The 132,156-nt window shown below is 37.5% G+C and overlaps 1 protein-coding gene and 1 pseudogene across 5 annotated transcripts; both read right to left on the bottom strand.

Annotated features, from left to right (window-relative positions):
• Window positions 1-56,283: 56,283 nt before the first annotated feature.
• On the bottom strand, window positions 56,284-91,985 carry LOC132667552 (amine sulfotransferase-like). 5 transcript variants are annotated; one of them, XM_060616479.2, is made up of 8 exons: window positions 91,860-91,985; window positions 90,104-90,173; window positions 74,993-75,148; window positions 70,294-70,502; window positions 69,291-69,414; window positions 67,939-68,033; window positions 65,294-65,477; window positions 56,284-56,916 (listed from the first exon to the last, which is right to left on the bottom strand). In XM_060616479.2, exons 3-8 carry the CDS (start codon window positions 75,132-75,134, stop codon window positions 56,795-56,797), a joined length of 876 nt encoding a protein of 291 aa, XP_060472462.1. In that variant the 5' UTR covers window positions 75,135-75,148; window positions 90,104-90,173; window positions 91,860-91,985; the 3' UTR covers window positions 56,284-56,794. The 5 variants fall into 5 exon arrangements, with proteins under 5 accessions (XP_060472462.1, XP_060472464.1, XP_060472461.1 ...); XM_060616481.2 differs by having other exon boundaries at window positions 74,993-75,145; XM_060616478.2 differs by lacking the exon at window positions 91,860-91,985 and adding an exon at window positions 90,266-90,361.
• A 15,116-nt stretch (window positions 91,986-107,101) lies between these two features.
• Window positions 107,102-119,418, bottom strand: LOC132667554 (amine sulfotransferase-like; annotated as a pseudogene).
• Between the last annotated feature and the right edge of the window lie 12,738 nt (window positions 119,419-132,156).

Genomic DNA, 132,156 nt, shown 5'->3' with positions numbered 1-132,156 from the left:
GATGGCAACAGTGTGGTAATGAGGGGACATTTTTTTGTAGAAGCAGAATATACTCTACCCACAGGTTCCGCAGTCTTTATAGATTTTATTGCCCATGGTTAGGTCACTTGGAACACCCATGAAATCGGTCTGCAGAGTGGCAGAAGGATCTCCACAGTTGGAGGAAGACAGCTTGGAAAGAGTGAGGTGCGTGGATGTGAATTGGGGGAGAGAAAAATGGCACTATGGAGGGGATGGAATCCTTTCCCTGGAGAGACAAAAGGGAGAGAAAGAGGTATCGAGATACTGTGGCATTGAGTTAGCACGGGAGGAAAACCTCTCTGGACCATGGACTGGGGCGGGGGGCGGGGGGCGTCAGAAGTTCTTTTTTGCAAACAGCTTTTGGAGCTCAAACTCTTAGGTTTGAGCTGTGGCGCATGCTCCTGGAGAGAAGTGAGCTGCTCCTGGAGTGCATAATGTGGTGTCGTGATCTCTGGGGTACACTGGGAGAGAATAGTACCCTTCCTGGAGTACTTTTGGAAAAGGGTTTATTGCCTCCCCAAGGGCAAAAGATCTTGTAGGTGCCAGCACCAGAAAGGTGCTGCCTTTCATCAGCAGGGTGGAGAGGGTCTACTCTGGAGGAAAGGAGGGGATCTGTGCCATGCACAGACTTTGGGTTTTGAATCCCAACCGCATCAAAGAAATAACACAGAAGAGTGTGGCCCAGGGTGAGCTGAATGCCCTTGCTATTCTGTGAGGGCTGCAAGATTCCCAGTCCAGCGATGAGAGATTGGAGGAGCACCATATTCTGCCCCCACACCAACATAGTGGACTTCAGAGAGCAGCACAGTGCAATTGCTGGGTTAGGGTAGTTCTATTTTTAATTTTTTTGAGGAAACTCCATACTGTTTTCCAAAGTGGCTGCACCAGTTTGGATTCCCACCGGCAGTGCAAAAGAGATCTCCTTTCTCTGCATCCTCACCAACCAACATCTGTTGCTGACTGAATTGATAATATTTGCCATTCCGACCCGTGTGAAGTGATAACTCATTGTGGTTTTGATTTGTATTTCCCTGATGATGAGTGATGTTGTACATTTTTTCATGTGTCTGTTCGCCATCTGGATGTCTGCTTTGGAAAAGTGTCTACTCATGCCTTCTGCCCATTTCTTCTACAGTTTGTTTGGTTTTTGGGTATTGAGTTTGAAAAGTTCTTTATAGATTTTGGACACTAACCCTTTATCAGATATGTCATTTGCAAATATATTCTCCCATTCCGTCAGTTGCCTTTTAGTTTTGCTGATTGTTTCCTTAGCTGTGCAGAAACTTTTTATCTTGATGAGGCCCCAAAAGTTCATTTTTGCTTTTGTTTCCCTTGCCTCCAGAGTCATTTTGAGTAAATTACTGCAGTCGAGGTCAAAGAGGTTGTTGCCTGTTTTCAACTCTAGGATTTTGATGGCTTCCTAAGGTTTTCTTAGGTTTCCTTTCGTCCATTTTAAGTTTATTTTTGTGTCTGGTGTAAGAAAGTGGTCCAGGTTCATTCTTCTGCATGTTGCTGTCCAGTTTTCCCAACACCATTTGCTGAAGAGACTGTCTTTATTCCATTGGGTATTCTTTCCTGCTTTGTCAAAGATTAGTTGGCCATATGTCTGTGGGTCCATTTCTGGGTTCTTATTCTGTTCCATTGATCTAAGTTTCTGTTTTTTGTGCCAGTACCATAGTGTCTTGATGATTACACCTTTGTAATATATCTTGAAGTCTGGGATTGTGATGTCTCCAGCTTTGGTTTTCTTTTTCAGGATTGCTTTGGCTCTTCGGGATCTTTTCTGGTTCCATACAAATTTTAGAATTGTTTGTTCTAGCTCTGTGAAGAATGTTGGTGTTATTTTGATAGTGATTGCATTGAATATGTAGATTTCTTTGGGTAGTGTTGACATTTTAACAATATTTGTTCTTCCAATCCATGAGCATGGAATGTTTTTCCATGGTTTTGTGTCTTCTTCTATGTCTTTTATAAGCTTTCTACAGTTTTCAGTGTATAGATTTTTCACCTCTTTGGTTAGGTTTATTCCTATGTATTTTATGGTTTTTGGTGCAATGGTAAATGGGATCAATTCCTTGATTTCTCTTTCTGCTGCTTCATTATTGGGTATAGAAATGAAACTGATTTCTGTGCATTGACATTTATATCCTGAGACTTTGATGAATTAGTGGATCAGTTCTAGCAGTTTTTGGGTGGAATATTTTGGGTTTTCCATATAGAGTATCATGTCATCTGCGAAGAGTGAAAGTTTGACTTCGTCCTTGCCGATTTGGAGGCCTTTCTTTGTGTTGTCTGATTGCTGAGGCTAGGACTTTCAATACTATGTTGAATACCAGTGGCAAGAATGAACTCTCTGTCGTATTCCTGACCTTAGGGGGAAGCTCTCAATTTTCCACCTTTGAGGATGATATTAGTGGTGGGTCTTTCACATACGGCTTTTCTAATCTTAAGGTATGATCCTTCTATCCCTACTTTCCTAAGGGTTTTTATCAAGGAGGGGTGCTATCTTTTGTCAAATGTTTTCTCTGCATCTATTTAGAGGATCATGTGGTTCTTGTCCTTTCTTTTATTAATATGATGTATCACATTGATTTGTATGTATTGAACCAGCCTTGCATCCCAGGTGTAAATCCCACTTGATCGTGGTAACTCTTTTAATGTATTGTTGGATTGGTTGGCTAATGTATGTTGAAAATTTTTGCATTCATATTCATCAGGGAAATTGGTCTATAATTCTCCTTTTTAGTGGGGGCTTTGTCTGGTTTTGAAATCAAGGTAATGCTGGCCTCATAGAATGAGTTTGGAAGTTTCCTTCCATTTCTACTTTTTGGAACAGATTCAAAAGAATAGGTGTTGACTCTTCCTTAAATGTTTGGTAGAATTCCCCTGTAAAGCCTTCTGGCCCCGGACCCTTGTTTTTTGGGAGATTTTTCATTAATAATTCAATTTATTTACTGGCTGTGGGTCTGTTCAAATTTTGTATTTCTTCCTGTTTTAGTTCTGGTAGTTTATATGTTTCTAGGAATTTGTCCATTTCTTCCAGATTGCTGGATTTATTGCCATATAATTGCCTATAATATTCTCTTAATATTGTTTGTATTTCTGCAGTGTTAGTTGTGATCTCTCCTCTTTCATTCTTGATTTTATTTATTTGGATCCTTTCCTTTTTCTTCTTGATCAGACTAGCTAGAGGTTTATGAATTTTGTTAATTTTTTCAAAGAACCGGCTCCTGGTTTCATTGATCTGTTCTACTGTTTGTTTGTTTTTTATTTCAATAGCATTGATTTCTGCGCTGATCTTTATTATTTCCTGCCTTTTTGGGTTTTATTTGCTATTCTTTTTCCAGCCCTTAAAGGTGTAAGGTTAGGTTGTGTGTCTGAGACCTTTCTTCCTTCTTTAGAAAGGCCTGGATTGCTTTATACTTCCCTCTTATGACCGCCTTTGCTGCATCCCAGAGGTTTTGGGGTGTGGTGTTATCATTTTCATTGCCTTCCATGTACTTTTTAATTTCCTCTTTAATTTCTTGGTTAACCCATTCATTTTTTTAATAAGATGTTCTTCAATCTCCAAGTATTTGTTTTCTTTTTGAATTTTTTCTTGTGGTTGATTTCGAGTTTCATAGCACTGTAGTCTGAAAATATGCATAGTGTGATCTCCGTCTTTTTGTACTTGTTGAGGGCTGATTTGTGTCCCAGTATGTTATCTGTTCTGGAGAATGTTCCCTGTGCACTCCTGAAAAATGTTTATGCTGCTGCTTTAGGATGAAATGTTCTGAATATATCTGTTAAGTCCATCCAGTCCTGTCTGTCATTCAAAGACATTGTTTCCTGGTTGATTTTCTGCTTAGATGATCTGTCCATTGTTGTAAGTGGGGTGTTGTAGTCCCCTACTATTATGGTATTATTGTCAATGAACTTCTTTATGTTTGTGATTAATTGCTTTATATATTTGGGTACTTCCACATCGTGGGCATAAATGTTTACAATTGTTAGGTGTTCTTGGTGGAAAGACCCTTTAATTATGATATAATGCCCTTCTTCATCTCTTGTTACAGTCTTTATTTTAAAATCTAGATTGTATGATATAAGTATGGCTACTTTTATTTCTTTTGGCAACCATTAGCATGAAAGATAACTCTACATGACCTTAGTTTCTAAAATACTTTTTAATGTTTATTTTTAAGAGAGAGAGAGAGAGCATGAGAAGGGGAGGGCATAGAGAGAGGGAGACACAGACTCTGAAGTAAGCTCCAGGCTCTGAGCTGTCAGCACAGAGCCTCACACAGGGTTTGAACTCACACACCATGAGATCATGACCTGAGCTTAAGTCTGAAGCTCAACCAGCTGAGCAACTAAGCCACCCAGGTGCCCTGCCTAAGGCCTTCTTAATTTAAAAAATTTTAGGTTATCAATAAGTGAAACTTGAAGTTTCAAAAATGCATGGGCTTAATTTATTCTTAGGCCTTCATATTTGAGCTTAAGTCTGAAGCTCAACCTGAGCCACTCAGGTGCCCCAGCATCCCCTTACTTTTAATCTGAAGGTGACTTTAGGTCTAAAATGGGTCTCTTGATAAGAAACTCTTAAAAACTGAGAACAAACTGAGGGTTGATGGGGGGTGGGAGGGATGGGTATTGAGGAGGGCACCTTTTGGGATGAGCACTGGGTATTGTATGGAAACCAATTTGACAATAAATTTCATATATTGAAAAAAATAAAACAACAACAACAAAAAGTACTTTCCTAAGGCCTTTTGTTTAAAGATTTATTTATTTATTTATTTATTTATTATTTACATACAGTGGGGGAGGGTCAGAATACACACACACACACACACACACACACACACACATATATATATATATATATGGAGAGAGAGAGAGAGAGAGAGAGAGAGAGAGAGAGAAAGAGGGAGAGAGGATCCCAAGCAGATTTCATACTGTCAGTGCAGAACCCGAAGAAGGGTTCCATTTCATAAACCATGAGATCATGACCTAAGCTGAGAGAGTTGGACTCTCAATCAACTAAGCCACCCAGGTGCCCTGCCTAAGGCCTTCTTAATTTAAAAAATTTTAGGTTATCAATGAGTGAATCTTGAAGTTTCAAAAATGCATGGGCTTAATTTATTCTTAGGCCTTCATACTTCCTTATATTTAAGTTAGGCAATAGTAGTTTCTCCATTTATTCTTTCATCCAACAAACTTATCCAGTACTTACTACATTCTAGGTGCCATTCTTAGAACTGAGCAAAACAGACAAAAATCCTTATTTTCCTACAGCTAACCTACTAGGGGAAAAAGACAGACACCAAATAATAAATATAAAAAGTAAGGAAATTGTTTAGGATATTGGAAGGAGAGAAATGCTCTGGAAAATAAAACGGTAAATGTAGCAAACTGGTGATCCGAAGTGCAGGGAGGGGGCATTGGCAGGGTGCATTATTAAATAAGATAGGGTAGGCTCATGAACATGTAGGGAGGTAGAAATGAATGAGATGTATAAGAGAGTTTTTTTCTCGTATTTCTGCTGATTCCCAAACATTTTCCCCAGTTTAAACTATAATCAGGATCACTCATATATCTTTGACCTAGAGCTACCTATATCTTATTCGCACATCTAGTTACATTGACAATCCTTAGTCACACATCTTCCTCATGGGGCTCATGTGTGATCAACTTAACCCATTTCAGGACCTCAGAAGCACTGTGCTAAAAGTCAGAAGATTCTTGAAAAGCAGTTGACTCATGAGGATGTAGAATCCATAGTGAAACAGGCTACTTTCAAAAACATAAAAGAAGACCCCAGAACAAATTATGACACTGAGGCCCACTCTGGGAAGGGCAGAGTACAAGACCTTTCTCGAAAAGCTAGTAATAAAGCGATGTGCTTTGTTTCTAAATTAGGGACAATGTCCTGCTCTGGCGATGCTCTCTGCAATACTTTTCTGTCTATAGATGGGTGTTGCTGAAGTCTTCTCTCTCCCAGCACCTCTTGTGCCTAATGACTTGGCTTGCTGACTCAGTTAACTGGGATTAGACAGCTGTCCATCACTGCTGGAAATCCAATCATTTCAAAAGACTGTCGTTCTAGGAAATTGGTCTAAACTTTGAATAACAAAAAGAAGAGCCAAACATGTATAATTTATACTTCAGAAAGAGTTGTTAGATATGTGACCTGATTAACTACAATTTTAAAGTTACAGTACACACTATGCATACAACGTCTGGAATTAAAACAATGCTCAGATTTCTTTTTTAAAAAATTTTTTTTTTAATGTTTATTTATTTTTGAGACAGAGAGAGACAGAGCATGAATGGGGGAGGGGCAGAGAGAGAGGGAGACACAGAATCAGAAGCAGGCTCCAGGCTCTGAGCCATCAGCCCAGAGCCTGACGGGGGGCTCGAACTCACGAACCGTGAGATCGTGACCTGAGCTGAAGTCGGACGCTCAACCGACTGAGCCACCCAGGCGCCCCAATGCTCAGATTTCTAATACCATCTTCTACACTATGATTACACTCCAATGCTCCTTTTGTCCTTATTTGCCTGTTTCCTTTGTGATAAGGTCATCTCTGGATTGAAGTTTACACTATCGACCTATGTGGATCTTTCGTTTCTAAATTGACATTCCTTGACTAACATTTCATAGATTAACTGTTCTCTATATTCAAAAGGTACTTTCTTCACATGACTGAGTCCCTTTTAATATTAATTATTCATATTGAAATTGTGGTGGACTTTTTAAGAGTTACATTTCAATGGACTTTTCTGTGTATTCTGTGGCTTCTAATAAGAGGGAGGATTATGAGATGCTATCAAAGCCCCCCAGAATTACAGCTCATATTTCCCTGTTTATTTAGGACAATCTCAAACTAATATTTAGAAATGTATCATTTCTTCCATTTGTTATGTGCCTGGGTACATAATATAGTACCAATGAAAGACTTCTAAACTCTTTTTTTTAACTTGGATATGTTTTGTGTATCCTGAAGTTAGCACTCTTGAGAGTATCTTTCTTCTCCTTTATGAAGTGCCAATATTCTTTGTCCAGAAAATACACTCTTTTATCTTCCATAAATCTCAGTCTATACAGGCACACCTCACTTTATTGTGCTTTGCAGATATTGCTTGTTTTACACACTGAAGGTTTGTGGCAACCTTGCATCAAACAAGTCTATTGGCACCATTTCTTCACCAACATTTGCTCACTTCACACCTATTCTCACCATATTTCAAACTTTTTCATTATCATATCAGTGATTACGACTCACTGAAAGCTCAGGTGATGATTAGCATTTTTTAGCAACAAAGTATTTTTTAAGTGTTTACATTTTCTAGATGTAATGCTTTGCACACTTAACGGCCTACAGTATAGTTTAAACATAACTGTTATGCGCACTGGGAACCCCAAAAATTCATTTGACTCACTTTATTGCAGTATTTGCTTCATTGAGGTGGTCTGGGACAGAATGAACCCATGGTATCGCCAATGTATGCCTGTGTTCTTTATCTACAACACTTCAGAAAGTATTTCTTTTTATAGGATGATATCCTTTATTCTAAAAAATACTACTGCTAATTCAATTGTCTTTAATCTGGGACCGTCGCCTTAGCTGCAGACATATCCCCACGTTCAGTCCTTTTCTATAGATCCTTTATTTACCTTCTCTATGAGTGCCAGGTTTACCATGAAGTTGATGATACTTAATATAGGCCCTTTGTTATGCCCTGCACTTAATTTCTAATTCATATTTTTGAATTCTCTTTTCTTAAGAGAGCCCTTCAGATTGCATAAGCCTTAGGTGACACAAATCCTTGATCTGCCCTATTCCTACATAGGACTCAAGAGGAAAAGGCTCATATAGAAAGCAACCCAGTGCCCTGATTTAAACCAAGATTACAGATTAGCAGTCTCATTCTCTTGGGTGGCCAACTTTCCTAGGTTAGCCTGAAGTGGATGGAAGCACTTCACCTATGGCTTTAGTGAATTTCATGTGCAGTCTTCTATAAAACCCTATTTGACAGTGAGCAATTAACACTTTGGGGAACACTTATGTGCCATGTTGATATAAATACTATATTTGACCCATACGGACACCCAGAGCAGTAGGAATTATGGTCCCAAACTCTGAGTATTAAGATAATTTGTCCAAGGTCATACAGTTAAAAACGTTGGCATCTGGGGTTTAAAACCACTTCTGACTCTAAAGTTGCACACAACACAACTGTATTGCTCTTTATTTTTCCTAAGTTGATACTTGGTTTTACCAAGGTATCTATAGGTTACAGAGGTGGAGATAAGCATGGGGGATAAAATACTCAGAAAGTAAATTACTTAGTAATATGAAATCAGACATACTGCATTTTTCCATTTGCCACAAGATAAAATTACCAATGAGGACTGCTTAAAAGAAACGTTCGGCTCTAAATAGGGTGGTGGCAACATTTTGCCCTACAAAATAACTTTTCACTTCCACATACAATTACCATTGCTGTTCTTCCACTATACATGTGGAAACATTTGTCGGGAGTTTTAGCCAGGGCCAGGAACATAAAAATGGAGCATTTCCCAGCTTCCTATTTGGCTAATTGTAAACATTTTGGGGACGAATTGATAAAATCTGGCCATAGTTTTGCTATGTATCTACAAAGCTTCAGAATTCCTTAATCTTTAGGCATAGAGGTCCACAGCCTCTGCCAAACGCCTTAAAGCTCCGCTGAGCCCCATCTGTGACTCTTCTCCTGGCTGCAGGGGGCGCTAGTCATCACAGTCCGGAAGGTCACTGTAGGAGCAGCCCTGGCAGCCTCGGTGCGCTCTGTAAGCGATGAGCAAGTGGTAAAACCCAGGCAGGAACACCAGGATGCCAACAATCAGAACGGCAACAGCCCGGTTGGCGCCCACTTTGCTGATGTAGCCTGCCAGCAGGAGGCAACCCGTGACAACGAGAAAGGCGCCAATCAAAAACTGCGCGGTGGCACAGGCAATGGCCTTATAAGGAATCCTCGTAGAGTTTTTCTTAAACTTTACTAAGTGAGATCTCACTGGACATCTTTTCGATTTAAAGCTAGCTTCGGTAGGCGAAGTTTCCTTCTGACGGTTAATGTGCCCAGTGTCAGTGCTGGAGAGCTTTGAGTATTTCACTTTGCTGCTGGGGATCCCAGCAGCCACGTTGGTGCGAGCCGCAGGGGGCGTGCGGAGCTGTCCTGCTGCCACACAGTGAGCAGGGCGTCAGGACCCACGCGCCCACCCAACGGCTGCCTGGACCCGCGTGGAGGCTCGCCTCAGCATCTCTCATTCACCTAACTCCTGTTTCTGCAAGACCGCTGCGTTTGTGATAGAATTCCTCTTTCATCATGCAAAGTTGCGATTACGTTGATAGTCTGATGTTTTATGGGCTCTGTGATTTTCTTAGGGCAGTGCTAGTAAACTCCCAGATTCCTTTGACATTGCAACTGTTTAGATTGAGCAGATTAGCTTACATTCATTAGATTTCATTCAGTCACTTTCATAGAATTTCCATTTTCTCTAAATGTTCGTAAGCACATCCTGCGTTTGCCTCTCTTGCGTTGGTCTAACATGCAGCATACTTGGTTAATCTGATCAACCTCCGAGGGCCAATTAGGGGAGAGGAGAGATGTGAAAGTTGGAATCAAACCCGGCTGAAATCCTGGCTCTGCCTTTTATTAACTGTGTAAGCTTAGTCATAGTGCATATCCAAGGACCTAGTTCCTTCTGTAAAAGGGGAATTGTGACATGCAGTGCAGATTATTGTGAGTACTTAATGAAGGATGCAGACTGCCTTCCTCCACAGAGGAAGTCCTATCTCCACAGAACTCAAGTCCTGACATGATCAAGGGCAAGGTGTGTCCAAAGACTTGAAGACATCTCACTCCTGAGTTTTGGCTGATTTTGTAGATGACAGCTTTCCTGCATCTCATGTTGCCTGATCATTGAATTGGCTGCCTTGTGGGAGCGGTATGACCTCTGGAATGATAGGATTTATTTAGAAGTGGTGTGGTCTTCTGATAGGCTGTTGCAGACGGGGTTCCTTCTTCGTGAGGGGTTGAATTGGAGACCTCTAAACTCTCTCTCAGCTTCTGGAATTTGTACCCGAGCTGCAGCCTCTGCTTAAACCTTTTTTTTTTTTTTAATCAAACAATTGTAGTATTTCTCCCACTTCTGTGTTCTATGCCTACCTTTTACTAACCTATGCCTTCTTACTAGTTTATAATTCATCTTAAAATTTATCACCTACTACATCCATTATCCTATTTAATTCAATTTAACCCCACTCCTTGGAACGTGCATTTTAAATTCTACCAGTGAGTTTTATTTGTTTAAGTGGATTCTTTTATATTTGGGATTACCTCATTAACCAAACTAGAATATAAAACTTCCCTATGGAAACAATGATATATCTTCAAAATCCTCTCAACCATAGAGAGCTTAGCATTAAACATTTTTCTTTTTGTATACCCAGTGTTTGTTGGTTAAATTTACTACAAATAGAATATACAGTAGTTAAGGTAGTTCTTCCTATAACTATTTAAATTATAATCTTACCTAATTATTTACATGGCATTTTATAATGTACAATCTCTTCTCTCTAATGTATCTCAGAAATACAAAGTTTGATTTGCATTTTTGACCCCCAGGTCACACAGCTAGTTAATATCAGAGAATGGATTATATGTAGACAATCACCTTACTAGAGGCAAGTCATTTATAATGGAGTTGAGATTTGACTTCATTCCAGCTTGTGTTATATATCTATGATCAAATTTCGTATGAACTAGATGACAGAAACATGTCTCAAACATGTCAGTTATGGGTTGTAGAGACCAGGCCTATGCATTATAAAAGAGAAGAGCAGTTGTGAGAGATCTGTTCGAGAAAAGAGCCTTAAGCTGAGGCAGAAGAATGCAGTCTTCTTCCAAATGGCCAATCTCAGGGATACTACCTGACTTGAGTGGGATTTTATTGGCGCAACGGAGACCTGTACCTGAGGTTGTGATCTTGCTCCTGGGAAACAAGAGGAAAAGATACTAACACAAGGCATAACATGTAGCACAATACTGGCCTTCCAGAGTACAGAGGAGCTGATGATTCATTGCAGAAATGTATTTCAGTGGCTCAACATTAATATATTACTTTATTATATTTATCAACTGGAACGGTCCACATCGTGTTACTGTTTGCTTAAATAATACAGTTAGTTTATTTTATTTATATGTAAGTAAGTAATCAATTTTTAAGTTTAAAACTATAAGCAGAAGTAATCTCAGTACTGATTTAAAATAGCTTAGAGTCCAGGCTTTCCCTGAGATTATTTGACCATTTAGCCAATTGTTAGTTAGGATAATTGAAGGAAGAACTGACCTTTGTAGACTTAACCCAGGAACTACCTCACACTTCCCTAATTTCAAAGTGGCAGAGATATAGGAAAATTATTCAGATACTTGAAGGCTCTCAACAGAGTATACTTTATCTGAGCAAAACTCACTTGCTTTTCTCTTTTTTTCTCCCATCTGTACCCATCACTAAAACGTACAATTATTGGCAGCTAAAAGCAACAAAATCATGTTTTACTATAGTGTCCCCCCTCCCCTTAGCATATATAAAAGGTACATTAGAGGCAACTAAAATATTTTAAAAGAACTATGCTTTACCCTGTGTCAATAATGTGTGTGTGCATGTGTGTGTGTTACTCTAATTCACATGATAATACACTGATAAGTCCATTTGCCTTATCTCTTTCTAAGGACAATTGGAGATTGGAAAAATCATATAACTATCACAGAATGAGAGATTTGACAATTTTTTTTAAAAAGAAAAGATTAAAAATCTTCCTATTAAATTTATCTGGGATATTAATAAAGGACTTTACATTCAGGGCAGCAGAAAATCACCTACAACATTTGTGCATTAGAGTTACACAAATATATAAAACGATATAGGTGCTTTTTTTGTTCTTTGATTTTTTGCCCTGCATCTGCTTCTTTTTTTCTTTCTTTAAATGTTTATTTATATGAGAGAGAGAGAGAGAGAGAGAGAGAGACCAAGTGCGATAGGGGGAGGGGCACAGAGAAGGAGACACAGAATTGGAAGCAGGTTCCAGGCTCTGAGCTGTCAGCACAGAGCCTGACGTGGTGCTCGAACTCATGAACCATGAGATCATGACCTGAGCTGATTGGATGCTTCACTGACTGAGCCACCCAGGCACCCCACGTTTGCTTCCTTTAAACTTTGAATTAAATCTTAGGCATGTATTTCCCCTTGACTTGATGGTGTAAACTTGGGACTTAGCTATTTGGAGGTGACAGATTTCCTATTTCTTAACTTACAAACTATTTTTAAACTCCTATGTCTCTATTTAACAAGATAGTAAAAACATACAAATATAGGACTAATAGAAAGACTGTTTCCATAGCATCATTTCATGAACATAGTCCCTCAAGTTATAGTTCCCTCTGTCCCTGTAGAATGTGACACAATGGTTCTCTTTTTTCCTTTGAAAACCAAGTAACATATCTGTCAGCCATTTATGTTTACCATCATTCCAAAGGCCTTGAATACCAGCATCTGTCTTTGTTTCCTTATAACCTTTTTTTTTTTTTGCTTCCCTTTTATTGTAATAGCTCCTTAATAGCTTACCATTACCATACAATAGCTACTTTGGTTATTTCTTACCTGTGGAAAAACTTAAATTAAATGACCATATTACCGAATCATCTGAATTGGATTTGTTTTGGTTATTCTTCCATGTATAATTCTGTTAGATTAGTAGAATTAAGCTGTTGGCAGTAGTTATCCTCCTTTGCCTCACTCAGCATACATCACACACACACACACACACACACACACACACACACACACACACATTAGTGAACCTACTACAGGCTACAATACAAATTGTTCTGCAGAGAATGAGATCAGAAAGAGTTAACAGATTTTTCTTTGTCCAAGATTTTTCAGAAATTGTTTATTAAGATACTTTCCATTTAGGAATATTGTAATGAAGACCATAAATGATTTTGTACATCTGTAATTATTTGGATTTAAAACATTTTAACACTACTCTTCACTCATATACACATATAGTCTTCATAGTTTGCTGTTCATTTGGAAATCCATTTATAATTTAAAAAATAATAGTGACAATATTAGTATTTTCTTCTCATTAAAAAAATTAGTTGTACTACCTGACAGGCTTATGTGTTTATTCAGTCCTGGTTTTATTAGAAGTTTATTCACTAGTGTTTGTTTCCTTTTACCCTAGAGTCCTTAGGTGATTTTCCTGGGACCTGTCCTCAAATCTACCTTTTCGCTTGGTTATCTATCCTTTACTGTGTGCATACTGATCTCTGGCCACAATGAACTCTTTTGGTGATTCACAAAAGTAACAAGCTCTCCTCATCTTGTAAGCTTTTATAATTCCTACTTTTTCTCCCCGGAATAATGTCTCTCCCTTGTCTGCGTAGTTACTTTTATTTCTCCTTCAACCATTAACTCATCAAATATTTGGTTCATGTCTACTGTGTATCAGGCACTGTGGTATAATAGTCAATAGTCAAAATTCCTTTTCTCATAGACTGTTTAGTCTCGGCATGAATGTGGAAGGAGGAGAGTTGCTAAATAAAAAACACGAGTACATATAAAACTATGGACTGCACTAAATGTAATATAAAAAGGTAAATGAAACAATAACACTGTAACTGGGTGACTGTAATAAATCAGAGAAAATTTCTTGCAGAGAATACAGACCTGGGTGAAAGGCGTATTGGTCAGAAGGAGTGTGGTACCGTAGAAATTGACAGGAGACGAGGTGGCTGTAGAACAGAGAATGAAAAGGACCGCAGTGTAGAAGGAGCCTGCAGTCAGACCTGGGTCAGCCACACACATAAGCCAGACCAGTGGTCATTTATTTTAGGCCATAGCAGGTCCTGATTGGAGGAGATGTAGCACTGTGAATCCATTCCGTAACAAAGAGTGACTTTTAATGGATGCAAATTTAAAAATCGACCATGATGTCAAAGGAATCTGAGATGGGATTGAGCCTGACAAATTAATCTATTATAGATGTGAGACATAACACCACTGAGTGGGATGGGGGAAAAGGCTCTGATCTAAATAACTTTAGAAGCCAATATTTTGTCTAAGTACTGTAAGACTAAAGACAAAAAGAATGCCAAAAAAAATTGTACTCCAGTTGGTAAATTTTTTCTCATAGATGTATGATATAATAATTCTTAAACTATTTTATGTGTATACTAGAGTTGAACAAATAAGCAAGTGAATTATAGGTATGGGTTTCTTACTCTGAGAAAAAGAAGAAACATTGGAAATCTTTGTACTGTCTTTGAAAAATTTCTGTAGGTGTCTTATTTAAAAACAAAAAGTTTACTGGGGCACCTGGATGGCTCAGTCAGTTAAGTGTCTGACTTTGGCTCAGGTCGTGATCTCACAATTCTTGAGTTTGAGCCCCGCGTTGGGCTCTGTGCTGACAGTTCAGCCTGGAGCCTGGAGGCTGCTTCAGATTCTGTGTCTCCCTCTCTCTCTGCCCCTCCTTCATTCATTCTCTGTCTCTCTTTCTCTCAGAAATGAAATAAACATTAAAAAATTTTTAAATAAAAAGTTTATTGACATCTGTGGATAACAGGCTATTTATAACAACATTGTAATCATCAACAACTGAACTTGGTCTGAACGATGGTAACTAAAGCTCATGTTCTTTAACTTGTAAGTTGTGCTACTGGACTAAATTTCCTCTGACATTCAGAATGTGTATTTTCCAGGGGAAAGGGTATTCCTACACCTAACAACAACAGAAAGCAGGCCCTCTGAAGAGAAAAACAAAACCAAACAAAGCCAGAAATCCTATGAGACATCCCCTACTTTAAGCATAGAAACAATTTTCTTTAACATTAATTAAATGTTAAAGAATGAGGATGAAACAAACAAAAAAGCCCAATGAAGTAATTGGGAGCTTGAACTGAGGAAGAATCAAATGCCTATCACATATTCCTAAACACAAGAATAGGATATATTTGCACAATTACCAGGGTTTTTAAAGCTATAATGTAAATTAGTATTATAATCTCCCTAATATTTTTATAATTCCTCTCTATTCTTATTACCACTCTGTCATAATATCTGTCAGTTACTATATAACAGTTTATTCACATAAGTATCTGAACTTATTAGCATGATTCTGCTTTATTTAACAAAAGCTACAGGAATATGGCTGACTTAAAGAAAAATTATTACCTCAGGCTTGGCTACCGTTACTGAGTTTTTACTATATTTATACTCTTCTATTTTCTTTCAACCAAAGATTCTCAAACATTATATAACCCCTTATGCTTTAAAAAACATGATAAACAGAAAATAAATGTTACTTGACTATATAACCACATAGAAATAAAAATTCACTCAGACTGAAAAAAATTAAAATAAAAAGTTTATTTAAGAAACAAAGCAAGTGAACAAAGGAAAAAAGAGACAAATGATAAAACAGACTCTTACCTGTAAGAAACAAACTGATGGTTACCAGAGGGGAGGTTGGTGGGGAAAGGGGGAAAATAGGTGAAGAGAATTAAAGAGTACACTTATTTGAGCACTGAGTAATGTGTAGAATTATTGAAACACTATATTGTACACCTGCAACTAATATAACACTATACATTAATTATACTGGAATTTAAAAGGTAATTAATTTAAAAAATTCCCAAAAAGAAAAACAGAGTGTGCTGATTATGATAAGCACTGAGTAATGTATAGAATTGTTTTGTTTTGCTTCTGAAATTGTTATTTTTTAAAGTTTATTTATTTTGAGACAGAGAGAGAGAGAGAGAGAGAGTGTGTGTGTGTGTGTGTGTGTGTGTGTGTGTGCAGGAGGGGCAGAGAGAGGGAGAGAGACAGAATCCCAAGCAGGCTCTGCACTGTCAGCATGGAGCTCTATGCCAGGCTCGAACTCATGAACCCTGAGGCACACAAGGGAGGAGGGACAGAGAGAGAAGGAGAATCCCAAGCAGGGTCCATGCTGTCAGTGCAGAGCTTGACTTGGGGCTCGAACTCATGAAACTGGGAGATCATGACCTGAGCTGAAATCAAGAGTCAGACACTTAATCAACTGAGCCACCTAGGCACCCCTTGTTTTTGGAATTATTGCATTACTGTATTGTACGCCTGAATCTAACACTGTATGTTAAAATAAAAAAGTATTCACGATAAAAAATAACAAAATAAAAATAAATAAAAATAAAAAGCTTAAAAATAGATCTTGATAACTAGCTAGGATGAATTCTCCAGCTTTGTTCTTCTTGTTGGCTATTGTATAATATTTATAATTTTTATTTGGAAATAGTTTAATACTCACAAAAAGGTGCAAAAAAAATACAAAGAATTCTGGTGCTCCCTTCAACAAGTTTCCCCAATGATGATGATATCTTACCTAACCATAGTACATAATCAAAAGAGGAAGTTGATATTAGTATAATACTATTAACTCAAATGCAGACATTATTTGAATTTTACCAGTTTTTACACATACTCATTTTGAGGAGAGTGAGGTGACTATAATTCTATGAAACTTTATCATATGTAGATTAATTTAACCATCAGCACAATCAAGATATAAAACTGTCCCATTGCCACAAAGTAACTTTTTTTGTGTTGCCTCTTAGTATTCACACCCACCTCCCAACTTTTAACACCTGGATAAGACTGATCTGTTCTTTATCACTATAATTTCATCATTTTAAGAAAGTCATAAAAATAGAATCCTAATGTGTGTAATCTTTTGAATGTGGCTTTCTTCACTTCGTATAATGACCTTGAAATCCATCCAAGTTATTGTGCTTTGTTCATGCTTTTTTATTCCTGAGTGGAATTCCATTGTATGGATATATTATGTTATTTTTTTAATCTATTCACCTGTTTAAGGACATTTGGGATACATCCAGTTTGGCTTTTCTTTCATCTCTCTCTCTTTTTAAATGTATATTTATTTATTTTGAGAGAGAGAGAGCCCACGCGAGAGAGACAGGGGCAGAGAAAGGGAGAGAGAGAATCCCAAGCAAGCTCTGTGCTGTCGGCATGGAGCCCAATGCTGGGCTTGAAGCCATGAACTGTTAGATTGTGACCTGAGCTGAAATCAAGAGTCAGACACTCAACTAACTGAGCCACACAAGTGCCCCTCTTTTCATCTCTTAACAAGGTCTTTTGTAGTGCAAAAGCATGTGTGTGTGTGTGTGTGTGTGTGTGTGTGTGTGTGTGTGTGTGTTTTAATTTTGCTAAGTTTAATTTAGCATATCTTTCTTTTATGGATCATGGCTTTGGTGTCATGTCTAAAAACTCTTTGCATACATTTAGGTAATGAATATTTTTTCCTATGCTTTCTTCTAAAAGTATTATAGGTTTATGTTTTATATTTAGATCCACTATGCATTTTTAGGGTTTTTTTGGGGAGGGAGGGGTGGGTTGTTAGATTTAGGTGTCATTGTTTTTGTTCATGAATGCCCAATTATTACCATGCCATCTGTTGGAAAAATCTATCCTTCTTCCATGGAATTGCTTTTGTGCCTTTGTCAAAATTCAGCTGTGTACTTACGTAGCTCTCTCTATGGAATCTCTATTCTGTTCCACTTGTCTTTGTGTCTATTCTTTTGCCAATACCATGCTGTCCTGATTAGCCGTTGCTATATAGTAAGTTTGAAATGGAGACTTTGCTTTTGTATGGCTACAAAGAATCCTATTTGGATTTTTGGTGGGAGAAACCTATAGTTTAATTTGGCGAGAACGGACATCATTGATGAGTCTTACTATCAATAAAAATGGTGTGTCACCCATTTAATTTGGTTTTCTTTTGTTTCTGTCATTATAATTTTTGAGTCATCAGCATGTAGACCCTGTACACATTTTGTTAGATGTGCACCTAAATATTTTCTTCTTTGGGAGTAATTATATATAGTATTATGTTTTTAATGTGTTTTCAATTTTTCATTATCAGCCTATAAAAATACGATTGATTTTTCTGTGTTGGTAACTTTCGTTTTGCAATTTGGCTAAACTCCTTTATTAGTTCTGGTCGGTTTTTTTTGGTTAATATCTTATGATTGGTTAATATCTTATGATTTTCTACATAAACCATCATGCCATTTGCGAATGAGTATGATTTTGTTTCTGAATTTCCTATGCCTTTTATTTCTTTTCCTTGCTTCATTGTACTTGGTAGGCTTTTCAGCACTATTTTGAGTGGGAGTGGTGAGAATGGACTTATATCTCCAGTTATTATTACAGTGATTGGTGACGTGTATTTGGATGTTTATCACATGTGTCAGAGATAATCAGCACGATGCCAACCTACTGACTTCTTTGGTTTGGTTTCAGAACCTGCCTGATGGCTGTGGTATAAAGTAGCAATGATTTATTTGAGTTATAGAGTGTTATACTAGATTCCTAGAGCTGCTGTCACAAAATACCAACATGCAGGTGGCTTAAAACAACTGAAATTTATTGCCTCACAGTTCTGGAGGCCTTAAGTACAAAATCAAGATTTTTCTCTGAAACCCATAGAAGAGAATACTTCCTTGCTTCTCCTGCGTTCTATTGTTTGCCAACAATCTTCGGGATTCTTTAGCTTATTGATACACCATTCCAAACCCTGCCTCTGTTATCACATGGTCATCTTCACCCTGTGTTTCTCCTCTTTTTATAAGGCCACCAACTTTATTGGATTAAGGACTCATCCTATTCCAGTATCTGAATATAACTAATTACATCTACAATTTCCCTATTTCCAAATAATGTCACATTTTGAGGTAATGGAGATTAGGACTTCAACATATCTTTTTTTTGGGGGGGGGGACATAATTCAAGCCATAATGTGTGTGTGTGTGTGTGTGTGTGTGTGTGTATTTTTTTTCTATCTTATCTGCTGAAGGATGCTACAGAATTCTAGGTGCTATGTTTGTACTTTGTCAGTATTTTGCCTTGACCACAGGTTGACTCCTAAGGGAAGTTAAGTGACATACACCATTCAGTTTTTCTTCCTGAATTTTTAGTTTGAAGTCAACAACACTAACATATCTTTGTTGTTTGAACTGAGGTCATTTGAACACAGTGTATGACTGCTATCACGCTGAAGCAAAACCAATCTGCAGAGATGGAAGAAGAGAAAAATGTGTCTTTAAATGAAGAATGCAGAGATGAGAGACCATGAAACTCTAAGGCAGAAAGAATTTTTAAAAAAGTTGGAAAGATATATGAATCCTTGACTGCTTCATACTTCTTGGAAGTTTCTTCATGAAATTCAAGAAAACTCTTTTTCTGTATTCTATGAATCGTTGTAATGAATTACCCTATTTTCCATAAACTTGTTAGACGTAGATTATTCTTATTTGCAACAAACTGCTTGACCACAATGCCAAGAGAAAGAGTTTCAAAATGAGAGAAAACCTCAGTTATATGTTCACCACAAAGATGTAAATAGACGTTCTATCCAGGAAAAAAAGTCAATTGCATGAAAATATGTTGGTTGAAAAAAGAAAAAAAATGTAGTGAAGGTAAAATGTAAAGTATAGAAAATTGAGTTAATTGAATAGGAGTTCAGATGTTTCCTAGAAATGAAATAAGAGGATCATCTGGTTTGACTAGTTTTAATACTTTCAATTCTGTTTCAAAATTACTATAGAGAAGATTTGAACTCATTTGTGTTTCCATGAAAATATATGAGAATGTCTATTCCACTCTACTGTAACATTGAGCATTTGCTGATTTTTAAACTTTTGCTAATCATGAATTGATGTTTTCTGTTTTCAATCAATTGCAAGCTTTTTTTGATTGTATCTAACAGAAATTTCTAATATATGTGAATTGGTTCACAAATTTCACTAAAATATGACAGAAACATGGAAATGTTTATAAATTATACATTCACAGCCCAGTGAATATTTACCCAATGACCACATCTAGGGAACCAGCACTAAGACCAGGACACAGGATATTCCCAGCATCCAAAGTATTCTCGTATTTACCTGTCCAGCTAATATATCATCCCACATAGAAAACCACTCTTTAAAACCATAGATTAATTTTACCTGTTTTAAAATCTTACATAATCAATCATTCAATGAGTGTTTTTCCACTGAATATTATTATATTTCTGAGAGTCATATATATTTTTCAAGTAGTTTAATTCACGTATCCTTATTGAAGTATAGTATTTCTTTATATGAAGTGCCACAATTTACTTATGTATTTTATTGTACATAGACAGTGGGTTGTTTCCCTTTGTTGATTGTTGTGGTGGTGCCTTGAAATGTTTATGAATGTAAATTTACTGAATTTTTATTTAAATTTCTTCCACTGCTTTTATGCTTCAAAAGTTTTTCTCCATTTAAGAATTATAAACAGGTTCACCTATATTTTTTTAGTAAAATGATTTTATCTTACATATTTAGTTTAGTGAGTGAGATGTTATGAATACAATTATTGTTTTATCCAAATAGTTAAATGATTGAACCATTTGATGATTAATCCACTTTTGATTCTTGGATCCTTAGTGCAAATTTTGTGATCTAATAAATTATTAAAATGATGCAAGCGTTTATATGTGAGTTTGTTGACCCTAAATGTTAACTGTAGATAAAGAAAAAATACACACTACAGGAAACTCTCTCAAGACACTTGCAATCCATGTTGCATGCATTCTGTTTTTTCCTTTTTTCCAAAATCATTTTAATTTCTGAAATTTCAAAGTGTTCATCAAAATCACAGTAACCAATCTCAGCACAATTTACTCATATTTTTTTAGCAACAAAGTTTTATAACTAACATTCGTATGAGAAGCACAGATTAATGTGTCTTAAAATATCCTTCTAGTTAGTAGATTTTTATATGATTATTTTGCACCGATTCTACTCCTCAGTTATCTCCAGGATGCACTTCAAGGGAAAATCCTTCATTTTGCTTTGGAATATTCTGTAAGATTTTTCATTTTGTTCCACGGTCAAGTGGTATTTCCAGTCTCCAATGGTTCCTAGTGGGATAAGAACATGAACAGCACTTAGGTGAAGAAGTAACACTCTCAGGATCAAAATTTTCTGCAACCCACTTTAATTCCTTCTCCAAGGCAACTTAACTATCTGTTAGTTCTCTGGGGTGGAGGCGGGGGGGGGGGGGAATGGTGGGGAGGGTTGACACTTCACTTTTCCTTATACAAGGAAGAGCTAAGAAACAAACTTGGGAATGTAATTATAGTTTTATATAGTCTACTTCCTTAACTGTTAAACTCCCACCAGCCACTACCATCAAATTATAACTGTTCTTTAAGTTTTAGAAAACCAAAACTAAAATACATAAAAAGATTAGAATTTTTAAATATATTTTACTAAATGCCAGATGCCATCTTGGTGAAGTACATCCATCATGATATAATTCTTCATATAACCTTGCAAGGTTACTAGTTCTTCGTTTTTAAAATTGAAAAAAATGAGATCCAAAGATTTTCAAATAATGAAGTCAAAGCCACAGAGGGTTCTCAGAAAAGCCATTGATACAGTTTTGGTTCATGAAAGTCTGAAATGGTCTGAAGCCAATTTTTAAATGAAGATTAATAATTTGACATCTTCAGCTTTCATATTTTCTTTTGTAAACATTATTGTTGGCATTAGAGACAGCAAACTAAGAACATGAGAATTGCTTTATATCTGATCTAGTTGAGCAATGAGAAATTGCAGTGGATAATAAATGGTACAAATGAAGAAACAATATTTTAAAAGTAGTAAACTCTATAGAAATTTCAATAATATCTTTACATAATTAAGAATTAACTGGGGCTCCTGGGTGGCTCAGTTGGTTGAGTGTCCGACTTTGGCTCAGGTCATGATCTCACAGTCTGTGAGTTCGAGCCCCACATCAGGCTCTGTGCTGATGGCTCAGAGCCTGGAGCCTGCTTCCAATTCTGTGTCTCCCTCTCTCTCTGCCCCTTCCCTGCTCATGCTCTGTCTCTCTCTGTCTCAAAAATAAATAAAAACATTAAGAAAAACAAAATTAAAAAAAAAAGAATTAACCTATGTCCATCATAATAATACTGCTTAGGAATAAATTAGAGAATAAAGCATGAATAAAATAGGGAAATACAAATTATGTTTTATAATGATGCACATTAAAATATTTTTGAATTGAGTAGCAAGAGGAAAATATATTCATTCTTTACAACTCTTGACATGTTACAGGAATATAATAAAAATGTATTACATGTTGAATAATTGAATTCATAGCAGATTGGGTTAATGGTGGATCAATATACTGTTTACAATGAAGAAATCTGACATATGAGGAAATAACAGTAATCCAAACCCCATACCCCACAACAAAATTCAAATTAAGTTTACTTTAAGATGTTCTAGGAGAAATAAAGAAAAACAAGAATGGAGCTCTCCTGGTCATGTATATCCATTGCCTTCAGGTAAGACTTGCTAACAAATTTTAAGAGTAGGGTTACATGGACTAGAATGAAGGAACCTTATATTTATTAGGTTCAAGTGTCAGGCTCTGTAGTAAAGAACTGCTTTATTTCCTGGGACACTTCTACAGCCATTTTGGTTGGGATCTTTGATTCTCCTTAGGGCCCCAATGACAGTACTAGGAGAGGCTTGTTGGAAGCACTCCTTATTTAACATAGGGGCAAAGGCTTGAGAGAAGTCTCAACACTTTTTCTTCTATAAATCACTGAACATTACCTTTGTGCAGGAAAATTCCCTCATTTCCTTGTGTCTTGATTACATCTTTTAAAATATAATCATAATTGACTCGTGGGTCAGATTTCATGCTCTGAAATGTAGCCTGTTCCACAACAGCACCCACATCCTCTTCACTCAATTCTTTCTCAAAAAAACCTGATTTTAAGCACAGCACTTCTGAGATCCTGAAAGGATTGCATGAGAAACTATTCAGCTTATAAAAAATGCATGAGTTACCGCCTAACATCTTTATCCCATTTTGGAAAACTGAAGGTGTGTGGGCTTATTAGTCTAATTTTTTCCTATGAAAGTTTAAAACATTTTACTTTATTATTATTTTTTTAACATAATTTATTGTCAAGTTGGCTAACATACAGAGCACATAACATACAGTGTGCTCTTAGTTTTGGGCATAGATTCCCATGATTCATCGTTTACATACAACATCCAGTGCTCATCCCAACAAGTGCCCTCCTCAATGCCCATCACCCAATTTCCCCTCTCCCCCGTCCCCGCCCCCATTAACCCTCAGTTTGGAAAAAGCCTAAATGTCCATCAACTGATGAGTGGATAAAGAAGATGTAGTTTACGTATACAATGGAATACTATTTGGCAATGAGAAAGAATGAAATTCTGCCATTTGCAGCAACATGAATGGAACTGGAGGGTATTATGCTAAGTGAAATAAGTCAGATAGAGAAAGCCAGATACCATATGTTTTCACTCATATGTGGATCTTGAGAAACTTAACAGAAGACCATGGGGGAAAGGAAGAGGAAAAAATAGTTACAGAGAAGGGAGGGGAGTAAACCATAAGAGATTCTAAGTCTAAAGTTTGACAAGGATACGATACTTCCTTGTTCTTTCTATGAAAAAGAGTGCTTTCGTTGTCAGCTTTGTTATAGCTTTCTACTGTTTAATGTTATAAGGATAGCTCATCACTCATTCATACAACAAACACTCAGGCTATTTTACATTTCAGAGTTCTGGTAAGTGCTGGAGGAGTTCAGGAGAACAATAATATGCTATTTGTGTTTGTTAAAAGTTCACAATTTCATGAGGAAAAGAGTAAAGCAAGTAATTAAATACATTGAGTCCAAGAAAGAAAAACTCAATCTAGATAGCTTTGCTGGTGACCTCCGCCAGACATTTAAAGAAGAATTAATACAATTCCTCTTCAAACTTTTCCAAAAAGTACTTCCAAACTCATTTTATAAGGTCAGCACTACCCTGATAACAACTTATATAAAAATTAACTCAAAACAGATATGATCTAAGCATAAGGACTAAAATTATAAAACTCTTGGAAGAAAACATAAAAGACAAGGTATTTGGCAGTGATTTCTTGAATATGACACCAAAAAGCACAAGGAAGAAAAATAAAAATAAAAGGTAGAATAGACTACGTCAAAATTAAAAACTTCTGTGAGTAAGGGACACATACAACAATGCTAGAAGACAATTTGTGGAATGGGAGAAATATTTCAAATCGTATACCTGATAAGTGGCTATTATCCTGAGCACACAAAAAACTCGTACAACTAAAAACCCAAAGCCAAAACCAAAACCAAAGCACAATTTAAAAATTGGCAAAGGACTTAAGTAGATATTTCTCTAAAAAAGATACGCAAAAGGTCAATAGACACATGAAAAAAGTAGGGAAATACAAATAAAAAACCACAATGAGATTCCACTTCATACCGATTAGGATGGCTATTATTGAAAAGAAAAAGGCAGAAAATTACGAGTGATGAGGATGTGGAAGAATTGGAATTCCTGTGCACTACTAGTGGAAATGTAAAATGGTGCATTTGCTATGGTAAAGTGTGAATAGTATGGTGATTCCTCAAAAAAAAAAAAAAAAATAGAATTACTATATGATCTAGTAATTCTACTTGCGAATATATGTCCCAAATAATTGAAAACAGACTCGAACAGGTATTTATACACTCATGTTTATACCAGCATTATTCAAGGTCGCTTAAAAGTGAAAGCAATTCATGTGTCCCTCAGTGCATGAATGAATAAACAAAATGTGGTGGTATAGACACAATAGATTAGTACTTGGCCTTAAAAAAGAAGGAAATTCTGACATATGCTACAACATGAATGAAGCTTGATGACATTATGCTAACTGAAATAAGGCAGTCAAAAAGGACAAGGACTGTATGATTTCACTCATATGAGATATTTCCAGAAGTCAAATTCATAGAGACAGAAAAGAGAATGGTGGTGGGCAGGGACTGGGAGGAGAAAAGAATGGGGAGTTATTGTTTTGTGGTGGAGAGTTTCAGTTTTGCCAGATGAAAAAAAGCTTTGGGGATGGATGGTGATAATGGCTGCACAACAAGATGAATGTACTTAATGCCACAGAACTGCACACTTAAAAATGCTTAACACAGTAAATTTTATGTTATAGATATTTGGCAGAATAAAAAAAAAAGATGGAGGGGCGATAAAACCCAAAACAGAAACACAATGTACAATAGTAGCTCATGGGAAAGAGAGAATAATTTTACCTTCGAAGGTTAGAAAAATTTTAAGTAGTTTCTTTTATTTTAAAATTTATTTATTTATTCTGAGGGAGGACAGGGAGAAAGAGAGGAGACAGAGAATCCCAAGGAGGCTCTGTGCTCAGAGCACGGACTCGATCACACAAACCATGAGATCATGACCTGAATCAAAATCAAGAGTTGGATGCTTAACCAACTGAGCCACCCAGGAGCCCTTGAGGTTAGAAAAATTTTAAAGAAGAAACAACATTTCTTTAAATTCAAGAAAGAAGCTGGGGCGCCTGGGTGGCTCAGTCGGTTAAGCTTCCGACTTCAGCTCAGGTCACGATCTCACTGTCCGTGAGTTCGAGCCCCGCGTCAGGCTCTGGGCTGATGGCCCAGAGCCTGGAGACTGCTTCCGATTCTGTGTCTCCCTCTCTCTCTGCTCCTCCCCCGTTCATGCTCTGTCTCTCTGTGTCTCAAAAATAAATAAACGTTAAAAAAAAATTTAAAAAAAAAAAAGAAAGAAGGATAAGAAATGTCCCCCAAAGGCATGAGAATTCATTTGAGCATAAAAGTAAGCTCCAAATTACATAAAGTTGAAATGTAAATGTAATTTGTACATTTGATGAAAATTGAACTTCAGTGTACTTAATAGACTCACGAGTAATGTAGCTGGAGGCAGGATAGAGACAGATGGAGGGCCTTGCTAAGTTTGCTAGCTATCTTAGTATCTACCTTTCCTGTGACAATAATCAGTGGAAGAGGTTGAGTATGACTGGGTGAGTAAAATAACAGGACCCTACCTATCCCATTTTTTCTAAAAATAATTTTTATTTTTGTAAATTATGTTTATTAAGTTTATGTTTGGTAAGTTAGGTTTATTTTGTAAGTTATGACTAACTTATAATCAAGGTATTCGAGAACATGAGGAAATGAGACAAGGTAGCCAAGATCAGTGAAAAAAAAAAGGAAAAAATTGCTTAATAGATGACGTTGGAACAGATAATTATCCACATGGGAAGAAAAGAGGAGAAAATGGACTTCCACCTCACACCACACACAAAAATAATTTACAAATGTAATAGACTTTGGGGCACCTGGGTGGCTCAGTTGGTTGGGTGACTGACTTCGCATTTCCTGAGTTCGAGCCCCACATAGGGCTCTGTGCAGACAGCTCAGAGCTGGAGCCTGCTTCGGATTCTGTGTCTCCCTCTCTCTCTGCCCCTCCCCTGCTCATGCTCTGTCTCTCTCTCTCTCTCAGAAATAAATAAATATTTTAAAAATTTTAAACAGATTATTAGAATTTAAGTATGAAAGTAAAACTTTAACATCTAAAAAAATAAAGAATATATTTCTGGTCTTAGAAAAGAGAAAGATTTCCTAAATGGGAAAAAAATATATTTAAAATAAAAATTGATGAATTGGACTGCATTAAACTTAAGAATGCTGTTAAAATACACCATAAAGTGGCAAAAGCAACAAAATATGAGAGAAGCAACACATATAACCTATAATAGATTAGTGTCCGGAATATATATAAAACAAATCAATAAGGGGCTCCTGGGTGGCTCAATTGGTTAAGTGTCCAATTTCAACTCAGGTCATGATCTCATGGTTCATCAGTTCAAGCCCCAAGTCATGCTCTGTGCTGACAGCTCAGAGCCTGGAGCCAGCTTCAGATTCTGGGTTCTGTGTCTCCCTCTCTCTCTGCCCCTCCCCCACTCGCACTTTGTCTTTCTCTCAAAAAAATAAATATTAAAAAAACGTTTTAAACCAATCGACGAGAAAAAGGTAAACAATGAATTACAAGCTGGGCAAATGTCACAACTGTTTCACAGAATAAGAAATTATAGTCAACAAACCTATCAAAAAGTGCTTAATCACATCACTGATTAGGGAAATGCAAATTAAGATCAGTTTGGGAAACCATTTTATAATTACCATATTGATAAAAATCAAAGTCTGATAGAAAAGTTTCCTAGGAGGAAAATAAGAACTCACCAGTTACAATTACTAGCTTTGTCATAAGCTGGTACAACAGCTTTGTATTAAAAAAAAAAATAGCAGCATCTTATGAAGTTGAACATTTTTGAACTTTGTGGGTTTGCAATTCTATTCTTGGGTGTATACTCTGGGAAAGCTTGTGCAGGTTTGCACCAGGGAACATGATTAAGAATGTTCATAGCAGCATGTGCTAGAATAACAAAATATTTCAATAACCTAATTATAAAATGAAGAGAAGACATAGATCCAATAGAATTACTTACACAACTTGTAAAATTATATAGCTTTGAAATATAATATTGAAAATTAAGAACAAAGGCACATGGGCAAAACTCCAGGGAAAAAGAACACAAGTGACAAGATAAAGTTAAGTAAAATTTAAAGCGAAATGATTTAACAGGACAACATATAATTTGTTTCGATGAACGACAGAACAGGAATGTTTGTATAGAATAATGTTATGGAATAGAACAACTTAAATGGCACAGATTTAGCAACAATTATAGTGGGAGATTTATACACGCTTATCTTTAGACAAAAAGATAAAATGATTAACAAAATCAATTTACAAAATTATCTAACAAAATTTATTTTGTATGTGTGTATGTTAGCGCCCCACATGGAGAATATACACCATTTTCTCATATAGTCATGGGACATATTGAAAAATTGATCATATAATTCGCCATAAATTTCAAAAATTAGAAATCTTATGGTACCACCACCTATTGATAAAGCCATAATATTAACAATCAACAATGAAGAAGTTAAAAAAGAAAATTATATAAACACTTAGGGGAAAAAGTCTTCAAAACCACTGGTACCAATTAGAAAATTAAAATTAAAATGATAGACTATATATTAACAAGATTTTATTTCTAGCTATATTAAAAAGATATTCATCATTTTTAAATGCCAATATTTGAAAAAAATAAACATTGGATATAGATAATGCTATTCATTTAAGTAAAGGAGAGAGAAAAATATGAATGAAATATGAGGAAATAATTAAAATGAAAGCAGAAATCAAAAAGTAGGAAACATTAAGTTATGTCTTAACAAAGAGCTAGCTCTTTGGAGGAAAACCACAATAAAATAGAAGATCACTGGTACCTTGAAAAATGTGAAAAAAGCAATATATAAATTTTTCCATCCTTACTAATGAATGAAAAGGATGTAATCACAGAATTGGAAAAAATTTATCAGATCATGGCAGAATATACTGTAATTTTTTTCCATGTTTTGAAATCTAGATGAAACGGTGGATAATTTGCTTTGAAAATAAAATTATAATTCCGGTTTGGGGGAAGGCAGCTAATTTAAATAAAATGATAACATGGGGCACCTGGGTGGCTCAGTTGGTTAAGTGTCCAGCTTCAGCTCAGGTCATGATCTCAGGGTTTGTGAGTTCAAGCCCTGCACTGGGCTCCGTACCGACAGCTCAGAGCCTGGAATCTGCTTCAGATTCTGTGTTTCCCACCTCTGCTCCTTGCCCACTTGCACTCTCTCTCTCTCTGTCAAAAATAAATAAACATTAAAAAAATTAAATAAACTGATAAGAAAAAGGAAAATGTAGAACTATAAAGCTGACAAGATTGATATATTTATAATGGGCTTTACTCAAATCTTTTAAACATTCAGTTAATTTATATCTTTTAAACTATTTGATAACTTACAAAAATACAAAAACTTTCAAATATATTTTGCAAGACTATAATTTCAGTGGTACTAAAATCAAATAAAGATAGAGCAAACATGGAAAGTTAAAGCCTTTTTAAAAAATAATTACAAATAAAAATTCCTGAGTAAAAATTAACAAAACTGTTCTAGCAGTGTGTTTAAACAAGTATTATAATATAAGCAAGTAAGATTTATTCCAGAAATAAGACGTCATTAAATTACTAGTGGATTTTGGGGTGCCTGGGTGGCTCAATCAGTTAAGTATCTGACTTTTGATTTCTGCTCAGGTCATGCTCTCACAATGGTCAAGATTCTCTCCCACTCACGGTAGAATTCTCTCACTCTCCCCTTCTCTCTCTGCCTCTCTCCTTGCACACGTGCTTTCCCTCTCTCACAAAATAAATAAGTAAACATTAAAAAAAGTATTGGTGGATTTCAATTTACTATAAACTAAAATGGAGGAGCATGAAATCTTCAGAATTTCCCAAAAAAGGCATTTTATGTGAAAAGAAGTTTTCTGCATAAAGCAAAAACAAAGATAAAACTCCCAAATAAACTAAGAATTAAAAAAAAATTCTCGGCATTATATGCCCCCTCAAATCAATGGCAAAACAAAACAAGACAAGATAATAAAAATGCTAAACAATTAAGGACAAGAGAAGATTTCTTATCACCTCTATTATTCTGGCTTGTACTGCAGATATTAGCTATTGAAATAGAAAAAAAAGTGTAAATATTGGAAAATAAAAATAAAATGGATTATTATTTTAAAATGAATTATATTCAGAGTATATAAAGGGAAAATTCATAAAACTAGTTAGAGAGATTAAGGGAGCCAAATACAACAGAGTGACAAAACCAAAGCCTCTTTCTTTATAACAGCAATAAACAAATAGAAAAGACACTAGTAAGAAAAACTTTCAGTTCATGATAGCCATAAAAAAGTAAACAAAAAACCCTGCTAATTCAGAGAAAAAAAATGCGTAAAAAGCATACAAAGAACAACATAGCACATTTGGTGGATGGTAAACTTGGTAGGATTTGCTTTATCAGTTACAAGATTTAAAACAATGAAGAACTGTGACATTAAACAGATGTATCAATTTTTGGAATAAACAACACAGAATCAGAGAGAGAGACTATGGAATCTTAGTATATAAAAGTGTAGACTTCAAAACAGCAGGGAAAGAGTAAATGCTTAAACAAATTATGTTGGGTCAATTGGCTGACCCCTTGGCAAATACCATGCAATAGTTATATTTCAAATCATATTCAGTATTAGATATAATTTACAATTAAATGTAAAAAATAAAAACATAAAATCAGAAAAACTTGGAGAGTATATATATATAATCTTTGTGGTGGGGAAGTGTTCTTTTAAGCAAGACACAAGAGCCAGAGCTATGAAGGAACTATGAATAGATTGTTAACACAAAGTTAAAAGCATTTAACAATTTTTAAAGGTAAACTATTAATTGCTAAAATATTTGTCCCCCCAAAATGCTTCTACAAAGCAGTAAATAAAAGACAAGCTAAAGACAAATGGATAGATGTTGACCTGATTGGGCCATAGACCTGGGGCGGCGAAGGAACTGAGAGAAAGAGACGACAGTATAGCGAGGCACTGGGGACCCCCGAGCCAACAACCCAAGGTACTGAGGTTTATTGAGCGTCTTCTTATGTACGTTTTCAGGAAAAACAGATTAGCAATGGTTAACAACAGAAACTTAGCAAAACATGTCAACAATGTACATCTGATTCAGCTATCATACATATCTTGCGTACGAGAGCAGTCTTGCAGATACATATGTTTTGATAAGAATCTTTATGATAGAAGGAAAGACAAAGAAGAGAGTGAATGCACTGTGCTATATACAGCTGGCTTCCTTTAAGCAAAACATCCCTATCTGCCCACTAAAGAATGGAACACCTTTCCCAAGGTAATTCACTCACGTCCTTTCAGGTAATTAATTTTTAACTTCAGTATCTTGAGTTTTCTCAAAGATCTTGGAGCCTGAGCGAATATATGCACCTGCGGTCATTGTGGTGTTCTGTTCCCACAGATAGAGAATATAAAGACTATTTCAAAGCCTAGAAATATATAAAAAGATGTTTCAGTTTATTAAAATCAAAAGGACTGCAAATTAGAAAAGAATGAGGGGTTTTTTTGGTTTGTTTGTTTTGGGGGGTTTTGTTTTTGTCTTTTTTTTTTAATCTAGCACATTAGCAAAGATTGGTAATTTCAATCACTGGTGAGCATGTGAGGAAAAAATCATTCTTACATACTATTTGATGAAGTATAAATTGACAGATTATAGAACGCAAGTAGATAATATCTAAATATTTGGTAATCACCTAAAATATTGAAACACTTTAATCTGAAAACTCCGTTTTTAGGGAAACATTTTACCAGATCAAAAAAGTGGAAAAAAAGATCTATAAGAATGTTTATTTCAATGTAATACACATTTGCTGCAACCTACCTGTCCATCAATACACATTCAGGATTATATAGCTATAAAATAAAATCCAACTAGGCCACTAAAAAAGAATAGAATTTTATGTGCTGACATAAAAAAATTTTGCTATACATTATATAGTTACACTGAAAACAATGTGTGTTGTGATCCAGTTTATGTATATACCTATAATTCCATATAATTTTTAATGTGCAAAACAAGGTCATAAAGTTTTTAATAATCACATTTGAAAGGATATGAATGAGTGGGGCTGGACAACAACATTTGGAGAAATATTTAAACAATATTTGAAGAAAGTATTTGTGAAAAAGGTCCTTAACTATTTCTGTGACATGTTGTTTTTTTGTTCTTGAGACCTTTTGGTGCTAAATAATATGGGATGTAGGAAATGAAGAGGCAAAGGGATGGTCTCTTGACAAAGTCGTCTGGCTTCATTCTGTATTCAAAGAACGGGACTCTCTCAATTGTGGACACAATTTCAGTTTTGTTACGATGTCCTTCAAAATAAATTAAGCTTAATATTTGCTGAGTCCAGATGGAAACTGTAAAAATAAATAATCCTGTTTTCAACTCTGAATTGATTTTTTTAAATAAATGTTAATAGTAACGCTATCCATCTAAAAATTATTTGGTGCTTTTTATTTCTATTAACCACTCTTAATACACCAAGGAATTTGTTCAAGTTTTATGGGTTTTCTGTATTTTATATTAAAATTAATAAAGATAAAACCAAGGGCTCTTAGTTCCTTTTCCATACTCTGAAAAACTGTGGTTGTTCTGATTCCATGATAGTGGTGATCAGATTAATCCTTCAGCTTCTTCTCTGTTTTCTTTCTGTTTTTTTTTTTTTTTTTTAATTTAAGCTTCATTTGTTTTTGAGAGAGACAGAGTATGAGCAGGGGAGGGGCAGAGAGAGACAGAGGCATAGTATTGGAAGCAGGCTCCAGGCTCTGAGCTGTCAGCCCAGAGCTGGAACCCAGGAGCCATGAGACCATGACCTGAGCCGAAGTTGGAGGCTGAACTGACTCAGACACCCAGGCACTCCTCTGTTTTCTGTATTTCATGTAAATTCCCTTTTTTCAGTTTTCTGTGGCTCCCTCTGTGGCTCCCTCCCTCTGTGGCTTCCTTAGTCTCCTTTCTTAGAACTTCATCTTCTAGAAATATAGACAAATGAAGAGCCCAAGTCCCCTTTCACTTTTTTTTTTCCTATTGAGCAATACAGGTCTTCCTGTACAATGTTGAAGAAAAGTAGTGACAGCAGACATTTTTGTCTTGTTCCTGATTTTAAATGCAATATTTTAATTTTCACTATTGCATATGATGTTTGTGGTGCATTTGTGGAGCTTTTGGTGCATTCTGTTTATCAAGTTAAATAAGTTCCCTTTTTGCCCCTGTTTGCTAATAGTTTCCATTGTGAATGGATGCTGAAATATTTTGAGTGAATGTTCTGCATTTATTGAGATGATAATTCAAGCTTTCTCCTGTACTCTAGTAATGTGAATGAACTACATTAATACATTTTTAGAACAATCTTGGCTCTTGAGAAAAACCCGTTTTGGTCACAGTGTATTTTTTTTAACATCGTTGAATTTGTTTTGCTTGTATTTGGTTTAGGGATTTTGCAACTATGTTCCTGAATGTAACATCAATGTTCTAAAAAAGGGTCTGAGATACCAAGAATCTTGCAAATGTCACTACTCAACTGAATTGTCTGCATGACAGATTTGATATAATTTATGGTGGATCCTGGGAAGGCTCACTAATCTCTCCTCGAAAATGAGTAAGAACCTAACAGGCTGGACTGAGGATTGGTGTGAGGTGTCCCAAACACTTGGGCTGCATTAAATATAAGGGAAAAACTCTTATGGATGGCAGGGCTTGACCTATAACTAAGCAAACTGAAATGGCACCAATGTCTAAAGGAGGGAAAAAAAACCCATCAGTTGTGTGTTTTGCAGAGTGGAAGGATCCAGGGATGAGGCATGTGCTTACTCATTTAGAGAAAGTAAACAAGGTCATGAATTTCAAAGTAGATAGCAAAAAGGAGAAACTGAAGCATTTTCATGAAAATCAGGAATAATTACTTTTTTTGTATTGACTTTAGACTCCAGCATATCTTTGAGCAACATTAACCACTCTATACAACATTACTTCAAGGACAACAATCATCCTATATTCAAAAAAGCCCAACTTAAAAAATAAGCTTTTTTTGGAATACAAGATTTTAAAACTATTTTAGCTTCAAATTATTTCATTATGGTAGAGAAATACAAAGCAACTAGAGTAATTGAAAAGCATACTAGGGATTAGTTCTGCATGAGATATGCTGCTAACAAAAATCCTACGAGATTTTTAAAATCCATTTTCTTCCATTCTCAGACCAAGCCAACAGGTCAACATTTACCAATCTGCTGTTGGCTCAATATTTGCTTTCTCCGTATGTGCCATCCAGAAGTGACAAAATATGTGGGGCACCTGGGTGGCTCAACTGGTTAAGCTTCCGACTTTAGCTCAGGTCATGATCTTACAGTTTGTGGGTTTGAGCCCTGCCTCAGGCTCTGTGCTGACAGCTCAAAGCCTGGAGCTTCCTTCGGATTCTGTGTCTCCTCTCTCTGCCCCTCCCCTGCTTGTGCTTTGTGTCTCTCTCTCTCAAAAATAAAGACTAAAAAAAATTTTTAGTCTTTAAATAAATAAAAGAAAAGAAATGAGAATATATGTATCCCAAATAACCCAGCATCATAGAGATTTTAGATTTATCTTCTTTTCTGATCCTAAAAGCAGGTCGGGCTTCTGTCAATGTCTGGAAAAGGGGACAGTTGTACATGTGTATTACCAAACCAGAATGAACATTTAACAGGTGGCCCCCTCCTCAAACTTACCAGATTTTGGATATGCAACTATGAAAACATTGTCATCTCTAATTCCAAAATCTTCTAGAGTTTCTAGTATGTTAATATTAGTTGCAGAACGTGCAGAATAACAGTTTTTAAATTTTAATAAATATTTTTCTGTGTCGTCCATAATTAGTCACCTACAAGTAAAAACAGATAAAACTCTTTTCAGCTCCTTAGTGTTTTAAAATAATGACTAACACTTATTGAGTGTTCAATATGTGCCAAGTACTACTTAAATGTCACATGTGTAGCAACTCATTGACCGTATTAAAAACCTTAAATGTGTTAAATTATTCAACCTTCACAGCAATCTAACTTTGCTAGAGGTATTGTTATTATCACTATCTTAAAGATGAAGTAACAAATACTAAGAGGTTAAACATCTTTTCCTAAAACAAAATGATGGAGACCTTATCATAATTCCAAGCGTACAGATGTGGAAAATAAGACACAAAGCTGGTCATCAAACAGCTCCAGGTTGCCCAGCTATCAGAACTGGTAAGATTTGGTGCCAGGAAAGTTGGCCACAGAGTTCATACCTTTAATCACCTTACCATGCAGTTTCTTAGTATTTTCTATTTTTATCCTTTACAGTTCTAAAATTGTTACAGCAATAGAGAATGTTTTAATGAATGTACTTTTCATTTTTGTTTTTTTTTCTCCCCCTGGAACGTAAGGAAGCTCTTAAGGCTTTGAGATCGGATATGCTGTTTCAAAAGAGTTGTGGCAAATGCTCCGCATGAGTAATTGGAATTGGTTTTACTTTGAAAATGTTACCTTCATACAGTTGTAAGATACTGCATGGCAATTATATTTTCCGATGGATGTTTTTTCAAAAATCTGAACTAAATCTAAGTAAGAAAGTAAAAATTAAAATAGGAAGCAAATAGTCTAAAGGATATGTATGCAAAAATTGAGCCAGCCAAGCTTTTCTTCATTAGCTCTGCCTGAGAAATCTATTCTTGAATTTAAATAGATGAGAGAATCTCAGAAGCTCTAATAATATTAGGTTAGAACCAGCATATATTTCAGTTAGATAGTTTTTAAAAATCTTTGTGCCAAGAAAATGAACTTGTTGAATATGGATTTTCTAAGTTGCGTGTCAAGCAACAACATTTACTTTCTTCATAAACAATATAACTTACCTGATTAATAGGGGGAAGTCAGAGGTTAGAGTTTTGCTGAGGAGGAGTAGAAAATAACTCGTGTTAGAATCATGTGGGTTCTGGGTAAATGTTTATAGTTGTAGGCCCTACACCAGCCCTGGTAGAATCAGAATTTGGGAGTGTGACCTAGAAATATTCATTCTAACAACCCCTTCGTTACCACCAAAAAGTGAGAATCAAAATAGTGATAAAGCACTGTTTTGGTTTTAATGGATGTTTTACCTCAACCTCTGTAGAAGCCTTTGTGGGATGTTACTCGACTACTTAAATGATCCAATTAAGTCCCTACTGACTTGCCAGAGGTCCCTCACTTTAGTTGAAATTCAAGTAACCTCAACTAAAGAGAATCAAGGATAGAATAGACTAGCTATAAATCACAAAGAATAATTTCTGGGGCGCCTGGGTGGCTAAGTCAGTTAAGCGTCTAACTTCGGCTCAGGTCATGATCCTGCAGCTTACAAGTTTGAGCCCCGCCTCGGGCTCTGTGCTGACTGCTCAGAGCCTGGAGCCTGCTTCAGATTCTGTGTCTCCTTCTCTCTCTGCCCTTCCCCTGCTCATTCTCTCTCTGTCTCTTTCTCTCTCTCTCTCTCAAAATAAATAAACATTAAAAAAATAATAATTTCAATAGAGGTAGATAGAGAGCTCTTTTGACATTGGCTTCACAAATTTTCCAGGAAAAACCTTGGAGAACTCAGCTTTTGTGGTGTGGTAGGGAGAATTTGTATCTATAAAATGGACAAATGGGGAAGTCCATACGTAGGAAATATAGTTGAAGTGAAAGGCAAAGATGAAATTGTGAGTCACTATTCACACTCCTCTTGGCACCCCATAATGCTATACACACACTCCCCCCCCACCAAAAAAAAAATGCAGAAACTCGAGGTTGAAAAAGAGGAAAAAGTGTCAGGCAGCCTGCACAAACACTCTAAATGGGACTTCTCTTTAGCTATTTATTTTCTGTGTTTTGTCTGTCTTGCACAGTCTCAGGAGACAGAAAACATTATAAGAGCTGCTGTGTCACAGAAACAAGAGAAAAAGAGTGGGGTGGGTTCATGTAGGATCTCAGGTTTGTCAGTCATATATTGTTTGCATCTTCTTGATTAATATGAAGAAAGTGATTGTTTAAAGAAAAGGGACACTTGTGTCTCCCTCTTATTCTTGCTTTGAAGTTCAAAAGAAAAGGAGGAAAACAGAAAAGTGAGGAGAAAAAAATACATTTGTATGCTGAAAAGAGGGTGAGCAAGAGGCTTAAAATCTACCCTTTTACTGCTCACTGTTACAGATCAACTGATGAAGCAAAATCTACCACTGATATAATTTTAAGGATGATAGGGATTAATGTGTTGTTGAGAAAGAAATACTCCCTACAGAATTTGTCTTGGTCAATGAACCATGTTCTATGGAGTCAGAGGGTAGCTCAACTTGGATAAATAAATTTGGTAAGATTTTGTTGACATTAGGAAAAGCATATCTATTTATTCCAGAAACAACAAGGAAGTCAAAACTGTTGGCAATACTAAAAAGAACTACAGATAAACAGTCGTCATATTTACTTAACAAATACTATTTTTTTTAAAGCAACAACTTTCTTGGGCATGGAGGTGAAATCTTTTAGAAATTAGTGAAATTGGTGAAATTTAGAAATTAGTGAAATCTCTCAGATCTATCTCATGTGTATTCTTCAGGTCTTTATTTGCACCATCCTATGTAAATCTGGCTATGGCTAAGGAAGTTTCCAAGGGCCTCATAAATTTACTACTTGACTTCGTTTTCCAAAACGCCCAGTGTTGTCCATCCTAAATACATCCTTCCAGTTATTTTTTTTTTAGCAGACATTACAGAATGTTCAGCCCATATTTTCTGTATTCCATGATAACTGGCATTTGTATCAGACCTTTTACTCATTGTTCAGTCATCCTGCCTATGCAAGCTGCTTTTTTTTAATGTTTATTTGTTTTTGACAGAGAGAGAGAGAGAGACAGAGCATGAGTGGGGGAGGGGCAGAGAGAGAGGGAGACACAGAATCCGAAGCAGGCTCAGGCTCTGAGCTGTCAGCACAGAGCCCGGCGCGGGGCTCCAACCCACGGACCGTGAGATCATGACCTGAGCCGAAGTTGGACGCTCAACCGACTGAACCACCCAGGCGTCCCAACAAGCTGCTTTTTGATAATCATTCTCAGGCTTCCACTAATCACAGAATTTGATCCCAGGGGAGAATTTTAATCCTTTCAGTGTCTAAATCTTCACCGTAAGGAAATAGGGTTCAACTTGTGGATAGCTTAAGCTTGTAAATGTTCAGCTAATCTCATGTTTCACACAATGTTTTGTAAATTAAGACAGTCCATTTTGTGAGAATGACATAGCCTTGAGAAGTAGAATCAATGGGAGTAAACTGCTTATTAAAGTGAATAGCTCAGCCAAGAATTTCTGATTTTATAACATGAATTTTCATTGAACTGAATGCTGTAGGGGCCTTTTGAGATGTTTGAGATGTTTGAGTTCTTTCTCTCTAGACCATTCTGTAATGGCACCAGAGTAAAATGGACAGTACCTCATCTGTGAGCAAAGGAATTATTTGTTTCATTTCCATACTGAACAATGATATGGTACATCTAACAACTAAGAATATTACCAATCTTTTTGTTTTCATGGAACTTTCCAATGCTTAGTGAACTCATAGTTTTCTGAGACTTCTCAGGGGGTACTCTATTCTAATAATAGTCTGTTTGACATATTAACTAAAGGCAAAATGGAAGAAAAGATTTGGAAATCCCTGCGTAATTGTGATACAATAGCCTTTTCCTTATCTTTACTCCAAATAATCAATTCATCTTGTCTTTTTACATCTTTCAAGAGCTCAAGGAATTGGAAGCACATCACATCATATGACATCAAATTATTTCATGTCATATTTCCTACCTCTTTCTGCTGGGGGACCAAAAATCAATGAGAAGTCAGAGCAATTAGCACACCTAAAAACAAGATCTTGGTTTCTAAATACCATTCTCTATTTAGAGGAATCTGGAGATATGGTTGATGAGCATTTGCCATGTGTTATGCATTTGTCTTAAAACATGCATAATGTGGTAAGCAAAGTTACAACCCCCTCCCCAGAAATTTCCATGGCCTATTCACCACAACTGTGTATGTGTGGCCTTAACATGGTAAAAAGGACTTTGAAGATGTAATTAACATTAACTAATCAGTTGACCTTAAAATTGGAAAACTAGATAATCCTGGATTTTCCAGGTGGGCACAATGTAATCCAATAAACCTGTAAGGCCAAAGACGAAGGCAGAGGGAAAAAGTCAGAGAGATTTGAAGCACAAGAAGAAATCAACAGGCCATTGCTGGCTTGAAGGTGGAAGGGACCATGTGTCAAGGAAACAGGAATCCCAGTCTTACAATCACAAGGATCTAAATTTTTCTGAAAACCTGAATGAATTTGGAAGTGGATTCTTCCTCAGAGCCTTCAAAAAAGAACACAGTCCTGCCAACATCTTGATTTCAGCCCTGGAGACCCTCAGCAAAGAACTAAGCCATGCTATGCTGGACCTCTGATCTGTAGAACTCTAAGATAATAGGTGAGTGATGGTCTAAACTGTAAATGTGGTCATTTGTTATGCAGCAATAGGAAACTAATACTCATTATATTTTGATTTGAAAACAACCCGATGAGTTAGATCTTGCAACACCATTAAAACTGAGACATACAGAGATTAACTAATCAGTCAGACAACTGGTAAGTGGTGAGCTTGTTTAGCAACTAGATGTGTCTATGGAAACCAAACTCTTTAATACTGCTTCTTCTAGAATTACTAATAACACAGCAGCTTTCCTCGACCTATTCTCAAATTTTAAAAGGCTCAAATCTTCATCTCTTGATGTCCATTTCTATCTGAATTTTGAGTATATGTATATATATATATATGTACATATATGTGTGTGTATATATATATATATCTATATATACATATATATGTCTTTTAGGCCATTAATTCCAGTTTCAACTGGGATGATCAATTTTTCTTCCAATGAATGTAAAACATTCATTAATTGGATGGTCATATTTTAAGCTTAAGAGGGACTTAAGAATACATATATGCTTTGTATCTTTTAAAGTGATCTTAATTTTTTTTTCTTCAAATTTTTCTCATTTTTTTCTCTCACTGGCTCCTGGGGTTTGTTGTATAGAGCTGGGATCTGGATGCTGGAATGTGGTATATTACCTCTGTGGTTAATGGCATATAATTTTGTGTTAGTTATGATATCTTTCTGTGTACATAAATTTTACATTTTAGATAATCATATCTATCAATCTTTTCATTTATGGCATCTGGATTTGCTGTCTTGCTTAGAAAAGCCTAACTTAACCCTAAGACCAAAAAACAGCGTATTTAATTTCCTTACCTTTGCTGCCATGTTTTTTCAAGCGTAGATTGAATTTTAGATTTTAGTTTATCAGGAATATTAGTTTCATAATTGATAATAATAATACAGTTTAATTTTCTTTCACAACATCAAGTATTCAATCATTTTATGAATAACCCTCCTGTGAGTTGAAATCACATATTATTTTTATATATGTACTAAGACTCATTTTTACACTTTCACCTATTTATGTATTAGTGCTACATTAAATTATACTTGTTTTATAGTATTTTAAATATGTAGTAGGATAGTTGCCTATTCTCTACATACACTCATAATCACTATTTTTGAAAATGTCCTTGAATAGTCTCATACACATTTTTTTAAAGTTTACTTTAAATTTAGTTTCCTAAAAATCTTATTGGGCTTTTGGTTGTCATTAAGTGAAATGTACATATAAAAAAAATTAACATCCTTTTTAAAAATGTATTTATTTAAGTAATCTCTGCACCCAACATGGGGCTCGAACTCATGACCCCTAGATCGAGAGTCACATCCTCTTCCAACTGATCCAGCCAGGCACCCCAGCATCCTTTTTTATCTTATTTCTCTCTACACAAGAAATACTTCTCACCATTTTTAGTTATGTTTTTCTTTTTTCCAATTCTCGAGCTTTTTTATAGGGAAGATGGAGGTATAGGAGGATGCTGGGCTCACCTCGTCCTGCTGATCGCTTAGATTCCACCCACATCTGCCTAAATAACCCAGAAAGCCACCAGAAGACTACCAGTTCTCTTCATAATGTTTTCATATGATTATTGTTAAACTTCGTATGTAGGTATCTTACAATTTTCACATTTTTTGTAAGTTTTTGCTTTTTCCTCCCCTTTTCTATTTCTGACTGGTATTGCTCTCTCTCCCTGGAAGTTCACCTCTCCAGTTCTTCAAGAGAACCTACTGTGAAGGTTGTACTCAGCTGAAGGCCTTCAATTTCTACAGCTTTGGATCTGCCACACTTCCATCCTAAGGTCAGGCTTTCCCCTGGTTGCTTCAAGCAAATGACTACATCTCGAAGTGCTATTCGTTCCAGGCCATTTCTTCCTGAGATAGAGTTTCTTTCATAGAAAATCTTGTCTCTGGCTCTCCCTTTGGCTTTGTCAAGAATTTCTCAGAGCTGCATAAAAGATTAAGGCCCTTCCTAGCCTTCTTTTCCTTTCTCTTTGCACGGGTACCAGAATTGCATCACTATCTGAAGGGACTCCTCACCTGCTCCTGCTCTCTCTCCTCTTATCCTTCACAGATATATCCCCAGCAGATCTCTTGAGTGTCTAATTCTGTCCAATTTTTTAGGGGCCACTGCTTAGAGACAACCCAAACTGACATATGCCCATGTAAAGTAATCAATTAATTTTGCATATTTTATTTTTAGCCATCTTACTAAAATCTCTCATTAGTTATATCACTATTTTAGCTAAATCTAAATGTTTTTGTATAAAGGCATATTAAAATGCAAAGAAGATTTGGAGGTGCTACCTTTCTTCCCATCTATCAGCAGGTCAGGAAGAAGTGGGTGTAAGACAATAGAACTTAAGGGTATTGGGTTTAAGGTTCTCCCTGTCATCTGTGTGTGTCCAGAACTAGGGATTATGTAGTAGATAAGGACCACTTAAGCTTAATGTGGAGAACAGCCCTGCTTGAATCTCAGTTCTATTAATTACTAATTGTATGGCAGGTTATCTAAGCTATCTAAATCTTAATTTTCAAAATTATAATATGCTGAGAATTAAAGTATACTGTAGGACCAAGTACACAATTCTAAAGCTGGCTGCTCTTGGAATCAGTTCTCAGTACTATCCCAAAACCTGTATGTCCAAATTTTCTAACAATAAAGTGGAACAACTCCACAACTTGATACCTTAGTTATTAGCAGACATAGTTTTTTTCACTTGTTCTCTTTTACTTACTTACCTAATTCATATTCATTTCAATGGTTACAAAATTATTTTGGGTGCAGGTTCTAGTTTCTGTCAAGGCAGAGACTAGTTTCATGTTCCCAAATAACCTCAGGGTCTAGCACACAATGATCAACCAGCAAATACTTGTTCATCAGAAATAAACAAACAATTCAGTTGTTGCAATCATTGTCTTCTAATCAAGATTACAAATCTGTAAAACAGCTTTCCACAAAGATTCTATATCAGTCTACATCTCTTGAAAAGCTTATTACATTATTACAGTTTATGTAATAAATGAATTATTACAGTTTATGTAATCCATCATATATTCTTCAGCTCTGTTTCCAACGTGTTCTATACTGCTCCAGGATGATGGTTAAGCACTAGGGTTGTGTTTGAATTGCAGTTCTGCAAGTCACTAGACCTTGGGCCACATTTATGCCTATTCTTAGCCCCAAGTTCTTCAAACAATTATAAATAATGCCCCTTTAAAATTGAATCATAATAGCATATATTATTCTTTCCCCCATAGGAACTAGACGGCACACTCAAATTGAATAATGTTTAATGAAGAGACTTTCATGCTGATGTGAGCTGCCATCAGGGTAATCTCAAGGGTGCCCCACAGCTAAGTGGGACAATAGGAAATATCTGTAAACAGAACCCAGACAGCTGTGTGTAGAGGGCTTCCTGACAGGGCCTAGGGCCACAGCAGGCTGAGATATTCTCAGAAGGGAGCCAAGAATAAACACTACATCCGTCAAACCTTCATTCAAAGACCATTGATAGAATCAAACCAGAAGCCAGAAGGCAAGGCCGCCCATTGATATAGTTGATATAATGCCTAGCTCCAAGTAAATAACAGAGTAGAGAATGGGAGAAAATCAATTTGAAGCACCAAATGGAAACAATCCAGCCATCTCATGGGATTGTTGAGCAGATACACTTAGAAAATTATCTAGTTCTGCACATGTGAAGCACTTAATAAACTTTAGACCTTGTTAGATATCATTACTAGATAACATTAGATATTACTTCCATTGTTCTTTCCCCCATATTTCTGATGTAACAGTTATACAATGGACCCAAACTCTTAAAAGAGTTAAAAATTTATTTTTATTTAAAAAGATTTTAACATTTATTTATTTTTGACAGAGTGAGACAGAGCACAAGCAGGGGAGGGGCAAAGAGAGAGGGAGGGACACAGAATCCAAAGCAGCCTCCAGGCTTTGAGCTGTCAGCACAGAGCCTGACTTGGGGCTCGATCCAGTGAGATCATGACCTGGGCCAAAGTTGGATGCTTAACTGACTGAGGCACCCAGGCACCCCCAAAATTTATTTATATTTCAAAATTAAAACATAAAAATTATGTTTAAAATTATTATATTTTTAAGCATAGGCACTATAAGGAAGTGTTAAGCATGTAATTTGGAATCTGCTATCTTAAATTCACTTCTCATCTTAACCAGCAATATATAATATACAAAGGATACTAAGAATATCACCATATTATATGGTAGATATTGAAAAATTAAATGAGAAAACACAACTGAACATTTGGAACAGTGTCTAGAATTTGGTAAGGTGGCATTAAATGTTGGCTATTTTATTTTATTTTATTTTATTAAATGTGGGAAAGATGTTATTTCAAATTTATTTATTTATTTTGAGAGAGAAAGAGAGAGCATAAGCAGGGGAGGGACAGAGAGAGAGGGAGAATCCCAAGCAGGCTCTGCACTGTTAGCATAGAGCACAACATGGGGCTTGAACTCACGAAACTGTGAGAGCATGACCTGAGCCGAAATCAAGAGTCAGACAGTTAACTGATTGAGCCACCCAGGTGCCCCAAATGTTAGCTATTTTAAAACATTCAATATTCTTTTGTGTTTCACTATTTTTAGTTTCCACATGTACCAGTTTCTTTTTCCAACTGTGTCCATTAACAGGCTAAATAAATTATAAACAAAATACATGGAAGTGCTGACTCCCAGTACCTCAGAATGTGACTATATTTGGAAATAGGGCCTTTCAAGAGCTAATTAAATCAAAATGAGGTTATTCCAGTGGGCCCTAACTTCATATGACTGGTGTCTGTACAAGAAGAAGAGATTAGGACAGAGAAGCACACAGAGAGAAGGGCATGTGAAGACAAATACGAGAAGATGGCCATCCATAAGTCCAAAGAGAGAGACCTCGCAAGAAACCAAGACTGCCAACACCTTGATCTTAGACTTCTAACCTCCAGAATTGTGAGAAAATAAATTTCTATTGCTTAAGCCACCAAGTCTGTGGTACTTTGTCATGACAGCCTTAGCAAACTAATGCAATAAGTATGTAGGTGGAAGTCATGGATTATTTATTTGGGTTTCAGGCTCCTTGTGTTCATAATCACTGGAATGGTGGGCTTAACAGGATTAATGCAAAAGTACTTGCTGATTTTTTACTCTCTCCTTTGTTAAATCTGTTGGATATAGCATATCACCACCTCTTTTTCTGAACATTCCAGCAATACTTCTGTTAATCCATTTTTTCTATCTCATATACTGGACCACTTGACATGTCACCATCCCTCCCTCATTCAGGTAACAGAAGACTTGGTATCTATCTCTTTGAGGTCTTGGACTCTCAAAATTTGGCCAGTCCACAAATTAACTGTAGATGAACCCTGATTTGTTCACATCTCATAAGATGTTGTACAGTGAGATGAAGAGCAGGCCAGGGGAAGAACCTAATGGTGTCTTCATCATTTGAAATTGGGCTCAGAAGGAAATGAGGAACATGTTATTGGAAACAACCTAAGTGTCCATCAGCAGATGAATGGATCTAGAAAATGTGGTATATGTATATTTGCTATGAAATATTATTCAGCCATATAAAAGAAGGAAATCCTATCTTTTTCAGAAACATGGATGAAACTAAAAAGCATTATGCTAAGTGAAATAAGCTAGGCAATGAAAGACAAATACTGTATGGTATCACAAATATGTGGAATGTAAAAAAAAGAAAAGTGTAACTCATAGAGACAAAGAGAAGAATAGGGGTTGCCAGAGGCTGAGGGGTGGGAGAAATGAGTCACTGGTCAAAGGGAACAAATTTTCAGTTATAAGATGAATAAGTTCTGAGGATCTAATATGCATCATGGGTTACTGTAGTTAATAACACTGTATTCCATACTTACAGAAATGCATAGCACCCGGGTAGCCAAAAGGGTTTCAAAAATAACAACAAAATGGGAATATTTACGCTTCTTTATTTCAAGATTTAACATAAAGGTACAGTAATGAAGACAGTATATAGTACTGGTATAAAGGTAGACATATAGGTAAATGGAATAGAATTGAGACTCCAGAAACAAACTTTTTGTTTTGTTTTGTTTTGTTTTTAATTTTGTTTTTAATTTTTTTAAATTTACATACAAATTAGCATATAGTGAAACAATGATTTCAGGAGTAGATTCCTTAATGCCCCTTATCCATTGAGCCCATCCCCCCTCCCACAACCCCTCCAGCAACCCTCAGTTTGTTCTCCCTATGTATGAGTCTCTTCTGTTTTGTTCCCCTTCCTGTTTTTATATTATTTTTGTTCCCCTTCCCTTATTTTAATCTGTTTTGTCTCTTAAAGTCCTCATATAAATGAAGTCATATGATTTTTGTCTTTCTCTAATTTCACTTAGCATAATATCCTCCCGTTCCATCCATGTAGTTGCAAATGGCAAGATTTCATTCTTTTTGATTGCCAAGTAATACTCCATTGTATAGATATACCACATCTTCTTTATCCATTCATCCATCGATAGACATTTGGGCTCTTTGCATACTTTGGCTATTGTTGATAGTGCTGCTATAAACATGGGGATGCATGTGTCCCTTCAAAACAGCACACCTGTATCCCATAGATAAATGCCTAATAGTGCAATTTCTGGGTCATAGGGTAGTTCTATTTTTAGTTTTTTGAGGAACCTCCATACTGTTTTCCAGACCAGCTTGCATTGCCACCAACAATGCAAAAGAGATCCTCTTTCTCCGCATCCTCGCCAACATCTGTTGTTGCCTGAGTTGTTAATGTTAGCCATTCTGACAGGTGCAAGGTGGTATCTCATTGTGGTTTAGATTTGTATTTCCCTGATGATGAGTGATGTTGAGCATTTTTTCATGTGTCAGTTGGCCATCTGGATGTCTTCCTTGGAGAAGTGTCTGTTCATGTCTTTCACCCATTTCTTCACTGGATTATTTGTTTTTTGGGTGTTGAGTTTGATAACTTCTTTATAGATTTTGGATACTAACCCTTTATCTGATATGTCATTTGCAAATATCTTCTCCCATTTTGTCAGTTGCCTTTTAGTTTTGCTGATTGTTTCCTTCTCTGTGCAGAAGCTTTTTATTTTGATGAGGTCCCAGTAGTTCATTTTTGCTTTTGTTTCCCTTGCCTCCGGAGATGTGTTGAGTAAGAAGTTGCTGTGGGCAAGATCAAAGAGGTTTTTGCCTGCTTTCTCCTCGAGGATTTTGATGGCTTCCTGTCTTACCTCTTCCTGAGGTCTTTCATCCATTTTGAGTTTATTTTTGTGTCTGGTGTAAGAAAGTGGTCCAGGTTCATTCTTCTGCATGTCACTGTCCAGTTTTCCCAGCACCACTTGCTGGAGAGACTGTCTTTATTCCATTGGATATTCTTTCCTGCTTTGTCAAACGTTAGTTGGCCATATGTTTGTGGGTCCATTTCAGGGTTCTCTATTCTGTTCCATTGATCTGAGTGTCTGTTCTTGTGCCTGTACCATAGTGTCTTAATGATTAAAGCTTTGTAGTATAGCTTGAAGTCTGGAATTGTGATGCTTCCTGCTTTGGTTTTGTTTTTCAAGATTGCTTTGGCTATTCAGGTTCCATACAAAAAGTCTTTGGCTTTTCTGGTTCCATACAAATTTTAGGATTATTTGTTCTAGCTCTGTGAAGAATGCTGGTATTACTTTGATAGGGGTTGCATTGAATATGTAGATTGCTTTGGGTATCGACATTTTAGCAATATTTGTTTTTCCTATCCAGGAGCATGGCATCTTTTTCCATTTTTTTTGTTTTCTTCAATTTCTTTCATAAGCTTTCTATAGTTTTCAGTGTATAGATTTTTCACCTCTTTGGTTAGATTTATTCCTAGGTATTTTATGGTTTTTTGTGTACCTGTAAATGGGATCGATTCCTTGATTCCTCTTTCTGTTGCTTCATTGTTGGTGTATAGGAATGCCACCGATTTCTGTGCATTGATTTTATATCCTGCGACTTTGCTGAATTCATGAATCAGTCCTAGCAGTTTTTTGGTGGAATCTTTTGCGTTTTCCATATATTTTTATATTTTCCATTTATATATTTTTTATATATATATAAATATATATTTTTTATATTTATTTTTATTTATATTTATAAAAATAATTATATATAATATATATAATTATAATATATAAATATGTATATTTATATATTATTTTATATATATATAAATATATATATATTTCCATTTATATATTCCATTTTATATTTTCCATATAGAGTATCATGTCATCTGCGAAGAGTGAAAATTTGACATCCTCCTGGCCGATTTGGATGCCTTTTATTTCTTTGTGTTGTCTGATTGCAGAGGCTAAGACTTCCAATACTATATTTGAATAACAGTGGCAAGAGTGCACATCCCTGTCTTGTTCCTGACCTTAGGGGGAAAGCTCTCAGTTTTTCCCCACTGAGGATGATATTAGCATTGGGTCATTCATATATGGCTTTTATGATCTCAAGGTATGATCCTTCTATCCCTAGTTCCTTGAGGGTTTTTATGAAGAAAGCATGCTGTATTTTGTCAAATGATTTCTCTGCAACTATTGAGAGGATCATATGGTTCTTGTCTTTTCTTTTATTGATGTGATGAATCACGTTAAATGTTTTGCAGATATTGAACCAGCCCTGCATCCCAGGTAGAAATCTCACTTGGTCATGGTGAATATTTTTTTTAATGTATTGTTGGATCCTGTTGGCTAATATCTTGTTGAGGATTTTTGCATCCATGCTCATCAGGGAAATTGGTCTATAGTTCTTTTTAGTGGGGTCTCTGTCTGGTTTTGGAATCAAGGTAATGCTGGCTTCACAGAAAGAGTTTGGAAGTTTTCCTTCCATTTCTATTTTTTGGAACAGCTTCAAGAGAATAGGTGCTAATTCTTCCTTAAATGTTTGGTAGAATTCCCCTGGAAAGCCATCTGGCCCTGGACTCTTGTTTTTTGGCAGATTTTTGATTACTAATTTGATTTCCTTACTGGTTATGGGTCTATTCGAATTTTCTATTTCTTCCTGTTTCAGTTTTGGTAGTGTATATGTTTCTAGGAATTTGTCTATTTCTTCCAGATTACCCATTTTATTGGCATATAATTGCTCATAATATTCTCTTATTATTGTTTTTATTTCTGTTGTGTTGGTTGTGATATCTCCCCTTTCATTCTTCATTTTATTTATTTGGGTCCCTTCCTTTTTCTTCTTGATCAGACTAGCTAGAAGTTTATCAATTTTGTTAATTTTTTCAAAGAATCAGCTCCTGGTTTCATTGATCTGTTTTACTGTTTGTTTTTTTATTTCAATAGCATTGATTTCTGTGTGTAATCTTTATTATTTACTGTCTTCTGCTGGTTTGGGGTTTTATTTGCTATTCTTTTTCCAGCTCCTTAAGGCATAAGGTTAGGTTGTGTCTCTGAGATCTTTCTTCCTTCTTTAGGAAGGCCTGGATTGCTATATACCTTCCTCTTATGACCGCCTTTGCTGTGTCCCAGAGGTTTTGGGTTGTGGTGTTATCATTTTCATTGACTTCCATATACTTTTTAATTTCCCCTTTAACTGCTTGGTTAGCCCATACATTCCTTAGTAGGATGTTCTTCAGTCTCCAAGTAGTTGTTACCTTTCCAATTTTTTTCTTGTGGTGGATTTCGAGTTTCATAGCATTGTGGTCTGAAAATATGCATGGTATGATCTCTATCTTTTTTAACTTACTTAGGGCTGATTTGTGTCCCAGTATATGGTCTATTCTGGAGAACGTTCCATGTGCACTGAAGAAGAATGTATATTCTGCTGCTTTAGGATGAAATGTTGTGAATATATCTGTTAAGTCTATCTGGTCCAGTGTGTCATTCAAAGCCATTGTTTCCTTGTTGATTTTTTGATTAGATGATCTGTCCATTGCTGTGAGTGGGATGTTGAAGTCTCCTACTATTATAGTATTACTATTGATGAGTTTCTTTAAGTTTGTGATTAATTGATTTATATATAAATATATAATATTTATACTATTTATAAATATTTATAATTGTTAGGTCTTCTTGGTCTATAGACCCCTTAATTATGATGTAATGACCTTTTGCATCTCTTGATATAGTCTTTATTTTAAAGTCTAAATTGTCTGATGTAAGTATGGCTACTCCGGCTTTCTTTTGTTGACCATTAGCATGATAGATTCTTCTCCATCTCCTTATTTTCAATCTGAAGGTGTCTTTAGGTCTAAAGTGGGTCTCTTGTAAACAGCATATAGATAGATCTTGTTTTCTTATCCATTCTGTTACCCTATGTCTTTTGATTGGAGCATTGAGTTCATTGACGTTTAGAGTGAGTACTGAAAGATATGAATTTATGGCCATTATGATGCTTGTGGAGTTGGAGTTTCTGGTGGTGTTCTCTGGTCCTTTCTAATCTTTTGTTGCTTTTGGTATATATATATATGTGTGTATATATATATATATATATACACACATATATATGTATGTATATATATGTGTGTATATATATGTGTGTATATATATACATATATACACACATATATATACACACATATATATATGAATCTATTTCATATAAAGATGAAAATATATACATACATACATATACATATATGTATGTATATGTATGTATATACATACATATATGTATATACATACATATTCTCCCCTCAGAAAGTTCCCCTTAAAATTTCTTGCAGGGCTGGTTTAGTGGTCACAAACTCCTTTAATTTTTGTTTTTCTGGGAAACTTTTTATCTCTCCTTCTATTTTGAATGACAGCCTTGTTGGATAAAGAATTCTTGTCTGCATATTTTTCTGATTCAGCACACTGAATATATCCCACCACTCCTTTCTGGCCTGCCAAGTTTTCTGTGGATAGGTGTGGTGCAAACCTGATCTGTCTTCCTTTGTAGGTTAGGGACTTTTTTTTCTCTTGCTGATTTCATGATTCTCTCCTTGCCTGAGTATTTTGTGAATTTGACTATGATATGCCTCGTTTGATGATCGGTTTTTGTTGAATCTAATGGGCGTCCTCTGTGCTTCCTGGATTTTGGTATCTGTGTCTTTCCCCAGGTTAGGGAAGTTTTCCGCTATGATTTGCTCACATAACCCTTCTACCTCTATTTCTCTCTATTCCTCTTCTGGAACCCCTATGATTCTGATGCTGTTCCTTTTTAATGAGTCACTGATTTCTCTAATTCTTAAATAGTGCTCTTTTGCCTTAATCTCCCTCTTTTTTCTACTTTATTATTCTCAATAAGTTAGTCCTCTATGTCGCTGACTCTCTGTTCTGCCTCATCCATCCTTGACGCCACTGCATCCATCTGTGATTGCAGCTCACTTACAGCATTTTTAATTTCATTCTGGCTATTTTTTACTTCTTTTATCTCTGCAGAAAGGGATTCTAATCTATTTTCAACTCCAGCTAGTATTCTTATTATCATGATCCTAAATTCTGGTTCAGACATCTTGCTTGTATCTGTGTTGGTTAAATCCCTGGCTGTCATTTCTTCGTGCTCTTTCTTTTGGGGTGAATTCCTTCGTTTTGTCATTTTGAAGGGAGAAAAGGAATTAATGAGGTAGAAAAATTGAAATTAAAACAATTAAAATTAAAAAAAATTAAAATTAAAAATTAAAAACACACACACAAATATAATAGATGATGATAGATCCTAGGTGTGTTTTGGTCTGGGTGTTGAAAGTGGTTTGACAGATTAAAGGAAAAAAAACAGGGGGGAAGGAAATCGTTTGAGAATTTGAAAAAATGAATACACTGAGGTAGACTAAAATGAGATGATTGGGGTAAAATAGAATTTGAAAAAATATACACAAAAGTAAAGAATATAGTAGAAAAAATTAAAGAAAAATATTTTTAATAAAAATTAAAAATAAATGTGATTTTTAAAAATTTTCTGTACTTAAAAAAGAAGAGAAATGAAAAAGAGAAAAAAGATAAAAAGAAAAAAGAAAGAAAAAAGAAATCGTTTGAAAATTTGGAAAAGTGAATAGACTGTAGTAGACTAAAATAAAATGATGGAGTAAGATAGAATTTGAAGAAATTTACATAAAAGCAAAAAAATATAGTAATAAAAATTAAATAAAAATATTTTTAAAAGAGATTGAAGGTAAAAAATGAAGTTTTTCTCTTTCTGCATTCAAGAAAAAGAAAAGAAATGAAAAAGAGACAAAAAGAAAAAGAAAGCAAAAAAGGAAATTGTTTGAAAATTTGAAAAGGTGAGTACACTGAAGTAGACTAAAATAAAGTGATGGAAGTAAAGTAGAATTTGAAAAAATTTACACAAAAGTAAAAAATATGGTAATAAAAATTAAAGAGATATTTTTAATAAAAATTGAAAATAAAAATGAATTTTTTTCCTTTTCTGTATTCAAGAAAAAGAATTGTAAAAGAGAAAAAGGAAAAAGAAAAAGAAAAAAATTGGATAGATGAACCTGCTAACAGATTGAAGTAGGACTAAAACTGCTTCGTTTTCCCCTAGAAGTCAGTCTATGTAGCTCTTCATAATCCATAAATTAAGTTGGCAGTGAGGCTTGTGTTCTTGAAGAGCAGTTAGCCCAGTTGGGTGGGGCTCAGTGTAACAGCTCCGCTCTCCACTAGATGGCGCTGCTAGCCTCCTGGGGTGGATTGTTGCAGTGTTCATAGGTGTGTATGCACAGGCGTGGGAGTGGTTAAAAATGGCGCCACCCAGCCACCCAGTCTGTTCTGGATCAGCAATCGCGCACCGGTCCTGTCTTCAGCAAATGTCCACTCCCTGCTTTTTCACTCTCCGTGACCAGGCTCCAGGCAGTACCTCTCTCCCAAGTTTTGTCTCAGATGCGGCTGTTTTCCCGGCCCCTTACTTCTGAAGGGCTGCGGCTTTGACCCGTTCCGCCCCTCTGCGGGAGGGTCTCACTGAGCAATGGCCGAATGAGCAATGGCTGAATATCGGAATATCGGCTGCACCCAGGAACGCTTGCTTGACCCTGCTGCTGCCGGTGCCCCGAGACTGAGGCCACGTGCCAGCCCATCCCAGAAAATGTTTGCGAGACAGTGTAGCAGCAGCGTCTCAAGGATTATGGAAAATCACAAAACACATCTGGCACCAGGCTTCACCCTCAACAATCTTGCCCCAGCACCAGCGAATGTGGCCGCCTCTGAAGTCTGCTGGGACCAGGTGGCTTCAACAGTCTCTACCAAATGTCCTTCCAGCAGTGGAACCGCTTTTCCCCGTGTGGCCCGAGGACCTCCCAGACCCCATTCTGTTCCTGGGGATTCGCCCTTCCCACCAGAGCACCGCCAGGTATCGAGCTGCAGGGTTGCAGCCTTTGCGCTCCCCTTGTTTACAGTCTTAATGGAATTTAAACCCTCTCCTTTCTTCCTTCTCCCTTTTTAGTTTAGTCCCTGTGGCTATTTCCAATTTTCCACTTTCTCTCCAGCTGCTTTTGGGGAAGCGTGCTTTTCTTGTATTCTCCCTACCCCACCCCCATCTCTGTTCTCTCTCCGCCCGCAAAAGCACCTCCCTTCCCGAGGCTTCTCACTCCCCAAGTTCAGCTCTCCGTGCCGCGAACCTGCTGAATTCTGTGGTTCAGGTTGTGCAGATTGTTGTGTTAATCCTCCAATCAGTTTTCTAGGTCTGTAGGATGGTTTAGTGTTGGTCTGGCTGTATTTCATGGATGGGAGAAAAAAAAGCTTCCATGCTGTTCCACGATCTTGGCTCCTCCCCCTCCAGAAACAAACTTTTTAAAAATGTTTGTTTATTTGTTTGTTTATGAGAGAGAGAGAGAGAGGGAGAGAGAGAGAGGAGAGTGAGAGCACAAACAAGGGAAGGGCAGAAGAGGAGGGAGACAGAGAATACCAAGCAGGCTCTGTGCTGTGATGTGGGGCTTGAACTCACAAACCATGAAATCATGACCTGAGGCAAAATGAAGATTTGCATGCTTAACCAATTGAGCCATCAGACATCCCTCCAGAAACAAACTTTTTATTTATGGTCAATTTATTTTCCACTAAGGTGCCAAGGTAAGTCAGTGAGAAAAAGGATGGTCTTTTCAATAAATTATCTGGGATATTTAGATATCTACATCAAAAAGATGAATTTCAACCTTTTCCACAAACACAGGAATTACTTCAGAATAGATTGAAGACTCTAATTCAAGAGTTCACATGAGAAAACTAGTAAAAGAAATGTTGGAAATAATTTCCTTGACCTTGTTAGGAAGGCAAGAATTTCTGACGACAGAAAAGGCAAAGTCATAAAATGAAAAAATTGATAATTTGGACTTCATCAAATTTCAAAACTTTACCACTTCAAAAGACATCATTTTAAAATCGAAAGTTAAGGTACAGACTAAGAAAATACTTGTGAATTACCAATAAGAGTATCCAGACTATGTAAAGAACTCTTACACTTGATAGTAAGGAGATAAGCAACACTTTTTTAAAAATGGAAAAAATGGGGCCCCCTGGGTGGCTCAGTGTGCTAAGTGTCCAACTTGATTTTGGCTCAGGTCATAATCTCACAGTTGGTCATGACATTGAGCGCCACCTCAGGCTTCATCCTGGGCATGGAGCCTGCTTAAGATTCTCTTTGTCCCTCACTCTCTGTCCCTTCCCTGCTCAAGCTCTCCAAAACAAACAAACAAATAAATAAAATGGGCAAAATGTTGAATAGATATTTTGGCAAGATATACTTGCCAAGTGACTAATGAGCATATGAGAAGATGATCAACAGCATTTTGTTATTACGGAAATGAAAAGTAAAACAACAATGATATACTACTTCATACCCCCTAGAATAGCTATAATAAAAAAGCCAGATAACAACAAGCATTAGCAAGAGTATAGAGAAATAGGGATCCTCACAAATGGTGGAGATGTAAAGGTAGTCTCCTTGAAAAGCAGTTTGGCATTTCCACCTCTAGGAATCGACCCAAAAGAAATACAAACATATGTCTTCTCAAAGACTTGTACATAAATGTTCATAGCAGTATTATTCATTACAGCCCAAAATGGAAACAAGTGGGCTGCCCTTCAGAATTGTTTTAACTTGAGGGACACCTGGATGGCTCAGTTGGTTAAGCTTCCGACTTCGGCTCAGGTCATGATTTCACCGTTCGTGAGTTTGAGCCCCATGTCAGGTTCTGTGCTGACAGCTCAGAGCCTGGAGCCTGCTCAGATTCTGTGTCTCCCTCTCTCTCTCTGCCCCTCTCCCACTCGTACTCTGTCTCTCTCTCTTAAAAATGAATAAAATCAAAAATTTTTAAACTTGAAAAAAAAAAGAATTGTTTTAACTTGAAGCAATTTTGCTTGCTACAGATGTAAATGCAGGCAACATTTGTGCAGCTGTTACTGAAGGGGGTCCATCCAAATTGTTTAAAAAGTTCTTTTAGAAAACATTATCCAAAAAGTACAGCTGTCTAGAACATCTGAAAACGTTCCAGATCCATACTATCTAGACAGTCTGAGTTCCATAAGAATCAACCTATTAAAGATACCACCAATTTGGAGTGTAATTCATTTTATTTTACTGATTATGTCACATTTAGACATGTTTGAACTGGTATGGTCCAACCAATAACCTGTTGATTAATATCTTCAGCATGTGGAAGTAGCTCACAGTATAGTAATTTCCAGGTCTCTAATTGTCTGCTTGGGGCAATAATATGGCTTCATTCTGCTTGTCCCCTGAGCACCTTCATTTATGCAAAGAAGCCCCCCCTTACCTTTTCTTTCCAAGTGGCTTGCCCAACAAACATGACTTGAACAAAAGCCTATAAACTTCACAGCATACCTTTTTGGCAGTATTCTGTCTGTTACCTTGACACAGGTCCTAGAGCAGCAAACAAGCTGATGTTATACCCATGCACATATTTATATGAACTTGTACTCCTTGTGTCATTTATGAAAAACTTTTCCCATCACTTTAGAACTCATTGGTCTCCCTGAAGTCACTTCCTACTAGAAGTGTGACTCATTTGGATATATCATTATAAAATGCCTACCTTTGCTGCCTAATATTCTCTGAAAGACAAACACGGTAAGCTACTTGAAGTAGTTTACCTACTTCCTGTCTACACCTCCATAACACAAATAATGTGCTAGCACATAGATATTGAAAGTCCACGATCTCTTTTCTCCTGGAATGCATCCTTTTGCTTCTCGGTACATATATCTTTGGAGTCTGTGACAGTACAATCAAGAACTCATCCTTGTCATTCATAAGAGATATTATTGATTACTGTTGCTGGTTTCCCCTTAACTAGGAAATGTTCATGTAACCTTTTAATTGGATTTGCCTTACATCAGCATTTATACACTTTTTTCTTAAGGCATGATTGGTGGCACAAAATTATGAAGTAATGCAGACTCTGGAAGCATTATTAAAAGCTCCAGATGGCAAATACCTAATGTTTTGGGGAATGGAGGCCAAGAAACTCTGAAAAGCATTATGGAACTCCTAAGGACTATGATAAGGTGATTAAGACACCTACATCTGGTGCAAAATTTAAAGAGGTGCCCTGGGGCAGCTGGGTGGCTCAGTCCACTGAAAATCTGACTCTTGATTTTGGCTCAGGTCATGATTCCAGATTTGTGAGATTGAGCTCTGCGTCAGGCTCCCTGCTGAGCATGGAGCCTGCTTAAGATTCTCTCTCTCTCTCTGTCTCTCTCTCTCCCCCTCTCTCTCCCTCCCTCTCCCTCTCTTGCCCCACCCCCACCCCTCTCCCCTACTCTTGCTCTCTCTTTCTCTAAAAAGAAAAAAGAAAAAAAAATCCTCCTCCCAATAGCTACAAATACCATCTATACCTGATTAGGATAAACTTTATAAGAAATGAGCAAGGCTTATTTAAGGGCCATGTACCTTCACTAAGTGACCAGAAAAAAACCCACAAATAAATGGTGAGTGTATAAAATCTCTGAATGGGAAGACTCAATTAGTGTCGATGTCAGTTTTCAAATGATTTTTTTAAGAGTAAAGCAATACTTAACAAAATTCTAACAAAACTCATCATGACAGTTTATGTTAGAAATTATGGCATGGTTATGAAAAAGAAAAGTATATCAACAGAACATACCTCATTTTATGTAAATCAACTCATGGGCAGAAAATTCTTTAGAACAAGATAATGTCTATTTTAATCAGTAGGAAAATGATGGCTATTCATTAAATGATTTGTGTCTTACAACACAAGATAAATGTTCAGATTAAATAAAAATAGGATTTATGAATACATGAAAATACTTGTGACAGGAACACTCTGTTAGAAACAAAACATAGAAACCATAAAATGAAATGTTGACTCATCTGATCACCTAAAAATTAAATTCTAAAATATGAAGAAAAACCATAAACAATTTTTTTATAAGTGACAAGGCTTCTATTTTATGATTTCAAATCAATCATACATTAAGACCTCCTTTGTTGCTCAAGAGCTTTGGAATTGCTGAATGTAGAATAAAATCAACTCCATAATTATACACCAAAACAAAGAGAGGAATCCTCTCCTGATCACAAACTGAGGAATTCAGCAAATGGAAAACAGGCCACAGATGGCAAACGATGTAAAGACAACATATTAATATTTATTAATCATTGAGAGTTTTCAGTAATAAGCCCATGACAGTCAAAGATGAAAATGTAAAATTCAATATGTTTCCTTCTGAAGGTGATTTCTGAAAATAGTTGTGCATCACCTAGAATTCTATTCCTCATTCATATCCCAGATGAACTTCAGGGGAAAATCTTTCATATTCTTTTGGAAAATCTTGTCAAACCTTTCATTCTGCTCAACAGTCATGTAATTTTTCCAGTCTCCAATGGTACCTGGAGGAAAAGCAAACAAATTGTTTCAACGAAAACTCTGGGATGAGGGGGCATGATGCCCTAGTGTTGGGAGAAACACCATTGTTTACCCTTCCATTTTCCTCCCCGCTAAGGCCCCATTTACTCCTGCACATGAGCATGCCCTTCCTCTCCCACCTGATGGCAAGAGGGCACACAAACTGATCACAGTAAATATGATGTGATTTAAGAAAACTAGCCCAACTCCTTAGCTGTCAGCTGCAGCTACTTTACTATTTTGTTCCAGGCTAGCATGGGCTATTAGAGTTCACAGGAGTCCTTTAAAAGTTTCAAAAGTCAGATGGCCCTGGGCAAATATTTACTGATAAGGACATGGTTGCTCAGAGAATTTTTAAAATATAGCCCAAGTTCTTACAGTTTTGAATGGCTCACCTGCAACTCTTCCATCTGTACCCACAGAAGGTTTATTACAGTTTTACATTAAACTTATAGACACAGGAGGAGTCAAGATGGCAGAGAAGTAGGGGGACCCTAAGTTCCCTCCTCCCTCAAACATGGCAGTATTGAGGCCAGAAGACTGGGAATCCCAGGAATCCAGGCTACAGAGTGACAGAAGCATCTCCAGAGGCCCACAGGGACAACTTGGGAGGCCATAGGTGTGTGATTGCAAATTGGGAGAGAGAAAATGGGGGGGGGGGCGTAGGCACAGAGGGAGGGATCCCCTTCAGTGGAGAGACAAAAGGAAGAGAAAGAGAAACTGTGGAAGTGTAGGAATGAATTTGGACAAGAGAAAAACCACAGACCGGGGGGCCCCTGGGTGGCTCAGTCGGTTAAGCATCCGACTTCAGCTCAGGTCATGATCTCACGGTCCGTGAGTTCGAGCCCCGCGTCGGTCTCTGTGCTGACAGCTCAGAGCCTGGAGCCTGCTTCGGATTTTGTGTCTCCCTCTCTCTCTGCCCTTCCTCCACTCACACTCTGTCTCTCTCTCCTTCAAAAATAAACATTAAAAAAATATTTAAAAAACCCCAAAACCACAGACCGGGGAATGGAAAAAAAGGAAAAAGAAGCAATTTCTACCTCATTCTAGGGTTGCGGAGCTTTGTCTGGACTGGAGCCTGCTGTCCTGCTCATGCACCTGAGGAGAAGTGGAGCCAGCCCCAGCTCTCGAGCTGACAGGTGCAGTCGGAGAGAGCTATCCTCTCCCTATGGTGCTGTGGGAAGAAGTCATATAGCCTCCAAGGACAAAAGAGCCTGCAGGTGCCTGCCGGTCAGAGACCCTTTGTCAGTTGGCTGGTGGAGTGACCCTACCCTGGGACCGGGACGCAGGAAGTGAGATCCTTTAAGACACGGGGGTTTGAATCCCAGTCTAGCACCTGGGAGGCACAGGAGACTGTGGAGCAGGGCAAACCAGTGGCTTGTGCCCATGTGGCACTGTGAGGAGTCAGAAGCCCTTTGTTGGCTGGCTTGACGGAGTGGCACTTCCCCGGAACCAGGCTGTGCAGAGAAGGATCCTTTAAGACATTGAACGAACTGGCCCACTTGCACCGGCAGGGCACTGTGAGGATAGCCTGAAAAGAGTGGTTTGGGACTCCCAGTCTGGCGGGGAGAAGCTGGGGTGTCCCATTTATCTCCCCATCACCAACAAGGTGGGGCTTCGGGAAACGGACAAGGAGACCACAGTGGAGGCAGGTCCTGCCTATAGGAAACCATGCCCCTCTACACCTGGTAACTATGTATCTACTGGAGCAAGATTGACACTGGATGGAATCATATCCCCCCTCCTCCAGACCAGCACAGCCACCAGCCCCAAGGCACTGGCAGATATAGGTCCAGCGTTTTTGCATTTTCTGAATTGGTTCTTGGTCAATTCTTATTTTATGTGTGTGTGTGTGTGTGTGTGTATAATTTTTTTTCTTATTCCTTTTCTTTCTCTTATTCCTTCCCTTGTCTATTCTGGTTATTCTGGTTGTTGGTTTGTTTAATCAGAAATTCTTTTTAAAAATTTTTAACATTTATTTATTGTTGAGAGACAGAGAGAGACAGAGCACAAGCAGGGGAGGGGCAAAGAGGGAGGGAGACACAGAATCTGAGGCAGGCTCCAGGCTCTGAGCTGTCGGCACAGAGTTCGACATGGGGCTCAAAACCAAAAACCCCGAGATCATGACCAGAGCCATTGTAGGATGCTTAACTGACTGAGCCACCCAGATGCCTCATGCAGACATTTTTAATCTATTCTTTTTATACATCTTCTGTATCTCCTTCTTCATTATTTTCCTCTCTCTCTGTCTCTCTCTCTGGGTTAGGCTGTATAGTTTCTCTGATTCTCTGCCCAGTCAATTTTTTTTCCTTTCCTTTTTCCCCACCCCTGTTATTTCTCTCTTTGTATGGGATAAGGTTTCTTCCACCACCTCCACTGTTTTTAAAATTTTTTCCAGAGTTACTTCAATGAACAAATCAAAGCATACCTGGTGGAGGGTCCAAAACATCACTACAAGTAGGGAGATAAAGCAACCAAAGTGACAACAGAGAGCAAGAAACATACTCCAAAAAACACCTCCTGAAGGGCCAGGCCCTGGACAGTGTATGACCCCTTTTTAATATAAAAGTGCTCACAAGTGCAGGACATACTATTAAAACACATATGGGACAGAAAACTAGCCAAAATGACAAAACAGAAGAATTCTCCTCAAAGAAATTCCAGGAAGAAATGACACTAGAGAATTGCTAAACAGATGCAAACAATATACCTGAGCAAGAATTTAGAATAATAGTCATAAGATTATTGCTGGACTTGTAAAAAGCATAAAAGACAGCAGAGAATCTATTGCTGCAGAGATCAAAGAACTAAGGAATAGTCATGATGAATTAAGAAATGCTGTAAATGAAGTGCAAAATAAATTAGATGCAGTGAAATCAAGGAGGGAGGAAGTAGAGGGGAGATTAAGTGAAATAGAAGATAAAATTGTGGGAAACAATGAAGCTGTGGAAAGAGAGATAAGAAAATACTAGCCCACAAGGGAGAATTAGAGAACTAAGGGATTCAATGAAACATAAAATAATATCCATATCATAAGAGTTCTGAAAGAGGAAAAGAGAGAGAAAGGGGCAGAAGGTTTACTTGAACAAATTATAGCTGTGAACTTCCCTCATTTGGGTAAGGAGGCAGACATCCAAATTCAGGAAGCACAGAACTCCCTTCAGATTTAACAAGAATTGGTTTTCTGCAAGGCATATCATAGTGAAACTGGCAAAATACAAAGATAAAGAGAGAATTCTGAAAGCAGCTAGGGACAAATGGGCCTTCATCTACAAGGGTAGAAACATAAGGATAGTAGCAGACCTAACCACTGAAACTTGGCAGGCTAGAAGGGAGTGGCAGGAAATATTCAATGTGCTTAATACAAAAAGTATGCAGTCAAGAATTTTTATGCGATAAAGCCTTTCCCATACAAACAAAAACTGAAGGAGCTCATGAACTAAACCAGCCCTGCAAGAAATCCTAAGGGGGACTCTGTGAGTGAAATGCTGTGAAGACTACAAAGGACCAGAGACATCACCACAAGCATGAAACCTACAGACAACACAATGACACTAAATCCGTATCTTTCAATAATAAGTCTGAATGAAAATGGACTAAATGCTCCACTCAGAAGACATAAGGTATCAGAATGGACAAAAAACCCAAGATCCATCTGTATGTCACCTACAAGAGACTCATTTTAGAACTGAGGACACTTTCAGATTGAAAGTGAGGGGTTAGAGAACCATCTATCATGCTACTGGAAGTCCAGAGAAAGATGGAGTAGCCATACTTATATCAGACAAACTAGATTTTAAACTAAAGGTTGTAACGTGAGTTGAAGAAGGACATTATATCATAATTATGGGTCTATCCATCAAGAAGAGCTAACAATTGTAAATGTTTATGCCCCCAACTTGATACACCCAAATACATAAATTAATTAATACCAAACAAAAGCAATCTTATTGGTAAGAATATGGTAATTGCAGAGGACTTTAACACTCCACTTACAACAATAGACAGATCATCTAGGCAGAAAATCAATAAAGATACAATTGCCTTGAATGACACACTGGACTGGATGGACTTGACAGATATATTCAGAACTTTTCATCCAAAAGCAGCAATATACACATTCTTTTCGAGTGCGCATGGAATGTTCTTCAAGGTAGATCACATACTGGGTCACAAAAGAGCTCTCAATAAATATATAAGAAATGAGATCATACCATGCATATTTTCAGATCCCAATGCTATTAAACTTGAAATCAACCACAAAAAAAAATTTAGAAAGCTTCCAAATGCATGGAGGTTAAAGAACATCCTACTAAAGAATGAATGGATCAACCAGGCAATTAGAGAAGAAATTAAAAAATATATGGAAGCAAATTAAAATGAAAACATGACAGTCCAAACCCTTTGGGATGCAGCAAAGGCAGTCCTAAGGGGAAAATACATTGCAACCCAGGCCTATCTCAAGAAGCAAGAAAGGTCCTAAATACATAACCTAATTGCACACTTAAAGGAACTAGAAGCAGAAGAGCAAAGAAACCCCAAAACCAGCATAAGAAGAGAAATAATAAAGATTAGAGCAGAAATAAAAAGTATAGAATCCAAAAAATGAATAGAACAGATCAATGAATCTAAGAGCTGTTTGTTTTTGAAAAAATGAACAAAATTGATAACCACCTAGCCAGACTTCTAATTAGAAAAGAGAGAGAACCCAAATAGATAAAATCATTAATGAAAGAAGAGAGATCACAACCAACACCATAGAAATAAAACAATTAGAGAATACTTTGAAAAATTATATGCCAAAAAACTGGACAACCTGGAAGAAATGGACAATTTTCTAGACACCCACACACTACCAATACTCAAATGGGAAGATATAGAAAATTTGAACAGACCCTTAACTAGCAAAGTTAGTTAATTTTCTGAGATCAGGAACATGACAGGGCTATCCACTCTCACCACTGTTGTTTAACATAGTGTTGGAAGTCCTAGCCTCAGCAATCAGAACAAAATGAAATAAAAGGCATCAAAATTGGCAAAGAAGAAGTCAAACTTTCACTTTTTACAGACGATATGATACTGTACATGGAAAACATGAAAGACTCCACCAAAAAGTTGCTAGAACTGATACATGAATTCAGCAAAGTCGCAGGATACAAAATCAATGTATATTAATTGGTTGCGTTTTTATACACCAATAAACAAGTAACAGAAAGAGAAATCAAGAAATTGATCCCATTTACAACTGCACTGAGAACCATAAAATATCTAGGAGTAAACCTAACCAAAGATGTAAAAGAGCTGTATGATGAAATCTATAGAAAACTTATGAAAGAAATTGAAGAAGACACAAAGAAATGGAAAAACATTCCTTGCTTATGGATTAGAAGAACAAATATTGTTAAAATGACAACACTACCCAAAACAATCTACACATTCAATGCAATCCCAATCAAAATTGCACTGGCATTTTTCTGAAATCTAGAACAAACAATCCTGAAATTTATATGGACCCACAAAAGACCCAGAATAGCCAAAGGAATGTTGAAAAAGAAAACCAAAGTGAGAAGCATCAAAACCCCTGACTCTACAACAAAGCTGTAATCAACAGGACAGTATGGTACTGGCACAAAAACAGACACATAGATCAATGGAATAGAATAGAGAACCCAGAATTGGACCAACAAATGTATGGCCAACTAATGTTTAACAAAGCAGGAAAGTGTATCCAATGGAAAAAAGATAGTCTCTTTAGCAAATGGTGCTGGGAGAACTGGACAGCAACATGCCAAAGAATGAACTGGACCACTTTCTTACACCATACACAAAAATAAACTCCAAATGGATGAAAGACCTGAATGTGAGACAGGAAAACCATCAAAACCCTGGAGGAGAAAACAGGCAACAACGTCTTTGACCTCACCTGCAGCTATTTCTTGTTTGACACGTCTCCAAAGGCAAGAGAAATAAAAGCAAAAATGAACGATTGGGACCTCATCAAGATAAAAAGCTTCTGCACTGCAAAGGAAACAATCAACAAAACAAAACTAAAAGGCATCTGACGGAATGGAAGAAGATATTTGCAAATGACATATCTGATAAAGGGTTAGTATCCAAAGTCTATAAAGAACTTAGCAAACTCAAAACCTGAAAAACAAATAATCCAGTGAAGAAATGGGCAGAAGACATGAATAGACACTTTTCCAGTGTCTATTCAAAAAATACGTCCAGATGGCCAACAGACACATGAAAAGATGCTCCATGTCACTCATCATCAGGGAAATACAAATCAAACCACATTGAGATACCACCTCACACCAGTCAGAGTGGCTAAAATTAACAATTCAGGAAACAACATATATTGGTGAGGATGTGGAGAAACAGGAACCCACTTGCACTGTTGGTGGGAATGCAAACTTGTGCAGTCGCTCTGGAAAACAGTGTGGAGTTTCCTCAAAGAATTAAAAATAGAACTACCCTATGACCCAGCAATAGCACTACTAGGTATTTATCCAAGGGATATAAGTATGCTGTTTGAAAGGGTCAATGTTTATAGCAGTGCCTTCAACAATAGCCAAATTATGGAAAGAGCCGAAATGTCCATCAACTGATGAATGGATAAAGAAGATGTGGTTTATATATACAATGGAATACTACTTGGCAATGAGAAAGAATGAAATCTGGTCATTTGTAACAACGTGGATGGAACTGGAGGGCATTATGCTAAGTGACATAAGTCAGTCAGAGAAAGACATATCATATGTTTTCACTTATATGTGGAACTTGAGAGAAACTTAACAGAAGACCGTGGGGGAAGGCAATGGGAAAAAATAACTTCAAACACAGAGGGAGGCAAACCCATAAGAGACTCTTAAATACAGAGACAAAGGTAAGGGTTTATGGGTGGGCGGGGGGGCGCAGGGGAGAGGGGAAAATAAGTGATGGGCATCTCACCTGTTGGAATGAACACTGGGTGTTGTATGTAAGCGAAGAATCACGGGAATCTATCACCGAAACAAAAAGTACACTGTATACAATGTATGTTAGCTGACTTGATAATAAATTATATTTAAAAAAGTTATAGACACAGAGATGTGATGACAAATGTGGTGATAGAAGGAAAGGCAAGACAGGAAACACTGATTGTAAAAGCACTCTGAAATAAACAAATGACTGAAACAAACTGAAATACTAACAAAACTGAAAACACAAAGGAAACCATGTAGGAGTGGTAAAGTTAGTGCAAATGATGTTCCTTTAGATAAAATGTAAGAGAAAAGTACATGTCTATGTAGAAGAAACATATGGGAATGTGCTCTACTTCCACAAGGAAAATTGGCTCCTCCTCCTTGTCTTCTTAGCTATTTGAGTCTCTCATTTTCAGGTAAGTTAAAGATGTATAAACACAGAAAATTTTATTTTTTCAAGGGAAAACAAACTTCAAGTGCAATGATTATGGCAGTTGAGAAGGGATGTGGTCTACTACAAGACAGGGTGTTCTGAGCATAACAGGAAGGGAATGTCTCCACTTTAGGTTGGCTCTGAGTTACCAGTGCTTCACATTTTTTAATTGAGCAGGTAAAGATATATGAAGAGTTCAGGTGACAGAAATACTGAGAGAAATCAAAGCCAATATTTATTACTACTTGAAAAAGAGGCATGGAACCCTATGATTAAGTGCAAAATTTATGTCTATAGTTCTGTATTACAGATGTTCCATGTACTAAGATAGAAGATCATAAATATAACTTAGAATGATTATACAAGTAACAAAAATATTAAAACATGGTGAAATTTATCAGTTACAGGAAGGAGTCATTCACTTAAAAACTCACTCATCAGAGGTATGAGATATTATAATAAATGAGAGAAACTTACACATTTTTATGAGGTTTACTAGAGGACACATGATAGTCCTGTGCAATAACAAAAGATCAGTGAATGCATGTTGTTAATTCAGCCCTGGGGAGACTCAGGGATAAATCACAGAAATGGAAGGGCAGTCATTGTTGGCCAACAGCCCAGCATTGCCTCATCATCATGTGCTGATCCCATGCTAATGGAAGGAAACAATCTAACAGTAAATGAACAACCATTTTGTGGCAGACATTGTACTGGCATTGGTAGATTTCCAGGGGCCATGGAGAAGGCCTTTTGATTTTAGGCTATTCATCAGATACATTCACTTACATTATATAGTCTCTTGAAGAGCAACAAGAAGAAATCATGGAAAATCATTTGTCTAGTGACGGGAACTGGGCCATAAGGGTCCATGTTAGAAAAGTGAGCCAGGAAGCTTAGAAGCTACACTTGGTTCATTTGTGACACAGTACAATACAGACATTCACTGTTCAACCTCACCTTTGCGAAGGAAATGACCTTTTTCTTGTATCCCAAATTGGTCCTTTAGTATATTGTCATAATTTGCCCGTGGGTCTAACTTCATGTTCTCAAACATGGCCTGGCTCACCACAGTATCCATGTCCTCATCACTTAATTCCTTCCCCAGAAATTTGCAGATTTTTAATATAGAACCTCTGAGATCCTGAAACAAATCACAGTATGATAAATTATGCATGTTATCACAAAGAAGACTTATACAAGTGTCATAGATAAATATCATTATGGGAGTGAACATCGTAGGTGCTTAGGTTGCTTAGAAAGTGGAGCTGTTCCTTGAGATGTGACTTGCTTATTCCTTCTTGATAAATTAATCCATCACTTGTCCACTGTTTGAGAGCACATTTGGGTTCATTTTGAGAACACTTGTATTTTGTTTTATCTGTGTTACCAGCAAGTATTTGGGGAGTAGCTACTAAATGACAGACACTGCCCTGTGAGATGGTGCGAGTGAACAGAGACACAACTGGGGATGAATCCTAGGAATTCAGTACAAGGACCTTTGGGAAAGGCTAATTGTGTAACAGAACTCAGAATATTTCAACAAAGACAAGAAATTTGTTCTGGGAATTAAAGTAAAAATGGGAATTTTCTAGGTAGACAAACTAAAGATATGGAGTCTAGAGAAATGAAAGAATATCTGCAACATCGTGGTTGCGTAGAAGTTGTGAGATAACAGGTCACAGGACAGTTAGAAGTTCAATTTCCGTAGAGCTAGTGGAAACTGGCTTTGGATGAGAATATGGGAAATGAGGGTGGAAGCAATAGCGGGATCATATCGTGAGGAAGGTTTCAAGGCAAGCCAGACACTGAATCTCTATTTGGTAGGTGATATGGACTCAACAAGAAAGTCTAGGCTTAGTATCATGCTCTGGGGCAGGTGTAACAGACTAGTAACAAATACTCAGGATGGAGACGTCCTTAGGAGAACTTGCCTCTCAGCTCTTTCTCTTCTTCCCTGCTAAGAGTTCACCTGGTGATGTTCTGGCATTAGTGCCCAGTCCTGATTCAGTAATGATTCTAATTGATCCATGATCCTCAAAGCAATTCTATTGTCTCTACAAGAGATTATTCTCATTGGTCATATGACCCAATTTTGGCATTGAAACAGAAGGAGGAAGTCAAGGGGCTCCTGGGTGGTTCAGTTGGTTATGTGCCTGACTCTTGATTTCAGCTCAAGTCATGATCTCATGGGTCATGGAATTGAGCCCTGCCTCCGGCTCTACACTGACTGATCTGAGCCTGCTTGGGATTCTCTCTCTCTCTTTCCCTCCCTCCCTCTCTCTATGCCCCTGCACTGTTTATGCTCTCTTACTCTCTTTCTCAAAATAAACTTTTTTTTAAATTTTTTTTTTACGTTTTTATTCATTTTTGAGACAGAGAGAGACAGAGCATGAATGGGGGAGGGTCAGAGAGAGGGGGACACAGAATCTGAAACAGGCTCCAGGCTCTGAGCTGTCAGCACAGGGGCCCGATGCGGGGCTCGAACTCACAGACCGCGAGATCGTGACCTGAGCCGAAGTCGGCGCTCAACCGACTGAGCCACCCAGGCGCCCCAAAATAAACTTTTTTAAAAAAGAAAGAGGAAGTCAAAGAGAAGTTACTATGATTTTCCTCCTAGAGAAAAAGTAGAAATAAAGCAGCGCAAGAAGGCCCCTTTATCCCAGTTCCCTCTCTTTCTGCCTTACATGTTATCATCTGAGGACACAACTACAACTGCCTTGCTACCATGACGGGAGACATCCTTGCCACACCAAATATGATACAAAAGAAAGACAGATAATGCTGGGACATTCTTGATTGCTTAGCGGTAACACTCAGCATAACGGTAGCCTTCCTCTGGGATTCAGTCAATAAATAACAGAAGTTCCTACATTTTAAGCCAATTAGAGTTGACTGTACTGGGTGCTGAATTATGTCTAATCATATAGAGCCATTTTCATTTAATTTTTCTGGGAATTTTTAATCATACACAATGCAGACAAAAGTTTCCCAAGAGATGCACTCAAGAATGATGAACATAACATTTAGAATGTTATTACAATGAATAGTGCAGAAAATAGATTTCACAATCCATGAAAGACAGACCAATAGTCTGACTCTAAATAATCAAACTTATGCATATCATATACATATATAGATAATTCCTCACACACAGACGATTTTTTTTTAATTTTTTTTTTAACGTTTATTTATTTTTGAGACAGAGAGAGACAGAGCATGAATGGGGGAGGGTCACAGAGAGAGGGAGACACAGAATCTGAAACAGGCTCCAGACTCTGAGCTGTCAGCACAGAGCCCGATGCGGGGCTCGAACCCACAGACCGTGAGATCATGACCTGAGCCGAAGTCGGACGCTCAACCGACTGAGCCACCCAGGCGCCCCACACACAGACGATTTTTGAAAAGAAACTTCCAGTATTGGTTGTAAATGAAAACCTGGCAAACAAAGTACAGAAGTGATACTGGAAAAATGTCTCCTGGTCCACTTCGTCTGGGATCTCAAATTTGATATCGCCCTTTGGGTGTTCTGGGCATGAGCAATCAATACGTTCAGCCAGGCTACCTTACAGATTCTGTGAAGTCACTAATGTCACTTTTCTCACCTTTTTCAACTCCTCATACATCATAAACTCGATGTTGAAGAGGCTTTTGTGCTCATACCAATCTTTGATGTGGTCAAACCAAAGGCTTCCCAGCACTGCGAGGAGAATAGATAGTCATTGAGTAAATATGTTGAACACACTGAAAATGAGTTATAGTCTTAGGAGATGCAGGAGTCTTTAGTAACAAAGAAGGAAAAGGAAGTGTGCTGCTAGAGTCCTGATTTCCCCTAGCACCTGGTTATGGGAGAACCATCAAGCTTCTACCAGAAAACAATTACATGAACTCGAGGAGAAATTAGTCTCTTAAAATAGACACAAAATCAACAAAGCATGTGGTTAGAAAAACCAAGGAGGAAAATGGAGGAAAGAATCCTCTCCTTCTCACTCCTCCTGGTCTTCCCAAGCACATAGAACTTTTTCCTGGCTACATGGAACATTTGGGCTCCCTGAGGAGTCACTTCCTCTCTGCACAGTACATTTGACACTAAACTTAGCTCTCCTGTTCCAGATCATCACCTCTACTTCAGAGGACTGGCTCCTGCTCAACCAGCTACAGTGGTGCCTCCTCACAAAAGGAAGTGCGGGGGGGGGGGGGGGGGGGCTCCTGGCTTGCTTAGTGGATAGAGTATACAACTCTTGATTTTAGGGTTGTGAGTTGGAGTCCCATGTTGGGTGCAGAGATTACTTTAAAAATAAATAAAAGTGGCGCCTGAGTGGCTCAGTTGGTTAGGCATCTGACTTTGGTTCAGGTCATGATCTCATGGTTTTTGAGTTGGAGCCCCGCATAGGGCTCTCTGCTGTTAGCACAGAGCAGACTTCAGATCCTCTGTCTCCCTCTCTCTGCCCCTCCCCTACTAGCGTGCACCTCCTTTCTCTCTCACTCTGTCTCTCTCAAAAATAAACATTTACAGATAAATAAATATATAAAAATTTAATAAAAAAGAAACAAATATGGAATAGAACTTTATCAAATAGAAGCTCCTGGCAGCAGCCATTTGCAATATGCAGTGCAAAGCTCCAAACCTGTGATCTGAACTGAGATTCTTCTCACTGAGCTAGAACAGAAACCCCTGTGCTTATGAACCACTGTTTTCATAGCTAAATGTAAATATTCCTTTGTGATACGACTTTGTAATCTTGACAGTCTACTGAGAGAAGCCAGGGGCAGCATAATTTGTAACAATGGCAGGGCATGGTCATCTAGGACAACCCTACCAATGGCTTAATACATTGATTACTCACCCTCATTCAACTCTACTTCAGCTTCTTTTTTACCCTCTGTCATATTCACTAAGCTTAAACCTCACTGCAGGACAGCAAACTTATTACTTGCTTTATATAAGTTTATTTACCTTTTCCTTCTAGAAATAGTTTCATGAATTCCTCAATGGTAGTTGCAGCAGGTAATGGCATCTTCTTTGAAAAGTGAAAATATGAGCACATAATGTCCTTAGGGTTTCTGTATACATAAATAATCTACAAAGAAAGGAAGTATTCATTATTTCTGTTGCTTTCATTACATCATATTTTTACCCGAATACCTTCCAATTGGGTGAAGTATGTTTTTTCTTTTAACTTTATAGTTTCCTAACTATGTCTTGTAGACATTCAGTGTTCTTTGTATTTTGGGTTTCCCCTTCTCTACATTGCGTCTCCCTCCATGATTGGCCTGTGGCTCTCAATTACTCCGCCAGACACACCTCTATCCATGGTACCCAACCAAAATAGGTGGAAGTATGAAAAGGTAGTGGTGAGGACACTGAGAGCAGTGAAGGAATTGCTAGTATTGTAAGCGCACCTAGTAAGTAAGCTAATTAAAAAAATGAAAGGAGGGGCGCCTGGGTGGCTCAGTCGGTTAAGCGTCCGACTTCAGCTCAGGTCACGATCTCACAGTCTGTGAGTCCGTGAGTTCGAGTCCCGCGTCGGGCTCTGGGCTGACGGCTCAGAGCCTGGAGCCTGCTTCTGATTCTGTGTCTCCCTCTCTCTCTGCCCCTCCCCCATTCATGCTCTGTCTCTCTCTGTCTCAAAAATAAATAAACATTAAAAAAAAATTTTAAAAATGAAAGGATATATAATCTAAAATGTGTATTATATTATAATTTACATTATAAAGTTAATTAAATGCACAGATATATACTCTTTCATTTTTAATGGCTGTATTACATATGTGATCAGGAAAAGGGTACAAGATAAAAATCAGATTCTCCACGATAAGAACAAAATGGCTATTGAAAATAAAAGCATGTCAAATGCCACATTTGCTTCAGCTTGATGAATGCAGTGTCAGTGTAATGAAAGGAAATGAAATAAAGAAAAAGAGCAGTTATCTTTCAACAGCCATAGTCTCTTTCTTACTTTGGCTTTTTTGTTCTTCAGGCCACTTGGAACCAAATAGTATGGGAGGTGGGTAGTGAAGAGACGAGGAGATGGTCTATTAACAAAATCCGTGTTTTGATTGGGGTACTCAAAATAGGGAACTCGCAAAATCGTCTCCAGATTCTCAGTGCTTTTTCGATGTTCATCAAAATAAATCAAGTTCAGTATCTGCTGAAACCAGATGGTTCCTGTAAAATAATTATTTTTGTTTTCAATGATGTACAAATGTCTCCAAAATGCAGATAGAAGTGCCATCAGTATTTTAATAAGAGTTTGTTATTATAACATGTATAATGGTAATTTGGTCAGAATGGAATTTTTAATATATTAAAAATGCAGTATGAGTAAAAGAAAACAAACATTTTCTTTATTTTCCTTTTAAGGAGATGCTACATTTGAAACTCTGTGGTCGTTTGTCGCACTAATTGATTCTTTGAATCTTCTGTGCTTTCTTCTGCTTCATATATGGGACTTTTAAATTACCTTCTATGTCTGCCTCTAGATTTCCTTCCACAAGCCCACTCATAGGACTTTAGGTAATATAAACAAAAAGAAAAAAAAAAGGAATTTCACTGAAAGAGTCACTTTCCATTTTTCCCCCCTTCCCCATGTTTCCTACTGTGCACATGATGTCCACCTAAGGAAATAGTGTTCATTATAAATCCCTAAGGAAAGCCCTGTGACCCACATGGAGACAGGAAGGGAAGGATGATGCCTAAAGTTGGGCCTTTCACTGTATGTAGGATGTGACACATTTTTCTGATGACTACTTCTCTTAATTCTAATTAAAGAGGACATTTGTCTCAGTATATTTGGGTGTAATTGCCTGCTTTAGATTTCTTACACTTAATTTACGTGATTCATATAAAGATTAAGATTAAAGGTATAAGATTAAAACATACCCTCTATAAAGGTCATGGTTCAGATATATCCAGGCAATGTTCTAAAAAAAACTTACCCAACTAAAAATCGTAAGTCCCATAAAGGTTCAAATCAACTTCTGAAATGAGAAAACCCACTGGCCCCTCATCAATTCCCATCCTAGCCTTCCTTCCTTCCTAAGACCATCCAATCACCCATGCTAAGCAGCAGCACCTGGTGAGCAAGATCATTTTTGGGTGCAGAAGCCTTGCTAGCAGGTGCAGGTGGGGTGCAACTTATCCGTCATCTCATTATCTTAATGTTGGTGGTTTTAGTCCTCCAGTGTTGCACAGGGAAGACCACGACCATGTGTGCCTGCATGTTACCTCAGCTGGTAACTCAATGAGTTCAAATTCATGAAAACTTGTTATAAGGCTCTGGAAGGTTTCTTTCATCCTTTTGCTTTCCCAGATAAAAGATACTGCTTCTGCAGGAGGAATCACAGATTCAGGAGGGCTGACAGGTTTTCAATCATGGCACAGTTCTGCAGAGATTCAAACAATATGATGTAAAAATCTCTGCAGAGACTCAAAAATTCAAATATCTGTTTTCAGCTTCTTCTGCCACTCCCTCTTTTACACTTTTTCCAATCCCCCCCTCTCTCTTTCTCTCTCCCTCCCTCTCTCTCTGTCTCTCTCTCTCCCCCCACTTCCCTCCTTTCCTTCCTTTCTTTATTTTTCTTGGCCTATTTGATAGTCAGGCGTTAGTGTAATGGGATACGAATTATTTTCTTCAGTTCATGCTATATTAATAACACTGATTCACCAAAGGCCCTCCCTCTCTGTTTGTCCATTTATTCTCATTTGCTGTTTCAATTCCTACTACTACCCCCACCACAGAAAAGCAGGTGTTGGGGTTTAAAGTGCATTCCTCATTGGAAAGTGTTCTTGTGGAACGTGTATTGTTGTATGTGTTTCTATTTCCTATCCATGTGCATCATTTCTTTCTGTTTGCCACTGTGTGCTGTGGTTTAATGTTCATTTACATGCTACATCTGATCCAATGTGCGTAATAGATGCTGTCTATGTTTCTGGGTGTGCATTCCTGCACTGACCTATCCATTTTCCACCAATGGACACCCCAACCCAAACAACACTGCCATGTATATCCTCATTCGTGTTCACTATGTACCTGTATGAGATTTTCATAGGGACAAATATTCAGGAGAGGAATTACCTGTTATAGGTGTATTTTAGTTGTCCAGGTAGTGCCATACTGCTTTCCAAAGAATGGCTGCTTTAAACTATTCTCCCAGGGGTAAAATGCTTATGCATATACATCTCTCTGCACTCTTGCCATGTTCAGATTTACTCATTTTCTAATTTTTGTCAGTCTAGTAGATGTAAAATAATATATCATTGTCTACGAACTTGGGGTTTTTTTTGGTATTGGCAGAGGGTGGTTTTCTTCTGTAAATTTTCAGATTATTTCTTTGACTCTTTTTATTTTCAGATTGCTGCCCCACACTTGATTTGTAGTTCTAATATATGGTAGATAAAAAATATTTTTTTCATTGTAGACATAGCATGTATATTCTTTCTGTCACCTATTAACTTTGCCCAAATGATCCTTAGTGAAGCAAAACCCAAACTGCTTAACTTTGATGTAATTGAATTTATTAAAGTTTAAAGTTTTGCCTGTATTTTATTTTTTGTTTCAAGTTTTTTTATTTCAATTCTAATCTTTTAACATAGAGTAATATTTGTTTCAGGAGTAGAAGTTATTGATTTATCAATTACAAATAACAGCCAGTGTTCATCACCACAAGTGCCCTTTTTAATGCCCATCACCCATCTACCCCATTTCCCACACACCTCCCTCCATAAATCCTCAGTTTGTTCTCTATCATTAAGTGTCTCTTGTGGTTCGTTTCCCTCTATTCTCACCCCCGCCATGTGCTCATCTGTTTTATTTACTAAATTCCATGTGTGAATGAAATCATATGGTATTTGTCTCTCTCTGACTGGCTTATTTCACTTAGCATAATACACTCTAGCTCCAACCACATTGTGGCAAATGGCAAGATTTCATTCTTTTTGATGGTTGAGTAATACTCCATTGTATGTATAAAACACATCTTCTTTATCCGTTCATCAGTCTATGGACATTTGGCTCTTTCCATAATTTGGCTATTGTTGAAAATGCTAGTATAAACATTGGCATGCATGTGCCCCTTTGAATCAGTATTTTTGTATCCTTTGGGTAAATACTAGTAGTACAATTGCTGGGTCATAGGGTAGTTCTATTTTTAACTTTTTCAGGAACCTCCATATTGTTTCCACAGTGTCTACACCAGTTTGCATACCCACCAACAGTGTAAGAGGGTTCCTCTTTCTCTGCATCTTTGTCCACCATCTATTGTTTCCTGCACTGTGAATTTTAGCCAATTTAGCAGGTGTCAGGTGGTATCTCACTGTGGTTTTGATTTGTATTTCACTGATGATGATTAATATTGAGTATCTTTTCATGTGTCTGTTAGCCATCTGGATGTTTTTGGAAAAAAATATATTCCTGTCTTCTGCTACTTTCCTCACTGGATTATTTGTTTTTTTTAAGTGTTGAGTTTGATAAGTTCTTTATAGATTTTGGATACTAACCCTTTATCAGATGTGTCATTTGCAAATACCTTCTCCCATTCCATAGGCTGCCTTTTAGTTTTGTTGTTTGTTTCCTTTACTATGCAGAAGTTTTTATTTTGATGAAGTCGCAATAGTTCACGTTTGCTTTTGTTTTTCTTGCCTCTGCTGATGTGTGTGGTAGGAAGTTGCTACTGCTGAGGGTCAAAGAGGTTGTTGCCTGTGTTGTCCTCTAGGATTTTGATGGTCCTATCTCATATTTAAGTCTTTGATGCATTTTGAATTCATTTTTGTGTATGGTATAAGAAAGTAGTCCAGTTTCATTTATCTGCTTGTTCCTTTCCAGTTTTCCCAAAACCATTTGATAAAGAGTCAGTATTTTTTTTTACACTGGATATAGGGTAGTTCTATTTTCAATTTTTTGAAGATCCTCCATACTGTTTTCCAGAGTGGCTGCACCAGTTTGCATTCCTACCAGCAGTGCAAAAAAGATCCTCTTTCTCCGCATCCTTGCCAACAACTGTTGTTGTCTGAGTTGTTAATGTTAGCCACTTTGACCGATGTGAGGTGGTACCTCATTGTGGTTTTGATTTGTATTTCCCTGATGATGAGTGATATTGAGCATCTTATCATGTGTCAGTTGGCCATCTGGATGTCTTCTTTGGAGAAGTGTCTATTCATGTCTTTTGCCCATCTCTTCACTAGATTATTTGTTTTTTTGGGTGTTGAGTTTGATAAATTCTTTATAGATTTTGGATACTAACCCTTTATCTGATATGTCATTTGCAAATATCTTCTCCCATTCTGTTGGTTGCCTTTTAGTTTTGCTGATTGTTTCCTTCACTGTGCAGAAGTTTTTTATCTTGATGATGTCTGAAGCAGCTACCTAAATGGTAAATATTCTTACATTGTTTTCCAGCCCACTTCAGCAATTTAGTGTTTGACAGGCCATCTTCAATTTATCTACTTCAACATTTTTTCCATTTCCTTGACCAAAAAAAAAAGTTATAGCTACACTATAAAAGACATTATTTCATAGGATACAAAATTCATTTAACTCTATACTATCTAATGGATTAAGTGTATATGTCTCTATATAATATTGGTAAAAAGACTGAGTTACCAGATTATAAAAAGTTATCATTTTATTCTTACATTAGCTATTAGAATACAGAACTCACCAGATTTGGGGTATGTGACTATGAAGACATCATCTTCTCTGATTTCAAAATCATTTAATGTTTCTAGAAAGCCTATATTAAGTCTTGGGCGGAGAAAATAATATCCTTTAAATTTGAATAAAAATGAGTCTATGTCTTCCATATTTCAGTTGCCTGCTAAGACAGAAAAAAATATTTGAAAGAAATTTAGTAAAATTTTATGTTATCTTCCCTTCTGTATCTTCAGTTGTTGGTCATATACTAAGAGAAGAAATTGATTTCTTGTTTTCTCCACAAACACTGATAACCAGCAGGCTCTCAAAGCTACTAGCCTGGATTTGAGATGTGTGGAGTTTGGTCCAATGCCAGGAGCCAGTTGTTCATGGGATGGGTCTTAATTTTATGTGTGTGTGCTCCATTTTTGTAACCACAGGAAACATAATTAAAAACTAATTATATAATTACAAAAAAAATGCTCTTAATCAGAAATCATACATAATATATATGTATATCTATATAAACAGTAAAAACGAATATACAAACTTGACTTGAATAGGCTTTAGAAACATTTGTCTCTTGCCACTCCATATACAGCTGGGTTTTTCATCCCTGGAACTGAAGTACAATATTTTAGCTTTTAGCATGTTTATAGAAGTTTTCCTTATATACTTTCTGGGTATGAGTTATCTATTCATAAGGTTTTTGGTAACTTGTAATTTAAACTTTGTTTTATTTCCTAACTTGCAACTTGTTTAGAATAATTGAGAAGGTACAAGTATGAGCTAACAGACATGAATGTATTCCAGGATGCCTGATAAATTGCGTGTGAGCAGTTAAATTGTCAATAATGACCATGTGAACAACGGCACAAAGTGTGAAAGAAAACATTCAAATTATGGATCATATGTAGATAGTGCAAATTAAACTTTGTGACTCATCATTGACGGATATATTTTGCCTTTCATAATTATCAGTCAGTAGCCTTATGAGAAAATCTTATTTTGATACTTATGAACTCTGAGGTTTTAGTTGACTTGGGGGTACTTCCAGATGACTCTGAAGTGTACTTTTTTTCTATTTCCCATAATAGTTGGTCATTGGAAGGCTGACAAAAGAAGAACTTCAGACTCACACAATTCAAAAGCAATTCCAGGAAGCCTGGGCCAAGAGTCATTAAAGGAAAAAGGGAAATAAGTGATTGTTTAGAAATATATTTTTATAGTCACACTGTTACTGGAAAAACTGGGATTGATAGTGTCTATTTACAAAGGAGACTTATGAAAGCTGAAAATTAGTTGCAATCATCAACATAAATTCACATCTAAGGAAGGAAGTCGGGGACCAGACAGGCAAGGATGGAGGAACAGAGAGGAGATAAGTTATTCTGTCACTAGAGTTATTTAAGGCATCTCTTCTTTGCCCTCTTGTGTTCAAAGAAACAACCCAATTTATACCTCCATACCCATTGGTTCTAATATTAACCCCCAGTGTTAAGAAGCAGTGGCTCCCTAAGAGTAGCCAATTCCATATCTTGGGACCAAAACTAGAACTATGAGCCTGTAACATCTTGATCATTTCATAAAGTAAACATAATTATATCATCATATATTCTGCTTATATTAGATCCTAGTATAATTACTATCATGGCAAATTATATCTTTCTTTTAGTATATGTTCCTAAATCTCTAAATAAATATTTAAAATAATATAGTGGTTCAGTTTATTGAAAGTCTAAGCAAAGAGTTGCAGTATATTTTTGTTTCATACATAAGAACTGATAGCTTACATACAATTAGCCTAGTGTTTAGAACATTGCCAAATATCTGAAACTGCATAAATAGTACAGTTCAGGGGCACCTGGGTGGCTCAGTCAGCTAAGCATCCAACTTCAGCCCAGGTCATGATCTCATAGTTCGTGGGTCCGAGCCCCGCGTTGGGCTCTGGGTTGACAGCTCAGAGCCTGGAGCCTGCTTCGGATTCTGTGTCTCCATCTCTCTCTGCCCCTCCCCCACTCATGCTCTGTCTCTCTCTCTCTCTCTCTCTCTCTCTCTCTCAAAAATAAATAAACATTAGAAATTTTTTTTTGATTTGTACAGTTCAGACAGGAGAAAGGAAGCATACTATGTCACCTCTAAAAGTACCAATTTTGCATATGAATTTTTTTTAGCTGAAGGCAATTAAGAATGAGCAGACACAGAATCTTTTTTATATTTTCCTTAAGTTCTTAAAAGAATCTAGATGAGGGTGGCTTTATCATGAAGAGAGCTACTCCCACATATAGCTTTTTATTTCTGAAAAACTCCAACCACAAGGCAGGACAAACATCTGTTAACCAAAAGTGAGCTCTTCTCAACTTCTTGTGAATTGTCTTCCCCCTTTTTGAATTCCCTACTCTTTTACCCCATCCTTCTTAGGATGGTATATAAGCCTCAATTGTCATATTGTTTTGGACTCTGTATGCCTTTGCGGGGCTCCCATACATATATAATTAAATTTGTCTCCTGTTAATCTGTTTTATGTCATTTTATTTATTAGACCATCCAAAGAACCTAGAATGGAGAAAGGAAAAGATTTTCACTCTCAGTAAAGAATAAACTCACTATACTAGTTCTTCGAAATGAAGAGTTAACTTCTGAAATAAAAGCTAGTGGGAGGAATAATTCTGTTGCTGCTGATGGAGAAGGACACAGATAAAGACTAAATTTTCCAGGAGGAGATTTAAGGATTCAACAGTTAGCAAAGCCCCTATAATCAGGAACTCATTGAGAGGGAGGGATTAGGCTGATATTGAGCAGTAGATTATCCAATAATCTAGTGAAAATCATCGATACGTTTCCCACAAGTAATGGATGGTAAATGGTTCAAGCAGCTGGGTGCTATTCAGACCTATTGGGCAGGGATCAAAGTCTCTGCTTTTGAATTATACCAGAAAATATGGATGTATTTATTTGTTGTCCCACTCATGATTCTCTAATTCCCATAGATAAGGAGTATAATTATTAAGTTGTTTCTACATCAATGGCACTACTATTGGTGTCTTAAGTCTTTGTGTTGTTTCTTATCAAACAGAAATGAGAATATGTGTATGTGAACAACTGAGAAGTTGAGAGGAGAAATCCATATCTACAAGGAGTAAATACAAAGCTTTGAAGGATTAAGCACTTTCCCCAATTCTTTTTTTTTTTATTTTTTATTTTTTAAATATTTATTTTTGGGAAAGAGACAGAGTGTGAGTGGGGGAGGAGCAGAGAGAGAGGGAGACAGAATCTGAAGCAGGCTCCAGGTTCTGAGCTGTCAGCACAGAGGCCAGTGCGGGGCTCAAACTCATGAACCACGAGATCATGATCTGAGCTGAAGTCGGGAGCTTAACCGACTGAGCCACCTACGTGCCCCACGCTTTCTCCAATTCTACTATATGCTTGACACAAGTGTAATACTCATGATAAGCACCAATCACCATTTATCTGCCATTATCCCCCTCAGTTTAGTCACTGTTGGCAAGGACTTCACAGCATTGTATCAGGGGGAATGATGGGTCCTGGGGTTCACTCTTCAAGTACAGTTTTGTGACCTGTTTTTCATGGGCTCCGCACTCTGTCCAGTAAGTTTGTGGTTTAAACAGAATAGACATAAAGGATAAACATTCTAATTCATAAGAATTCACTCTAGTAAATCACTATATAAATAAATAAATAAAAAATAAATAAAACAATACAAAAAAGCAGAACAACCACTTCTTGAACAAGATCAAAATCCAGAGAATGTATTATCAAAAAATTTCCATTTTCCACAAAAAGTACCATGTTCCAAAAAATAGGAAAGTGTAACAAATATTCAGTAAAAAAAAAGAGCAATTAATAAAAACTGTCTCTGAATGGACCCACATGCTGGATTAGCAAAGAAAACAGCTATAAAAAAATACATTCATTTGTGAGTCACTAGATCTAAACTACAAATTTGACCTGACAGATAAAAAAAGAATCATGGAACATGAGGACAGATCAATAGAGAAAAGAATGAAATGAACAGAAAAACAAAGAATGAAGAAAACTGAACATAGCCTCAGGGAACTGTAGAATATATCAAGCATAGCAACATATGTAACAGAAGGAGAGAAAAAGAGGAGAAAAAAATCTTCGGAGTAATTGTGGCCAAGAACTTCTCAAGTTTGATGAAAAATAGTAATTTACACATCCATGAAGCTCAACTAATAAGTAAGATAAACATGAATAGGTCTAAACTACGCATATCACAGTTAAACATTGAAACATAAATTTTAGGATTGTTTATTTCTGTGACACATGTTTTTGCTATTTTGATGAATATTACGTTGAAAATGTAGCTGCCTGTGGGCAGTATGGACCTTTAATGAAATTAATTCTTATCCAGAAACACAAGATGTCTTTCCATTTGTTTATGTCTTCTTTGATTTCTTTCAGCAAAGTCTTGTACTTTTCATTGTACAGGTCTTTTATTTCCCTGGTTAAATTTACTAAGATTTTATTGTTTTTGATACTACTATGAATGAGATATTTTTCTTTATTTCTTTATTTTTCAAATGTTTTATTTTTACTGTAAAGGAATTAAACTGATTTCTGTATATTGATTTTGTATCCTGTAACTTTACCGATTGTTGATTAGTCTCAACACTTTTATGATTGATTCTTTAGGATGTTCTCTTTATAAAATCCTATCTTCTGTAAAGAGTGACTATTTAACTTCTGCTTTTATGACTTGGATGCCTTTTATTTCTACATCTTGACTAATGACTCTAGTTAAGACTTCTAGTACCACAGGAAAGGTGAGAGTGAGCATCTGTGTGTTGCTTTTGATCTTACAGGAAACAGACTGAGATTTGCATGCAGACCAGGAAGTGCCTCCAGGGATAACACATGATGGAGTGAAGGCAAGTATTCTGGGCAGAGGGAGAAGTTGAACTGGAGTGCATTAGCTTTGGGTAGTATGGATATTTAATGAAATTAATTCTTCGAATCCACAAACATGAGCTGTCTTTCTGTTTGCTTATGTCTTTGATTTCTTTCAGCAAAGTCTTGTAGTTTTCACTGTAAAGGTCTTTCGCTTCCCTAGTGAAAGTTACTAAGATTTTTTGTTTGTTTTTGATGCCTAGTATGAATGAAATAGGAAGGATAGCAGGAAGATGGCGGCGTAGGAGGACGCTGGGCTCACCGCGCGTCCTGCTGATCACTTAGATTCCACCTACACCTGCCTAAATAACCCAGAAAACCACCAGAAGACTAGCAGAATGGAGTCTCCGGAGCCAAGCGCAGACGAGAGGCCCATGGAAGAGGGTAGGAAGGGCAGAGAGGCTGTGCGCGCTGCACGGACTGGTGGGAGGGAGCCGGGGCGGAGGAGCAGCCTGCTGGCCAAGCAGAGCCGCCGAGTCTGGCTTGCAAAAGCAGAGGGGACGGACGGAGTGTGTTCCGACAGCAAGCAGGACTTAGCATCTGGGAGGTCATAAGTTAACAGCTGTGCTCGGAAAGTGGGAGGGCTGGAGGACAAAGGGAGGGAGAGTTGCTGAGCCCCTGGACGACAGATCTCAGTTTGGCGGGGAACAAAGGCGCTCGCCAGCGCCATCTCCCTCGCCCATCCCCCAGCCAAAATCCCAAAGGGAACCAGTTCCTGCCAGGGAAATTGCTCACTCCTCGCAAACACCCAACTCTGTGCTCCTGCGGAGCCAAACCTCCAGCAGGGGATCTGACTCCCTCGCTGCCACAGGGTCCCTCCTGAAGTGGATCACCTAAGGAGAAGTGAGCTAAGCCTGCCCCTCCTGTCCCCGTGCACCTTGCCTACCCACCCCAGTAGATCCCCAGCACCCCAAGCCTGGCAGTGTGCAAGTAGCCCAGACGGGCCACGCCACCCCACAGGGAATCCCGCCCCTAGGAGAGGGGAAGAGAAGGCACACACCAGTCTGACTGTGGCCCCAGCGGTGGGCTAAGGGCAGACGTCAGGTCTGACTGCGGCTCCGCCCACCAACTCCAGTAATACACCACAGCACAGGGGAAGTGCCCTGCAGGTCCTCACCACTCCAGGGACTATCCAAAATGACCAAACGGAAGAATTCTCCTCAGAAGAATCTCCAGGAAATAACAACAGCTAAAGAACTGATCAAAAAGGATTTAAACAATATAACAGAAAGTGAATTTAGAATAATAGTCATAGGAGTTGGAAGAGCCGGAGGGAAGATGGCGGCGTAGGAGGATGCTGGGCTCACCGCGCGTCCTGCTGATCACTTAGATTCCACCTACACCTGCCTAAATAACCCAGAAAACCACCAGAAGACTAGCAGAACGGAGTCTCCAGAGCCAAACGGAGACAAGAGGCCCACGGAAGAGGGTAGGAAGGGCGGTGAGGCGGTGCGCGCTCCACGGACTGGCGGGAGGGAGCCGGGGCGGAGGGGCAGCTTGCCGGCCAAGCAAAGCCCCCAAGTCTGGCTGGCAAAAGCGGAGGGGCCTGACGGACTCTGTTCCGACAGCAAGCGCGACTTAGCGTCTGGGAGGTCATAAGTTAACAGCTCTGCTCAGAAAGCGGGAAGGCTGGAGGACAAAGGGAGGGAGAGCTGCTGAACCCCCGGACAACAGAGCTCAGTTTGGTGGGGAACAAAGGCACTAGCCAGCGCCATCTCCCCCGCCCATCCCCCAGCCAAAATCCCAAAGGGAACCAGTTCCTGCCAGGGAACTTGCTCACTCCACGCAAACACCCAACTCTGTGCTCCTGCGGAGCCAAACCTCCAGCAGGGGATCTGACTCCCTCGCTGCCACAGGGCCCCTCCTGAAGTGGATCACCTAAGGAGAAGCGAGCTAAGCCTGCCCCTCCTGCCCCCGTGCACCTTGCCTACCCACCCCAGCTAATACACCAGATCCCCAGCACCCCAAGCCTGGCAGTGTGCAAGTAGCCCAGACGGGCCACGCCAACCCACAGGGAATCCCGCCCCTAGGAGAGGGGAAGAGAAGGCACACACCAGTCTGCCTGTGGCCCCAGCGGTGGGCTGGGGGCAGACATCAGGTCTGACTGCGGCCCCGCCCACCATCTCCAGTTATACACCACAGCACAGGGGAAGTGCCCTGCAGGTCCTCACCACTCCAGGGACTATCCAAAACAACCAAACGGAAGAATTCCCCTCAGAAGAATCTCCAGGAAATAACAACAGCTAATGAACTGATCAAAAAGGATTTAAATAATATAACAGAAAGTGAATTTAGAATAATAGTCATAAAATTAATCACTGGGCTTGAAAACAGTGTAGAGGACAGCAGAGAATCTCTTGCTACAGAGATCAAGGGACTAAGGAACAGTCACGAGGAGCTGAAAAGCGCTTTAAACGAAATGCAAAACAAAATGGAAACCACGACAGCTCGGATTGAAGAGGCAGAGGAGAGAATAGGTGAACTAGAAGATAAAGTTATGGAAAAAGAGGAAGCTGAGAGAAAGAGAGATAAAAAAATCCAGGAGTATGAGGGGAAAATTAGAGAACTAAGTGATACACTAAAAAGAAATAATATATGCATAATTGGTATCCCAGAGGAGGAAGAGAGAGGGAAAGGTGCTGAAGGGGTACTTGAAGAAATTATAGCTGAGAACTTCCCTGAACTGGGGAAGGAAAAAGGCATTGAAATCCAAGAGGCACAGAGAACTCCCTTCAGACGTAACTCGAATCGATCTTCTGCACGACATATCATAGTGAAACTGGCAAAATACAAGGATAAAGAGAAAATTCTGAAAGCAGCAAGGGATAAACGTGCCCTCACATATAAAGGGAGACCTATAAGACTAGTGACTGATCTCTCTTTTGAAACCTGGCAGGCCAGAAAGGCTTGGCACGATATCTTCAGTGTGCTAAACAGAAAAAATATGCAGCCGAGAATCCTTTATCCAGCAAGTCTGTCATTTAGAATAGAAGGAGAGATAAAGGTCTTCCCAAACAAACAAAAACTGAAGGAATTCATCACCACTAAACCAGCCCTACAAGAGATCCTAAGGGGGATCCTGTGAGACAAAGTACCAGAGACATCACTACAAGCATAAAACATACAGACATCACAATGACTCTAAACCCGTATCTTTCTATAATAACACTGAATGTAAATGGATTAAATGCGCCAACCAAAAGATATAGGGTATCAGAATGGATAAAAAAACAAGACCCATCGGGGCGCCTGGGTGGCGCAGTCGGTTAAGCGTCCGACTTCAGCCAGGTCACGATCTCGCGGTCCGTGAGTTCGAGCCCCGAGTCAGGCTCTGGGCTGATGGCTCGGAGCCTGGAGCCTATTTCCGATTCTGTGTCTCCCTCTCTCTCTGCCCCTCCCCCGTTCATGCTCTGTCTCTCTCTGTCCCAAAAATAAATAAAAAACGTTGAAAAAAAAAACAAAAAACAAGACCCATCTATTTGCTGTCTACAAGAGACTCATTTTAGATCTGAGGACACCTTTAAATTGAGAGTGAGGGGATGGAGAACTATTTATCATGCTACTGGAAGCCAAAAGAAAGCTGGAGTAGCCATACTTATATCAGACAAACTAGACTTTAAATTAAAGACTGTAACAAGAGATGAAGAAGGGCATTATATAATAATTACAGGGTCTATCCATCAGGAAGAGCTAACAATTATAAATGTCTATGCACCGAATACCGGAGCCCCCAAATATATAAAACAATTACTCATAAACATAAGCAACCTTATTGATAAGAATGTGGTCATTGCAGGGGACTTTAACACCCCACTTACAGAAATGGATAGATCATCTAGACACACAGTCAATAAAGAAACAAGGGCCCTGAATGATACATTGGATCAGATGGACTTGACAGATATATTTAGAACTCTGCATCCCAAAGCAACAGAATATACTTTCTTCTCGAGTGCACATGGAACATTCTCCAACATAGATCACATACTGGGTCACAAAACAGCCCTTCATAAGTTCACAAGAATTGAAATTATACCATGCATACTTTCAGACCACAATGCTATGAAGCTTGAAATCAACCACAGGAAAACGTCTGGAAAACCTCCAAAAGCATGGAGGTTAAAGAACACCCTACTAACGAATGAGTGGGTCAACCAGGCAATTAGAGAAGAAATTAAAAAATATATGGAAACAAACGAAAATGAAAATACAACAATCCAAACGCTTTGGGACGCAGCGAAGGCAGTCCTGAGAGGAAAATACATTGCAATCCAGGCCTATCTCAAGAAACAAGAAAAATCCCAAATGCAAAATCTTACAGCACACCTAAAGGAAATAGAAGCAGAACAGCAAAGGCAGCCTAAACCCAGCAGAAGAAGAGAAATAATAAAGATCAGAGCAGAAATAAACAATATAGAATCTAAAAAAACTGTAGAGCAGATCAACAAAACCAAGAGTTGGTTTTTTGAAAAAATAAACAAAATTGACAAACCTCTAGCCAGGCTTCTCAAAAAGAAAAGGGAGATGACCCAAATAGATAAAATCATGAATGAAAATGGAATTATTACAACCAATCCCTCAGAGATACAAACAATTATCAGGGAATACTATGAAAAATTATATGCCAACAAATTGGACAACCTGGAAGAAATGGACAAATTCCTTAACACCTACACGCTTCCAAACCTCAATCAGGAGGAAATAGAAAGCTTGAACAGACCCATAACCAACGAAGAAATTGAATCGGTTTTCAAAACTCTCCCAACAAATAAGAGTCCAGGACCAGATGGCTTCCCAGGGGAGTTCTACCAGACGTTTAAAGCAGAGATAATACCTATCCTTCTCAAGCTATTCCAAGAAATAGAAAGGGAAGGAAAACTTCCAGACTCATTCTATGAAGCCAGTATTATTTTGATTCCTAAACCAGACAGAGACCCAGTAAAAAAAGAGAACTACAGGCCAATATCCCTGATGAATATGGATGCAAAAATTCTCAATAAGATACTAGCAAATCGAATTCAATGGCATATAAAAAGAATTATTCACCAGATCAAGTGGGATTCATTCCTGGGATGCAGGGCTGGTTCAACATTCGCGAATCAATCAACGTGATACATCACATTAATAAAAGAAAAGATAAGAACCATATGATCCTGTCAATCGATGCAGAAAAGGCCTTTGACAAAATCCAGCACCCTTTCTTAATAAAAACCCTTGAGAAAGTCGGGATAGAAGGAACATACTTAAAGATCATAAAAGCCATTTATGAAAAGCCCACAGCTAACATCATCCTCAACGGGGAAAAACTGAGAGCTTTTTCCCTGAGATCAGGAACACGACAGGGATGCCCACTCTCACCGCTGTTGTTTAACATAGTGCTGGAAGTTCTAGCATCAGCAATCAGACAACAAAAGGAAATCAAAGGCATCCAAATTGGCAAAGATGAAGTCAAGCTTTCGCTTTTTGCAGATGACATGATATTATACATGGAAAATCCGATAGACTCCACCAAAAGTCTGCTAGAACTGATACATGAATTCAGCAAAGTTGCAGGATACAAAATCGATGTACAGAAATCAGTTGCATTCTTATACACTAACAATGAAGCAACAGAAAGACAAATAAAGAAACTGATCCCATTCACAATTGCACCAAGAAGCATAAAATACCTAGGAATAAATCTAACCAAAGATGTAAAAGATCTGTATGCTGAAAACTATAGAAAGCTTATGAAGATAATTGAAGAAGATTTAAAGAAATGGAAAGACATTCCCTGCCCATGGATTGGAAGAATAAATATTGTCAAAATGTCAATACTACCCAAAGCTATCTACACATTCAATGCAATCCCAATCAAAATTGCACCAGCATTCTTCTCGAAACTAGAACAAGCAATCCTAAAATTCATATGGAACCACAAAAGGCCCCGAATAGCCAAAGTAATTTTGAAGAAGAAGACCAAAGCAGGAGGCATCACAATCCCAGACTTTAGCCTCTACTACAAAGCTGTAATCATCAAGAGAGCATGGTATTGGCACAAAAACAGACACATAGACCAATGGAATAGAATAGAAACCCCAGAACTAGACCCACAAACGTATGGCCAACTAATCTTTGGCAAAGCAGGAAAGAATATCCAATGGAAAAAAGACAGTCTCTTTAACAAATGGTGCTGGGAGAACTGGACAGCAACATGCAGAAGGTTGAAACTAGACCACTTTCTCACACCATTCACAAAAATAAACTCAAAATGGATAAAGGACCTGAATGTGAGACAGGAAACCATCAAAACCTTAGAGGAGAAAGCAGGAAAAGACCTCTCTGACCTCAGCCGTAGCAATCTCTTACTCAACACATCCCCAAAGGCAAGGGAATTAAAAGCAAAAGTGAATTACTGGGACCTTATGAAGATAAAAAGCTTCTGCACAGCAAAGGAAACAACCAACAAAACTAAAAGGCAACCAACGGAATGGGAAAAGATATTTGCAAATGACATATTGGACAAAGGGCTAGTATCCAAAATCTATAAAGAGCTCATCAAACTCCACACCCGAAAAACAAATAACCCAGTGAAGAAATGGGCAGAAAACATGAATAGACACTTCTCTAAAGAAGACATCCGGATGGCCAACAGGCACATGAAAAGATGTTCAACGTCGCTTCTTATCAGGGAAATACAAATCAAAACCACACTCAGATATCACCTCACGCCAGTCAGAGTGGCCAAAATGAACAAATCAGGAGACTATAGATGCTGGCGAGGATGTGGAGAAACATGAACCCTCTTGCACTGTTGGTGCGAATGCAAATTGGTGCAGCCACTCTGGAAAGCAGTGTAGAGGTTCCTCAGAAAATTAAAAATAGACCTACCCTATGACCCAGCAATAGCACTGCTAGGAATTTATCCAAGGGATACAGGAGTACTGATGCATAGGGGCACTTGTACCCCAATGTTTATAGCGGCACTCTCAACAATAGCCAAATTATGGAAAGAGCCTAAATGTCCATCAACTGATGAATGGATAAAGAAATTGTGGTTTATATACACAATGGAATACTACGTGGCAATGAGGAAAAATGAAATATGGCCTTTTGTAGCAATGTGGATGGAACTGGAGAGTGTGATGCTAAGTGAAATAAGCCATACAGAGAAAGACAGATACCATATGGTTTCACTCTTATGTGGATCCTGAGAAACGTAACAGAAACCCATGGGGGAGGGGAAGGAAAAAAAAAAAAGAGGTTAGAGTGGGAGAGAGCCAAAGCATAAGAGACTGTTAAAAACTGAGAACAAACTGAGGGTTGATGGGGGGTGGGAGGGAGGGTAGGGTGGGTGATGGGTATTGAGGAGGGCACCTTTTGGGATGAGCACTGGGTGTTGTATGGAAACCAATTTGACAGTAAATTTCATATATTAAAAAAAAAAAAAGAAAAGAATAAATAAATAAATAAATAAACATTTAAAAAATGGCTTAAAAGAAGAAAAAAGGAAATAATATTTAAAATATATTTTGACAGTCAACTCTTACTGGAATACGTAGAATTGTTAGCCTCTCTTTACAAAGGAAATTTTGAAAGGTAAAAATTGGTTGGAATCATCAACATGAATTCACAGACAAGGAAGAAAGTTGGGGTCCAGACAGTGAAGGGTGGAGGAAGAGACAGGAGATGAGTTCTTCTGTCACAAGAGTTATTTAAGGAGTATCTTCGGTACTATCCTCAGTGTTCAAGAGGAAAAACCTAATTTACACCTTGATACCACATTGGGCTGTAATATTAACTTGCATATAAAGAAGTGGCTCGTTAGTACAACCAGTTCCAAGTCTTAAAAAAGTAAAAACAAGCCTGTAACATTATGATCTTCTAATAAAGTAAACAAGATCATGTTGCTATCAGAAGAGGTACTCAGGGTTTAAAGAGATCAAAATGAGGACTGCTAGTGACCAAAGGGTGACATTTGGAATATCAAAGAGCAAACATTGATTGCAATCAATCAGAACAAGTAAACATGTTTTGCACAAGCATGACTTCATCATGATGCTATTAAAATGTAACCAGAAATATGATGTGAGGTGCAACAAATTTTTAAATGCCTAACAGAATTTTTGTGATTCCCACATGAAAATTTAATCAACAACCAGGCAGTTAAGTATCAACTGTTAGTAAAGATAGGGAGGTCAGTTTAGAATACATTTAAAAATACATATGCCGGGGTTGCCTGGGTGGCTGGGCCGGTTAAGCATGGGACTCTAGATTTCAGCTCAGATCATGTTCTCACTGTTCATGAGATCCGGTGTCAAGCTGGGCTGTAAACTGACAGTGTGAGTTGGGATTCTCTCTCTCCCTGTCTCTATCTGCCCCATCCACTGCTCATGCTCTCTCTGTCTAAATATAAATAAGTCAACTTTAAAAAATAAGAAATAAAAATACGTATTTGGTTCTTAAGTTTAGATGGAGGAATGATCATTGCTAATAAAAATGTGGAAAATACAGAATGACTTCTAATGGTGAGATAAAAAGTTATGAAAGACTTGTATGAAAGATACAGGAATGTTGGGGAGTGAATGTTGGTTCCTTATCATCTTTTCACAAAGGTAGAAAAAACCAGTATCTTCTATTTTGTGTTCCTGGGGAGAAATATTGTAAAAAATGCATCTGGGTTGGAGATTCATCATGGTCTTGCTGCCCAGCGGCTCCCCTGAATCAAATGGCATACATGTTCCTTGGTGTAGACAAATGGGTAGAGAAGGCTTCAGGGGGGATGCATATGCCCTGATCTGAGCCCTACCTGACTGCACATTGGATGGGAAGCAACCGTGGCATGTGACATATGTAACATTACCCAGTGTAGAATGTTGAAGCTATTACACAACAGGTGTGCAATTAGAATGAAGGTGATACACACTCAGTCGAAGTTGACTGAAACATCTGTCAGCGTCTAATTCTTGATATGCAGGAGTACCAGGAAATACACTGCAAATAAGGGAATTTGCCTTTCTGACCAGGTGGCCAAGGAGAAAGGACTCTCATATCTAAAGGAAGTGACATTGCAATTACAATCCCTTGGGAAATGGGGCGGAGGATGTGTATATACTTTAAAGTGGGGAAAATATATCAAAATAATCTTGTGGCCAAAAGATTTCGCTTACAAGGGAGACCAGGGAAGAAGGAGATGTGATGAAGAAGAGTCTCTGGCTGCTGGATCTTCTGTGGAGATGTGTGAACATAATAATAACAGGACACGCTTTCTCCTCTAATTTTGCTGTGTTACCAGGAAATAAAGTAACAAAACAAGAAGACAAAAAGGGACATACCATCAATGGTCTCTTTCTAGGGAAGTAAAGTGTTTAGACCTTATGGAAAAATTTACTGTGATCAGAAAAACTGGTACAAGGGAACCCAAACTGAACTAATCTGTCATTCAGATATTACAATACTATAAATTCTAAGCTTTTACATTCCTCTTATATTAGAACCTAGTATAAACACTAGAGTCATGATTCATTATGTGTCATTATGTTCTTAAACCTCTAAATAAATATTTTGGAACCATATAATGGCTAAGTTGATTGACAATCATAGAAAGAGAGACACAGAATATTTTTGTTGCATGTATATGAGCTGATATCTTTATATATCTAGCGTAGTGTTTAGAAAAATCACCAAAACCTGAGACTGCATAATGAATACAGTTCAGAGACGTGAAGGGGAGCAGAGTATATCACCCCTAAATGTATGGCTCTAGCAGGTAGTTGTTTTGAGCAGGAAGTAACACAGACATAGGAAACTCAGAAAGCTTTTTATCTTTTCCTTAACAGCTTAAAACAATTTTCATAGGGAGTCTGTACCAGGAAGAAAGTTATTACCAGAGATATATTTTTATGTCAGTAAGACTCAACTGCATGGCAGGACACACATCTGTTTACCCAGTATGTGCTCCTCACATGTTCCTGTGAATTGTCTTCCTCCTCTTTGAATTCCTAACCCTTGTATCCCTTCTCTTTAGGGGTATACAAGCCTCAATTGTATTCCCCTTGCAGGACTGTCTCTGACTTTACCTGTCTTATGGTGCTGCCATACACAGGTAATTAAACTTGTTTTTCACCTATTAATCTGTTTTATGCCAATTTAATTACCATATCAGCCAAAGAACCTAGAAAGAGAATCCAAAAAATGTCCACCCCCAATCAAGATTGAAAACACTCACCAAAAGGAGTTCGTTAAAAAGAAGAGTTAACTTCTGGTATCAATGTCAGTGAGAAGAATAATTGTTGCTGCTGGATGGAGAGAGAAAGAGTTCAAAGGTAAGTTTCCATGAAGAGATCCAATGATTCACCAATTAGCAGAGTTGCAATAATCAGTAACTCACTCAGAATCAGTAACTGACCAGTATATCATACAACAAACTGGTGATAAGCCCTGAGGTTTTTACCACAAAAAATGGGTGTTAGATTCTAAAGAGTTACAGTGCTACTCAGTGCTGCTGAGTAGAGTTCAACGTCTACAGTAACATCAGAAAACAAAGATGAATTTGCTTGCTGCCCTACTCATGATACTCTTAAGGCTATAGATCACTAACACAATGGCCTCAGTTGCTTCTACTTCATTAGTACTACTCTTGGGGTCTTTAAATATTGCCGTTGTTTCTTAAGAAATGGTATTGAGAATAGGTTTAGTGTGAACAGTTGAGAAGTGGAGGGAAGAAATCCACATCTGTATGTAGTAAATAGATTTACTTTGCAACATTAGACACTTTCCCAAATTCTACCATCATATGCTTGACACAAATCTGATACATATCCAAATATCATTCAACACTTCCTGTTATTATTCTCCTGAAATAGGCCACCATTTGCAAACTTTTCATACCACTATATCACAGGGAGAGAACGAGGTCCTGGGGTTGGCTCTTCAGAATCAGTTTTGTGTTCTCTTTTTCAGGGGTTCACACTCTATCCAGTCAGTTTGTGGTTAAATAGAATGGCCATAAAGGATAAATATCTAAGTTCTATTCAAATTCCCTCTATATATACTTGTATTATTGGTCTTAAATGCTGCTACTCTTCTATTGTTAATGCTTCCTCAATAACAGAAATGATTGCTGGAAGTTCCATAATATCTTAGAGTCTAAACTCTCATTTATCACCAGATGATGTATGGAAGTGTTGAATTATTATATTGTACACCTGAAACTAATATAGCACTATATGTTATCTAACTGGAATTAAAATAAAAACTTAAAAAAATAAGTAAAAATTTAAAAGATAAATAAATCAACTCTCATTCATTTTGTGGTTCCAGTATGGTGGCATTAAACACTTGAAACCCATATTTAAAGCATTTAAAACACTGGACCAAAAAAAAGCCTCAAAACTAGCTGAGGATACCAAAGAGTAAGCAAATCAGGCATTTTGTGTAGGGGAGACAAAAGTTGAGGAAGTGGTCAGGAAGAGAGGGGATAAATTTTTATGTTTTTTGTTTGCTTTTGTTTTTGCCCCATTTGTCCCCGGAGACGGCCACAATTGCAGAACAGTAATGTTGGCTAAAAGTGCAGTAGATTTTTCATTTCCAGATGGCACTAATAAGCGCAGCTTAATTTACTCAGTTAGGTTGAAAGAGGGCTGTAGTGTTGTTTCATGATCAAAAGAAATATTTAAATGTAACATAATGCATACTCACTTGAACACACAGTCTGAGGAATACACACTGTGCTTGACAAAAGGGACTACATTTAAAAAAATGGTAATAATATATGTGTATCGTATGATAATTCAGAATAAAATTCATATCAATATCACTCCTCCCTTTCACAACCCTTTCAGATAAGTAGGGAATGTACTTCTTTTCCCTTGTTTTTCATCATAAAATATATGGAACAATTTAAATAAAAGAAATTCCTCTTGATGTGAGGAAGCTGAAGGGATTCCATAAAGAAAGGTGCCATCATGAAGAAGGATCCATACATGCTTCTAGAATGGTATGCCATCACTGGATCTGGATCCCTGGGTTTAGCCTCACAGCTAGGCTCCTTTATAAAGACATGCAGGGGAACAATTTGGCTCCATTAGAATGGGATGACAGCTGCCACCAAGCCTTCAAAGAAATCAAAGAAAAATTAAGTACTGCTCTTGTTCTAGAACTTTGTTTTTTCCAAGTTTTTATATAAATTCCAGTTGGTTCACATACAGTGTATGTGAGTTTCACATGTAAAATTTAGTGTTTCATCAGTCACATACAACACCCTGTGCTCTCACTACTAGTGCACCCTTTAATACCCATCACCCATTTAACACATTCCCTTGCACACCTCCCCTCCAGTAAACATCAGTTTGTTCTCTATACTTAAAAGTCTGTGTCCCAGTTGGCCTCTCTCTTTTCATCCCTCTATTTTCATCTATTTTGTTTCTTAAATTCTACATATGTAGGGCACTTGGGTGGTTCAGTCAGTTAGGTGCCCAACTCTTGTTTTCAGCTCAGATCATGATCTCACTGTTTGTGAGTTCAAGCCCCATGTCTGGCTCTGCACTGAGAGTGCAGAAAAATAACTAAACACAAAAAATTAAGCTCTAAATATGTGTGAAATCATTTGGTATTTGTCTTTCTCTGATTGACTTATGTGGCTTAGCATTATGCTCTTTAGCTGTATTTACATGGTTGCAAATGGCAAAATTTCATTCGTTATTATGGCTGAGTAGTATTCTATTGTATGTCTATACATACATTCTTTATCCATTCATCAGTCAATGGACAATTGGACTATTTTCATAGATGGTTATTGTTGATAATGCTGCTATAAATAGCAGGGTGCATTTGTCCCTTCCAATCAGTACTTTTGTCTCCTTTGCATAAATACCTAGTAGTGTGATAGATCTATCATAGGGTAGTACTATTTTTAACTTTCTCCTGAACCTCCGCACTGATTTCCACAGTGGCTTTGCCACTTTTCATTCCAACCAACAGTGGAAAAGGGTTTCCCTCTCTCCTCATCCTCACAACATGTGTTGATTCCTGTGTTGTTATTTTTAGCCATTCTGACTGATGTGAGGTGACACGTCATTGTAGTTTTGATCTGCATTACCCTGATGATGAGTGATGTTGAACAACTCTTCATGTGTCAGTAGGTCATCTGTGAGGTTTAGAAAAAAGTCTATGCCTGTCTTCTGCCCTTTTTCTAACCGGATTATTTGTGTTTTTGAGTGTTGAGTTGTGTAAGTTCTTTACACATTTTGGATACTAACCATTTATCAGGTATGTCATTTGCAAATATCTTCTCTCATTGTGAAGGTTACCTTTGAATTTTGTTGATTATTTCCTTGGCTGTTCAGAAGAATTTTATCTTGATGAAGTCCCAATAGTTTATTTTTGCTCTCTTTTTTTCCTTGCCTCAGGAAAAAATAACATATCTAGCAAGAAGTTGCCTCGGTCAATGTTACTTTACCCTATACATAGGGCATAGAACAGGAATCACTTGGGTGTCCTAGCCCAAAAGCTGGGCTCTGTTCTCAGTCCAAGTAGTCTCCTTCTCCAAACAGCTAGACCCAGTAGCAGAGGGTGGGTGGCCAGGATGTTTGCAAGAAAAAGCTACAACTGCCTTGCTAGTTGAAGAAGCTATTACACTTATTCTAGGACAGCATCTGGATATAATGACCCCACATGAAGTTCAATGAGTTTTAGAGGCCAAAGGACATCAATGGCTAACTGGAGGGAGATTGTGAAAATATCAGGCCATCCTCCTTGACACCCCTGATGTAACTCTTGGGGTGTGGCAAGACTTGAACCAAGCTACTCTACTGCTTGATAAAGACAATAAAGACCTTTTAGTTCACTCTTTAAGGACATTATAAAACAAGTCTACTCAAGTAGGCCTCTTTGAAAGAATAAACCTCTGTATAATCCAGAGGCTGAATGATTTACAGATAGAAGCAGTTGTATGCATGAAGAAATAAGGAAAGCTTGATATGCTCTTGTCAGTCTGTAGGATGTGATCAAGGTCAAACTGCCTCCCCATACTTTGTCACAAGAGGCTGGGCTGCTTTAATTTAACCACTATAATTAGGTAAAGAGTTAATGTTCAATATATATATATATATATATATATATATATATATATATATATATATATACTGATTCTAAATATGGCCTATTAATACTCTATGCCCATTAGCCTTCTGGAAATATTGTCTTTGTTTCTGTTCCTACTCCAACTGGCTTGTTTTTTACAAATAATAATTACAACAGGAATCTTCCTTTGCTGTAGATGCTATTGTTGCTGCGCGGCTTCCAAATCTAAATATCCTATTCCTGTGAGGAGGCCTCATATATTCTTCTAAGACCGACAACTTATAAATAGGAGACTTTCATTTAATCAGATGGGTTGGGATTTTTATGCCTCCAATAGACAGAGTCTACAACCCCTTTCAGCTTGAAGAAGTTACAGAAGATGATGCCTTCACCTCCAACCCCCTCTATAAGAATGAGGAGGATAAAAATCTCATAGCAGGGAGATGAAGTAGGGAAATGAAGGGTCTTCAGTTTAGAAAGCCTCCATCTCTATTTTTTTTCTGTTAGACCCCATTTACTCATCTTCTGTATTTTGCTCTGAATATGCCAAACAAGCCATGTTCCCACTTCCAGGGGGAAGCGAAAAAGTTTATCATTCTCTGAGTTTTGTACTAGGCCCCAAACACCTAATAACACCCAAGAAGAGCCACATCTTGAACACGTTCCAGTACATCAATTTCAAACAAACCTCAGCTGACACTGGCCGCAACATTCCTGCCTTTGGTACTTTATGCAACAATACCTACGGTTCACCTGACACTCGCCTTCGATTGATTGAATTCCTGAAAGAACGTGAGCCCTATGTCCTTTTCTAATATAAACTCCTAACCCCAAAGAAAGAGGAGACTCATTCTCCTCTCCTTTCTGAGTCTCCCAGGCACTCCAACTGTTTTCTCCGTCTGTAACTTATGCTACTCAGGAAATTCTGTTTCCACATTCTCTAGTTCAGATTGGAATTCAATCCTGCATGAAGCCAAGGGCTGGTTCTGTGGGACCTTCCACTGGGTTCTCTGACCCTGCCTGCGTCAATCTCACTTATTCCAGCACAGACCCTGATGTTCGTTGGATATTGCTAACATTTAATATTTCTAAAGTATGATTGTAGGAAAAGTCATTAATTACATTATCATACTTTATTCTCCTACCACTCAGTAAAAGGCTTCCACTCCATGACCCTGCCGTATGTGCCAAAAAGAAAAAAAAGGATTATTTTCTGTTTTCTATAACCAGTCTCTTCTTATCCTTCAATCCTCCTTTTCACTATCAAAATACATAAATAAATAAACATATGGATTAAAATTCACTTGTCTCCTCCAGTGTGAAATCACTAACTTGAGGTAAAAATAATTGTAAAATCACTGTTAGAGCTATTACTTTCCTCCCACAGATCTTCCCTCTTATTCCTCTTTCTCAAAAGGGCATCTGACAAAGAAGCTAAGTGTCCACATGTCAGTGGAGGAAGATTCTCCCAGTCTAGCCCATGATCGGCCTTCTTGGGCATTGCAGGCCTCCACTAACACGTCTCTCATAACAGTGTAGTGTGCAGTACAGGTGTCTGTTGTCTGACATTGGCCACTCCTGCTCGTGACCATGAATCTCCTTCTGCCTAAGGTCTCAGGTTTCTGTGACCCAGAAGCCTCCTTATTGTCACCCCGGGTCTCTTCTTGTCAGTAGATTCCTTTAGTGCTTCTTCATCCTTTACAGGACGTTGCGGAGCTTCCTTTATCTTAGGAAAACAGTTCTCAGCTCCATAATTTCCCTCCCCTGTTTGGTTGTTTATTTCCCCTCTTTTTTCACAACACTCCTTCTTCAAATTGAGGAGTAATTTGCATACTAAAGATTCATGCATGTTAAGTGTGTAGATGATGGATTTTGTGAAATTTATATATTTTCCTCAATCCAGAAAGTTTACAAGTTACCTGTCAAGTAAATCTCCCATCCGTCAGAGGCAAGTATTCCTTTGATTTTCTTACTCAAATTATCTATAGTTAAACATAGTAGGTTGAGATTCATTCATATTTCCTGTGTACCAGTGGTTCATTCCTTTTGATTACTGACTAGTATTTTTTTTTCTATAAGCATAATACAATTTGTCCTTTTACCAGTTGATGGACACTTAAGTGGTTTCCTATTTGGGACAATTACAAATAAAGATGCTATGAGTATTCTTGTACAAGATTATTTTTTGATATACATGTTTTTAATCTCTTGCATAATACCTAGGAATAAAAGAACTAGGTCATAGAGTAAATGTATCATTCACTTCATTGTTTACATTTCTTGAGTCTTACTTTACAAGAAATTTGAGTTCTCCGAAGTACTCAGACCATTTTACACTCCCAGGAGCAGTGTGAAAGATTTCCATTTGCTCCACATGCTTACCAACACTGAGACATTTTGGTGCATTTTTAAAAAAATTTTAGACATTCTAGTGCATTTAAGGTACTGCCTTGTGATTTCCTTTTTACTTAAGATAATTGTAATACCTTTATATTCCTGAGATAAAAATCTTAGACAACATGAAAAAAAACTACACGTGATTAAAAAAACTAATATATTTCCCTAATTATAAAGAATTATATGTAACAAAATAAAATAATGTGTATGTAAATATGAAACAAACAGGTATTATACCACTACAAAGCATAATAAGTAGCCAAATCTTGCCTCTATGAGCAGAATCACCACAAATGCAACTACTACGTATGCATACAGGAGACACATTGCCTTTGTAATTCATGTATATAAAGCATTGTTATCAGCAATGTTATTTTTTTTTAACTGTAAGTGTCTTGATAAATTTCTGAACACAACAAAATAGGATAGAATCATTTTTCAAGTACATGGTAAATGCATGTAAGTGGTTATGAAAATGGCTAAAAAATTTTGAGTTGTTACACCAAATGGAATCAAGGAAACAATAAGATACTTATCCCAAATTTTCAGAGCTATGAATATCTACAGTAACATCAGAAATCTGTGCAGGATTCAGAAATGTTCTCGGGTTGGGGAACGATCATTACAACAGAAAATGTCTAGGACCCTTGGTGCCTTCCTACCCTGATGTATTGTGACAAAGAAAAATGTTCCTGCATATTTCCAGACACCACCCAGAACCAGTTCCCTGGCACCACTTGGGGTAGGTGGGCAGCCAGGGGCCCCAGCTGCACACATATTCCACCAAACTCTGCCCTCAGCCAGTTCTGCCCTAGTGCTGTTCTTTCATTGGGTCCCCAAGCTGCTTTAATTGAAATCATTTCATAAATATTTTACTTTGGGTTCTGCCAGGACACAGACTAAGATTGGCATGCGGGCTGAGAACTGCCCTCAGAAACAATGCCTGTGAGAGAGTGAAAACAGATGCTCTGGGCAGAGGGAGAAGTTGAACTGCAATGCAATAGCAACAAAACCCACAAGCGATCACACAGGGAGCTAAGGAGCTGGGCTGCCCTTCAAATTGTTTTAACTTGAAGCAGTTTTGCCGCTACAGATGCAAATGCAAATAAAATTTGTGCAACTGCAGATGAAGGAGGTGTAATCTGCACTGAAAACTGCTTTGTTTTTTTCATGGGCCAATATTTTTGATGAAATAATGGCAGAAGGAAGATGGAGGAGTATTTGTCTTCGTCCAATCAGGCTGTTAACACAAGGCTGCACAGACTGGGTGGGTTATAAACAGCAGACACTTATTTCTCATAGTTCTGAGGCTGAGAAGTCCAAGATAATGACACCAGCAGATCCGTGTCTGGAAAGAATCCCTTTCCTTCATGGTCTTCTCACTTTGACTTCATGTGGCCGAAGTGGCAAGGGAGCTCAAGGCCATTTTTGCAAGGGCACTAATCCCAATTATCACCTCTCAAAAGCCCACCTCCTAGCATCATCACCTTGGGGGTTAGGAAATCAATGTACAAGTTTCTGGGGGGAGACAAACATTCAGGCCATGGAATACACTTGCTCCTATAATTTCATAGTGTGGCAGGGGAAAAGGTAGAGTAGGAAACATGGGGAGATTAGTTGACAAAGCCCTGTGAACAACTTCAGTGGTAACGCACCAATTTGACCATGTTTATTGTCCTTTTTGAATACATTTGTCATGTTCACAAAGTTTTGTATTCCCTACCATATAGATGAGGAAATTCACAATCAGAGATTAACTGAATGATTGGAAACATTTAGTAAGAGAGCCTGTTATTCCAAGTCTCACCCTGCCAGAACCTTCTCATATATTTTCATATTACACAAGATATTAATATTCAGTGGTAAACCAAAATATTAAGCACCGATTATTAAATGTTCACTTTTCCACTTGTGTTCAAGCTCTGAGGCTGCCTCCCCATGTGCTGTTTCATTATCAAAGGAGCAGCAATGTCAGAGAGAAATCCCAAGCTCCTTTCATAAAAACCACACGGGAATAGGGATACTTTCTATCTCAAAAGAATCTCATGAGATTAGTTGATGACAGCAAGGGAAAGGATGGAAAGTAATGTATATCTTTGAGAATGTGCCTAACACTTTCCTTGAATGTTATGTTCAGGGCCTTAGCATCAATATTTACCTTTTAAAGCAAACACCTTTTGTAGTAGATCCTAATGTTTTAAGGGTCTTTACACAAATAGAGATGGATTTATCTGACCTTTGAAAACAAAATTTAAATGTCAGAAGATACTTCCAAATTCATATCAAAAAGTTCTTTCAAAAACATTATCCCAAGTGTATAGGTGGAAAATATCCCAGATCCATACTTTCTAAAGAGTCAGAGTAACACAAGAATCAATCTATTAAAGATACCACCAAATCTGGATATTAATCATTTTATTTTAGTGATTATATAGCATTCAGATATGTTTGGGTTGGTATTGTCCAACCGATTGCCTATTATTTAACATCTTGGACATGTGGCACTAGGTCACATCCTAGTAATTTCCAGGCCTTTAATTGCTTTAGTGTAACTATGTGCTGGGGCCATAATATGACTTCTTTCTCTTTGTTCCCTGAGCACCTTCATATACACAAAGAAGCCTTCCCTTACCTAAAACTCCACATGGTTCCACTTCAAGGCCTTTCTCCCCAATATTCTTAGGATGGAGGCAGTGAACCATGAGAGCCTTTTGAAACTCAGGGACTATGGTAAGCGAGTGAGGCATTAAGCTTCGGTGCATAATTTAAGGAGGCAGCCAATTCAGTTATTAAGAAAAATAATATTTTAGGGGCATCTGAATGACTGAGTTAAGCCTCTGATTCTTGGTTTAGGCTCAGGTCATGATCTTGCGGTTCTTGAGTTAGAGCCCCACATCAGGCTCTGTGCTGACATCCTGCTTGGGATTCTGTCTCCCTCTCTCTTTGCTCCTCCCTCACTCTCTCTGTCTCTCTCTCAAAAATAAATAAACATTTTTAAAAATGCCATAAGAAAAAGATAAATAATATTTTAAAACCAGAAGTGAAAAATTATATTAAGGTAAAATCTATGATAAGTGAAATATCCAAAACGAAAAAAGATGTTTTTAACGTTTATTTATTTTTGAGAGAGAGAGACAGGGTTAGCAGGGGAGGAGCAGAGAGAAGGAGACACAGAATTGGAAGCAGGCTCCAGGCTCTGAGTTGTCAGCACAGAGCCCAGCGTGGGGCTGAAACCCACGAACCGTGAGATCCTGACCCAAGCTCAAACTGATAGCTTACTGGACTGAGCCACCTGAAATATCCAAATTTTAAGATACAACTGATTTTTCCTTTTTCTTCAGGTGTCAAATGGATCAGTACAGCACTGTTATTTAAAATTTTAATTTCAAGTTCCTCTACAATATCCTTGAAACTTTTCCAGCATTTCTCCATTTTTATTAATGAAGGGTGCCCTAAATTGTGCATTCCCAAAGCACCTCATGCCTTTTTTTCCCCCACGTGCTTTGCCCAGACAAGGCGACATGAAACAAAAGTCTGTAAGCTTCACATATACCTTTTTGACAGCATTCTATGTCTCTGTTACCCTGTTACCCTGACATATCCTAGAGTAGCATCAAGCTAATATCACCCCCTTTACGTATTTATATGGACTAGTACTCCATTGTACCAATTGTGGAAAACTTTCCTTACTGTGCTAGAACTCAATGGTCTCTAAAAATTACTCCCTACATCACTGGAAGTGTCTGACTCTTTTTGATATATATTCGTACAATATCTACCTTTGCCGCCCAATATGTATGTTCTCTAAAGGGCAAACAATACAAGCTACTTGAGGTGGTTTACCTACTTTATGTTGCAAAACAAACAATGGGCCAGCACATAAATATTGAAAATGCACACTTTCCTTTTTCCTGGATTCCAAGAATGCATCTCTTTGCTTCTTGGCACATATATTTGGAGTTGTGACAGTATAGTCAATGAACTCATCCTTTGCATTCGTAAGAAATATTATTGATCATTCTTCCTGGTTTTACCTCAACTAGGGAATGTTCATGTAACCTTTTAAGTGAATTTGCCTTTGATCAGTATTTATCCACTTTTTTCCTAAAACATCCTTACTGGACCAAAAATATGAAGTAACACAGAATGTAGAGGCATTATTTCAAGCTGCAGATGGCAAACATATAATGCTACTACAAGAATAAACCTCAATGTTCAGAGAAGACAAATGAATGGAGGCAGAATGGAGCTTATTGTGTGCCTGGGTCTGGAGCACAAAAACAGAAATTAACTGCTCAAGGACACAAGGGACTTTGGGAAGTTGACAGACTTGTCCTAAAACTGAATTGTGGTGATGGTTGCACGCTAAATTACTAAGCATTAGTATGTCATACACTTAAAAGGGGTTAATTTTATGGTATATAAATAGTCCTTCCACAAAGCTGTCAAAAAAAGAACTTAAAGTGAGCTTATCTGATATGCAACTCAGAACATAAAACCATTGGTTACTGTTCCTATGGTCCTTATATCAAGTCAAGATTTGAAAGTAAATTACCCTCTTGACTTTTACCCCCAAATGCAGGTAGAGAGTCTACTTCAGCTCTAGATTCTCACTAACAAAAATGTGCATGATAGCCTGCAGTTCTCTTACAAACCTTTGACTTCTTAAGAGATGCTCCTTTTCTTCTATTTCCCTCCCATACGCTTCAAAGGAAGTTAAAATCAATTAATTGGATACAGGGTTGAAGAATAACTATCAATCTCATAAAAAGAAGAAGAAACTTCAGTTGGCTCTATTCTCAAGTGCAATGCGCACTCCCATCTGAAAGAAATCACCGAATATCAATAAAGAGATCAAAGCAGTGCTTTTTCTAAACACAAAGACAAGTACAATCAGAGCTGTTATATTTACTAGGAGAGTTTAATTTTCAACATGAAAATACCTCTAAATCAACTTACTTTTTCATTACACAATCTACCAGATTCAGTTGATGATAATCTACTGAAGAATGCTTTATGAAAATTTTGGACTTTACAATTCATTGACAAAGCTTAGTGTAAAACATAAAACCCCCATTGTCCATCTCACAGGGAAGTGATGGATTTAGATACAAGAAGTATAGGCCACGTGGTAAGAAGTAGTGCTTTAGTCTGGCACATCTTGAGTATGTAGCTGGAAACAGCTAGCTCATATACATTAATATATTTATAGAAGTAAATATTAGGGTGCCTGGGTAGCTTATTTGGTTAATTGTGGGACTCTCGATTTCGGGTCAGATCATGGCAGTTTTGGTAGTTTGTGAGTTTCTAGGAATTTGACCATTTCTTCCAGTTTGCCCAGTTTACTGGTATATAATATTTCATAACATTCTTTTATAATTGTTTGTATTTCAGTGGTGTTGGTTGTGATCTCCCCCCTTTCATTCATGATTTTATTTATTTGGGTCCTTTTGATTTTCTTTTTGATAACTCTGGCTACGAGTTTTATCAATTTTGTTCTTAATTTCAAATAATCAGCTCTTAGTTTTGTTGATTTGTTATTCCAGTTTTTTGTTGTTGTTGTTGTTGTTCATTTCTATATTATTTATTTGTGTTCTAATCTTTATTATTCCCCTTCTTCTGCTGGCTTTGGACTTTATTCACTGTTCCTTTACATTTTTAGGTGTAAGGTTAGGTTGTGTATTTGGGACCTTTTGTGCTTCTTGATATAGGCCTGAATTGCAATATACTTCCCTCTTAGGACTGCCTTTGCTGCATTCCAAAGGGTTTAGACTGTCGTGTTTTCATTTTCATTGGCTTCCATATATTTTTTTATTTCTTCTTTAATTTCATGGTTAAAATAATCATTCTTTAGTAGGATGCTCTTTAATCTCCATGTATTTCAGGGCTCCAAATTTTTTCTTGTGATTATAAGTGTCATAACATTATGATATCAATCTTTTTGTACTTGTTGAGGGCTGATTTGTGACCCAGTATGTGATCTATTCTGGAGAATGTTCCATGTGCATGGTTGGGGCATAAATATGGATAGACCCCTTCATTATGATAAAATGCCCTTCTTCATCTTTTCTTACAATCTTTGTTTTAAAGTCTAGAATGTCTGAACTGCCCAGCTAGCTCAGTCGGTAGAGCATGAGACTCTTAAAGTCTAGAATGTCTGATATAGGTATGCTACTCTGACTTTCTTATGATATCCATTAGCATAATGGATGGTTCTCCATTCCCTTGCTCTCAATCTGTGGTGTCTTTAATAGGGAGAAATGTAGATGGATCTTGGTTTTTTTTTTTCGTCCATTCTGATACCCTTTGCCCTTTGATAGAAGGATTTATTCCATTTACTTATTTACTTTCAGGGAGATTATTGAAGATATGAATTCAGTGCTATTGTGTTACCTGAAGAGCTGGGGTTTCTGGTGATGTTCTCTGGTCCTTTGTAGCCTTTATTATTTTGGTCTTTTCTTTTATCTCCACTCAAAGAGTCCCTCTTAAAATTTCTTGCAGGGCTAGTTTAGTAGTTATGAACTCCTTCAGTTTTTATTTGTCTGAGAAACTCTTTATGCCTCCTTCTATCCTGAATGACATCCTTGCTGAATAAAGAATTTTTGTCTGTATATTTTTCCTACTTAGAACTTTGTTTCCTAGCAGTCCTTTCTGTCCTGCCAAGTTTCAGTGACAGGTCTGCTGCTAACCTTATGTGTTTACCCTTGTAGGTTCAGGACATTTTGTACCTAGCTGCTTTCAGAATTCTCTATTTATCTTTGTGTTTTGCAAGTTTCACTATGATACGTTGTGGTGTTGACCTATTTTTGTGATTTTTGAGTGGAGTTCTCTGTTGGCAGAGAAGATGTAGCACTTCAAATACTAAAAGAGTTCATCAACTCTTGGTAAATGTTGAAGAAAAATTGTGCAGAACACAAATATGGGAGAAATGAATAATTGACCAGTTACCACAATATCCTCAGGTGATCTGATCTTGTTGGAAGGTGAAAATTGAATATTTTGTTTACTTATTATTCCCAATGGGTAGGAACAATCTGAGTACTGGTACATTCTCTGGATCTTAAATAACCCGATGTGATGCTTGGTTCCCGTCAGATTGTCTCAGGACCCAAGTAATGCTTGTCTCACTTAGACTCATTAGTGGAGACAGTGGAGAATGGACTTGCTAGGTTTCCTGAAATGTAGGCAGGAAACCCTGGTGCATATATGCCACAGACCCTAGCACCATAGATGCATAGAACATTTTTAGGATTTTACAGTTGAATTTCATATAAATGAATAAAGAGGCCTTTATCACTTCTCATGTTCTGTCTCCTCTTTAAAATTAATTTGTTTATTATCAGGTAAAATAAATTGTCAGTGTTCACAAACCATATAGGTACATCACAATGAATCTATAAAGTGAACACCAATGCAATCATCAATCAAGGAAAATAAATAACAATAATTCTTGGCATTCTGGGTCCACAATGTTGATTTTATTTCACTCAGACAGTGACACTGATTTATCTTTTCAAACTGCATGCATCTAGCTGCTGTTCAGATACTATAATGCACATTATATTTCATCATAAATATTTTTTATGGTTAGAAATGTAATCTTATTCAGGAAATCAGTATCAGTATAGAGAACACATATGCCATAAAAACAACCTGTTCTTAAATTAAACTTAATAACTGTCCTCTGTAGTCTGGGGGCATCAAAACATATTTCAGAGTATCCAAAATAAAAAGATGAGAAAATTCTAAGGAAATTAATTTGAGAAGAAGTCACCAGATCACTGATTAAATTTTTAGAAATTAACTCATGTAATAATATCATAGAAAGATAGAGACATAGTGACAGAAACACACACACACACACACACACACACACACACACACACACCAGATTTCCATGCAGATACATACATGGAAACCATAGATAAGTATCACTTGAAGTGTGGTTCTAGGGTGCCCACAAAGCTTTTGGGCCTTCCTGAAACTTTGCAAAATCTGAAGTTCTATGCAGTAAGGCCTTGACATCTATATTTTCACACACAAACCAGGCTTTTTACATATGCTGAATGTCCAAAAAATTGGCATTATAGTGTTGTGTATCTTATTTGAAATAAAACTTTTGCCTGAACTCAGGGATGATCATTAAAGAAAAGAAAATTTGGAGATGGATCCTTGAAAAAGGCAGTAGAAATATGTTCTTCATGTAGACAGAAACATCACTGTATATTGTGAAATAACAGCCTGTTGATCGACTGAGCTAAAATGAAAATTGTTCACTGATTACCTGGAGAAACCTCAGTTTGCCCACTGATGAATTGAAGTTGGTAATTTTATCTCTTTTCCTAGACCCCATGATAGTTCAAAAATATAATGTGTAAAAGAGCTTTTATGGTAATAAGAGAAATGGAGCACAGCAGGATTAAGTGGTTCAGCAGAATGGTTTATAAGACACAGTATTTCCAGGAATCGGGAATCATTGATACAACACCTGTGCCATCAACAATGTCTTGTACCAAGACTACTTAATATACGTCAGACCCATGTTGCCCCGCGGATATATTTGAGGGTGAAAGTACCAAGAGCGAAATTCCTAACACAAAGTGTAAGTTGACATTTCAGCTACAACTGAAACAGTAAACCACAACAACTTGTCAATATTGGCAGGAAACCACCAAAACTGGTCAAATCGTTGTGAAGACACTGGATGAGACTTCTCCTAAGTAGGATGGAGTAGGTCATAAAGGCCTATGCTCCCCTGGCTAAAATTAGTTTAAAAAACAACTAAAGTACAATTATATTTTAAACACCTTAGATCTCTGGAACCAGGAAGAACTAGGTAAACTAAAATTCCAGACAGGAAAGAGCCCTTTCTTGGTAAGCATGCAGGTTTTCTTTTCTGGGCACATTTGATAATTATGGGCTTAGGCCAGATTTTGTAACTTTGGGCAGGAGAATAAGGAACTAAAATTCATACCACTGAAGAGAAGGGCTAAATACTTTCATTTCTAAGGACTAAGGAGAAACACACCTCCCAGTCTCTCACTGGAATGGGATGAACCAGACAGACTTGAGTCATGTTAAACTGAAAACTCAGTTTCAATCAAGCTTAATCCCTAATTGGAAACTAAGAGCTAAGAGAAAGGAATTAAGGATCTTTCATTTCTAGAGTCAGACAGAGCAGGTTTGGATAAGAGTGCTAACACTACCTATTTGCCCAAGGGAAATTTCACTTATTCTCAACATCTCATTTTTTCAGTTATGAAACACCACCAACTTTATAAGGATTTTGTTAATAATAAAGGAGATAATGCATATGTGACTCTAAAGTCAATATCTTGTATAAAGAAGATGTCATATAAATATATTTTTAAGCACAAGGTTTCCTTCACTCTACTACACACAAACTCTTGCTTGAGAATAAATAAGGAGCAAGGAGGACAAAAGGAAATTTTCTCTAAAGATATACATTACGCCCTAACCCCACAGCTATGGAATTATGAGAAAGGCGTTCAGAAAGGCAAGAGGTGGTAGAACAAGAGCAGGTCATGGGAGTGAGAAATCCTCTCTCAATGCAAGAATCAGGGCTTTTTATATCCTTGTTTAAAGTACTGTTTAGGGAAGCAACTGTGGACATTTCTTAAGAAAGATGAAGAGAGCAATGAGCAAAGTGAAATAAAGACACTGAGGTAGCCAGCACCCCCAAGTTGGGCACAAACACACAGAGATACATCTGTGAGTCTACAGAATCTGATCATGGCAGCATCCAAATACTACAGGCTCAGACTGACTGCATTGCTTTCACTCAGTCAGGCTTACAACCAAAAAATCCAGATGATGCTAAAGTCGGCAAAAAACCATGAGCAGCAGTCAGCAGTTAGAAAATGTAACTCAAAAATATCCTCCTCTCAATAGCTACAGATACCATCTAGGTCTGTTTAGGATAATCTTCACAGGAAATCAGCAAAGCTTATAAAAGGACCATATATCTTTACCAAAGACCCAAAAGAAAACACAAATAAATGGTGAATGTACGATACCTCTGAATAGGAAGACTCGGTTAGTGGTGATGTCAGTTTTTAAATGACGTTTTAAGAGTAAATAATACTTACCAAAATTCCAACACAACTCTTCATGACAGTTTATTAATTTATGTTAGGAATTATGACATGGTAATGAAAAAGAAAAGTATACCAACAAAAAATATGTCATTTACAGAAGCCCACTCATGTGTATACAATTGTTTGAAACAAGATCATTTTAATCAGAAGGAAAATGATGGCTATTCAAGAAACAGGCTAAGAAATCCTGGGCCTGTTTTTTTGTTACCTGTTAAGAAAAATCGGTAGTTGTCTTGCAGCATAAGATAAATATTTAGACTAAATACAGATATGGTTAATGAATACATGAAAATACTTGTGATAGCAACACTCTCACTCTAAGTTAGACACAAATCCTAGAAGCCATAAAATGAAAGATCGACTCATTAGATACCTAAAAATTAAAATGTAAAGTATGTAGAAAGACCATAAGTAGTTTTTTATAAATGAAAATGTTTTTTATTTTAAGAAGTCAAATCAATAACATGTTAAAATTTTTATTGCTCAAGAGCTTTGGAATTTCTAAACATAAATTAAAAACTATTACATAAAAATACTGCAAAACAAAGGAGGAATCCTCTCCTTATCTGAAATTGAGGAATCTCAGAAAATGGAAAACAGGCCACAGACGGCAAATGATGTAAAGGTGGCATATTGAGGTTTATTAATCACTGACGTTTTTCAATAATGAGCCAATGACTGTCCAGGATGAAAGTATACAACTCAATATATTTCCTTCTGAAAGTGCTTTCTTAAAATAGTCTTGCACTGCTGAGAATTCTGTTCTTCATTCATATCTCAGATGACCTTCAAGGGAAAAATGTTGCATCTCCTTTTGGAAAATCTTATCAAACCTTTCATTCTGCTCAACAGTTATCTGATTTTTCTAGTCTCCAAAAGCACCTGGAAGGAAAAGCAAAGAAATTAATTCAACAAAGGTTCTGGGAAGAGGGGTGTGATGCATCAGTGTTGGGAGAAACACCATTTTTTGGACTTTCATTCCCCTCGCCCCATTAGGCCCCAGTTGCTCCTGCACATGGCTATGGCCCTTCACTGCCCCACCTTATGGCAAAGGGCACACAAACTCATTATGGCAATTATGATGTAATTTAAGATAACTAGTCCCATTCCTCAGCTGTCAGCCACCTGCAAAAGAAGAAAACTCCTGCAATTTGTTTACTATTTTTTTCAAGGCTAACATGGGCTAGTATAGTTTATAGAAGTCCTTTAAAAATTCCAAAAATCAGATGTCTTTGTGCAAGTATTTACTGGTGAAGACATGGATGGTCAGAGAGGTTTTTTTAAATATAGCCCAAGCTCATACAGTTTGGAATGGCTCACCTGTAATTATTCTATCTGACCTACTGTAGGTTACATTGGTCTTACTTTAAACTTAGGGACACAGAGTTGTGATGACAAATAGAGGCTGATAGAAGGAGAGGCCAAAAAAAAAAAAAAAAAAAAAAAAGGAACACCGATTGTAAAATAACTGAACTGTAAACAAATAACTGAAGCAAACTGAAATAATAACAAAACCGAAGACACAAACCCAAACGGTGCAGGAGTGGTAAAGCCGGTGCAAGTAACGTTCTGTTACATGTAAGAGAAAAATACATGTCTGTGCAGAAGAAACAGGTGGGGATGTGCATCACTTCCAGAAGGAAATTTAGCTTCTCCTATTTGTCTTCTTAGCCATTTGAGTCTCTCATTTTCAGGTGGGTGAAAGATGTATATGCACAGAAAATTTTCTTTTTTCAAAGAAAACAAATTGCTTGTGCAATAAAAGGGGCACTTGACAAGGGTCATAGCGTCTACAACATGATAAGGTGTGCTGAGTGTAAGGGAAGGGTATATCCCCGCTTCAGGTCGGCTCCAAGTTACCAGTGATTCATTGATTCATACTGTTAAATTGAATGGGTAAAGATATACAAAGAGATCAAGTGAAGGAGATACTAATGTAGAGAACTCTAAGTCAATATTATTGCTACTGACATAGAGGCACAGAACCCTATGATTAGAAGCAAAACTTATGACTATAATTCTGTATTATAGATTTTCCAGCTACTAAGTTAGAATATCATAAAATACAATTTAGAAAGATTGCATAAAATAACAACAATATTCTAACATGCTCAAATTTGTCACTAAGATAGAGGATTCATTCATTCAAAAACTCACTCACCAGAGGTAGGACATACTGAGATAAATGTGATATTCTTATACATTTTGTGATGTAAGATTCTGGTTTACTTGTGGACCCATGATAGTTCTGCCCAGTAACAAAAGAAAAGTGACTACGTGTTGTTAATTCAGCCCTGGGGCATGTTTAGGATAAATCACAGAGAAAAGCTGCCAGTGATGGCCAACAGCCCACCATTACTTCATCGTCATGTGCTGAGCCAATGCTAACAGGGGGAAACAGTCTAACACTAAATGAATATCCATTTTGTGGCAGACATTGTATTAGGCGTTGTTAGAATTCCAGGGGCCATGGGGAAAGCCTTGTGATTTTAGGTTATTCATCAGATTCATTCAGGGACCAAATATTATAGTCTTTTGAATTGCACCAAGATGAAATCATGGAAAATCATTTGTCTAAAGAAGGGCACTGGGCCATGAGGGCTCCATGTTAGGAACATCAGCCAAGAAACTTAGAAGCCATAGTTTGGTTCATTTGTAACATACCGCAGGACAGCCATTCACTGTTCAACCTCACCTTTGTGAAGAAAATGACCTTTACTTGTATCCTAAATTCAGTGCTCAGTATAATGTCATAATTTTCCAGGGGTCATACTTCATGTTGTCAAATGTGACCTGTCTCACTACAGCATCCATGTCTCTTCTCTCAGTTCGTACACCAGAAATTTACAGACTTTTAACATAAACCTCTGAGATCCTGCAAAAAATCAGAGTATGATAAATTATGCACGTTATAAGAAGACTTACACAGAAGGTGCAGCTAAATATTATTATGGGAGTGAAAATTGTAAGTGCTTAGACTGCTTAGAAAATGGAGTTAGACCATGAGAAGTGACTTATTTATTTCCTCTTGGTAAATTAACCCTTCACTTGTCCACTGTTTTAGAGAACATTTGGGTTTATTTGAGGAACACTCATATTTCATTTTATCTGTCCTAACAGCAAGTGTTTGGGGAGTAGCTACTCTATGTCAGATATTGCCCTGTGTGATGGTACAAGTGAACTGAGGCACAATAAAGGATCAGTGCTGGGAATTCAGGACAAAGATCCATTATGGGCAGAGAGTGATTGTGTAACAGAAGTCAGAGAAAATTTCAACAAAGATGATAAATTTGTTTTGGGAATTAAAGCAAAATCAAGAATTTTCTAGATAGACAACCTGAATGTATGGGGTGTGGACAGAAGAACGAGTATTGTGGTTCCATGGAAGGTGTGAGATGTCAGGTCACAGGAGTATCAGAAGTTGAGTTTCCCCAGAGCTATATGGGAACAGGTCTCAGATGAGAAATATGGAAAATGAGGCTGGAGTCAATGGAGGGGCCACATTGTGAAGAAGGTGCAAGGCTGGCTAGATACTTGAATACCTCATAGGTAAGTGATGTGGACTCAACAAGAGAGTCTAGGCTTGGTATTATGACCTTAAGCAGATGTAACAGCAACTACTGAGAAAAACTCAGTAGGTGGCAGCCTTTAGTCTTGCCTTTCTTACAGCTCTCTCTTCTTTTCCACTAAGAGATCCCTGGGGGTGTTCTGGCAACAGTGCCCAGCCCCTTTATGGTAATGATTCTGATCGATTCAAGACCTTCATGGGAATCCCATTGTCCTCTATAAGTGATTAGTCTAGGGTGGTCATTTGACCCAATTTTGGCATTGAAACAGAAAGAGGAATTCAAACAGACACTTCTAAGAGTGATTTTTCTTCGAGAAAAGGTGGGAACAAAGGTAGTAAAAAAAAAAAAACAACTTTTGTTTCTGTTCCTGCTCTTTCTGATATATATGTGTTCATATGAGGACATGACTTTGGAGCTACAACAACCATCCTGCTACTATCAATGGAGACACCATTGCCACACCAAATGTGATATGAAGGGAAGGCAAAATTCTAGGACATTCTGGATATTCTTGACTGCTACAGCTAGCATCAGGATAGCTGCCTCTGGGACTCAGTCAATAGACAGTAGAAGTTCTTTTATTTTAGGCAAAAACAAAAGTTTTAGTTTCCTGTTACTGGGAACTGAATTCTTCCTAATCATATGCAGTCATTTTCATTTAATTTTTCTTGCAAGGCTTAACCATACACAATGCAAACAACATTTAAGTGTCCCAAGAGAGGCATCCCCAAGTGGTAAACATAACATCTAGAATGGCACGAGAATGAATAATACAGAAAAGAGGGTTAGTGATCCATAAAGGAGACTAATTATCTGACTCAAAACAATCAAACATATGCACGCCTGCATACATACACAGGCAATTTTTCACACACAGACAATTTTGAAAAGAAAGTTCCAGTATTAGTTGTAAAGGAAAAGCTGGTAAAAAAAAAAACTACAGAAATGATTTTGGAAAACATCTCCTGGTAAACTTAATCTGGGAACTCAAATTTGATGTCATCCTTTGGCTGTTCTGGGCATGAACAATCAATTTATCTGGCTAAACTGGTTTACAGCTTTGGTGAAGTCACTAACGTCATGTTTCTCACCTTCCTCACCTACTATATCACAAACTCAATGTTGAAGAGGGTTTTGTGCTGATACCAACATTTGATGTGGTCAAACCAAAGGCTTCCTAACACTTTGGGAAGAACAGATACGTTATAGGACACCTGGGTGGTTCAGTCTGTTGAGCCTCTGAGTTTGGTTCAGATCACGGTCTCGCAGTTTGTGGGTTTGAGCCCCGCATGGGCTCTGTGCTGACAGCTTAGAGCTTAAAGCCTGCTTTGGATTCTGTGTCTCCCTCTCTCTCTGCCCCTCCCCTGCTCACGATGTCTCTCTCTCTCTCTCTCTCTCTCTCTCTCTCTCTCTCTCTCTCAAAAATAAATAAACATTAAAATTAACAACAAAAAAACCCAAAACAGATACACCATTAGGTAAATATGTTGAATATGTTGAAAATTACTACAGTCTTAGAAGATGTAGGAACCTTTAATAACAAAGAAGTAAAAGGAAGTGTGCTGCTGGATTCCAGCTTTCTCCTAGCATCTGGTTATGGGAGAACCATCCAGAGTCTACCAGAAAATAATTACATGAACTCAAAGAGAAATTAGTCTCTTAAAAATGCATTTCATACAGACAGAAAATCACTTTACCATAGAGTTAGAAAAACCAAGAGGGAAAACAGAGGAAGGAATCCTCTCCATCCCTCTCCTCATGGTCTCCCCAAGCACATAGCTGCATGGAACATACAGCCTCCCAGATGAGTCACTTCAGCTCTGCACAGTGCATTAGAGACTAATATTAGTTCTCCTCTTCCAGATCATCATGTCTACTTGAGCAGGACTGGCTCCTGATCAACCAGCTATAGTGGCTCCTCAGAAAAGAATGGGGTGGGTAGATAGAGTATTCAACCCTTGATCTCAGGGTTGTCTCAGTGGATAGAGTATTCAGCCCTTGATCTCAGGGTTGTGAGTTTGACACACATGTTGGGCATACAGATTACTTCAAAAATAAGTAAAAATTCCATTAAAAAGAAGAAAAATAATAAACTTTATCAAATTGAAGCTCCCGGGAGGTGCCCCCTGCAGTATGCAGTGCAAAACTCCAAACCTGTGATCTGAACTGTGATGCTTCTCACTGAGCTTGTGGAACACTCTTTCGTGATTAAATGTAAATATTTCCTGGTGATATGACTTTGTATCCTTGAGAGTCTCCTGAGAGGGAAGCATAATTTGTAGCAATGGGAGAACAAGGTCCTCCAAGACAACACTACCACCTGGCTTGATAAGTTGGTTACTCATCCCCATTCAACTCTACTTCAGCTTCTTGTATCCTCAGCCAAATTCAATAAGCTTAAAAACTCACCAAGGTAGGGGCACCTGGGTGGCTCAGTTGGTTAAGCATCCTACTCTTGATTTCTGCTCAGGTCATGATCTCAGGGTACTTAGATCTAGCTCCAGGCTGGGTGTGGAGCCCCCTTAAAATTCTGTTTCCCTCTCCCTCTACCACTACCTGATCCCTCTCTCCCATTCTCACTCTTGAAAAAAAAAAACAAAAGCAAAAACCCTCACCTCAGGACAGCAAGCATTACTTGCTTTATGTAAGTTTACTTACATTTTATTTCTAGAAAACATTTGATGAATCCCTCAAAGGTACTTGTAACTGCCAATGCCATATTCTTTGAAAAGTGAAAATATGAGCACATATGACCTTAGGATTTCTGTATACATGAGCAATTTGCAAAGAAAGAAGTATTCACTATTTTTCATGCTCTCATTTTGTCATATTTTTATCCTAATAACTTCCAATTGCATGAAGCCTGTTATTTTAACTTGATAGTTTCCTAACCATGTCTGTATACATTCAGGCTTCTTTGTGTTTTGGGTTACCCCTTTTCTGCAATGGCTCTCCCTTCATGATTGGCCTAGTGGCTGTCAATTACCTTTCAAGGTACACCTCCATGGTACCCAATCAAAATAGCTGGAAGTATGAAAAGGAAGTTGAAATGACACACAAAGCAAAGAAAGAATTGCTAGTGTTATATGTATGCATAATAATGTAGCCAAATAAAAACTGAAAGGATATGTAATATGTCATGTATATGATATTACAATATACTCTATAAAGTAAACAAAATACACACCTATATACTCTTTCATTTTTTTAATGGCTGTATTACCTATATAATCAGAAAACAAAGGGAACAAGGTAAAAATCAGATACTGTAAGATAAGAACACAAATGGCTATTGAAAATTAAAGTATGTCAAATGTCACATTTGCTAACGCCTGGATGAATGCGGTGTCAATTTAATGAAACAAAATGAAATAATGAAAAAGAGCAGTTATCTTTCAGCAGCCATAATCTATTTCCTACATTGGCTTTTTTTGTTCTTCCTCTCCACTAGGAACCAAGTAATGTGGGAGGTGGGTAAAGAAGAGACAAGGAGATGGCCTTTCAACAAATCCATTTTTTGAAAATTGTACTCAAAGAAGGGGATTTGATCAACTGTTTCCAGATTCCCAGTGCTTTTGTGATGTTCTTCAAAATAAATTAAGCTTAATATCTGCTGAAACCAGATGGTCCCTGTAAAGCAAAAATGTTGTTTTAATGATGCACAAATCTCTCCAAAATGTAGATAGATGTGCCATCAGTTTTTAAATGAAAGTTTGTTATTAAATAAGTATACTGGTAATTTCACCTGAATGGATTTTTAATGCATAAAAAATACAACGTGAATAAAAGACAAAATAACATTGCCATTATTTTTCTTTTCAGGAGATTCTCCATTTGAAACTCCATGGGCATTTGTCCCACAAATTTTTCTTTGACTCTTCTATGCTTTCTTCTGCTTCATACATGGGACTTCTAAATTAACTTCTATGCCTGCCTCCAGATTTCCTTCTGCAACTCCACTCCTTGGACTAAGAAAAAAAACAAAAAGCTATTCCACTGAAGGAGTCACTTTCCATCTTTCCCTTCTTCCCCATGTTTCCTACAGTGCCCATGATGTCCACATAAGGAAACTGTTTATTATAAATCCCTAACGGAGGCCCTGTGACACCTACATGGAGATAGGAAGAGAAAGATGATGCATAAACTTGGACTTTTCACCGTGAATGGGATGTGACAAATTCTTATGATGACTATTTCTCTTAATTCCTATTAGAGTGGACATTTGCCACAGAATACATGGGTGTGATTGCCTACTCCAGATTCCTTACACTTCATTTCCATGCTTCGTATATGGAACTATTAAGATAAAACACGACTTCTATAAAGGTCATGCTTCTGATCTATCCAGGCAATACTTTAAACGTAGCCCAACAAGAGGTCACATGTCCCAGAAAGATTCAAACAACTTCTGAAATGAGAAAACCCACTGGCACCTCATCAATTCCCATCCTAACCTTCCATCTTAACCTTCCATCCCAATACCATTTAATCACCCATGCTAAGCAGCACCTGGTCATCAAGATCATTGTTGGGCACACTTTCCTTGCTGGCAGCTGCATGTGGCATGCACCTTATCCGGTCCTCCAAATGCTTTAATATTGGTGATTATAGTCCTCCAGTGTTGACCAGGGAAGACCAAGACCACATGTGCCTACATGTTATGACAGCTGGAGCTCAAATTCAATGAAAACTCATTGTTAGAAAGCTCTAAATGGCTTTCTTACATCCTTCCACTTTTCCCAAATATTGCTTCTGCAAGAGGTATCACTCGAAGTATCACAGGTATCACAGGTATCAAAGGTATCACAGCTGCTTCAGGGGGCAGCTGTGATAATTCAAGGGATTATCAGTCATAACACAGTTCTTGAGAGATTCAACAATATGATGCAAAAACCTCTACAGAGATTCAAAAATTCAAGTATCTGTTTTCAGTTTCTCCTCCATTCCACCTTTCACATTTTGCCCCTTCTTTCTTTTTCTTTCTTTTTTTCTCTTTCTTTCTTTCTTTATTTCTTTCTTTCTTTCTTTTCCTTCCTTCCTTCCTTCCTTCCTTCCTTCCTTCCTTCCTTCCTTTTTCCTTTTTTTCCTTTCTCGTTTCCTTCTTTCTTGGCCTGCTTAGTGGTCAGGTGTTAGCATAATGAGATACTAAACTTTGTCTTCAGCTCATGCTACCTTAACATCCCTGATTCACTGTAGGCCTTCCCTGATCTGTTTATTCCTTTTATTCTTATTTCCTGCTTCCATTCCTACCCCTGCCCCACCATACACAGGCAGGCTTTGAGGTTTAAAGTGCATTCTTTGCTGTAATGTGTTCATATGTAATACATATTGTTGTGCCTGTTTGTATTTTCAATCCATGTGCATCATTCCATTGTTTGTCTCTGCGCACTGTGGTTTAACATTCATTTATTGCTACCTCTGATCCATTTGCACCTTACAGATGCTGTGTATGTTTCAGGGTATGCATTCATGCACTGACCTGTCTACTTTCTCCAAAGGACACCCTGCCCCAAACAGCATTTCAGTGAACACCCTAGTCATGTTCCCTGTGCACCTGTATGAGATTTTGTTGGGGACTGATATTTAGGGTAGGAATTTCCTGGTATGTCTGTATTTCAGTTGTCCAGATAGTGCCACACTGCTCTCCAGAGAATGATTGCTTCAATCTACTCTCCCAGGGGTAATATGCTAATGAATGCAAATTTCTGTGCACTCCTTATTAGCATTCAGAGCTACTCACATTTCTCATTTTTGTTGGTCTAATAGATGCAAAGTAACATATCATAGTTTACCAACTTTGTGTTTTTTGATGGTATTGGTGGAGGGCGGTTTTCTTCCGTAAATTAACAGCTCATTTATTTGCCTCTTTTTATACTCAGATTCCTGTCCCCTACTTTTTGATTTGTAGCTCTAATATAGTGTATATATTAATTATATTTTAATTGTAGATATTACAAATATTTTCTTTCTTTCTCTCACCTATTCACTTTGCCCAGGCAATTCTTAGTGAAGCAAAATCCAAAATCCTTAAGTTTCAGGTAATTGAATTTATCAAATGTTTTGCCTCCATTTTCTTTTTGGGACATTTGTTTAAGAAGCTCTTCACCATTCCTAAGTCACAATGATTTTCTTCTCCTTTTTCTTCTGATAAAAATAGTTGTATACTTTTGTCCTTAATGTTAGTATCTCAAATACACTTGGATTTGACTCTTGTATGTGGTCTTAGGTATCCAGTTGTGTATTCTGGATACCTATATAGTGATCCAGATTTCCCAACATTAAATATACTATCCTTTCCCCTTTAATAAGTAGAATATGCTTAAATTTATATATATTGAGTCCTCTTATACACATAAAGTTGTATTTTGGGTCTTTCCTCCTACCCAGGCCAATTTTTTCCTGTGCAAATACAATACTATTTTTCTAACTATCACCTTGTAATAAATAAAGAAATTAAATATGAAAATACGTGGTATGTTTTAAGGTGATAAGTACCATATTGTGGAGAGAAATTAAAGCAGTAAAAAACAAAGAACAAACAAACAAACAAAAAAAAAAAAAAAAAAACCTTTGGAGTTCCCAGTGAAGCTGAACTTTAAAATATAATCACCTAAAATATTATCATTAGAATATAATTTGTAAATAAGAACCTACAGGAAGGAAGGGAGTAATCCATGCATATATCTGGTGGAAGAATTTTACAGGAAAAAGAATCTGTGAGTACAAATGGCCTGAGGCAGACCATGTCTGTTATACAGAAAAATAAAAGAAAACAAGTGTTACTCTGGTAAAAATTTAAAAATACTTTTTCTAATAAAAAAGAAGAATTAATATCAATCCTTCACAACCTCTTCCAAAAAAAATAGAAAAGGAGAGAAAATTTCCAAACTCATTTTACAAGGCCTCCTTTACCCTGATAAAAATCAGACAAAGACACTATAAGAAAGGAATATTACAGGCCATTATTCTTGATGCACATAGATGTAAAAAAAACCCTCAAAGTATCAGCAAACTATTGAATTCAATAATACATTGATAGGATAATATACCATTATCAAGTACTAATTATTACTGGGATACAGGAATTATTCAACACCCACATTTCAGTGTTATATAACACATTAACAAAATGAAGCATAGACACTACATTTATATCTCTATAGATGCAGAAAGAGCATTTGACAAAACTGAACATCCATTCACGATAACAAGTCTCAACAAAATGGGTATGGAAGAAAAATATATCAGCTTAAAAAATGCCATTTATGACAAGCTCAGAGCTACCAACATACCCAATGGCAAACAACTGAAAGGTTTACATCTAAAATCACAACCAGGATAAAGATGGCCATTCTCACTAGTTTTATTGGAAATCCTAGCCAGAGAAATTAGGCAAGAAAAAGAAATAAAAGGTTTTCAAATTGGAGAGGAAGAACAAATCTGTCTATTTGTAGATGATAATGATATTATATTTAGAAAGCATTAAAGACTCTACCAAAAATACTGTTAGAACTAATAAATAAATTCAGTTAAGTTGTTAAGTTGTAGGATATGAAATCAGTATACAAATATAAGTTGCATTTCTGTACAATAAAAGTAAACTATCAGAAAGAGAAATTAAGAAACATCTAATTTATGACAGCATCAAAAAGTATAAAATATGCAAGAATAAATTTATTTAAGGAGGTAAAAGACTTGTATACTGAAAAGTAAAAGACACTGCTAGAAAACATTGAAGAAACCAAAAACAAATGATAAGACATTCCCTGCTCATGGATTAGAAGAAACAACATTGTTAAAATGCCCATAGTACATAAAGCAATCTACATATTCAATACAATCCCTATCAATGTTACAATGGCATCTGACACAGAAATAAAACAAACAATCCTAAAATTTGTGAGCATAAAAGAGCCCAAATAGCCAAAGTGGTTTTGAGAAAATAAAACAAAGCCTGATGCATCAGACTTCTTGGCTTCAAATAATACTACCAAGTTACACTAATCAAAACAGTATTGTATTGGCACAAAAAAAAGACGCATTGATCAATGGAACAAAATAGAGAGTCCAAAAGTAACCAACCCATGTATGGTTAATGAACTTATGGCTCCTTTGTCCTATTTTCCCAACATAGGACAGGCACATGCAAAAGAATGAAACTGAACCACTCTATTACAGCAGACATAAAAGCTACCTCAAAACACATTAACACATGAGTGTAAGGCCCAGAAGGATAAAACTCCTGGAAGAAAATTTAGGTAAAAGACATCTATCTTAGCAATGTGGTTTTTTTGTTTGTTTTTTTGTTTGTTTTTGTGGGAATGGGTATATGACACTGAAAACGAATACAACACAGCAAAAATGAGCAAGTGGGGGAGTATCAAACTGAAAAGCTTTTGTACAGGAAAGAAAACTATCAACAAAATGAAAAGGCAACATACTAAATGGGGAAAGTATTTGTAAATCATTTATTAAACAAGGGGTTAATATTCAAAATATATCAAGAACTCCGACAACAAATAGAAAAATTAACCAAAGTGTAATTGAAACATGGACAAAGGTCTTGAATAGACATTCATGTATATATACACACACATATATGTTTTAGTCTGATCTGAGTGCTACAACAAAATATTACCCAGATAATTTAAGGTTTATTAAACATGAAAATTAGTGTAACCTAATTTTCTTCCTTCTCATGTACTTAGTTATTAAATACAGCTTCAACCGTATGTCCAAAGTATCTGCCTAAATGGTAAATATTTCTGCATCCTTTCCCAGCCCACTTCGGCAACTCAGTGTTTAATAGGGTGTCTTCAATTTCTACTTCAGTACTTTCTCCATTTCCTTGTCCAAATCAAAAATAACACAGCAGAGTGCCTGGGTTTATCAGTTGTTCAAGCATCCAACTCTTGATTTCGACTCAGGTGATGATCTCACAAGTGTGAGATTGGGCCGCACGTTGAGGTCCCAGCTGAGCATGGAACCCACTTAAGATTATCTCTCCCTTTCCTCTACCTTTCCCTTGCTTGTGTCCTCTCTCTTTCAAAAAACAAAAACAAAACCAAAAACTTACAGCTACATTGTAAGATACCTTATTTTATAGGATATTAAATTCAGTTAACTCTATAATATCCAATAGATTAACTGCATATGTCCATGTATAATACTAGTAAAAATACAGAGTTACCATATTATAAAAGTATCACATTAGCTATTATAATACAGAACTCACCAGATTTGGAGTGTGTGATTGTGAAGACACCATCTTCCTTAATTTCAAAATCATTTAAATTTTCTATAAAACCAATATCAAGGGTTTCCCAACCAAAATAATACCCTTTCAATTTGAATAAAAATGTGTCTGTGTCTTCCATATACAAGTCACCTGCAAAAGACAGACAAAATCATTTTAAAGAAATTTAGTAAAATGTGTGGAGTGTTCCCTTATGTATCTTCAGTTGTTGGCCATATACTGAGAAAGGAAATTTATTTCCTGTTTTCTTCACAAACACTAAAAACCAGCTGTCTCTAAAAGCTACCATCTTGGACTCCAGACCTGTGGAGTTTGGCCCAATTCCCAAGCACCAGTTGTTCAGGGACTTAGTTTTATGTGCGTGTGTTCCACTTACATAGCTACAAGAAAACTAGTTAAAAACGATTTTTGTAATTACAAAAAAAAAGACACCTTTAGTAAGAAATCATACGTATAAATGTGTGTATATATATAAATAAAGTAAAAATAAATGTACAAATTAAAAGTGAATAGGCTTCAGAAACACTTGTCTTCAACCACTCCATCAGTTTGGCTTTTTTTCCCCTGTAACTCAAGTACAGTGTCTTAGCTTTTAGCAGGTTTGTAGAAGCTTTCTTTATATAGCTGTGAGGAATTAAATTGTCCATAATGACAAAATGGATACTGGTAAGCATGAAGAAAAGTCAAGTAAGTAAAGTATGAAATAAAACATCCAAATAATGTGTCATACATAGAAAGTGCAAACCAAGCCTGGGGAGTCATCACTTATGTACATATTTTGTCTGTCATTATTATCTGTCACTGGCCATATGGAAATATCTATTTTGACACTCTGAACTCTGAGGTTTAGTTGACTTGGAGGTTGTTCCAGATGACTTTGAAGTGTCCTTTTTTCTATTTCCCAAAATAGATAGTCACAGGAGTATCTCACAAATAAAAGCTTCAGAATCACAATTGGAAAGCAACTCCAGGAAGTGCAGACAGAGCATTATTATAAGAAAATGGGAAACAAGCAATTTTTAAACATATTTTGATGGTCACACTATTACGACCTCTGTTTTCAAAGGAGATTCATGAATCATAAGGATACCAGCTAGGCTTGAGAAAATCATAGAAGACATTAGAGAATCCCTACTGCAGAGATAAAAGAATAAAAACTAGTAAGGCTGAAATAAAAAAAATCCTATAATTGAGATGCAAAACTGAATGTTGCAATGACACTGAGGTTGGATGAGGAAGAAGAACAAATCAGTGACACAGAAGAAAAAACTATAGAAAATAATGAAGCTGAGAAAAAGAATAAAAGAAAGGTACTGGATCACAAATGTAGACTGAGAACTCAGTAGCTCCTTAAATAATAATAACATTTGTATCATAGTAGTTGCAGAAGAATAAGAGAAAGGAAAAGGATCAGAAGGTTTAGTTAAACAAATTATAGCAGAAAACTTCTCTAATCTGGTGAAGGAAAGAGATATCCAAATCCAAGAGGCACAGAGAATTCCCATCAAAATGAACAAAAGCAGGCCAAAATCAAGATATATCATAGTAAAATTCACAAAATACACAGACAAGGAAAGAATGCTGTAAAGGTAAGGGGAAAAGTCCTTAACTAAAAGGGAAGACAGGGGCGCCTGGGTGGCGCAGTCGGTTAAGCGTCCGACTTCAGCCAGGTCTCGATCTCGCGGTCTGTGAGTTCGAGCCCCGCGTCAGGCTCTGGGCTGATGGCTCGGAGCCTGGAGCCTGTTTCCGATTCTGTGTCTCCCTCTCTCTCTGCCCCTCCCCTGTTCATGCTCTGTCTCTCTCTGTCCCAAAAATAAATAAAAAACGTTGAAAAAAAAAAAAAAAAAAAAAGGGAAGACAAACCAGGTTCACAGCAGATCTGTCCGCAGAAGCTTGGCAGGCCAGAAGGGAGTGGCATGATATGTTCAACATGCTGAATTAGAAAAATATGGAGTCAAGAATATCCAGCAAGACTGTGATTCAGAATAAAAAGAGAGATAGGTGAAAAGTTACCAGACAAACAAAAAGTAAAGGAGATCATGATCACTAAATCAGCCCTGCAAGAAATATTAAAGTGGACACTTTGAGTGGAGAAAGAAAGATCAAAAGCAACAAGGACTAAAAAGGAACAGAGAACATCACCAGAACCACCAACTCTACAGGTACCACAATGGCACTAAATTCATAACTTTCAATATTCACTCTGAATGTAATGGACTAAATGCTTCCATCAAAAGGCATAAGTTATTAGAATGGATAAATAAACAAGACCCACCTATATGCTGCCTACAAGAGACTCATTTTAAAGCTAAATACACCTCCATATTGAAAGTGAGGCAATGGAGAACCATCTATCATGCTAATGTACGTCAAAAGAAAGCCGAGTAGCCATACTTATATCAGACAAACTCGATTTTAAACAGAAGACTGTAACAAGACATGAATATATGATAATAAAGGGGGTCTATCCAACAAAAAAGATCTAACAATTGTAAATATTTATGCCATGACCTTGGGAGCACCTAAATATATAAATCAATTAATAACAATTATGAAGAAACTCATCGACAACAACCCAATAATAGTAGGGAACTTTAACACCCATTTACAACAATGGACAGACCATCTAAACAGAAAATCAACAAGGAAGCAATGACTTGGAATTACACACTGGGCCAGATGGACTTAATAGATATATTCAGAACATTTTATCCTAAGGCAGCAGACTATACATTCTTTTTTGAGAACACATGGAACATACTTCAGAATAGATCATAGGGGGTATAGCTCAGGGGGAGAGCATTTGACTGCAGAATAGATCGCATACTGGGTCACAAATCAGCCCTCAACAGGTACAAAGCATCGATATCATACCATTCATATTTTCAGACCACAATGCTATGTAATTTGAAATCATCCATAAGAAAAAATTTGGAAGTTAGGTCCTGGATGTGTTTTGGTCTCCTTGTTAAGAGAGGCTTGATACAAAAAAGAGAAAAGAAACAAAAAAATTAAAAATTAAAAATATAAAAGTTAAGGGCACTTGAGTGGCTCAGTTAAGTGTTTGGCTCTTGATTTGGGCTCAGGTCATGATCTCACAGTTCGTGGGATTGAGCCCTCATCTGGCTCTGTGCTGAGAGTATGGAGCTTGCTTGGGATTCTCTCTCTACCTCTCTCTATGCCTCTCCCCTTCTCACCCTCTCTCTTTCAAGATAAAATGAATAAACTTAAAAATAAATAATTAAATAATTCAAATTCAAATTCAAAAATAATAAAATACAACAAAATAAGAATAAAAAGAATAAATATTTTGCTCCTTCTGTATGCAAGAAACAAAACAGAAGCAACAAGAATGAAAACAGAAGCAACAACAACAGAAACAAATGAACAAACCAAAAACCCAAATGAAGCTAGATCTAGTTTCCCCTAGTGCTGAAACTGCAGCAGTCTATCGTCAGTAGAGTGGCTCTTGGAAGTGATTTGTGCTGGTCTTCTTGGGGTGTGGCCTGCTGCTCTGATTCTCATGCTGACTTTCTCTAGTGGAGATGTGCCTGGAAGGCACAGGGGGGTGGAGTTTGGGGTAATGGCTTTGTTCTCCACTCGGGGGTGGTGTTTAGCTCAGTGGGGTCATTCAGTGCAGGTGGGCTATAGGTAAAATTCTCTACTCTCCAGAGAGGGAAGTTCCTGCCCTCACAGAAGAGGGATCAGTTACCTGTCCTGTGTCCTCCCTTTCACCAGCTCCCCACCTTCCCCAGGTCTGTGTCTAAGCTGTCTGCCCACCAGGCAGCACCTCTCTCCAGAGTTTCATCTCAGGCGCAGCTGTGTTTCAAAATCCCATGCTTCAAAGACCCCCATGGTTCTGACCAGCAGTGGTTTTCTGGGGGAGGGACTCACCTTCCTGTGGCCAGGGCAGACTTGTCCCAGGCCAGCTGCAGCAGCAGCTCAGAATTTATGGTAAATCTCAACACACAGCTGGCACCAGGGTTTGCTACCCTCAGCCAGTGTCTTTATTCCTATACAGGTGAACGTGGCGGCTGGATGGAGCCTACTCAGTCTTTTCCCCCAGGAAAAACTGTAGCACCTCCACTAAATGCACTCCAACCAGGAGAACCGCTTCTCCCCATGTGACGCAGGAGATCTTCAGACGACACTGCCAGCTCCCGGGGCTCTAGCCTGCTTCCTTGCCACAGCACTGCCAGGCACTGACCTCTGAAACTTCAGACTCTGTGCTCTGCTGGTTATGAAAAACAGGCAGTATGGAAATCCTCTCCTTTTTCCCCCATCAGTGGTTTTGGGGAACAGTGTTTTTGTTCAGTCCTCTGTGTTTGTTTGCACTCTCTCTCTAGCTGTTTTTAAGGGAAGTGCTTTCTTACACAGGCTGGATGCACTACTCTTTCCCCCTTTCTCTTTCTCCTACCACAAAAATCGTTCTCTACCCTCTGCACTACCAGGCCTCTTCTCTTGCCAAACTCACTTCTCCATACCAAGTACCTGCTGCAGTCTTTCACTGAAATTTTGCATATTGTTTTGTTAATCCTCATACAGATTTCCTAGGTATCCAAAATTCTTTGATGTTGTTTGATCTAGCTGTGTTCGAAGGATGAGAAAAGCCCTGGGTTCCCTTACTTTTCTGCCATCTTATCTCATGAACTATTTTCTCACACTATACACAAAAATACATTTAAAAATGAATGAAAGATCTAAATGTGAGACAGGAAATCATCAAAATTCTAGAGAAGAACACACATAGCAAACTTTTTAATCTCAACCTTAGCAACTTCTTACTAAATACATACCTGGAGGCAAGAGAAACAAGAAAAAATGAACAATTTGGACTTCACCAAGATAAAAGCTTTGGCAGAGCTTTTGGCAGGAAAGAATCAACAAAACTAAAGGCAGTCTACGGAATGGGAGAAGATATTTGCAAATGGCATATCTGATAAGGGGTTAGTATCCAAAATCTATAAAGAATTTATCAAACTCAACACCCAAAGAACAAATAACCCAGTTAAGAAATGGGCAGAAGACATGAGTAGACATTTTTCCAAAGAAGACATCCAGATGGGTAACAGACACATAAAAAGATGCTCAACATCACACATAATCAGGGAGATACAAATCATAACTACAATGAGATATCACCTCACACCTGTCATAATAACTAAAATTAACAACACAGGAAACAACAGATGTTGGCAAGGATGCAGATAGAGGGAACCGTCTTATACTGTTGATGAAAATGCATACTTGTGCATTCACTCTGGAAAACAGTATGGAGGTTCCTCAAGATACTATAAATAACTACTTGTTGCCATGCAATTGTTCACAGTAGTCTCTTATGCTCCTATATATTGATGTAGTGTAAACTGTAATGCCTCCTCTTTTATTTCTAATTTTATTTGAGTCATCTCTCTTTTGTCTTAGCTAGTCAAGTTTTGTCAATTTGGTTGATCTTTTCAAGGAACCAGATCTTAGTTTTGTTATTTCTTTTTATTGTTTTCCTGAACTCCATTTCATTTATTTCTGTTCTGATCTTTGATTTCTATTATTTCCTTCCTTCTGCTAAGTTTGCTCTTAACTTGTTCTTCTCTAGTTCCTCAAGCTGTAAAAGTCAGTAGTTTATTTGATGCCTTTCTAACCTTTGATATGTGATTATTGTTATTAAATTTCCATTCAGAATTTTTTTCCTGCACTCAAGATTTGATATGTTGTTTTTTAAAAAAAAAATTGATATGTTGCATTTTCATTGCACTTATTTAGAGATAATGTTTTATTTTCCTTTTGATTTATTTCTGACCTATTGGTTATTCAGAGATGCATTATTCAGTTTGCACATATTTGTGGGTCTTGTCACTTTCTATTATCAGTTTCGTACATAGAGAAGATAATCTGAAATTTGCTAAGATTTGTTTTGTGTCACATTATATAATCTACCATGCAGAATAATGAGATGAATGTGCACCTCACAGATATCAGATGGAATGTTCTGTAGATGTCTCTTAGGTCCATTTCTCCTAAGGTATTTTCCATTGCAATGTTTCCTTGTTGATTTTTGTCTGGGTGATGTATCTATTGCTGATGGTGGGGTAAATTCTTTACTGTTACTGGATCGCTATACATTTCTCCCTTAAGATCTCTTAGTATTTGCTTATTAGATTTCAGCGCTTGAATGTTGGGAGTAAAATACTTTGGGTTTTTATATATTTTCATTGTACTGACCCTTTTATCATTATATAATGACCTTCTTATCTTTTGTTACCATTTTTTACTTCAAATCTATTTCATTTGCTATAAAATGGCAGGCTGTGTCTACCCTTTTTTGGTTTTCAGTTGCTTAGAAAGTCATCTTCCTATCCCTTCACTTTGAGCTTATGTGTGTCTTTAGAGCTGATATAAGTCTCCTGTAGGAGATAGTCTTGTTTTTTGATCCATCCAGCCACTGTATGCCTTATGATTGGTAAGTTCATCCATTTATAATTAGGGTGATTATTAATAAGTAAGGATTAGTAGTGCTCTTTATCTTTCACTTTCTGGTTATTTACTATCTATATCGTTTATTTTTCATACTGTATACCTTTCTAAATTGGTGTTTTTTACCATGATTTGCTCAATCTTCCTTTTTTTAATGTTTTGTGTCTGCTCTAGATCTTTTATAATGGTTACCTTGAGACTTACTAAAACATGCTAGGCCTTTTTCTGTTGCTAGCAGCTCATATTCATTTGTGTCAGATCTAGATTTTTGCTTTATGATTATTTTGAGGCTAGCATAAAAATGCTAGTCTTTTTCTGCTGCTACCAAATCATATCCATTTACCTACAATGGTTCCACACTTTTACTTCTCCCCTTTTATGTTCTTGATTTAACAAATTGCCTTTTATTATGCCGTGAATTTGTTACCCAATTGTAGCACCTATTGTTATTTTTTTTAATGTTTATTTATTTTGAGAGAGAGAGACAGTGTGAGCTGGGCTGGGAGGGCAGAGAGAGAGAAAGAGAGAGATAGAATCTGAGAGAGAGAGACAGAATCCAGGTTCAGTCTGAGCTTTCAGCATGGAGCCCAATATGAGGTTGGAACTCAAGAACCATGGATGATGACCTGAACCGCAGTTGGACACTTAACTGACTGAGTCACCCCAGCACCCCTATTGTTATTTTTAATGCTCTATTCCTTTAATATTTATTCTATAATTAATTAACAGACTATTCTTAGACAGAGTTAATTTTCTAATTTTGACTCTATATCACCTTTATCATGTTTTGTGTGATTTTATTTTTTGTATGTCACTAGTGTCTTTTCATTTCATCTTGATAAGCTCTTTCTGTATTTCTTTCAAGGCAAGTGTAGGGGTAATAAACTCCCTCATCTTCTGTGTGTCTGGGGAAGTCCTTATTTTCCTTCAGGTGTTCAAGTGAACACCTTTGGCGGATACAGTATTCATGTCTGACATTTCTGTCTTTCAATACTTTGAGTATGTCACTCTATTGTCTACTGGCCTGTAGAGTTCCTGCTGAGAAATCTGCTGATATCGTAAGTTGGGGGAGGGTCCTTTGTGGGCTAATTGTTTTCTTCCCCTACCTTAAGAATTCTTTAGCATTGATTGATACTCATTGACACTCATTATAATTTGCCACTGAGAAAGTCTTTTTGCACTGACATAATAAAGCGTTCTATTAGCTCTGTGGACTCATATGTTAAGTTCCTTCCCCATTTGGGAAGATCTCAGCAATTATTTCTTTACATAGAGTCTGCTCCCATTCTTCTCCTTCTGGTATAATCATTATTCTTATATTGCCTTTTCTAATAGCTGATTACTTACACAGTGTTTCTTCACTTGTTTGAAATCTTAGTTCCCCTCCTATCACTTGAATCACTTCTAAATTCCAGTCCACAAGATAGCTTATTCCTGCTTCCATCTGACCTGGTATATTTCCAATGCTTCTTAATGCATTTTTTTTTCATCTCATTCACTGAGTACGTAAGCTCCATAAATTTTTTGGTTCTTTTTTATACGTTCATTCCCTTTAGTAAAGTACTCCTTCTGTTCATTTTTTTTTTTTATGCCTGAGTTGACAAAACTGCCTTCTAAATTTTCTTGTGCTCATTGAATTAATTCATAAAAGCTGTTTTGCTATGTATATCAGTAAGATTACAATATTCTTTGTCTTTGAATTTGGATGCTGGAGAATTGTCATTTTTCTGTGTGATACCATATAACTATGATTTTTCACAGTGGATGAAATGTGCCTTTCTCATCTCACTTGAAGGCTTGAATACCTTTCTTATGTAGAAAAGGCTTTGTTTACATTGACTGTAACAGTTAAACAGATTGGCAATCAGAAACTTTATTTTTGTTTCACAGAAGACCTCATGACATAGCACAATATTTTCTTTCTCCTAAAGGAGCTGATTCTCCACGAAATTTAGGAGCACACCAAATAGAGCTGACATTAAAAACAAAAACAAAAAAAATCTGGTAGCACAGCAGCAAGGGAATTGTGGGCTTAGCCCTTGGGTCTTTGGGTGTGCCCAAGGACTCTAGGGTGGGTGGGAGGAGTCTCAGAAGTCCCAGACCTCTTCCTGAAATACCAAGGCAGACAGCAGAACACTTCTTCCTTCAATTCTCTTTCTCTGCCTTCAATTCCCTTTCTCTGCCTTCTTCCCCTTCCGTCCTTTGTCCCAGTCGCAGAGTTCTCTTCCGGGAAACCCAGGTGCTGCTGAAGAGCAACAGGCTCCAGCTGCACCTGAGCAGTCGGGAGGACTTCACTTACCACCTGTGCTTTCCACCTCCTGTGCCTCCTCTGCCGGTACCAGCACTGCCGCTCCTGCTGTTGCACCTCCCTTGGCCCCATAGCCTCTCTGCTTCTCAATCCACCTGCTTTTGAATGAGGATGGATGGATCACACTGTATCCTTGTATGCTGGGTAGAGACACTTTTATTCAGTCATGGATGTCCAGTTAGACGCAAACTGAAGGGGAGACAAAAATGAACAACTTACACTGCCAAGATGCCAATTTTACCCCTATTACTCTCATTTCAATAGAGTTGAATGACAGATGTTAAATGAGGACTCTTTTCTATCTGGAATTTTACCTAAAGGGGGACTGAGATGAGGTTTAAATGTAGTACAATTGTTATCTGGAAAGAGCAGGCATAAAGGAAAAGGGAAGCAATGAACCTAAGATTGGCCAGTTTCCAAGGAGCAGGTGGTTGTTTTTCTCTACAACTGTATTACAAATACTGGAACAGTGAGAACCCTACCAGGGAAGTCGTGACTTCACCTGAGTTGCATTGTTTCCAGAGGAGCTTAATACACATCATAGTTTGCCCAAACCCCATTTAATACCCAGAGATCAAAACTCTATCACTCTAGTTCTTGTTCCAGGATGATGGCATAAACCCCCTTCAGCCCATCTTTCACACATCTATAAATTTGAGACAAATACAAAAAGAACCCACGAGTAGCTGAAGATACCAAAGAGTGCATGGGAGACGAAACCTGAACAAGAGGCTAGTACAGGAAATAAGGTTTACAGTTTATTTCTTTTTACACCTTTTGTTTCTGCAACAGTTTTTTTTCTTGTGAGAAAAAAACTGGTTCTTCCCATCTGACATATTGTGACAAGGGAAAATACTCCCACATATTTCCAGTGCCCACTCGGACCCAATTCCCTCACACTCCTTGGGGTGTGTGGGTCACCAAGGGCCCTAGTCAACACCCATCCCACGAAACTCTGCCCTCAGCCGGTTCTGGTCTAGTGCTGTTCTGCCACTGAACACCAGGCTGCTTTAATTGAAATCATTTCATAAGGTGTTTTACTTTGGGTCCTCCCAGGACACACACTGAGATTTGCATGAGGACTGGGAACTGCCCTCAGGAACAACACCTGTGAGGGAGTGAAGGCAGGTGCTCTGGGCAGAGGGAGAAGTTGGACTGCGATGCACTAGCAACAAAACCCACAAGTGATCACACAAGGAGCTAAGGAGTTGGGCTGCCCTTCAAATTGTTTTAACTTGAGGCAGTTTGGCTGCTACAGATGTGAAGGCAGGTAACATTTGTGTAACTGCTGCTGACAGAAGTGCCGCATGCACTGCTAAATGGCTGGTTTTCTCATGGATTCGATTTTTTGGTGAATAATGTCAAAAAAAAAAAAAAGATGGAGGAGTATTTGTCTTAGTCCAGCCAGGCTGTTATCACAGTACAGTATACACTGGATGGCTTGTGCGGACAGACACTTGTTCCTCACAGTTCTGAGGCTGGGAAGTCCGGATGATGACACCAGCAGATTCGTGTCTAGACAGAATCCCCTTTCTTCGTGGCCTCTTCCCTGTGACCTCACATGGCAGAAGCAGCAATGGAGCTCAAGACCTCTTTTATAAGGGCGCTTATATCCCAATCATCACCTCCCCAAATCCCACCTCCTAGTATCATCCCCTACAATTTCACAATATGGATTTCTGGGGGACACAAACATTCAGTCCAAGCAAGGCAGTACACTTCTTCCCTATAATTTCACTGTGTGAGGCAGGGGGAAAGGTGGAGTGGGAAACATGGGGAGATTTGTAGACGAAGCCCCAAGGATAACTTCAGTGGTAACGCACCAACTTCAGCGTGTTTACTAGTTACGCTTTTTAATAAAAACTTTTGTATTCAGGAAGTATTGTGATCCCCCATTTACAGGTGAGGAGGTTGAGGATCAGAGGTTAAGTGAGTGAGTGGAAGCTCCCAGTTAGTAGCAGATTCTGTTGTTCCAGTTCTCATCTTTCCACCAGAAACTTCTCGTGTGTTTTCAACTACCCAAAACATCCAAGTTCATTGCTGAACTAAAACAGTAAGTACTAAATATTAAATCTACACTTTTTCACCTTGTGTTCATGCTCTCAGGTGCTGACTCAACATGTGCTGTTTCATTACCAAAAGGGCAGCAACATCAGAGAGAAATCCCAAGCTCCTTTCATAAACCACCATAGCATAGGGATACTTTCGGTCTCAAAAGAGTTCTGTAAGATTAGTTGATAATAGCAAGGAAACAGATAGACACTAATGCATCTTTGAGGATGTGCCTAACGCTCTCCTTTAATGTCATTTTCAAGGGCAGAGCTTCAATATTTACTTTTTAAAACAAACACCTGTAGTAACAGATCCTGTTTTCAGGGCCTTTAGATAAATAGAGATGTATCTGCCTGACCTTTGAAAAGTAAATTAAATGTCAGAATACACTTCCAAATTCATTTCAAGAAGTTATTTTAAAAGCTTTATCCACCAAATGTAAAGGTTGAAAAATATCCTGGATCCATACTTTCTGAATAGACTGAGTTCCACAAGAATCAATCTATTAAAGATATCACCAAATCTGGAGTATAAATTATTTTATTTTAATGATTATATCATACGTAGATATATTTGAACTGCTATGGTTCCACAAGTAACCCAAATTTTAACGTTTTATGCATGTGGCACTAACCCACAAACTAGTAATTTCTAGGCCTTTAATTCCTTTAAGCTTAATTATCTTCTTGGGGAAATAATATGGCTTCATTCTCTTTTTTTCCCTGAGCACCTTCATTTACACCAAGAAGCCCCCCTTACCTAAAATTCCACATGGTTCCACCTCCAACTCTTTCTTCCTAATAGTTTTAGAATGGAGGCCAGAGAACCCTGAAAGCCTTTGGGACCTAACAAGGACAAAGCAAGATGAGTGAGCACTGATCTTGGGTGCAAAAGTTAAGGAGGCACACAATTCAGTTACTAGGGTAAATAATATTTTAATGCAGTAGTAAAAAAAAATCAAATGAGATAAAATCTCTGATAATGAAGTGTCCAAATTTTAAAATATTACCAAATTTTCTTTGACCTCACGTGTCAAGAAGTCTCTGCACAGTAAGGTTATTTTTTTTATTTTTTTAAATGTTTATTTATTTTTGAGACAGAGAGAGACAGAGCATGAATGGGGGAGGGTCAGAGAGAGGGAGACCCAGAATCTGAAGCAGGCTCCAGGCTCCGAGCTGTCAGCACAGAGCCCGACGCGGGGCTCGAACTCACGGACTGTGAGATCATGACCTGAGCCGAAGTCGGAGGCTTACCTGACTGAGCCACCCAGGCGCCCCCACAGTAATGTTATTTAAAATTTGATTTTAAATCCCTCTACAATCTTCTTGAAACTTTTCCAGCATTTTCCCATTATTTTTTTTATTAGAGAAAGCTTTATTTGATGGAGGGCCAGGTATCTGCTTCCCAGCAACGCCGCTTAAGTAAATGCCCAACTCATACAGTCAGCATTACTGTCTCAAAAATCTTTCATTCTGACATATTATCACACATTTTTCATTAGGGAATTGCATACTCACATATGTCCATAAATATTTGGTCTTACTAGATCCAGGTTGACCTGCTTGAGAAGCAGAATGGGGAAAAAATCTTATCTCTGTCCTTGGAAAACATACAACTAAATGAAGGGAAAGTTTGAATGTGGCTCTGAGAGACTCTGTTTCCCTGAAAACAAAATCATTTTGTTCTAGTCAATCAATAACTACATGGTAAATGTGAATCTTAGGCTCAGGAAGAGGTTATCGGCCACAACATTTCCTAACACTTTCATAATGTTATCAGGAATTAAAAGGTAACGTTTGTCAAATATTTACAAGTTGGGTGGGACACAGCACAGTGTAAACATATGAATCTGCCAAACTGCAGTTTTAAAACAGATCCAAAAAAATCTCAAAAATGTTTGCTCTTCAATGATACATTCTCCATCACAAAAATTTTTTTAATTTTAATTTTTTTTATAATTTACATCCAAGCTAGTTAGCATATAGTGCAACAATGATTTCAGGAGTAAATTCCCTCATGCCCCTTACC

This window comes from Panthera onca, chromosome B2, assembly GCF_046562875.1.
Source record: "Panthera onca isolate mPanOnc1 chromosome B2, mPanOnc1 haplotype 2, whole genome shotgun sequence".
Taxonomy (NCBI): Eukaryota; Metazoa; Chordata; class Mammalia; order Carnivora; family Felidae; genus Panthera; species Panthera onca.
Note: the sequence above shows the minus strand (reverse complement) of the source record. Positions and strands in the feature narration are given on the sequence as shown.

Coding starts and splice junctions, on each gene's coding strand:
- LOC132667552 (XM_060616479.2), bottom strand. CDS start 75,134: ATGGAAGACATAGACTCATTTTTATTCAAATTTAAAGGATATTATTTT. Junction 68,034..69,290: donor ACTATTTCTAGAAGGAAAAG/GTAAATAAACTT, acceptor TTCTCCTCGCAG/TGCTGGGAAGCCTTTGGTTT. Junction 56,917..65,293: donor AGGTCATTTCCTTCGCAAAG/GTGAGGTTGAAC, acceptor CTTTTCCTCCAG/GTACCATTGGAGACTGGAAA.